Raw genomic sequence first — 133,957 nt, forward strand, 5'->3', positions numbered from 1 at the left:
TCAAGCGATTGAGAAGTGATGGTGGAGGCGAATTCACTTCCAATGCTTTCAACCAGCTGTGTGAGCAAGGAGGGATTGTGCGAGAACTTACAACGCGAGAGACTCCACAACAGAATGGCGTAGCTGAGCGCAAGAATCGCACACTAGTGGAGAGTGCTCGGGCAATGCTACTTTCCAGTGGTCTGCCTCGCAGCTTCTGGTTTCACGCTGTCTTGACGGCGAACTATCTCCAGAACCGGCTCCCCACCTCTGCCCTTGCTGGCATCACTCCTGAAGAAGCATGGAGTGGCAAGAAACCCACAGTTACGCATCTGAGAATATTCGGGTGTGAAGCGTGGGCACACATCCCTGATGGAATGCGCAAGAAATTGGACCCCAAGAGCCAGAAGGCTGTGTTTGTGGGCTACAGCCTCGATCACAAAGCCTATCGTCTCTGGAATCCAATCACGAAGCAGGAGATCCTGAGCAGAGATGTGGTTTTCAACGAGAATTCTTTTCTTCCTTCTAGTCAAGGTTCTACTTCCAGACCTACCTTGACCGAAGAAAATGACGTTGAAGCGGAACAAGATCAGTTGACTGTCGGCACGATCACTGTGCCGCTTCAAACAGTCCCTACGCAACAACCCATGCCCGCTTCTACTCCAACACCACCAACCCCGCCGCCTCCTCCAGATCCTCTACGCAGATCGATCCGCACAAGGCGCACTGGACGACTAAGAACCTGGATCTAGACTTCAACGAGTGGTGGGATTGGGTATCGGCACCCATGGCAGCCACTGTTCCTACAAATCCGCCTCCAAATCCACCACCTATTTCCCCTCCCATCACAAATCCGACTGTGCCTACAGCGGATATCGTTTCAGTGGACGCAAATCCACCAAAATTTGATGGGAGGAACTGGCGCTTCTGGAAGACAAAATTCGAATCCTATATGGATGAACGAGGCCTCTGGGACATCACCACAGGAACTGAGACACTTCCAGATACAGCTACAGTGGATGAAACTGCGAAGTATCGCAAGAAGGACCGGAGAGCTTTGGGCAAATTCCATGCAGCGCTGGAAGGGCGAGAATTCCATTGCATTGGACGGTGCAAGAGTGCAAAGGAAGCGTGGGAGGCCATGAAGCAGACTTACCAGATCCCTTCAACATCCCATCGCATTTTTTTACGGAAGCAGCTTCATGCACTGGTGATGGCTGAAGGGGACGACCTCAAGGATCATCTTGCTGCAGCGAGAACAATCTTAGATGATCTTAAGGATGTGGGAGCAAACATAGAGGATGAAGAAGAAGCAGAGCTGGTGCTCGTCACACTTCCTCCATCCTTTGATCCTCTCATATGTAGCAGCCGCCAGGACGATGATCTGAGACGAAGAGCAACAACAGGATCAGAGGCCGTTGCATTCTACTCTTCTCTCAGGAAAGAAACAGTGAACAAAGGGAAACAAGGAGCCTCTTCATCCAAGAAGCCCAAGTGTTCTCATTGCAACAAGAAAGGCCATGACGAAGCTCAATGCTGGGTGAAAAATCCATCTCTCAAGCCTGTAAGGAACAATGCAAAGAAAAAGGTGGTACACGCCTTCATCTTGTCACGAGCTATGGCAGTGGCAGCACTGTCTACAGAGTGCATCTACCTGGATTCTGCTGCTACAGACCATATGTTCAACAGTGATAAGTACTTTGAAGCCTATGATCCTACAGCCACAGAGGAGTATGTCATCGTTGGCAATGCCCAGCAGCTTGCTGTGAAAGGAATTGGAACCATCAAGTTCACTTTACCACAAGGAATAGTCGTAAAGATCCACGAGGTTCTTTATATTCCTGGTTTATGTGCTAATTTGTTCTCTGTGGGACAATTTGCTGAGGATGGGTATCAGTTCGCCATTACACCTCGCCAATTCCAGCTGATCTCGACCACAGGAGCCATCCTCACAGCGTCCCGGCCTGGACGGCGTGACCTCTACCGCCTTACCATGCTGCCAGATCTTGCTGGACGGAGTCTGGGCCTACACGCACAAAAGACAACGACCAGTCACTCACTGGAGCTTTGGCACGCACGCCTGGGGCATCCTAGTGCTGATAGAATCAAGCATCTCGCACGCGAGCAGATGGTTGAAGGTCTAGACCTGGACCCAAGAGCCGTTCTTCCATTTTGCCAGGGCTGTCAGCTAGGAAAATCTACTCGCCAACCTTTCCCCAAGACTGGAGCATCTCGAGCTACAGCTCTGTACACACTGATGTGTGTGGCCCGATGGCCACCACAGCAGTGGGAGGTTTATCAGTTTCATTGATGACTACAGTCGTCGCACTATGATCTACCCTATGGCTCGCAAATCCCAATCGTTACACCCTCTTGCAAGGCCTGGAGCGCTTGGATTAGGGCACGCCTCTGTCTACGTAGACGGAGGCTCCGATTCACCCTAGCAAGTGTCGCCCTGATCCTACGGTTTCGAATTCTTCTCGCTCTCCCAGGCATTGCTCTGATACTATCTAACGAAAGGTGAAACCGTGTGATGGTGCTCAAGATCCGTCATAACATATATGGAATGGAAAATGTACATACGTGTGACATGGTGAACCGGTGAAGACTCGTGTCTCTCCACGTGGACTAGCCACGCGGCACAGGGCCACAGTTGCTGATCGCAAAAATGGCGAAGAGGTTTGCAATTTTCTTTTTCCTTCTCTATATCAAGCTTGCAGGGGTGCCAGAATGCTGAAACGGATTCTACCAGCCGGTGAGCTTGTTTACTTTTCGCGTGGCTATTGGTGAAATTCATGGTGTTCTTGCTTTTTAAGGTTGCTTCGACTCGACTATGCTGCCGCGATGCGTCCCCATCCTGAGAAGGTGCAAAGCTTACTTGCTAATTTTTGTAGATCTTCTAAGCTTTGCTGTTTACAGGCTCAAAGAGGGGGTGAAGATGCTTTGCAAAGGCGAGAATGAATTGGAGCGGTGGAAAGCTAGATGATACCACGGCAGTTGTGGCGTTTGTGACCTGATATTTGAGTCGCGAAGGGTAAACATTTCAAGCAGTTTTTGCGGAGGCCAGTGTAAATTGCTCAGGCCGTTAATTTTTGCGGTATTTCCGGTTCTTACGCTAATTGAGGTATGACATCCTTTTGATTTGATTCAAACCGTTCTTTGTGTCTTTTGTGTCCAGCCTTCATTTTAAATCGCAGGTAGCTGCTGCTGAATCTTCCTTTTAGAAATCAAGGTTTTGTTCCATCAGAAGGTTCACAACCTGAAGTTCTAACCTCACTGGAGATTGAACACCGGACAGGACAGGTATCTCTTCTGTTTAGAGGGAACTGCTCAGGGTCACTTGAGGTGTTAGACATGTAGTTTAGCTGGACGATCACGAGCAAGCTCAAGATACTCAAGCTCTCCGGCAACATGATCTCTGGCTCGTCCTTCTCGGGGGTACATCGAGCTGCTAGGCCTTTGGCACGATGGGATCTTTTGCGACTGCGTGGCTCTCCAGGAGCTCTTCAACAGTCGCACTCCCCCGTCCAGCAGCAAATTCCGGAATTTCATTCTCGGCTCTACATCTCTCAGCCATCCAAATGGGTGTGCGGGCTTGGAAGTGCTCGAACAACGTTTCGGAGGAGCTCGTGTGGGCCCTATCATGTCTCTCAGCTTGGGCAGACTCTTTGAGTTTGCTCAGATCTCTCGGAGAACCGGTTGAAGGGGATGGTTCTGAAGGACTAAGTGGTGGAAACCCTGTTACAGTCGAATAGCAACAAAGAGCTCACGGAGAACAGCTTGAAGGACAGCTCCAGGCGAGCTCGTGTGGAGGATCCTTGGATACCGCTTTCATCCCAGTACCGTGAGACTCCACCAGAAAGACGGTGAGGAAGGTGGCGACAAGCCAATTGGCTGGAGCTGTGACTTCCTTCTTTGTCTCGAGTATTTGGTCGCGTGTCCCGTCCACATGGTGAGCCATGGAATTGTTTCTTAGTTGCTCAAATCTTAATTCTTTCTGATCTCCAGGTTGGTAATCACCATTACCAACTAAGAGGAATTTTTTGCATTGAGGCTTTGCAGTTCGGTAGGCGACGAAGAAAAACTTTCCAGGATCGGAGGATGAAAAGTTACAGCCCGAGCTTGCTGTTCTTCGTGCTTGTCTTCTCCGCTGCGGCACTGATACTCGTATGGATTCTCGACATAAAAATTCCGACTCCGCGATGATGTCCTGGAGCCGAACTCTGGGATCAAACTCCGCATCAGCAACAACACCACAAGCTACAAGGGCAGTGACACTTGCAGGAGTAGGAACGAGTACGACTTCTACAGCCGCCGAAGATCGGCGAGCTTCGAGCCATCCGAGTCGCTCCAACAGAAAATCCTAGAGTACGAGGCTTTGCACGGGAGGTGCGCTCCGGGGCCCGAGCAGTGCGCGAACTGTAGTACATGCGGCTACCTCGTCTACGTTCCCGCCAACCAGGGGATCGGCAACAAGATGGTGGCTATAGTAGCAGCGTTTCTCTACGCGCTGCTCACCGACAGGACGATGCTGATCGCGAGGTTGGAGAACCTGGACACGCTCTTCTGCGAGCCGTTTCCATCCAGCTCCTGGCTGCTGCCGTCGAAGCACCTCGAGTTGGCGCCGTGGGACGCCTCCAAGTGGATTGGGAGCCTGGCGGGTTCGCCCAACTGCAGCCGCGGCGTCGACGTGAGCTTCCCCGAGGTGGTGGTGGCCTATCTCGATTACAACTACAGGGACCACTTCTGCCAAGATCAACAGCAAGCTCTCAACTCCAGCGCGCGGTGGATCGTCCTCTCCTCCGGCCAGTACTTCACTCCGGCGCTCTACAACGTCCCGACTTTCAGGAGCAAACTCGAGGAATTGTTCCCACAGCAGGAGGCCATCTTCCATCTCCTGGTGAGGTACCTGTTGCTTCCCAGTGACTTCGTGTGGGACAAGGCGGCCAGGTACTACGACGCATACCTGGCCCAGGCCGAGCTTCTAGTCGGGGTCCACTTGCGAAACCACATCTGGTTCTCGCCACCCAACCTCGCCGAGGATACGTTCGACTGCCTGGTGCAACAAGGCGCGCTCGCAAACACCACCCAGGAGCGAGCTCCCAGATCGTCGGTGAGGAAGAACAGCAAGAAGGTGGCGGTGCTGGTGGTGTCGCTCAACTCGCAGTACTCGGAGACGCTCAAGAGCAAGGTGCTGGGATACGATCTAGCGGACGGCTCCTCGGTGTCCATCCACCAGCCGAGCGTGGAGGGGGTGCAAAACACAGGGAACTTGGATCACGACGCACAAGCGGTGATGGAGATCTACTTGCTGTCGATGAGCGATGTCCTGGTGACGAGCCCGCCATCCACGTTTGGCTACTCGGCAGCGGGGCTGGCGGGGTGAGGCCCGTGCAGTTCGTGTGCGACCAGAACAAGAGCGTGGTTTGCTCGGTGAGGGAGACGATGGAGCCGTGCTACCACGTTTATCCGGCTCAGTCCGCGCTGGACAACATTGAAAAGTGCGAATGCGGCGTGGGTTTCAGACTAGTCTAAAGGACGTTCTTAGAAAGGATGTTGTCTTAGAAAGTTCTTAAAGCTTTTAAGATTTTATTTTCTTTCTCGTGATAGATTTCTAAGTTGCTCCTTGGGTGCATCACGCAAATCTAGCGTCATTTGTAGACTTGCGTGGTCAGGTCATGCTCTTGGCCCACGCAAAGTTGCGCCAAGGCTGCCTTGAAATCCAGGTAATTTGGTACCAAGAGCTTATAGACTTCAAATGGCGAGCTGTCTTTTGTGCAGGACTTTGAAAAACTGCTCGTATAGTGTTCTGGCGTGGAAGCTAACGAGTCTTTTTGACAAATGGCACGCGCAAAGGACTTGACTGTTTACCAAGCCCGGTGGAGAACTTTTTGTGTGAATATAAAACACTGGAGGCCCATTGGATCCAATCGTATCGGAGCAAGCACAGCTCTTGGTTCTTATACAACGATATCATCACTACGTTTAGTGCTTTGTGGCTGGAATGGATCGTGGAAGGATGCTTCTTGCCATCGCATTGGTGATCATGATCAGCGGCAACATCGAATGTTCCAGGCCGGGCTCGTTTTCGGTGATGAGCCAGCAGGCCGAGCTTTTCAATTTCGAATTGCGCCTTCCTGTTGTTAACAAGATCCACACTCTTCTCGAAAGGACCTCCCGGAGAATGCTCCCCCAGCGTCAGCCCACGCCACCCTCCGGCCCTTCCGAGGACAACAACGATCGTGATTGAAGAGGCGGACAGCCACGTGGCTGACACGTCACGCTAGGAGACACGTCTGGCTTTTTTCATCAATTCTCCTCCAAATCCTCCACCTCCACTCCTTCCCTCCCATTACAGTCACACATCAATTTACCCAGCTTGCGTCCATGAGGCGCTTGTCTCACCAAGGTGAAGGGGAATGATAAAGGCAACTTTCCATTTTTCCCTGTCAAGAGACTTGAGAGCTGCGTGGAATTCCCAGAAGTTCCACTCCAGCAAGTAAAGTCTCCACAAGACTTTCAGGGATGTCTTGTACAGCTGCGAGCAATCAGCCGTGGTGCTGGCTTGCCCTTGTTCTGGCAAGAAGATCTGCAAAGAGGAGCGGCTGCAGTGAGTCTTGAAGATTCGCAGGTCGTTCGGATTGGGCATTGGCAGCACTGGCAAAGGCAGATTTTCTCCCACTTGACGTGATGGAAATGCACGTCTGGTGAGATGATCAGCGCCTTGGAGACAGGATTGTAGACCTTGTAAGCCTTGTGTTCAATGCCATAGCCTAGGAAAATGCCTCGTTCGCTTGTTGGAGTGAGTTTTTTTTCTAGTTTTAGAGGGGATATGGACGCCATGGAAGGTGCGCTAATCCATTCGAATTCCACTTTGTGTAAGAACCCTTGACAATCCTGGACCTCAACATTGGCAAGCACTTAAACGCGTCTTTTGGTACTTCCGAGATACGTTTTCTTACGGTCTTAAGGCCAAGAGTCAAGCTTACTGGGCTGGCTTTGGCTAAATTGTTTAGCCTTCACAATGCAGTTAGCAGCAAGAAGAAGAGCGTCGTTGCCTGCTCCAGCTGTGAGGCGGAGGCTAGTTCCGCATGCAAAGAGGCCATCTGGCTTCGCCGCCTCCTCAACGACACCCGGCCCAACACCAATCTACTGTGACAATCAAGGCTACATCGCCTCGAGCAAACATCACAAGATTAATTCCCCGACGAAACACGCACCACGCTGGGAGACACGTCCAGTTCTTTCCATGTTCTTGTGATTCCAATCTCGATAATGCAATCTTAATTGAACATCACAACAGCCTGGAAATCGAGTCCACTGCTTCATCCCACCAAACAATCTGATCTCGTGCACAGCATGAAACGAACATTCTCTGTGCCTCTCCTGATAGAGCCATACAGAACCTTCTCATGTCCAGCCACTTGATTATTCTATGCAGCACACTCAAATACGTCCAGGTAAATCTCGAAATCCTCTCAAAGTAGGCTAAAGGAGATACTTTGTCATCTTGCCAAAAGCCCCTTCTAACACATGCTTGAGGGTTAGAGAGGGCTTGGGTGAGTTGGCAAGGTGTAGTTTTGGTCTTTCACTTGAAAGATCATGGACCTCACTTCACTACAGTGTCACCTTTAGCCCATTACAATGCTGCATAAAGGGATCACTGCGTTTGCTCATTGTGGCGAGGGCGAGAAAGTCCTCGATGGGAGCGTGGAAGGTGACACTCCGGCCTGCGCCTACATCAGCTCCGTGAATCGCAACCAGGATTTCTTTCTTCTCGTGACAGGGGATTTTAGGATCGCGCCAGGCAGGGTCTGCATGATCGATATCTTCGGCCGTGGCAGGCAACTGGAGAATGCCGAGGAATTGCTGCGTGCCATGCCGTTTGTGCCGGATGCTCTGGTTTTTAGGGTTTTGGTGGCATCTTGCCGATCGCATTACGATATATTTCGGGCATTGGATCGACGCATGTCCTGGCAAATCGCTCCAGGAGCGTGTTTAAAATGGAAATTGGCGGGAAAGCGATGTGTTTGTTTTTTATTCTATCTAGCTGTGCTTACGAAAGTCTCCACTATCGAAAGGTAAGAGCTTTGGAAAAATAATTCATTTATATATGTAACTTAGTCAAGTCGCAATTTGGAGAAACTTTCAAGTCATGCCGATGAGCTCTCTCAACTTCTGGATGAGACCACGGTCGTCAATCTGGAACGCTTTCGCGATCACGTCGTCATTGATTGGAGGATTGGAATCAAACACCGCCTTGGCCACCTGAGTTGCCCCGGGGTTTTGGCTGTTGAAGCCAGCCATCGCAACCGCAGGCTCCTTTCCAACGTTGAGCTGGAAGTGGACGAGTCCCCGAGGGAAGACGAACAGATCTCCGGGATAGAGCATTTGGGCGAAGAGCTTGTTGTCCGGCAAGGTGGTGACGAATCCGACTAAGAGGTTCCCGTGCACGAGGAAGAGCAGCTCGGATCCTCGGGGATGGACGTGGGGGGGATTGGTGCCGCCGGGAGCATAGTCGACGCGGGCAAAAGCTACACCAAAGGTGTTGAGACCGGGGAAATTGTTGACACTCGCCAGCGTGACGTTGGAGCCGAGCTTGTTGTCGGTGTTCCCGGGAGTTGCCAGCAGGCTCGACTTGAAGTCCTCGGCTTTCACATCGGCGGCCGCCTTGCAGACGACGCCGTTCACTTTGATCTTGGAGCCATTGTCTGCAACACAAAAGTCCTGCAGCATATCTTCATCCGCGGCATGCACAAACAAGATGGAGCTGATTGCTAGGAGGAAGGATAGAACAAAACGAAGATGAGCCATCTTGCGAGCTTGGAAAAGACTGATGGAGCTATATGAGGGAGGGGCAGGCATTTTATAGCCGGAGGAGGGGAGGCGAGGTCCTTTGGATGACTTCGTCGTGAATCGTGCACGATTTTAGGTACACGGTCTTCTCTTCCCTTCTATTTCATTTTTTACTCTTGCTGTCCGCGTAACACAATCTGATTTGTTTGCTGCCAAGTCGTCTCGGAAGTTTTCTTTTACCGGGCTTGTCTAGAGCCGTCAAAATCATCTTTTATGTGTGTAGATGATGACGACCTTGGTTTTGATGGTAAGAACCGGTCTCAGTGAAACTCGAGTTTTACACGGTCTTAAAAACTTGACACTAAATTGCTTTATTCTTCTACCAGAGACTTTTTATGTGTGGAGTTTTAACGGAATTATTATGGATTGTGTAGGTCCATTGCTGATACAAATAAACTATGGGTATATCGACCAAAGGTACGTCTATGTAGGTTATCAATTTTGCAGACAACTGTGTAGAAGGATAGTTGCTCACATAGTCATGAGACATACATAGTCTTAGTCATTGTGATTATTGCTTGCATCATTGTCATGGGCAAAATAGAATGTTTATTGCTGCCACTTTATTAATCAGTTTAATACAATAAACTTATGATATTAAAGAGTTTTATAATTTGTCCCACCATTGCAGCATCCAGTTGGGGTGGTGGGAGTGAACTGAGAAAATACTCCTGTGCTGCTGTGTGAGCATGTCAATCAGTCAGCTGACCTCAGTATCAGTGGTCGTGGGCAGTGCATTCTAAAGCTCTTGGACTTGTTGGGCAAAGTCGGGCACCCATGCTGGCATGACTTGGTCGTGACCACATTGAGTTCTGGTTGTTGATAGGAGTGTTGTAAGTAGCATATGCATCCTAGTCAGACATGAGGCGGTCAAGAACTCTTGGAATTCCCTGCCATTGCAAAGAAACAAAGAAAAAATATCAATGGCTAACTTTCATTCACCATTTTGTCAAGGAAAAATCTAAACAATACACCACATTATTAAAGAATAGTTTGGCTGACCAAGATGTAATTGTTTGTACTACTCCTGTTCCATTTGGTGCCCAATTGTGTAGTGCTGTTAACAATGTAGAGTTGGGAGGCGCCATTAGTCATGTGGATGTCCTCCGGTGCTGCCTGGTTCGAGGAGCCCTTCCGCTGTTGTTAGTTGAGCCTGCGAAGTCCGTTGCAATGTTAAAAACGTTTAATTGCCCAGCCAGCCTCACTGGTTTGATCGGTCAGTGTATAGTTTTATCTTAAGAGTAACATTCCACGAACTAGAGAGTAGAATTTAGCTGCTCAACCAAAGTCCCACCCATATCCATAACCCATGCCTTGTCCACCAGTGGAATCAACTCTCTGCGAGGAAAGAAAATAAGATCCAAGCACTAATCACGCAAGTTTACCGCAGATCATGGCTCACAACGAGCAACGTCCTCTCCTTCTTTAAGTACGCAAGGTAAGAATGTAGCTTGGAATTTTTGGTGAGGTGTTGCTGATCTCTCTATCTCTTGAAGCGCCCGAAGAGACAACGCATGTTACTTTCGATGAATCGGCTGTTTCCCTCCCACAACCGGCCAAGACACACAACTCGGCTTGCAAAAATGGCGAAGAGGTTTGCAAATTTTTCTTTCCTTCTCTATATACTGAAGTCTCAAGCTTGCAGGGGTGCCAGAATGCTGAAACGGATTCTACCAGCCAGTGAGCTTGTTTACGTTTCACGTGGCTATTGGTGAAATTCATCGTGTTCTTGCTTTTAAGGTTGCTTCGACTCGACTATGCTGCCGCGACGCGTCCCCATCCTGAGAAGGTGCAAAGCTTACTTGCTAATTTTTGTAGATCTTCTAAACTTTGCTGTTTACAGGCTCAAAGAGGGGGTGAAGATGCCTTCGTCACTGAAGGCTCCTGGATGGGTGTTGCTGATGGTGTTGGGGGCTAGGGCGGAGAAGGTAAGACAAATCTTTCTTTGAGTCTGTTTTTTCAAAAGAGTTTTTACTGGTTTTCAGGCATTGATTCGGGGATGTATTCTCGGGAGCTTATGGGACACTGTAAGGCATTGGTTGTAAACAGCAAAGGGAAACCGGACCCCAAGGACGTGCTTGTCAAAGCCGCCAGCAGTACAAAGGCCCAGGGATCAGCAACGGTCCTTGTGGCTGCATTGTTTGAGCAAGTAAGCTAGTCTGATTTGATGTTTGAGGCTGAGTCGGGTCATATGTTTCAGACACTGTATGCAGCAAACTTGGGAGACTCGGGGTTTATCATAGTTCGCAATTGGCAAGTAGTTGCAAGCTCGGAGCCCATGCAGCATAGTTTTAACTTTCCGTTTCAAGTTGGAACATTTGGTGACCACATCCGACGGTTGCAGAGGTACTCTTGCTTTTCCCTTAAGTTCGCTAATTTTCCGTCTACAGGAATTCAAGATCCCTGTCTGCAAGGGGGACATCATTGTTATGGGAACTGATGGCCTTTTTGACAATCTCTTCAACAACGACATAGTCGAAGTTCTTAAAAAATCTGACCAAGTCAACTTGAAGGTGAACTCTCGCTGTTGAAGAATCTCAAGATTGCTAATATTCCCTTCACTTTACAGGCATGTAGCTGGGGCGTAGGCCGAGCGTTTGGACAGCCCGTTTTCTAGGGGGGCTGCAAAGGCGAGACTGAATTGGAGCGGTGGAAAGCTGTTGTGGCGTTTGTGACGTGATATTTGAGTCGCGAAGGGTAAACTTTTCAAGCAGTTTTTATGACACCCTTTTGATTTTATTCAAACGGCTCATCTTTGTGTCTTTGGTGTCTAGCCTTCATTAGAAACTGGTTTAAATCGCAGGTAGCTGCTGCTGAATCTTCCTTTAAGAAATCAAGGTTTTGTTCCATCAGAAGGTTCACAGCCTGGAAGTTCTAGCCTCACTGGAGATTGAACTCCGGACAGGGCAGGTATCTCTTCTGTTTAGAGGGAACTGCTCAGGGTGTTAGACATGTCAGGGAATCAGTTCAGCTGGACGATCACGAGCCGGCAACATGATCTCTGGCTCGTCCTTCTCGGGGGTACATGGAGCTGCTAGGCCTTTGGCGCGATGGGATCTTTCGCGACTGCGTGGCTCTCCAGGAGCTCTTCAACAATCTCACTCCCCCGTCCAGCAGCAAACTCCGGAATGTCATTCTCGGCTCTACATCTCTCAGCCATCCAAATGGGTGTGCGGGCTTGGAAGTGCTCGAACAACGTTTCGGAGGAGCTCGTGTGGGCCCTATCATGTCTCTCAGCTTGGGCAGACTCTTTGAGTTTGCTCGGATCTCTTGGAGAACCAGTTGAAGGCGATGGTTCTGAAGGACTAAGTGGTGGAAACCCTGCTACGGTCGGATAGCAACAAAGAGCTCACGGAGAACAGCTTGAAGGACAGCTCCAGGCGAGCTCGTGTGGAGGATCCTTGGATACCGCTCTTGTCCCAGTACCGTGAGACTCCACCAGAAAGATGGTGAGCGACGAAGCCAATTGGCTGGAGCCGTGACTCCTTTCTTCGTCTCGAGTATTTGGTCGCGTGTCCCGTCCACATGGTAAGCCACGGAATTGTTTCTTAGTTGCTCAAATCTTAATTCTTTCTGATCTCCAGGTTGGTAATCACCATCACCAACTAAGAGGAATTTTTTGCATTGAGGCTTTCCAGTTTGGTAGGCGACGAAGAAAAACTTTCCAGGATCGGAGCATGAAAACTTACAGCCCGAGCTTGCTGTTCTTCGTGCTCCTCTTCTCCGCTGCGGCACTGATACTCGTATGGATTCTCGACATAAATTCCGACTCCGCGATGATGTCCTGGAGCCGAACTCTGGGATCAAACTTCCGCATCAGCAACAACACCACAAGCTACAACGGCAGGGACACTTGCAGGAGTAGGAAGGAGTACGACTTCTACAGCCGCCGAAGATCGACGAGCTTCGAGCCATCCGAGTCGCTCCAACGGAAAATCCTAGAGTACGAGGCTTTGCACGGGAGGTGCGCTCCGGGGCCCGAGCAGTGCGCGAACTATAGTACATGCGGCTACCTCGTCTACGTTCCCGCCAACCAGGGGATCGGCAACAAGATGGTGGCTATAGTAGCAACGTTTCTCTACGCGCTGCTCACCGACAGGACGATGCTGATCGCGAGGTTGGAGAACCTGGACACGCTCTTCTGCGAGCCGTTTCCACCCAGCTCCTGGCTGCTGCCATCGAGCTGGAAGCACCTCGAGTTGGCGCCGTGGGACGCCTCCAAGTGGATTGGAAGCCTGGCGGGATCGCCCAACTGCAGCCGCGGCGTCGACGTGAGCTTCCCCGAGGTGGTGGTGACCTATCTCGATTACAACTACAGGGACCAGGACAAGGCCTTCTTCTGCCAAGGTTAACAGCAAGCTCTCAACTCCAGAGCCTGGTGGATCGTCCTCTCCTCCGGCCAGTACTTCACTCCGGCGCTCTACAACGTCCCGGCTTTCAGGGAGCAAGCTCGAGGAATGGTTCCCACAGCAGGAGGCCATCTTCCATCTCCTGGTGAGGTACCTGTTGCTTCCCAGTGACTTCGTGTGGGACAAGGCGGCCAGGTACTACGACGCGTACGTGGCCCAGGCAGGCCGAGCTTCTAGTCGGGGTCCAGCTGCGAAACCACATCTGGTTCTCGCCACCCAACCTCGCCGAGGATACATTCGACTGCCTGGTGCAAGGCGCGCTCACAAACACCACCCAAGGAGCGAGCTCCCAGATCGTCGGTGAGGAAGAACAGCAAGAAGGTGGCGGTGCTGGTGGTGTCGCTCAACTCGCAGTACTCGGAGACGCTCAAGAGCAAGGTGCTGGGATACGATCTAGCGGACGGCTCCTCGGTGTCCATCCACCAGCCGAGCGTGGAGGGCGTGCAAAACACGGGGAACTTGGATCACGACGCACAGGCGGTGATGGAGATCTACTTGCTGTCGATGAGCGATGTCCTGGTGACGAGCCCGCCATCCACGTTTGGCTACTCGGCGGCGGGGCTGGCGGGGGTGAGGCCCGTGCAGTTCGTGTGCGACCAGAACAAGAGCGTGGTTTGCTCGGTGAGGGAGACGATGGAGCCGTGCTACCACGTTTATCCGGCTCAGTTCGCGCTGGACAACATTGAAACGTGCGAATGCGGCGTGGGTTTCAGACTAGTCTAAAGGACGTTCTTAGAAAGGATGTTGTCTTAAAAAGTTCTTAAAGCTTTAAGATTTTATTTTCTTTCTCGTGATAGATTTCTAAGTTGCTCCTTGGCTGCAAAATCTAGCGTCATTTGTAGACTTGCGTGGTCAGGTCATGCTCTTGGCCCACGCAAAGTTGCGCCAAGGCTGCCTTGAAATCCAGGTAATTTGGTACCAAGAGCTTATAGACTTCAAATGGCGAGCTGTCTTTTCTGCAGGACTTTGAAAAGCTGCTCGTAGAGTGTTCTGGCTTGGAAGCTAACGAGTCTTGTTTTCACAAATGGCACGCGCAAAGGACTTGACTGTTTACCAAGCCCGGTGGAGAACTTTTTGTGTGAATATAAGACACTGGAGGCCCATTGGATCCAATCGTATCGGAGCAAGCACAGCTCTTGGTTCTTATACAACGATATCATCACTACGTTTAGTGCTTTTGTGGCTGGAATGGATCGTGGAAGGATACTTCTTGCCATCACATTGGTGATCATGATCAGCGGCAACATCGATTGTTCCAGGCCGGGCTCGTTTTCGGTGATGAGCCAGCAGGCCGAGCTTTTCAATTTCGAATTGCGCCTTCCTGTTGTACACACTCTTCTCGAAAGGACCTCCCGGAGAATGCTCATCAAGGATCAGCCCACGCCACCCTCCGGCCCTTCCGAGGACAACCACGATCATCATTGAAGAGGCGGACAGCCACGTGGCTGACACGTCACGCAAGGAGACACGTCAGGCTCTTTCCATCTGGCGGCGAATTCTCCTCCAAATCCTCCACCTCCACTTCTTTTCCCATTCTTCCCCACCTCCGCTCCCTCCCATTACAGTCACACACCCAGCATGCGTCCAGGAGGCGCTTGTCTCACCAAGGTGAGGGGAATGATAAAGGCAACTTTCCATTTTTCCCTGTCAACTTCAAGAGACTTGAGAGCCGCTTGGAATTCCCAGAAGTTCAAAGTCTCCACAAGACTTTCAGGGATGTCGTGTACAGCTGCGAGCAATCAGCCGTGGTGGTGGCTTGCCCTTGTTCTGGCGAGAAGATCTGCAAAGAGGAGCGGCTGCAGTGAGTCTTGAAGATTCGCAGGTCGTTCGGATTGGGCATTGGGCAGCACTGGCAAAGGTAGATTTTCTCCCACTTGACGTGATGGAGTCTCATTGGAATGCACGTCTGGTGAGATGATCAGCGCCTTGGAGACAGGATTGTAGACCTTGTAAGCCTTGTGTTCAATGCCATAGCCTAGGAAAATGCCTCGTTCGCTTGTTGGAGTGAGTTTTTTTTCTAGTTATAGAGGGGATATGAACGCCATGGAAGGTGCGCTAATCCATTCGAATTCCACTTTGTGCAAGAACCCTTGACAATCCTGGACCTCAACATTGGCAAGCACTTAAACGCGTCTTTTGGTACTTCCGAGATACGTTTTCTTACGGTCTTAAGGCCACGAGTCAAGCTTACTGGGCTGGCTTTGGCTAAATTGTTTAGCCTTCACAATGCAGTTAGCAGCAAGAAGAAGAGCGTCGTTGCCTGCTCCAGCTGTGAGGCGGAGGCTAGTTCCGCATGCAAAGAGGCCATCTGGCTTCGCCGCCTCCTCAACGACACCCGGCCCAACACCAATCTACAGTGACAATCAAGGCTACATCGCCTCGAGCAAACATCACAAGATTAATTCCCGGACCAAACACGCACCACGCTGGGAGACACGTCCAGTTCTTTCCATGTTCTTGTGATTCCAATCTCGATAATGCAATCTTAATTGAACATCACAACAGCCTGGAAATCGAGTCCGCTGCTTCATCCCACCAAACAATCTGATCTCATGCACAGCATGAAACGAACATTCTCTGTGCCTCTCCTGATAGAACCATACAGAACCTTCTCATGTCCAGCCACTTGATTATTCTATGCAGCACACTCAAATACGTCCAGGTAAATCTCGAAATCCTCTCAAAGTAGGCTAAAGGAGATACTTTGTCATCTTGCCAAAAGCCCCTTCTAACACATGCTTGAGGGTTAGAGAGGGCTTGGGAAGGTGTAGTTTTGGTCTTTCCCTTGAAAGATCATGGACCTCACTTCACTACAGTGTCACCTTTAGCCCATTACAATGCTGCATAAAGGGATCACTGCGTTTGCTCATTGTGGCGAGGGCGAGAAAGTCCTCGATGGGAGCGTGGAAGGTGACACTCCGGCCTGCGCCTACATCAGCTCCGTGAATCGCAACCAGGATTTCTTTCTTCTCGTGACAGGGGATTTTAGGATCGCGCCAGGCAGGGTCTGCATGATCGATATCTTCGGCCGTGGCAGGCAACTGGAGAATGCCGAGGAATTGCTGCGTGCCATGCCGTTTGTGCCGGATGCTCTGGTTTGTAGGGTTTTGGTGGCATCTTGCCGATCGCATTACGATATATTTCGGGCATTGGATCGACGTATGTCCTGGCAAATCGCTCCAGGAGCGTGTTTAAAATGGAAATTGGCGGAAAGCGATGTGTTTGTTTTTTATTCTATCTAGCTGTGCTTACGAAAGTTTCCGAAAGGTAAGAGCTGTAACTTAGTCAAGTCAGCCTCGCAACCTTTGGAGAAACTTTCAAGTCATGCCGATGAGCTCTCTCAACTTCTGGATGAGACCACGGTCGTCAATCTGGAACGCTTTCGCGATCACGTCGTCATTGATTGGAGGATTGGAATCAAACACCGCCTTGGCCACCTGAGTTGCCCCGGGGTTTTGGCTGTTGAAGCCAGCCATCGCAACCGCAGGCTCCTTTCCAACGTTGAGCTGGAAGTGGACGAGTCCCCGAGGGAAGACGAACAGATCTCCAGGATAGAGCATTTGGGCGAAGAGCTTGTTGTCCGGCAAGGTGGTGACGAATCCGACTAAGAGGTGCCCGTGCACGAGGAAGAGCAGCTCGGATCCTCGGGGATGGACGTGGGGGGGATTGGTGCCGCCGGGAGCATAGTCGACGCGGGCAAAAGCTACACCAAAGGTGTTGAGACCGGGGAAATTGTTGACACTCGCCAGCGTGACGTTGGAGCCGAGCTTGTTGTCGGTGTTCCCGGGAGTCGCCAGCAGGCTCGACTTGAAGTCCTCGGCTTTCACATCGGCGGCCGCCTTGCAGACGACGCCGTTCACTTTGATCTTGGAGCCATTGTCTGCAACGCAAAAGTCCTGCAGCATATCTTCATCCGCGGCATGCACAAACAAGATGGAGCTGATTGCTAGGAGGAAGGATAGAACAAAACGAAGATGAGCCATCTTGCGAGCTTGGAAAAGACTGATGGAGCTATATGAGGGAGGGGCAGGCATTTTATAGCCGGAGGAGGGGAGGCGAGGTCCTTTGGATGACTTCGTCGTGAATCGTGCACGATTTTAGCTACATGGTCTTCTGTTCCCTTCTGTTTCATTTTTTTACTCTTGCTGTCCGCGTAACAACAATCTGATTTGTTTGCTGCCAAGTCGTCTCGGAAGTTTTCTTTTACCGGGCTTGTCTAGAGCCGTCAAAATCATCTTTTCTGTGTGTAGATGATGACGACCTTGGTTTTGATGGTAAGAACTGGTCTCAGTGAAACTCGAGTTTTACACGGTCTTGGTAAAAACTTGACACTAAATTGCTTGGCACCAGAGTTTTAACGGAATTATTATGGATTGTGTAGGTCCATTGCTGATACAAATAAACCATGGGTATATCGACCAAAGGTACGTCTATGTAGGTTATCAATTTTGCAGACAACTGTGTTGTTAGAAGGATGGTTGCTCACATAGTCATGAGACATACATAGTCTTAGTCATTGTGATTATTGCTTGCATCATTGTCATGGGCAAAATAGAATGTTTATTGCTGCCACTTTATTAATCAGTTTAATGAAATAAACTTATGATATTAAAAAGTTTTATAATTTGTCCCACCAGTGCAATCTAGGAAAGCATCCAGTTGGGGTGGTGGGAGTGAACTGAGAGATACTCCTGTGCTGCTGTGTGAGCATGTCAATCAGTCAGCTGACCTCAGTATCAGTGGTCGTGGGCAGTGCATTCTAAAGCTCTTGGACTTGTTGGGCAAAGTCGGGCACCCATGCTGGCATGACTTGGTCGTGACCACAGTGAGTTCTGGTTGTTGATAGGAGTGTTGTAAGTAGCATATGCATCCTAGTCAGACATGAGGCGGTCAAGAACTCTTGGAATTCCCTGCCATTGCAAAGAAACAAAGAAAAAATATCAATGGCTAACTTTCATTCACCATTTTGTCAAGGAAAAATCTAAACAATACACCACATTATTAAAGAATAGTTTGGCTGACCAAGATGTAATCGTTTGTACTACTCCTGTTCCATCTATGGTGCCCAATTGTGTAGTGCTGTTAATAATGTAGAGTTGAGAGGCATTATTAGTCATGTGGATGTCCTCTGCTGCTGCCTGGTTCCAGGAGCCCTTCCGCTGTTGTGAGTTGAGCCTGCAAAGTCCGTTGCAATATTAAAAACGTTTAATTGCCCAGCCAGCCTCACTGGTTTGATCGGTCAGTGTATAGTTTTATCTTAAGAGTAACATTCCACGAACTAGAGAGTAGAATTTAGCTGCTCAACCAAAGTCCCACCCATATCCATAACCCATGCCTTGTCCACCAGTGGAATCAACTCTCTGCAAGGAAAGAAAATAAGATCCAAGCACTAATCACGCAAGTTTACCGCAGATCATGGCTCACAACGAGCAACGTCCTCTCCTTCTTTAAGTACACGAGGTAAGAATGTAGCTTGGAATTTTTGGTGAGGTGCTGCTGATCTCTCTATCTCTTGAAGCGCCCGAAGAGTCAACACATGTTACTTTCGATGAATCGGCTGTTTCCCTCCCACAACCGGCCAAGACACACAGCTCGGCTTGCAAAAATGACGAAGAGGTTTGCAAATTTTTTTTTCCTTCTCTATATACTGAAGTCTCAAGCTTGCAGGGGTGCCAGAATGCTGAAGCGGATTCTAACAGCCGGTGAGCTTGTTTACGTTTCGCGTGGTTATTGGTGAAATTCATGGTGTTCTTGCTTTTAAGGTTGCTTTGACTCGACTATGCTGCCGCGATGCGTCCCCATCCTGAGAAGGTGCAAAGCTTACTTGCTAATTTTTGTAGATCTTCTAAGCTTTGCTGTTTACAGGCTCAAAGAGGGGGTGAAGATGCTTTCATCACTGAAGGCTCCTGGATGGGTGTTGCTGATGGTGTTGGGGGCTGGGCCGGAGAAGGTAAGACAAATCTTTCTTTGAGTCTGTTTCTTCAAAAGAGTTTTTACTGGTTTTCAGGCATTGATTCAGGGATGTATTCTTGGGAGCTTATGGGACATTGTAAGGCATTGGTTGTAAACAGCAAAGGGAAACCGGACCCCAAGGACGTGCTTGTCAGTGTGATTTTGTGTATGTGGAATGCCCTGTCAACTTCATTGCTTTGGTATGGTTATGTACATAATGGTATGGGTGTGATGCTTGGCGGTTGGTGTCTTGGATGAATGACATGTCTTCTTTGCTGACGTGGAGACTTGTCATCACTTGTCTCCACACTCCTTCTCAAGGTTCGCACTGTCAGTCAAAGGAGTGATTTGAGGAAGAGTTTATGCTTCACTCGAGGCAAGGACTTCGTCAGGATATCAATGACCATTGAGCTGGTCGGACAGAATTCCAGGTTGATTGTTCCATTGTTGACTTGATCCCGGATGAAATGGAACCTCAACTCAATGTGCTTGGTGTGTGAGTGAAATCTCACATCCCGAGTCAATGCTATTGCTGACATATTGTCGCAGTAGAGTTTGACTGCTGGAATTTGAATCCCGAGGTGCAGCAATGTCTTAAGCCAGATGGCCTCTTTCGCTGCTGCTGCAGCTGCGATGTATTCAGATTTGCATGAGAACATCGTAGTGATCTGTTGCCTCCTGGAACACCAACTAACCATGTGATGGTTATACATGAAGACATACCCTGAGGTGGATCTTTTGTCATCTGGATCTCCTGCCCAGTCTACATCTGTGAATCCCACCAGGCCATTGTCTCCATCTCCTCTTGCATATTTCAGTGTGAATTTCCTTGTGCCACTCATATACCTCATGATCTACTTCACAACGGCCCAATGTGAGGGTGATGGATTGTCCAGGAACTTTGAGACTGCTCCCACACTAAATGTAAGGTCAAGCTTAGTTGAGACCATCAAGTAGATGAGGCTCCTGACCACTGAATGGTACAGTGTTGTGGTCTCCTCTTCAGGAGTGTCATCAGAGGTTGATGTCAAACTTCTCCAGAGGTACTCTATGCTTAATGCTAATCCGGTGGCTACTCCTATGGAAGTAGGCTCAAAGTTGTCCAAGGCTTTTATGTCATGGATGTATTTCTCCTAGGGGAGCTCAAGTACTCCACATTGCTTATCAGTGCAAGTTTCCCAGATCGGTCATCTCAAATCTAGCAGTGAGAGAGGCCTTGATGTGGTGGATGAGTTATATCTGGTTATTGTATCGTCCACATATAAGGCTAAGAATAGAAATCCTTGGCCATCTCGGTATATGTAGAGATTATTATCAGCCGTGCTACGAGTAAAGCCCAACAAGGTCAAAAAGCTGTTAATTTTAGTGTACCATGACCTGGGGCTTTGTTTCAGCCCGTAGAGAGCCTTGTGCAAGCGGCAGACTAGATGCTCCTGTCTGGGACGTATAAATCCAAGAGGCTGGGCAACATACACCTCCTCCTCAAGATCACCGTTCAGGAATGCAATTCTCACATCAAGTTGATGGAGCTCCAGGTCAAGCTCAGCTGCAAGACTCATCAAAACACAAATTGTTGTCAGCTTTACAACAAGGCTATAAGTTTCAGAGTAATCAACTCCTTGGATTTGAGAGAAACCACGAGCTACAAAGCGTGTCTTGTAGCACTCAATGCTGCCATCAGCTCGATATTTCTTCTTGAACAGCCATTTGGCTATGACTGCCTTCTTGTCGGGAGGGAGGGGAACCAATGTCCAGGTTCCATTCTTGATCAATGAGTCATACTCATCCTGCATGGCTGCTTGCCACTGTGAGGCATCAGGATTGGAGAGAGCAGCTTGGTAGCCACGAGGTTCAACAATGGAGCTCATGGCCCAATAGAATCCCTTCTTGCGTGGAGCTTGAGCAAGAGATTCTAAAGCTTTGACCGTTGGCTTGCTCACTTGTCCTGAACGGGTAACAGCTCCAATCTCTTGACGAGGTGGTGGTGTCATGAGAGAATCTGGAGGAGGTGAGCGGGAAGATCCTCCAACTGTTTCTTCACCAACGAACAGCTCGTCCACAATAGCAGCAAGATTCTGCTCATTGGATGAAGTAGTGTTGCTGCTAGTAGCCACCGAAGTGACTAGAGGAACTGGTAGCAGTAGAGTTGCTGGAGAAGGCTCATCACCAAGTGGAAGAGATGTTCCTCCTTCTGGAACGAGTAGCCTCTGGATTGCTGGTGTTGGTGGGTGGGTGAGCTCGTCTTCCAGCACTGGGGTCAAGTCCACCAAGTTAGAACTTGAAGGAATAGTACCTTGAATGTGGCAATAAAGATCTTGCTCATTGAAAGAGACATCTCGGCTGACCACGAGCTTCTTGAGAGCAAGATTATAGAGGTGATAGGCCTTGGAATGAGCATGATAGCCCACGAAGATGGTCTTCTGGCTCCTAGGATCCAGCTTCTGCCGAGTTGCATCTGGAATGCGAGCATACATTTTGCAGCCAAAGACCCTCAAGTGCCCTAACTAAGGACACTTCCCAGTCCAAGCTTGATAAGGAACCACACCAGTGCTCCTCGATTACGGATGTAAACAACCATGTTAATGGCTTTACCCCAAAAAGAGTTAGGTATGCTTGCGTGTTGGAGAAGGCAACAAACAGTCTCTAGCAGCATGCAATTGAGGTGCTCTGCCACGCCGTTCTGTTGGGGAGTATGGGCTGTTGTGTACTGGTGAACAATGCTAGCCTCAACTAAAAAGTTGAGAAACTCTTTGTTTAGGTACTCTCCACCACCATCCGTGCATAACACACGAATCTTTTGGCCAGTACCCAGCTCTTAAAAAGCTTAAAGTGGTTGAACACTTCACTCTTGGCATGGAGAAGGCTCACCATAGCATATCTGGAATAGTTATCGATAAAAGACACAAAGTACCTCTTGCGGCTGAGTGTTTCCATGGCAAGTAGCACATGTCATTGTGAACCAGATCCAATAAGCCTGTAGCTTGGTCCTCCATGGTTCTTGATGGAAAAGGAAGGCGAACTTGCTTCCCAAGATAGCAAGTTTCACACACGCCTAGATGGCCAGTTGGGAGCATGATGCCTTTAGCATGTTGGTTACGAGCCAAGGCATGTAGATCTCGTTCATTGACATGCCCCAGACAAGCATGCCAGAGCTCAATGGTGTCTTGTGCTCAGAAAGCAAGCACTTGAGTTGGAAAAACCAGTTCTACATTTAAACAGTAGAGTGTTTCATACCTCACACCACTGGCTACAGAAGTACCATCATGACCATAGATGGTGCACCCTTTTGGGAAGAAGGTGGTAGTAAAGCCTTGATCTGAGGCTACACCTATAGAAAGAATTATATGCCCTACTTCAAGTACAAAGTGCATGTGATGAACCTCCTTAAAAGGTCCAGTGGATAGCCTGATCACCACCACGCCACGACCTTCCACCTGGAGTGGTCACTTGTCACCGACATAAACCTGTTGTAGAGCTTGAAGAGCCTTGTAAGTGTGAAAGGCAGACCTTAAGGGAGTCATGTGAAAAGAGGCACCACTATCCAGCCATAGAACCTCAAGAGCAGACACCAGTGATGGGTAAAGAGCCATCATCAACAACGAGTTGCTCTGGGTAAGCATGTGCTGGGTGGCAGCCTTCTTTGCATGACACTCATGCCCCATCTTTCCACAATAGTTGCAAAGACCTTTTTTCTTCTTGGAGAAGTTAGATCAAGAGCTGGGAGTTGTAGCAGAAGAGATACGAGGCCCACGGCTAGTGCCTCCTTTCCTCTACTCCCCACTCGATTGTTTCTTACCAAGAAACAAGGCCTGCTCGCGAGCAGCCTGAGGGGATCCTTGATGGCCAACTTGACGCTCAGCAATCTTGTGCTCTTGAGTAGATCAGAGTAGAGCTCCTCCATGGTTTTGCCTGGGACAAAAGAAAGCATGGAGGACAATTGTTGCAACTCTGGGGATACAGAGTAGAGCAAGAAGGCTTTTGCATAGTCATCGGAAACTACAGCACCTACTTCCTTCAGCTGCTACATTAAACCCTTGAGCTTCCCAATGTATGTTGCCATTGTCTCACCAGGCTGCATGCATAGGGAGAAAAGTTTCTAGGTCAAAACCAATTTAGCATTAGCAGCTTTGACTACAAAGACTTGGGAAAGGGAGTCCCAATTGGCCTTGGCGGATTTTTCTAGATCAAGGAGATGAATAAATTCATCTCCAAGACTTAGTCCAATCACGGAAAGGGCTTTGCGGTTCTTAGAGTCCCAAGTAGCTTGCAAAGCTGCTTCTATATGTTGAGGTCTCACTTCGGTTCCCTCCACCAAATCCCAACAATTTTTTGCCATTAAAATTAATTGGACTTTGGTCTTCCAAGTTGTGAAGTTCTCGCCCATGAACTTCTGGAGTAGCTTCTCCCATCCTACATCCCAGTTGCCAGCTAGGATGGCCATGGTGCTCGCTAGGAGATGTAGTGCGAGGTGGAGTACTGGCAGCCATTAGTTTCTAGAAGAAAGGACAAAACAGCAAAGTAAGCTAGAAGCGAGGGGGGGGGGGGGGGGTGGGTGGGGGCCGGGAAAAAGCGGTGGGAAACCCTAAAATGCCATACGCCATGCACATAGAGTGACAATTAGGGCAGAGGCACGGATGGACATCATGTTGTGCTTGCTTGCGTTCTTGAATCTGTCGTTCCACCCTAGCAAGGACTACAAAATCCCTAGCGCGCTCCTACTCGTTGCGTTGCTGTGTTTGCCAGTGTTTCGCCATCAGGATCGAAACAAACCCAATACCATGTAGATGTGTGATTTTGTGTATGCAGAATGCTCTGTCGACTTCATTGCTTTGGTATGGTTATGTACATAACAGTATGGGTGTGACTCTTGGTGGTTGGTGTCTTGGATGAATGACATGTCTTTTTTGCTGATGTGGAGACTTGTCATCACTTGTCTCCACAGTACAAAGGCCAAAGGATCAGCAACGGTTCTTGTGGCTGCATTGTTTGAGCAACTAAGCTAGTCGGATTTGATGTTTGAGGCTGAGTCGGGTCATATGTTTCAGATACTGTATGCAGCAAACTTGGGAGACTCGGGGTTCATCATAGTTCGCAATTGGCAAGTAGTTGCAAGCTCGGAGCCCATGCAGCATAGTTTTAACTTTCCATTTCAAGTTGGAACTTTTGGTGACCATCCGATGGTTGCAGAGGTACTCTTGCTTTTCCCTTAAGTTCGCTAATTTTCTGTCTACAGGAATTCAAGATCCCTGTCTGCAAGGGGGACATCATTGTTTTGGGAAGTGATGGCCTTTTTGACAATCTCTTCAACGACGACATAATCAAAGTTCTTAAAAAATCTCTTGGGTCCGACAAAGTCAACTTGAAGGTGAACTCTCGCTGTTGAAGAATCTCAAGATTGCTAATATTCTCTTCACTTTACAGGCATGTAGCTGGGGCGCAGGCCGAGCGTTTGGACAGCCCGTTTGCTAGGGCAGCAGCTGTCTTTTGTGCAGGACTTTGAAAAACTGCTCGTAGAGTGTTCTGGCTTGGAAGCTAACGAGTCTTGTTTCGACATTGGCACACGCAAAGGACTTGACTGTTTACCAAGCCCGGTGAAGAACTTTTTCTGTGAATATAAAACACTGGAGGCCCATTGGATCCAATCGTATCGGAGCAAGCACAGCTCTTGGTTCTTATACAACGATATCATCACTACGTTTAGTGCTTTTGTGGCTGGAATGGATCGTGGAAGGATGCTTCTTGCCATCGCATTGGTGATCATGATCAGCGGCAACATCTAATGTTCCAGGCCGGGCTCGTTTTCGGTGATGAGTCAGCAGGCCGAGCTTTTCAATTCCGAATTGCGCCTTCCTGTTGTTAACAAGATCCACACTCTTCTCGAAAGGACCTCCCGGAGAATGCTCATCCAGGGTCAGCCCACGCCACCCTCCGGCCCTTCCGAGGACAACCACCATCATGATTGAAGAGGCGGATAGCCACGTGGCTGACACGTCACGCAAGAAGACACGTCAGGCTCTTTCCATCTGGCGGCGAATTCTCCTCCAAATCCTCCACCTCCACTTCTTTTCCCATTCTTCCGCACCTCCGCTCCCTCCCATTACAGTCACACACCCAGCATGCGTCCAGGAGGCGCTTGTCTCACCAAGGTGAGGGGAATGATAAAGGCAACTTTCCATTTTTCCCTGTCAACTTCAAGAGACTTGAGAGCCGCTTGGAATTCCCAGAAGTTCAAAGTCTCCACAAGACTTTCAGGGATGTCGTGTACAGCTGCGAGCAATCAGCCGTGGTGGTGGCTTGCCCTTGTTCTGGCGAGAAGATCTGCAAAGAGGAGCGGCTGCAGTGAGTCTTGAAGATTCGCAGGTCGTTCGGATTGGGCATTGGGCAGCACTGTCAAAGGCAGATTTTCTCCCACTTGACGTGATGGAGTCTCATTGGAATGCACGTTTGGTGAGATGATCAGCGCCTTGGAGACAGGATTGTAGACCTTGTAAGCCTTGTGTTCAATGCCATAGCCTAGGAAAGTGCCTCGTTCGCTTGTTGGAGTGTGTTTTTTTTCTAGTTATAGAGGGGATATGGACGCCATGGAAGGTGCGCTAATCCATTCGAATTCCACTTTGTGCAGGAACCCTTGACAATCCTGGACCTCAACATTGACTTAAACGCGTCTTTTGGTACTTCCGAGATACGTTTTCTTGCGGTCTTAAGGCCACGAGTCAAGCTTACTGGGCTGGCTTTGGCTAAATTGTTTAGCCTTCACAATGCAGTTAGCAGCAAGAAGAAGAGCGTCGTTGCCTGCTCCAGCTGTGAGGCGGAGGCTAGTTCCGCATGCAAAGAGGCCATCTGGCTTCGCCGCCTCCTCAACGACACCCGGCCCAACACCAATCTACTGTGACAATCAAGGCTACATCGCCTCGAGCAAACATCACAAGATTAATTCCCGGACGAAACACGCACCACGCTGGGAGACACGTCCGGTTCTTTCCATGTTCTTGTGATTCCAATCTCGATAATGCAATCTTAATTGAACATCACAACAGCCTGGAAATTGAGTCCGCTGCTTCATCCCACCAAACAATCTGATCTCGTGCACAGCATGAAACGAACATTCTCTGTGCCTCTCCTGATAGAGCCATACAGAACCTTCTCATGTCCAGCCAGCCACTCGATTATTATTTGCAGCACACTCAAATACATTCTTGAAATCCTCGCAAAGTAGGCTAAATGAGTCTGCTTGAGGGTTAGAGAGGGCTTAAGTGAGTTGGCAAGGTTTTTCCCTTGAACATTGTAAGATCATGGACCTCACTTCATTACAGTGTCACCTTTAACTCATTGTAACGCCGCATAAAGGGCTTACTGCGTTTGCTCATTGTGGCGAGGGCGAGAAAGTCCTCGATGGAGCGTGGAAGGTGATAGCGCCTACATCAGCTCCGTGAATCGCAACAAGGATTTCTTTCTTCTTGTGACAGGGGATTTTAGGATCGCGCCAGGCAGGGATCACTTCGTCTGCATGATCGATATCTTCGGCCGTGGCAGGGAGAATGCCGAGGAATTGCTGTGTGCCATGCCATTTGTGCCAGATGCTCTGGTTTGTAGGGTTTTGGTGGCATCTTGCCGATCGCATTACGATACGTTTCGGGCATTGGATCGACGTATAAGCTGGCAAATCGCTCCAAGAGCATGTTTAAAATGGAAATTGGCGGGAAAGCGATGTGTTTGTTTTTTTATTCTATCTAGCTGCCACTATCGAAAGGTGGAAAAAGAATTTATATATATATGTAACTTCTTTCCATGCAGTCAAGTCAGCCTCCCAACCTTTGGAGAAACTTTCAAGTCATGCCGATGAGCTCTCTCAACTTCTGGATGAGACCACTGTCGTCAATCTGGAACGCTTTCGCGATCACGTTGTCGTTGATTGGAGGATTGGAATCAAACACCGCCTTGGCCACCTGAGTCGCCCCGGGGTTTTGGCTGTTAAAGCCAGCCATCGCAACTGCAGGCTCCTTTCCAACGTTGAGCTGGAAGTGGATGAGTCCCCGAGGGAAGACGAACAGATCTCCAGGATAGAGCATTTGGGCGAAGAGCTTGTTGTCCGGCAAGGTGGTGACGAATCCGACTAAGAGGTTCCCGTGCACGAGGAAGAGCAGCTCGGATCCTCGGGGATGGACGTGGGGGGGATTGGTGCCGCCGGGAGCATAGTCGACGCGCGCAAAAGCTACACCAAAGGTGTTGAGACCGGGGAAATTGTTGACACTCGCCAGCGTGACGTTGGAGCCGAGCTTGTTGTCGGTGTTCCCGGGAGTCGCCAGCAGGCTCGACTTGAAGTCCTCGGCTTTCACATCGGCGGCCGCCTTGCAGACGACGCCGTTCACTTTGATCTTGGAGCCATTGTCTGCAACGCAAAAGTCCTGCAGCATATCTTCATCCGCGGCATGCACAAACAAGATGGAGCTGATTGCTAGGAGGAAGGATAGAACAAAACGAAGATGAGCCATCTTGCGAGCTTGGAAAAGACTGATGGAGCTATATGAGGGAGGGGCAGGCATTTTATAGCCGGAGGAGGGGAGGCGAGGTCCTTTGGATGACTTCGTCGTGAATCGTGCACGATTTTAGGTACACGGTCTTCTCTTCCCTTCTATTTCATTTTTTACTCTTGCTGTCCGCGTAACACAATCTGATTTGTTTGCTGCCAAGTCGTCTCGGAAGTTTTCTTTTACCGGGCTTGTCTAGAGCCGTCAAAATCATCTTTTCTGTGTGTAGATGATGACGACCTTGGTTTTGATGGTAGGAACCGGTCTCAGTGAAACTCGAGTTTTACACAGTCTTGGTAAAAGCTTGACACTAAATTGCTTTATTCTTCTTGGCACCAGAGACTTGTTTTAACGGAATTATTATGGATTGTAGGTCTATCGACCAAAGGTACGTTTATGTAGGTTATCAATTTGCAGTGTCGTAGAAGGATAGTTGCTCACATAGTCATGAGACATACATAGTCTTAGTCATTGTGATTATTGCTTGCATCATTGTCATGGGCAAAATAGAATGTTTATTGCTGCCACTTTATTAATCAATTTAATGTAATAAACTTATAATATTAAAAGTTTTATAATTTATCCCACCATTGCAATCTAGGAAAGCATCCAGTTGGGGTGGTGTGAGTGAACTGGTGAGTGAACTGAGAAATACTCCTGTGCTGCTGTGTGAGCATGTCAATCAGTCAGCTGACCTCAGTATTAGTGGTTGTGGCAGTGCATTCTAAAGCTCCTGGACTTGTTGGGCAAAGTTGGGCACCCATGCTAGCATGACTCAATTGTGACCACAGTGAGTTCTGGTTGTTGATAGGAATGTTGTAAGTAGCATATGCATCTTAGTTATATATGAAGCAGTCAAGAACTCTTAGAATTCTCTGCTATTGCAAAAAAACAAGGAAAAAATATTAATGGCTACTCTACTTTAACTTTCACTTACCATTTTATCAAGGAAAAACCTAAACAATACACCACATTATTAAAGAATAGTTTGGCTGACCAAGATGTAATCGTTTGTACTACTCCTGTTCCATCTATGGTGCCCAATTGTGTAGTGCTGTTAATAATGTAGAGTTGAGAGGCATTATTAGTCATGTGGATGTCCTCTGCTGCTGCCTGGTTCCAGGAGCCCTTCCGCTGTTGTGAGTTGAGCCTGCAAAGTCCATTGCAATATTAAAAACGTTTAATTGCCCAGCCAGCCTCACTGGTTTGATCGGTCAGTGTATAGTTTTATCTTAAGAGTAACATTCCACAAACTAGAGAGTAGAATTTAGCTGCTCAACCAAAGTCCCACCCATATCCATAACCCATGCCTTGTCCACCAGTGGAATCAACTCTCTGCGAGGAAAGAAAATAAGATCCAAGCACTAATCATGCATGCCTCACAACGAGCAACGTCCTCTCCTTTAAGTACGCGAGGTAAGAATGTAGCTTGGAATTTTTGGTGAGGTGTTGCTGATCTCTCTATCTCTTGAAGCGCCCGAAGAGACAACGCATGCTACTTTCGATGAATCGGCTGTTTCCCTCCCACAACCGGCCAAGACACACAACTCGGCTTGCAAAAATGGCGAAGAGGTTTGCAAATTTTTTTTTTTCCTTCTCTATATACTGAAGTCTCAATCTTGCAGGCTGAAACGGATTCTACCAGCCGGTGAGCTTGTTTACTTTTCGCGTGGCTATTGGTGAAATTCATCGTGTTCTTGCTTTTAAGGTTGCTTCGACTCGACTATACTGCCGCGATGCGTCCCCATCCTGAGAAGGTGCAAAGCTTACTTGCTAATTTTTGTAGATCTTCTAAGCTTTGCTGTTGACAGGCTCAAAGAGGGGGTGAAGATGCTTTCTTCACTGAAGGCTCCTGGATGGGTGTTGCTGATGGTGTTGGGGGCTGGGCCGGAGAAGGTAAGACAAATCTTTCTTTGAGTCTGTTTTTTCAAAAGAGTTTTTACTGGTTTTCAGGCATTGATTCGGGGATGTATTCTCGGGAGCTTATGGGACATTGTAAGGCATTGGTTGTAAACAGCAAAGGGAAACCGGACCCCAAGGACGTGCTTGTCAAAGCCGCCGGCAGTACAAAGGCCCAGGGATCAGCAACGGTCCTTGTGGCTGCATTGTTTGAGCAAGTAAGCTAGTCGGATTTGATGTTTGAGGCTGAGTCGGGTCATATATTTCAGACACTGTACGCAGCAAACTTGGGAGACTCGGGGTTCATCATAGTTCGCAATTGGCAAGTAGTTGCAAGCTCGGAGCCCATGCAGCATAGTTTTAACTTTCCGTTTCAAGTTGGAAATTTTGGTGACCATCCGACGGTTGCAGAGGTACTCTTTCTTTTCCCTTAACTTCGCTAATTTTCCGTCTACAGGAATTCAAGATCCAAGGGGGACATCATTGTTTTGGGAACTGATGGCCTTTTTGACAATCTCTTCAACAACGACATAATCGACGTTCTTAAAAACTCTCTTGGGTCCGACCAAGTCAACTTGAAGGTGAACTCTCGTTGTTGAATCTCAAGATTGCTAATATTCTCTTCACTTTACAGGCATGTAGCTGGGGCGCAGGCCGAGCGTTGGGACAATTGGAGCGGTGGAAAGCTAGAACGGCAGTTGTTGCGTTTGTGACGTGATATTTGAGTCGCGAAGGGTAAACTTTTTCAAGCAGTTTTTGCGGAGGCCAGTATATAGGCCGCGGTATTTCCGGTTTGTACGCTAATTGAGCACCCTTTTGATTGGCTCATCTTCGTGTCTTTGGTGTCCAGCCTTCATTAGAAACTGGTTTAAATCGCAGGTAGCTGCTGCTGAATCTTCCTTTAAGAAATCAAGGTTTTGTTCCATCAGAAGGTTCACAGCCTGGAAGTTCTAGCCTCACTGGAGATGGAACTCCGGACAGGACAGATATCTCTTCTGTTTAGAGGGAACTGCTCAGGGTGTTAGACATGTCAGGGAATCAGTTCAGCTGGACGATCACGAGCCGGCAACATGATCTCTGGCTCGTCCTTCTCGGGGGTACATGGAGCTGCTAGGCCTTTGGCGCGATGGGATCTTTCGCGACTGCGTGGCTCTCCACCCCCGTCCAAAAGCAAACTCCGGAATGTCATGCTCGGCTCTACATCTCTCAGCCATCCAAGTGGGTGTGCGGGCTTGGAAGTGCTCGAACAACGTTTCGGAAGAGCTGTGTGGGCCGTATCTTGTCTCTCAGCTTGGGCAGACTCTTTGAGTTTGCTCGGATCTCTCGGTGAACCGGTTGGAGGGGCTGGTTCTGAAGGACTAAGTGGTGGAAACCCTGCTACGGTCGGATAGCAACAAAGAGCTCACGGAGAACAGCTTGAAGGACAGCTCCAGGCGAGCTCGTGTGGAGGATCCTTGGTACCGCTCTCGTCCCAGTACCGTGAGACTCCACCAGAAAGATGGTGAGCGACGAAGCCAATTGGCTGGAGCCGTGACTTCCTTCTTCGTCTCGAGTATTTGGTCGCGTGTCCCGTCCACATGGTAAGCCACGGAATTGTTTCTTAGTTGCTCAAATCTTAATTCTTTCTGATCTCCAGGTTGGTAATCACCAACTAAGAGGAATTTCTTGCATTGAGGTGGAGTTCGGTAGGCGACGAAGAAAAACTTTCCAGGATCGGAGGATGAAAACTTACAGCCCGAGCTTGCTGTTCTTCGTGCTCCTCTTCTCCGCCGCGGCACTGCTACTCATATGGGTTCTCGACATAAATTCCGACTCCGCGATGATGTCCCGGAGCCGAACTATGGGATCAAACTTCCGCATCAGCAACAACACCACAAGCTACAACGGCAGGGACACTTGCAGGAGTAGGAAGGAGTACGACTTCTACAGCCGCCGAAGATCGACGAGCTTCGAGCCATCCGAGTCGCTCCAACGGAAAATCCTAGAGTACGAGGCTTTGTACGGGAGGTGCGCTCCGGGGTCCGAGCAGTGCGCGAACTGTAGTACATGCGGCTACCTCGTCTACGTTCCCGCCAGCCAGGGGATCGGCAACAAGGTGGTGGCTATAGTAGCAGCGTTTCTCTACCCGCTGCTCACCGACAGGACGATGCTGATCTCGAGGTTGGAGAACCTGGACACGCTCTTCTGCGAGCCGTTTCCATCCAGCTCCTGGCTGCTGCCGTCGAGCTGGAAGCACCTCGAGTTGGCGCCGTGGGACGCCTCCAAGTGGATTGGGAGCCTGGCGGGTTCGCCAACTGCAGCCGCGGCGTCGACGTGAGCTTCCCCGAGGTGGTGGTGGCCTAGGACAAGGCCTTCTTCTGCCAAGACCACAGCAGGAGGCCATGTTCCATCTCCTGGTGTGTTGCTTCCCAGTGACTTCGTGTGGGACAAGGCGGCCAGGTACTACGACGCGTACCTGGCCCAGGCCGAGCTTCTAGTCGGGGTCCAGCTGCGAAACCACATCTGCCCAACCTCGCCGAGGATACGTTCGACTGCCTGGTGCAACAAGGCGCGCTCGCAAACACCGCCCAGGAGCGAGCTCCCAGATCGTCGGTGAGGAAGAACAGCAAGAAGGTGGCGGTACTGGTGGTGTCGCTCAACTCGCAGTACTCGGAGACGCTCAACAGCAAGGTACTGGGATACGATCTAGCGGACGGCTCCTCGGTGTCCATCCACCAGCCGAGTGTGGAGGGCGTGCAAAACACAGGGAACTTGGATCAGCACAGGCGGTGATGGAGATCTACTTGCTGTTGATGAGCGATGTCCTGGTGACGAGCCCGCCATCCACGTTTGGCTACTCGGCGGCGGGGCTGGCGGGCGTGCGGCCCGTGCAGTTCGTGTGCGACCAGAACAAGAGCGTGGTTTGCTCGGTGAGGGAGACGATGGAGCCGTGCTACCACGTTTATCCGGCTCAGTTCGCGCTGGGCAACATTGAAAAGTGCGAATGCGGCGTGGGTTTCAGACTAGTCTAAAGGACGTTCTTAGAAAGGATGTTGTCTTAGAAAGTTCTTAAAGCTTTTAAGATTTTATTTTCTTTCTCGTGATAAGTTGCTCCTTGGGTGCATCGCGTCTTTTGTAGATTTGCGTGGTCAGCTAGCTCATGCTCTTAGCCCACGCAAAGTTGCGCATAAGCTGCCTTGAAATCCCACATACACGGAAAAAGTAATTTGGTGCCAGACTTCAAATGGCGAACTGTCTTTTTGTCCAGGACTTTGAAAAGCTGCTCGTATAGGTGTTCTGGCTTGGAAGCTAACGAGTCTTGTTTTGACAGATGGCACGCGCAAAGGACTTGACTGTTTAGCAAGCCCGGTGGAGAACTTTTGTGTGAATATAAAACACTGGAGGCCCATTGGATCCAATCGTATCGGAGCAAGCACAGCTCTTGGTTCTTATACAACGATATCATCACTATGTTTAGTGCTTTTGTGGCTGGAATGGATCGTGGAAAGATACTTCTTGCCATCGCATTGGTGATCATGATCAGCGGCAACATCGAATGTTGCAGGCCGCGCTCGTTTTCGGTGATGAGCCGGCAGGCCGAGCTTTTCAATTCCGAATTGCGCCTTCCTGTTGTTAACAAGATCCACACTCTTCTCGAAAGAACCTCCCGGAGAATGGTCATCCAGGGTCAGCCCACGCCAGCTCCCGGGCCTTCCGGGTGCTGCCACGATAATTGAAGAGGCGGACAGCCATGTGGCTGACACCTCACGCTTCGAGACACGTCAGGCTCTTTTCATCTAAATCCTCCACCTTCCCCACCTCCGCTCCCTCCCATTACAGTCACACATCAATTTACCCAGCTTGCGTCCATGAGGCGGTTGTCTCACCAAGGTGAAGGGAAATGATAAAGGCAACTTTCCATTTTTCCTTGGCTTGAGAGCTGCGTGGAATTCCCAGAAGTTCCAGTCCAGCAAGTAAAGTCTCCACAAGACTTTCAGGGATGTCTTGTACAGCTGCGAGCAATCAGCCGTGGTGGTGGCTTGCCCTTGTTCTGGCGAGAAGATCTGCAAAGAGGAGCGGCTGCAGTGAGTCTTGAAGATTCGCAGGTCGTTCGGATTGGGCATTGGGCAGCACTGGCAAAGGCAGATTTTCTCCCACTTGACTGATGGAGTCTCATTGAAATGCACGTCTGTTGCGATGATCAGCGCCTTTGAGACAGGATTGTAGACCTTGTAAGCCTTGTGTTCAATGCTATAACCTAGAAACATGCCTCGTTCGCTTGTTGGAGTGAGTTTTTTTCTAGTTTTAGAGGGGATATCAACGCCTTGGAAGGTGCGGTAATCCATTCGAATTCCACTTTTTGCAAGAACCCTTGACAATCCTGGACCTCAACATTGGCATGTCTATGTTTCCTTACAGTCTTAAGGCCAAGAGTCAAGCTTACTGGGCTGGCTTTGGCTATATTGTTTAGCCTTCACAATGCAGTTGGCAGCAAGAAGCAGAGCGTCGTTGCCTGCTCCAGCTGTGAGGCGGAGGCTAGTTCCGCATGCAAAGAGGCCATCTGGCTTCGCCGCCTCCTCAACGACACCCGGCCCAACACCAATCTACAGTGACAATCAAGGCTACATCGCCTCGAGCAAACATCACAAGATTAATTCCCGGACCAAACACGCACCACGCTGGGAGACACGTCCGGTTCTTTCCATGTTCTTGTGATTCTAATCTCGATAATGCAATCTTAATTGAACATCACCACAGCCTGGAAATCACTGCTCATCAGGATTAAGTTGAGCGTGTCCTGGAGTGTTGAGATTGAGAGGGCTGTCGTTTGGCCATACGAGTAGAATCTGTGTGATCCATATACCTGAGATTGATCGATGAGAATCGAGGATAGAACAGAAGGAGAGCTTACCACTCCCAGTACGACGCCGTTGAAAGCAGTGTGAAACTCAAAGCTTGGTGTCTTGTATTCTGGCCTTGGATACGCGAAGAGAACGAGAAATGACATGCTTGTCCAGAACGGAAGAACTGCAAAAAGAGTGTCTTTTGTTCGTCGTATCATCTAACTGGATTTTGGCAGCATACCGTTTTCACCCTCCGTGACAAATTGGTCGATATGATCGTCAACGCAGCACCAAAACATCAATAGGCACAAGCCAATGGGAATCCCCGCATAGACATCGATGGGCGTGTGCATGCCCAAGTAAAGTCTCCCTGGAAAAAGCAAGGAACACGTTACACCACGCTGAGCAAAGACAACTTGGCCGTTCTTACCGTAAGCAACAAGAACAATCACGAGGCAGATGATTCCCAACACAAGCCACCACACGCGAGAATCGCTTGGAAACTGCTGGTGGTTCATGAAGTAATTAAAGAGATACCTGGAGAAAGACAAACAAAGAACAAAGTAAGACAATGGAATGGATCACCTCGGCACGCGAATACCGCCAAACAATCTGATCTCGTGCACAGCATGAAATGAACATGTTGAAAACTAAGGAAGAAGAGAAAAACTCTTATCGCTTAGATATCATCATCACTATACATATACAAGGTGAGAGTCGTGACTCTCCAGATCCACCACGTGTCACCACGTGTCTCAGCCGTACGGTGATTTCGAATGTACTACATCCTCACAGAACATTCTTTGTGCCTCTCCCGATAGAGCCATACAGAACCTTCTCATGTCCAGCCACTCGATTATTATATGCAGCACACTCAAATACATCCAGGTAAATCTCGAAATCCTCTCAAAGTAGGCTAAAGGAGATACTTTCTGAACTTGCCAAAAGCCTCTTCTAACACATGCTTGAGGATTAGAGAGGGCTTGGGTGAGTTGGCAAAGTGTAGTTTTGGTCTTTCTCTTGAAGATCATGGACCTCACTTCACTACCGCATAAAGGGATCACTGCGTTTGCTCATTGTGGCGAGGGCGAGAAAGTCCTCGATGGGAGTGTGGAAGGTGACATTCCGGCCTGCGCCTACATCAGCTCCGTGAATCGCAACAAGGATTTCTTTCTTCTTGTGACAGAGGATTTTAGGATCGCGCCAGGCAGGGATCACTTCGTCTGCATGATCGATATCTTCGGCCGTGGCAGGCAACTGGAGAATGCTGAGGAATTGCTGCGTGCCATGCCGTTTGTGCCGGATGCTCTGGTTTGTAATGTTTCGGGCATTGGATCGACGTATGTGCTGGCAAATCGCTTCAAGAGAGTGTTTAAAATGGAAATTGGCGGGAAAGCGATGTGTTTGTTTTTTATTCTATCTATCTGTGCTTACGAAAGTCTCCACTATCGAAAGGTGAGAGCTTTGAAAAAATAATTTATTTATATATGTAACTTAGTCAAGTCAGCCTCGCAACCTTTGGAGAAACTTTCAAGTCATGCCGATGAGCTCTCTCAGCTTCTGGATGAGACCACGGTCGTCAATCTGGAATGCTTTCGCGATCACGTCGTCATTGATTGGAGGATTGGAATCAAACACCGCCTTGGCCACCTGAGTCGCCCCGGGGTTTTGGCTGTTGAAGCCAGCCATCGCAACCGCAGGCTCCTTTCCAACGTTGAGCTGGAAGTGAACGAGTCCCCGAGGGAAGACGAACAGATCTCCGGGATAGAGCATTTGGGCGAAGAGCTTGTTGTCCGGCAAGGTGGTGACGAATCCGACTAAGAGGTTCCCATGCACGAGGAAGAGCAGCTCGGATCCTCGGGGATGGACGTGGGGGGGATTGGTGCCGCCGGGAGCATAGTCAACGCGGGCAAAAGCTACACCAAAGGTGTTGAGACCGGGGAAATTGTTGACACTCGCCAGCGTGACGTTGGAGCCGAGCTTGTTGTCGGTGTTCCCGGGAGTCGCCAGCAGGCTCGACTTGAAGTCCTCGGCTTTCACATCAGCGGCCGCCTTGCAGACCACGCCGTTTACTTTGATCTTGGAGCCATTGTCTGCAACGCAAAAGTCCTGCAGCATATCTTCATCCGCGGCATGCACAAACAAGATGGAGCTGATTGCTAGGAGGAAGGATAGAACAAAACGAAGATGAGCCATCTTGCGAGCTTGGAAAAGACTGATGGAGCTATATGAGGGAGGGGCAGGCATTTTATAGCCGGAGGAGGGGAGGCGAGGTCCTTTGGACGACTTCGTCGTGAATCGTGCACGATTTTAGGTACACGGTCTTCTCTTCCCTTCTATTTCATTTTTTACTCTTGCTGTCCGCGTAACACAATCTGATTTGTTTGCTGCCAAGTCGTCTCAGAAGTTTTCTTCTACCGGCTTGTCTAGAGCCGTCAAAATCATCTTTTCTGTGTGTAGATAATGACGACCTTGGTTTTGATGGTAGGAACCGGTCTCAGTGAAACTCGAGTTTTACAAGGTCTTACACTAAATTGCTTTATTCTTCTTAGCACCAGAGACTTTTTATGTGTGGAGTTTTAACGGAATTATGGGTATAGTATGGTTATCAATTTTGTAGACAACTGTGTTGTCAGAAGGATACCTACTCACATAGTCAATAGCCATTGTGATTATTGTTTGCATCATTGCCAAGGACAAAATAGAATGTTTATTGAAATTGTTTTAGAAAAGAAAAGGTTTATTAAATGAAAAGTGACCTAAAGCTAATCAATAAAACTGTAATATGATATAATAATTAATAAAATCATATTTTTATCATAGATTTATTTCTATTTTACTACATTCTACAACCATTCCTTATTGATAAGGGCTGCCACTTTATTAATCAATTTAATGCAATAAACTTATGATATTGGAAAGTTTTATAATTTGTTAGTTAGAACGACAAAACTGTTATTTAATTAAAAATTAATGTATATAACTTAGTTATATTCAAGAGTAAAGATATTACAATTCAGATTTAAATAACAAAAAATTGATAAATACATTCTTATAAAAGTTACAACAAAAATAGTCATTATAATCCAGTAAAAAAATTATTATTTATTTTTTAATTTTTTTCCTTATTATAGATATAAAAAACAAACAAATAATACTAGTTGTAAAAAATTATTAAAATTAAAAATTAAAAATTATTCTTATTGTGTGAGTGCTTGGAATATAGAAAGGGAATATAAAAAATGTGCATATTAATTAGCCCAAAAACCCTAATTTATATACAAGAGTGAGTGGTTCAAATTGAAACCAATCTGATGGTTACCAAAATCCTACTACTCTAATATTAGTATATAGCATTGTAGCCATACATTTGGCCCTCACATCATCCCCTCCTTTCGGAATAATGGAAAACCATCAGGGTTTTTTTGTAGACAGGCTAAGATCTAAAGAAATGTCAGGAGGAGGCTGTAAGCGACTAAATTTTCCATTCTACTTTAGTCACTTAACCACACCTCCGACCACTTGGAGGAGTCTCATTCACAACCTCCATCAGTCCAATTCAGGACTTGGGACTTGCTAGCCCCAAGAATGGCATCCATGCCACTCCACACTTGCACCTGGTCCAAGTGCTCCACGTGTCCGGTCCTGAGACCGACACCCAAAGGTACCACTAACATCTCGGCCCGTTACGCTAAGGCCATGGCCATTCACCTTTACTGCACTAGTGGTTCAACACCACTTGCATCACCACCCCGTCTCTCCAAGACTGGGCCATGTGTCCACGAGTGGTCATCCTAGATCCACTCCTTAGCATCCTTAGGATGCCCACAGACCTGGGGAGCTGCCTTCCCCAAAGTCCCTTTGTCAGTTCCTACCAAGTCCCTTTCTGCCCCTGGCCGTGTTTGCCAACACTGCCACTGGATCGAGGCCCACAGGCACGACCACTAAGTCCCACGGTCCTCTGGGACTTCCTCACCACATGACTGTGTCCTTGGTCACTACCCCAGAGGACTGCTCCTCTTCCTTTCCACAGTCTGGGCCTTTGGGACAACATTTCGGAACACCGTGGCCTTACGCGAGCCACCTGGGTACTCTCCCCATCTATCGCCTTTAGGTGCTCTAGCCATGGGCTTAGAGCGGGTTCCGTTGAGCCACACCAGGTATCCAAGTAGGTAGTGCCACCCACACTTGGACTGGGAGCATCGGCCAGTCGATCTCCCGGGGGAACTAGAGCCGGCTCTTGAACACTTCACCAAGCTACCCCGCTTGTCGGTCCGTGTTCACTCTAGTCTTGGACTTCCCAGTGGGCAGCTCATCACCCAACACTGGGTCCGGCCTTCCTGGGCCAAACTGGCCTTTCCTGGCCAAACTGGCTCCACTGCAGTCCTCCCCCTACTATACTTTTGGGGCTCACCAAACCCCCCAGGGTCTGGGAGACGAACGCTTTGGGCTTTCACCCTCTCAGGCTCCGGACTCGGACTCGGACTCGGACTCGGACTCGGACTCGGATTCGGACTCGGACTCGGGCTCGGGTTCGGGCTCGGTCTTGGCCTCGGCCTCGGTCTCGGTCCCGATCTCGGTCTCGGTCTCGGTCTCAGTCTCGGTCCCGGTCTCCGTCTCGACTTCGGACTCCATCTCGGACTCCATCTCGGACTCCATCTCGGGTCCATCTCGGACTCCATCTCGGACTCCATCTCGGGTCCATCTCGGACTCCATCTCGGACTCCATCTTGGACTCCATCTCGGACTCCACTTCGGACTCCAACTCGGGTCCATCTCGGGTCCACCTCGGACTCCAACTCGAGTCCATCTCGGACTCCACTTCGGACTCCAACTCGAGTCCATCTCGGACTCCAACTCGAGTCCATTTCGGACACTCCCACGTGTCATGTGTTGGTCCTTTTGGGTCCCTTTTTGGAGCCTCGCCTTTTGCTCGCTTCGTGCTCGTTCCTCGAGCACTTCGTTGGGAGTTCCACTCCCGCTCTTGACTTTTCAAGTCGGAGCTTTTGGTCCAAACGTGTTACGCTCGTTTGGCTCTCGCTTCGGCCACTACCATGTGGCGCCCTTCCGGCTCCACTTTGGGGCCTAGGGATTTTGTGTCTCACAACTCCACCACCCATAGACGAAGTTCGATGTCCTCATCGAATGGTAAACCCTTTCATAAAGTAACACCCACACGTGTTACCATTTCCATCCTTGGCACCTAGCCAATCTTTGTCTATGGTTTGACATCAAAGGCTCACCATGCCTTGTCCATCCTTTAAGGGGCGTAGTCTCTCCAACTTAGAGACTGATTGGACCACATGTAATGGTTCTCCCCTTTTATTGGTTTAGTTCTCGCTAAACCTCTTAGAGACCCTTCTCTAAGTCAATCCCACTACTCCTTCTCGAGTAGTCTCAATTTCCATCTATTGAATGTTTGCACCTTGGAACTTTTACTCTTTTGACTTTTTGGAAGTCAATTTTCTAGGTGTCTCCAAAACCTTGCATTGCACAGATTGTGCAACTCCACTTCCCTATCCTAGGAAGTTCATTACTTGAGGGCACCATCATCCTCTCTTCTATTTCGTGCCACCTTGGGCAAAGTTCCATTTATCATACTTTGTGCTAGGGCTGTCCATGGCCCTATCATTTGGCTACCTTACCGCTCCCTCACTTGGAGCCTTTACTTCGCCAAATTGGAGCACTTAGGGATCCGTCCTTGAAAGTCCGCTTCCTTTCCCACAAGCTGTTAGCATCGAACACATTAGTGTTCCTTGGCTAACTTTGCCATTTGGATCCCTTCCATTAAATTTCATGGCCCAAACTTTGGCCACTAGTCCTTTGCTCCTATCCTTGATTGTTGCACCCAGCAACATCGGATCGCTACCTCCATTTTTGAGGTATCCTTTCGGTTCCATAGCAAAGACTCTTCTTTGCCAAGTCCGGAGGATGTTCACCCCTAGTATGTCTCTTTAGCATATTCTGCTATGGGCTCTATCCATGGCCCAACTTTGTGACCCTCCCATGGGTCTTTTATAGAGACTACTTTCCTCGGACTTACTATGCCATCGGACGGACATAGTTTATTTCCCTTAGGTGCTCTTCCCACTTGGTCATCACGACCAAGCCACACCATCTTAAACAGTTCAATTTCAACATTTTGAACCAGGAACTTCATTCCTTAGCCAACCAAGGACCTTGTCCTTATCTGGCCATAAGATCACCTAGTGATCTCACCTTGGCACCTCAACAGAGTTGCCAAGAGGTACTTGGTCTTCTAGACCTCCAAGTTGTTGACTATAACCCCGGGGGCATCCCCCACACTTGGCGGTGCACCCAAGCTAGCCCTTACGGCCAAGGGTTCATAGCAACTGAGATTAGGTGTCCCCATCTCACTCACCACGACCTTGGTGCCACTTGCACCAAAGCGTTCAAGTTAGATATGCCGAGCTTTCACACTAAGCAATCTAACCGTGCATCACGACTCCGAGGCATCCCTCGCTTGGCGGTGTGCCCAAACCAGTCTCCCCACTGAGAGTCCATGACCACCGAAATATGAGTGTCCTCATATTCCAAACCATCACCACGCCCTAGTGATTTGGGACTCGAACCCAAGCACTAGAGGGTCGGGACTCGAACCCAACCTCCGTATATGCATCTACGGACGGCATCACACTAGATGCCTGGCGTGACTCCCCACGCCGGTGCACCAACCTATTTTTAAAGCGCGCTACAGATCACAGCTTAGGAACCTAGTTCCTCCACACTACCAAGTCCTCTCACTTGACATGTCTGTGATCATGCATGGACTCCTCCATGCTCGGCCCCATGGCCCACCCTTTTTGAAGTTATCACCTTCAACTAGGGTCTTTGTTCCCCCGATGTGCCAATCTCACTTGGCAAGTTCTCCGACCATTGTAACATGGTTCCTGCATAAGCGTGAAAGTCCTTGACCATCGACTTTCGTTCAAAGCCCTTTCTTTGAACACTCGGGAACTACTTCCCTAACCTTGATAACCTTGCCTCATGGCAAGCTTCAAGACCACGCTTCTGCTGCGCCACTCTGATTTCGCGCGTTCCATGAACCATTTACACTTGGCCTTTCTAGGTACTACGCTACCTAGAATTGTCTTTGGGAACCTTGAAGGAACTCTGTCCCTCAGCTTGCTAAGGCCTCCCCTTTCGCAAGCTTTATAGTTGCCATATAGTCTAACATGGACAATTCCATATTTTAGACTCTCTATGGCATCACGGTTGCTAGCAACAACATCCTCGAGCACCCTCTTGATTCTCCACTCCCAACTTTCATAACCACTATTGGATATGCCCTTTGATTTCTATGGTTCAGTTCCATCCCAACACTACTTGCCTTTGGCTTCACACCTTTCCTTCGGTCATTCTCCTCCAGACCAGGAGGATAGCTTTGCACTTTCTATCATGCCTTAGCAAGTATTCTTAGGGATGAACCTACCCAATAGCCCAGGGAGTGGTTCCTCAATCCGGGTATGCTCAGCTTATAATCCCACACACTGGGGTTACGTTGTTGCTTATGGGCCTTTACATGCCCATCACTAGCCTTGCCAAAATTCCATTTTTGGCTTTGTCCAACTTGGGTAGACAGTCCTCTCCTATCTCCGCAACCTTGGACATTTGGATAGCACCTTCTATCCATCATTCGCTAGGGACTTAGTCCCTTGGGCTTTATCCATTGCCTTCGCGACATCAAACACCACCTTCTGGTGTTCTAGAGTGTTCGGGTGTCCCAATGATGGCTTTCTTGACAATGAGTATTTCCTTTTATGACATTGACTTACTATATCGCAACATAAGCAACTTATCCCCCGTAAGGGTATATCCGACTTCCCTATACTAGAAGTCTTGGGTAGCTACTTTCTACCCGTTTAACCAGTTATTTTGCACCTTTTGCTTAGTTGCCTCATAGTTGTCAAGTCCTACAACTCATTGCTTGGTGCTTTCACACCTCCATCACTATCTGGGTCACCACACTCCAACTGCATGCTCTACAGCTTAGGCTATGCCATTCCCATTTCCATTGGGATTCCTTTGGCAAGGGGTTCTCATGAACCCACCAACATAGCCTCAAGGTATCACACCTTAGCACATTTGGTGCCTCCACACCATCGGCTCCACGAGCCTACCTCTATGACATTTCCCTTCGTGTCTAAGTCTTTGCCAAGACCAACACCGCTCTTTCTCATGCCAACCATCTGTTAGCACTGCCCCATAGAGGTCACACACAACTTTATGTCAAAGTTGTTTTCTTCTGGGAACACCTTTCCCATAACTTTAGCATGGCACATTTTGCCATTGATGAGATACTCTCTGTTCTCATCCTTGGATCCTATGATCCCCCCCCCATCCTTTGTGGGGTACAACGCACCTCAGTCCAAATGCTTCATTCAGTCCTTTTTAGGACCATCCCTTGACTCTACTTGAGTCGTCTAGCAGTTTTGGACTTGGTTAATCCACCGACCTGTAAGGTCCTACTTGTGAGGCACTAGCTCACTGAAATACACATCTTGCATTCCGGTCCTACTCAAAAGGACTATTTTCACAAGTGTTACTCCGACACTTGATTTTGTTCTCTGGGGGCAACCTTTGCCCCTTAGGACTACTTGTCCATGTGATGAGAATACCAACTCATCCACTTAATACACCCCCAACTCCTTGGGTTGTTCCAGCATTTATTAGAGGTAGCCCCGGCCACCATTTCAAGGACTTGAGTCCTCTTCCGTATTTGACCTTCCACGGTCATTACCTTTGGTCTCACATTCATGAGCACCAACCTCAACTATATGAGGATAATCTTGTGACTCCTTTATTGTTTTGGAGTCTCTATCTTTCCCGTGATCCCAACTTTAGTTGTTTACCACAACAACCTAAGCCAATTTGCTGAGACAAATGCTCATCCAGATCACATCCTCAACTCAATGAGGAAAACCTTGCACTGTTCCCAAGATCCCAAAGTCGTTCCATTATTGGCCCTTTTCTATCCACCACCTCGTCTACAAGTTCACACATGAACTGTAATGGAGAGCCATGTCTTCCAGACTTGCTACTCCTCAAGGATAGGCCCACTCCTCGGACCTTCCGATGCCAACACTAGTGGTGATATACTTGAACACCAATAAAAGTCGGACTAAGGAACAGCTCCGATACCAAATTGTAAGCGACTAAATTTTCCATTCTACTTTAGTCACTTAACCACACCTCCGACCACTTGGAGGAGTCTCATTCACAACCTCCATCAGTCCAATTCAGGACTTGGGACTTGCTAGCCCCAAGAATGGCATCCATGCCACTCCACACTTGCACCTGGTCCAAGTGCTCCACGTGTCCGGTCCTGAGACCGACACCCAAAGGTACCACTAACATCTCGGCCCGTTACGCTAAGGCCATGGCCATTCACCTTTACTGCACTAGTGGTTCAACACCACTTGCATCACCACCCCGTCTCTCCAAGACTGGGCCATGTGTCCACGAGTGGTCATCCTAGATCCACTCCTTAGCATCCTTAGGATGCCCACAGACCTGGGGAGCTGCCTTCCCCAAAGTCCCTTTGTCAGTTCCTACCAAGTCCCTTTCTGCCCCTGGCCGTGTTTGCCAACACTGCCACTGGATCGAGGCCCACAGGCACGACCACTAAGTCCCACGGTCCTCTGGGACTTCCTCACCACATGACTGTGTCCTTGGTCACTACCCCAGAGGACTGCTCCTCTTCCTTTCCACAGTCTGGGCCTTTGGGACAACATTTCGGAACACCGTGGCCTTACGCGAGCCACCTGGGTACTCTCCCCATCTATCGCCTTTAGGTGCTCTAGCCATGGGCTTAGAGCGGGTTCCGTTGAGCCACACCAGGTATCCAAGTAGGTAGTGCCACCCACACTTGGACTGGGAGCATCGGCCAGTCGATCTCCCGGGGGAACTAGAGCCGGCTCTTGAACACTTCACCAAGCTACCCCGCTTGTCGGTCCGTGTTCACTCTAGTCTTGGACTTCCCAGTGGGCAGCTCATCACCCAACACTGGGTCCGGCCTTCCTGGGCCAAACTGGCCTTTCCTGGCCAAACTGGCTCCACTGCAGTCCTCCCCCTACTATACTTTTGGGGCTCACCAAACCCCCCAGGGTCTGGGAGACGAACGCTTTGGGCTTTCACCCTCTCAGGCTCCGGACTCGGACTCGGACTCGGACTCGGACTCGGACTCGGATTCGGACTCGGACTCGGGCTCGGGCTCGGTCTCGGCCTCGGCCTCGGTCTCGGTCTCGGTCCCGATCTCGGTCTCGGTCTCGGTCCCGGTCTCGGTCCCGGTCTCCGTCTCGACTTCGGACTCCATCTCGGACTCCATCTCGGACTCCATCTCGGGTCCATCTCGGACTCCATCTCGGACTCCATCTCGGGTCCATCTCGGGTCCACCTCGGACTCCATCTCGGACTCCATCTCGGGTCCATCTCGGACTCCACTTCGGACTCCAACTCGGGTCCATCTCGGGTCCACCTCGGACTCCATCTCGGACTCCATCTTGGACTCCATCTCGGACTCCACTTCGGACTCCAACTCGGGTCCATCTCGGGTCCACCTCGGACTCCAACTCGAGTCCATCTCGGACTCCACTTCGGACTCCAACTCGAGTCCATCTCGGACTCCAACTCGAGTCCATTTCGGACACTCCCACGTGTCATGTGTTGGTCCTTTTGGGTCCCTTTTTGGAGCCTCGCCTTTTGCTCGCTTCGTGCTCGTTCCTCGAGCACTTCGTTGGGAGTTCCACTCCCGCTCTTGACTTTTCAAGTCGGAGCTTTTGGTCCAAACGTGTTACGCTCGTTTGGCTCTCGCTTCGGCCACTACCATGTGGCGCCCTTCCGGCTCCACTTTGGGGCCTAGGGATTTTGTGTCTCACAGAGGCATTGGCAGGCCTGTAGGTGGTATTAATTGCTCTTCCTTTTGTATAAAGCATTTCAACCGTTGCACATGCACAATCTTTGGAGGATCGGCCACAATACCCGATACAGTCCTTTTTATTGTGCAAGGAGCCTCTTAGATAAACCACGTACTGTAAGATGGGGAAAACAGATTAACACTAAATCATCCACTTTGTACTCCACAGGTGGATGATGATGGGAGTTGTAGTGTCGTTGTTGTCCCATTTGTACGTGACTTAAGTGTTTGGTAGACTTTGCTCGGACAAGTGGAAGAATGCTCATTAAATACTAATCCCACGACTTAGCATCAGTAGTTCGTGGCAATTGCGAGGGTAAATTTAGCTCCGTTAGTAATATTGAATTATGACTATATATGAGTTTATATGGTGAACCACCAATACAACTCTGCACCCTTGTGATATATGCATACCAAAGAGATGGCAAATAACCATCCAAATCCAAATATTGAAGTGATCGAACCAATGGTACACATCATCCCTAAGATTCCCGTGAAAGAATTCTAGTTGAACGCAAGGATTGGCACCAAGAGTAGGAGGAGTTGTGCCATGAATGCTACCATCAACTAAGTTTGGTTGTTTAATTGCAAGCACATAGCATCAAGCAATTGTACCAACTGTTGCTCCAGAGTCAAAGGAGGAGATTGCTAATCTGCCATGAAGATGAACGAAAAAGAAAGAGTAAAGAAGAGAAATGACAAAAAACTAAAAGGAAATGGTAGATCTAGACAATGCAAAATGCTAAATTTAAACCAAAATCTTGAAAGAAAAGAACAAAAGAAAAGAAATGGAAAAACGTAGATCAAGATGATGCAAAAGCTAAATTTAAACTAAAATCCCAAATCCAAGCACTTCTTAGGGACAATCAAAAGTGCTCCTCACCTCCACCAATGTGAGTACTTAGAATATAGAAAGGGAATACAAAAAATGTGCATATAAATTAGCTAAAAACCCTAGTTTATATATAGAAGCGAATGGTTCAAATTAAAACCAATCCGATGGCTACTAAAATCCCACTATACTAATATTAACATACGGCATCGTAGCCGTACACTTGGCTCTCACAATTGCTTTTATAAATAAATACTTTATAATTTATTTTTAAGTGTGTTTAGACTATTTGTTATAAGGTTTTATAAACATTGTGAGGGCCAAGTGTACGGCTAAGATGCTGTATACTAATATTAGCATAGTGCGATTTTGGTAACCATCACATTGGTTTTCAATCTAGACCACTCGCTTCTGTATATAAATCAAGGTTTTTGGGCTAATTGATATGTACATTTTCTGTATTCCCTTTCCATATTACAAGCATTCATATTGGCATTTTTGATTGTCCCTAAAGAGTGCTTGGATTTGGGATTTTGGTTTAGATTTAGCTTTTGTTTCATCTAGATTTAGCTTTTTCTATTTCCTTTTTTTTATTCTTTTCTTTCAAGATTTTGGTTTAGATCTAGTTTTTTGCATTGTCTAGATCTACCATTTCCTTCTAGTTTTTTGTCATTTCTCTTCTTTTGCTCTTTCTTTTTCGTTCATCTTCATGGCAGATCAGCAATTTCTTCCTTTGACTTTAGAGCAGCAGTTGGTACAATTGCTTGATGCTATATGCTTACAATTGAACAACCAAACTTAGTTGATGGCGGCGTTCATGGCACGTGGTACAACTCCTCCTGCTCTTGGTGCCAATCCTCACGTTTATTCGGAGTTCTTTCGCGGGAATCCTGGGGATGATGTGTACCATTGGTTCGATCACTTCACGGTGATTGCCATATATCATTCTTGGGATGATGCTCGATGTTTGCGTGAGTTTCCCACATGTCTTCAAGGGATGGCATTGCAGTGGTATAATGATTTGAGCGCAACCACTCGTATGGATTGAAGTGTTCTCCCGGACGTCTTCAAATGCGCCTTTGGACATGCCGACAACTGTGATGATGCCTTCCAACAATTGCATCGTCTTCGCCAAGGGCTATCTGAGTCGGTGATGCAATTTGGTGTTCGTTTTCGAAGTCTTTTGCTTCGTGTGGAGCCAAATATGTCAGAGCGGATCAAGCTAGGAATGTTGTAGCCAGCACTTCGTCAAGATTTTGTTAGACTTATGCATGCATTTGCTCCCGCCACTATTGACAATGCTCTTTGCTTGGCACAACGTTATGAGACGTCGCCTTTTCCACTTCTTGTTGCACATCTTTTAACTCCACTTCCTATGGGTGATGGTCCTGTTCCAATGGAGGTTGATGCTACTGCTGCTCGAGTCCAAGGACATGGTCGTGGCCGTGGTCGTGGCCGTGATGTTCGCTGTTAAGCATGTGATAAAGTTAGTCATACTTATCAGTGTTGTTGGCACTTTTCGAATTGGTGACCTTTATTCCCTGAGTGGAGACCTTGGTGTTAGTAACGTCTTGTTGGTGCTGTTGCATTGGAAGGTTTAGACACCAAGATGCATCCGGGAAACGAAGAGTCATATGAGTAACGGAGGGACCTTGCACAAATAAGTCAGTGACCCCTTCATCTTTCTTTCGGGAGTATCATCAAGGGGTTCACTCAGCACCGGTTCATCTAGTGTTTACTTTTTGTAGCGCATGTGATCATGGGTTGAGATTTGGATATACTGTCACCGTGGATCCTTGGAACCTTGGGGGATAAACGGGTGGATGATTAGTTGCCTCACATGGAATAGATGGTCTACACAATAGAAGGATTGATAGATTGAGTGCGGAAATGGAGGTGTTGATTCCCCTTGGCTCAATAGGGGTTGTCAGTCAATAGTCAATGAGGATATTAACATTTCTGAAGGGGGGGTGAGTGTAGTGCATATGATCATGGGTTGAGATTTGGATATACTATCACCGTGGATCTTTGGAACCTTGGGGAATAAATGGGGATAAAATAGCCACTAAGGGCTCTCTCATCAAACAATTGCCCCTTTTTCAGTTGGCTTAAGGGGAGAGAGATAAGGTGCGCTACACTTTTGAAGCTCGTTTTTATAACAAGAGCTCTCCTATTATTCTTTTTGTGTTGGTTGATACAGGTTCAAGTTTATCTTCTATTGCTTGATCTGTTGCCACATGTTGCCATCTACACTTGTGTCGTGCGGTAGAACCAGTTTTCATTTTTTATGGCAATAGCCATACACATGCATGTGAATGGGATGAGGTGGACCTGATTATGTGTGTGAGCGATTTCGAGCTTGAGTTGCAGTCATTGCGGGTGGTGCCGAGTTAAGCTTTTGACCTCATTTTTGGTATAGATTGGTTGTAGTGCAATCATGCCAAGTGTGACTTTGAGGCTTCTCCCCCTTGTCTCATACTTCCTTATATTTCATCCATTTCTTTCACTTCCATACCTTTTCGTCCCTTTACTTTTACCTCTATTTCCATTACTTTTGTTCCCCCACTATTTCCTCCTATCTTTCCATCTTGTTTTGTTCTTCCATTTTCTGATCCCTCCGACAATCTTTGTGTTGCAGCGGTTGACCGGCTCATGACGGAGTATTCTGATCTCTTTGAATTTGACATATCATCTGGGGCCAAGATTGCCACACGTCATCCGATTCCAACCAGGGATGCTCGTCCAATCAAGGTTCCTGTTCATGTCGGTCACCTAAGGAGATCAAGATTTTATGTTCAAACATCAAAAAGATGTTGGAGAAGGGTGTTATTTAGAAGTTGCAAAGTCCTTAGGCATGTGAACTTCATCTTGTGATGAAGCCTGATGGGAGTATTCATTTTTGCATCGGCTATCGTCCGTTAAACGAAGTGACGATCCCAGATATGTACCCTCTTCCTCACACTACTAATCTCTTGGATCATCTGGGGCGAAGTCGTTAGTTCACCAAGCTAAATCTTGCTTATGATACTGGCAAGTACCAATGGCTGAAGAAGATATTCCTAAGACTAATTTTTGTACATTATTTGGTTTGTACGAGTTCTTGGTGATGCTGTTTGGTTTGAACAATGCTCTAGCAACTTTCCAGTGGATGATGGACAAGGTTCTTTGCAATATGCCAGAGGTGACTGATCCACTCGGAGGGGACATGGGAGCAGCACGTTCGTGATATTTGTAAAGTGTTGGGTTGGCTACATGATGTTGGTTTAAAACTGAAGCAGTTGAAGTGCGTGTTTGGGTCCAAGGACACAATTTATCTTGGGTACCGTATTTCTCGTGAGGGTTTGCAAGTTGATCCTGACAAACTTGTGGCTGTTCTAAACTTCCCTACTCCGAAATGTGTGAATGATATGTAGTGCTTCTTGGGCAAGGTGCAATATCTCAGTCGTTTTGTGGATCATCTTTTTGATCGTACTGCACTGTTACAAGTGTTGCTAAAGTCATCAATGCCATCTTTCATCTGTTCTCTAGATTGTGAGTGGGCATTCGTGGATCTCAAATGGCTATTGACAACTCCTTTGGTTTTGGCATATCCTAATTACACTCGACCTTTTATTTTGCACATGGATGTTTATGACATTGGTCTTAGAGGTGTGTTGATGCAAAAGAGATCAAGTGTGCTTAGTCAGTGCCATCCCATTGCGTATATAAACCGTACATTACAACCAACGGAGATGAATTACTCCATGACAGAGAAGGAGTGTTGAACAGTAGTCTGAGGTTTCGAGAAACTTCATACATATTTACATGGTTCTCAGATGTTATTTGAAGGTGACCATGCTACTATTACGTTATTATTGAAGTGGAAAAACTTAGTTGGTTGTATTGCTCGATGGGTTTTGAAGTTTTAGATATATGATTTTGATGTTGTTCATCGCCCAGGGAGTTCTATGGCTGATACTGATGCCCTTTATCAAGCTTCTTTTCTTTTTCCACTCTCTTCTCATATTTCTGATGAGCCTATTGTTTCAGCATCTGTGGATTTTTTTTACGAGGATTTTATGCTATCAGCAGTTGCTATACTTGATATTCAATGTCTATAAGGCGCACAACAAGATCTACCTTCTCTTGATGAGGTTCGCGAGGCTCAAAAGATTAAGCCGTGGATTCGAAGGCTTCAAGATGGGTTTGAGAATCTTGCATCACTTGTTGATGACCTGCCTTTCTAGCATTTACATTTTTAATATCACCTTGAAGACGGCCTTCTTTATTTTGTGGGGACGGATCCTGATGATCATTTATGGCTGGTGGTGCTTTCTGTCTTTGTTCTGTGGTTTCTCCATGCCTACCATGATTCTCTTGTTCTAGGTGGGCATATGGGATATCGTCATGTAACTGAGAAGCTATACAAGTCTTTCTATTAGTTGAAGAAGCAATGTGATTTTATTTGGTATGTGCATAATTATGTTTGGTGCCAAGCTTGTAATACTCCCTCTCGTGTTGCGGAAGGACGGTTGGAGTGAATTGTAGTTTCCCGTTTGTTTGAGTTGGTGGTGTTTGATCTTATGGGACCTTTTCCACAGTCGACTGCTGGTAATAAGTATGTTATTATTGCTTTTGACTACTTGATTTATTGGGTGGAAGTTGGTGCTTTTGCTAATATCTTTGCAACTGCTGTTGGATACTTCCTCCTCAATCGAGTGGTATTCCAACATTCTTATCTAGAACGGATTCTTTCAGATAATAGTCCCATATTTATGGGTTAGGCATTTCATGTTTTGACGTCTCGATTGGGGATACACCACACTTTCACGAGTGCTTATCATCCATAATCAGATGGTCTAGTGGAACAGCTCGTTCGGACATTCAAAAGGATGATTGCAAAGTATGTGAACTTTTAACATTTAGATTATGATGCCTTCTTTTTGGTATGCATATGTCACAAGGGTGTAGAGTTTTGTTGGTGCTTCACCATATAAACTCTTTTATGGTCATGATCCAATATTATCAATGGAGTTGGGCTTACCTTCGCAATTGCCACAAGCTGCCGATGCTAGGTCATGGGATCAGTATTTGACAGACATTCTTCCACTTGTCTGAGCAGAATTTGTTGTACACTTAGGCTGCATACAAGTGGGACAACAATGGCACTATAACTCCTATCATTATCCACATACGGAGTACAAAGTGGATGATTTAGTGTTGGTTTGTTTTCCCCATCTTACGGTATGTGGTTTATCTAAGAGGCTCCTTGCACAATGGAAAGGACTGTATTGGGTGTTGCGGCAAGTTGGACCACAAGTTTATAAGGTTTGACATGATGTCTAGCAGGCCGACCCTCCAAAGATTGTGCATATGCAACAGTTGAAACACTTTATACAAAAGGATTAGAAGCAATTAATACCATCTATAGATCTGCCGATGCCTCCTCTTGACGTTCCTCTAGATCTCGGGCCATCTACAAGAGAACCTTGATGCTTTTCCATTATTCCGAGAGGAGGGGATGATGTGAGGGCCAAGTGTATGGCTATGATGCTGTATACTAATATTAGCATAGTGGGATTTTAGTAGCCGTTGGATTGATTTTCAGTCTGGACCATTCGCTCCTGTATATAAGTTAGAGTTTTTGGGTTAATTGATATGCAAATTTTTTATATTCCCTTTCCGTATTTCAAACACTCACAACATTAAATTTAATAAATTTACATTTTTAATCAGACTCATTAACTTAATACTTTATAATATTTTAAATAGTTAAACATTTTTACACTTAACTCTTAATATGAATTAGTGTGTGGGAGAGGGGAGATAAAATCAGTAATTGGCTCTTTAAAAAGTGCTTTTTGAGGTGTATACATGAACATTTTATATTTTTTCTCCCCATATTAAGTATTTAAAATGACATTTTTATTTATAAATGATGTAATAAAATTAAAAATACCTAATTTATAGTAAATATAAATATAAATTTATTATTTAAAACAATTAATTTTATTTATTTTAATGTTTAAACTAGAAAATGATTGTAAAAGCTTTATAAACACCATGATTAATTAATGTGTTATAAGAGCATAAAGGAAAGTGTTACATAAAGTTACACTTCACTAGCCTTTACAGCAATTGCATTTATAGCTTTTTCTTAATTTAGAATTTATTGGGAATTATTGTGCAAAATTTAAATTAGTTATTTTAAAATATTAAATCATAAGCATTATTTTTGTATTTACTAAATAGGGCTACTATTTTGAAAGAAAGGTTGCAACTTTACTCTATCAGCAGCAGAAGAGCTAGAGTTTTGTTGATGGCGTGGAGGAAAATGACTCATGAAACACCATACCATGTGCATTAGTGATTTTGATCTCCAAGCTGGGCTCGTTTTTGAGCCAGCAGGCCAGGCTTGGGAGCTCGTTGGAAGGCAGCATGTCACTGGGAGGTCCTCCACAATGGCCCGGGGACAAACGGAAACAAAGCTAAAAGTGGTGAGTTCTATTTTTCTCTAACATGGCCACGCAGATCAGTGGCAAATTGCCACCAGCAAAGCCCCACAGATTCACACTTCGTCATGCTGGAGAAGAAGAAGAAGTTGGCTTGTTTCAACTCGTTTTCCACCTAGATTGTTTTGTTCGTGATTCTTTGCGGACCAGGCAGATTTGCAAACGGATTGAAGAATGACGAGCAAAATACTCAAAGCAACATTCAATCAATCAAATTTAAATGAACGATACACATTTTGTTTGTGCCATGCTAAGATTCTTTAAATAACTTACTTTGTTAACGATCAAAACAATTCATTATCATTATTCAGCTTAAAGTTGCAAGGGAGAAAAGAAGAGCAGAATGCTGAAAAAGGAGTTTACTTGGCCTGATGCCTTGCCTGGAAATCCTTCATGAGCGCCACCAGCTTCTCCACGCCCGCCCTGGGCATGGCGTTGTAGATGGACGCTCTCACGCCCCCAACCGAGCGATGCCCCTTGAGCTGCACCATCCCTTTGCCAGCAGCCTCCTTGACAAACGCGGCCTCCATCTCCGGCGACGCCATGGTGAAAGGAACGTTCATCACCGACCTCACCGACGCCTCCACCGGGCACTTGTAGAAACCGTCGCTGCCATCGATGGCCCGGTACAAGATCTCGGCCTTGTCATTGTTCTTCCTGGCTATGGCTTCCAGCCCGCCCTGGTGGAGGAGGTCCTCGAAAACGAGCCCGCACATATAGATGGCGAAGCACGGCGGCGTGTTGTAGAGCGACTTGTTGTCGGCGTGCGTCTTGAAGTCGAGCATGACGGGAGTGGTCGGCTGCGCACCGCCCACCAAGTCCTTCCTCACAATCGCGATCGTCACCCCGGACGGCCCGACGTTCTTCTGCGCGCCGGCGTAGATCACCCCGAACTTGGACACGTCCACCGGCTTGGAGCAGAAGTTGGAGGACATGTCCGCCACCAGGATCGTCCCCTCCCCGACCGCCGGATACCAGTCCTTGAATTCCACTCCGTGGATCGTCTCGTTGGCGCAGACATGGACGAACTTGGCACCTGGAGTGAGCTTGAGCTCCGACCCTGACGATGGAATGGAGGTGTACTTGGTGGCCTTGCCGCTCCACGCGAGATTCGCCTTGCAGTACTTCTGCGCTTCCTTGTAAGCTTTGTCGCCCCAGGAGCCCGTGACGATGAAGTCGGCAGTGTCCTCCGGCGAGCAAAGGTTGAGCGGGATAGCCGAGAAGAGCGTGGAAGCCCCGCCTTGCAAGAAGAGGACCTCGTAGTTGTCTGGAATTGCCAGCAGCGCTCGAAGATCTGCCTCGGCCTTTTGGATCACGGAAAGAAATTCTTTCCCCCGGTGGCTCATCTCCATGATGCTCATCCCACAGCCCTGCCAGTTGTAGAGATCCTGCTGCGCCTTCTTCACCACATTGGCGGGCAGCGTCGCCGGCCCGGCCGCGAAGTTGTAAACCCTGCCATCGTTCTCGATGCTCTCGATCCGCGACGACGGCGCAATCCCGGTGCCTACCGTCGCCGTGCACGAAATCTCGCGCTGCCGCCGATCGGGGCGCCCGATCCTGACGTGGGAGAATGGCGATACCTGTGAAGCCGGTGACGAGCAGCGCCCATCGCCGCCGAGGAATGTGGATCGGGCCACCAGCGCGCGCGCCATGCCCGCATTTGCCGCCATCGATCGGTCGCCCTCTCAAGAACCCTAGCTCCCAGTGCTCGATTAAATAATAACAATGGGAATGTCAAGTACGTCTTCCTTCCTTCCTTTCTCCTTCCTGGGTTGCTGAGATCACACCAACCAACCATGTTTGACAAGCATATTCGATAAAATATTTCACTATGATCAAAGTATTTCTCACTGTGAGCGAAGCTTTCGTCATTCCTCCAATGCTCTTGATTTTATGATCAGGCTTTCGCTCGGCATCGCTCCATCAGTAGTAGTTTCCAATCTTTCGGTGGTGCACGGCAGTTCTAGCGTCTGGCTTTGACACACTGCCCTCGGTGGCGTGAGCGTAGATGATCCAGTGATCGCTCACTTCCATTCGAGTCACCACCGTGCACTCGAGATAAGCTAGAGCATCCACCAGGATGGGACACGAATTTTTTCCAACAGTCCATTCCACTCCCTCGAAGCGATCGGCTGTAGCGGCAAAAATCACAGAGAGATTCTTAGTAGCATTAGACGGTAGTGCTCTGGTGATGCTTACCCCCAGGAGGAAAACGTTTTAGAAAGTGTTTCATTAGTTTTGTGGAGTTTCCTTCTTCCAAACAGTTGAGGACGAAGTTGTCACCAACCTGTGAGTAAAATCTAAGGGGACATCAAATAAAAGAGATGGACGAACCTGCATGAGAGACTCGATAGCTCTGTCTTTGGCGACTGCTATGGTAATGCCTAGAGGTTTGAAGCTAGCCTGCTCGGATAATCACCCACTCAGTTGTAGAATCTCAAGGCAAAGTTTTGTTTTATTACCTGGGACACCCAAGATGCGATCATAGCTCCTTTTGTTGAGCCTTTAAAGGCAGTCACGACGTAGATCCCGCCTGACACTCGAGCTATTGCCTTGGCAACATTCACAGGCATCTGTGTCTTTTTGGCTTCAATGACTTTCTTTTGAGAAAGCAGTTGTCCCAAGTCCGTGCCTGCTTCTTCAAATTGTTGATACCTGCATATACGACGACGTTAGTCGAAACCAGCAGGATTAAAAAAAAAGTATCTTCTATACGTTGATTCTGTCGGTGTTTCCTTGACTCTTAAAGCAGGAAGAGGAGTTGGAATTCCTAGCTCCACAAAACGTTGCAAAATCGTATCAACGGGCTCATCGTCGCCTCCATAGCTTTCTGCTATCAAAACTGGCTGCAACACATGTTGGTCGATTTCAGTAAGACAAAACACAAGACGCAAGTTCCAAATCAAGTTCCAAACCTTCTTTGTTTTCAACGCTGCGTAGAGCGTGCTGATGGCTGCGTTTGCAGGTCCTGTGCTTGGAGGCGTCATTAAGAATACCGCACTATTTCGAGCAACGCTCTCTACAATCTCTTGCGAATCTGTCGAGTTCAAGTCAATCATCTGAGCTCCCGTATCCGTCTTCGTCAGGCCTCTAGCGAATGTCTGGCCAAATGAAGTTAAGCGTCGCACAACATCCGATGAAAACGCTTACCTGAGAGAGTCGATCGCTGTAGCCATAATCCGAGACGTAAAGCACAGCGACACTAGCTAGCTGTTTTTCCAGTGCCTGCTTGCTCCAGTTTTCATATTTGCTCATCAGCTCTGGAACATTATACCTCAGTAAAGGCCCGTGTCCCGTTGCAATTACTGCGAAATCCAGGTCCTTCACCCGCTTGAGCCCGACTAACACAGACCGAGCATTCGGCTTCATGAGACAGTCGTAGTAAAACCGATAGTGTGGTTCGATTGTCACGAGATCCTCATCATAAGTCTGTAAATGCCATTTTAGAAAATTACGAGTGTCAAAGAGACCACAACGACTTACCGCTGTTGAACAGTAGTGCATTCCAAATGCATCGCACGTAAAAAGAACTTTGGAACCATGATCGAAGGTAAACATGGTGTCCGGCCAATGTAAATTAGGAGCCATCACAAACTCCAAGACATGACCTTTTCCCAGATCGAGCTTCTCCCCTCCCTGCGATCATACAGTTCCTGCAGTCAATAGAAAAAGCACAAAGAAATCACGGACAAAAACACACTCTTGTACAAAAAGAGATAGAAAAACAAAAGCAAAGCGAAGACGAAGTTTGATACAAACCTTTACGACCATGCTCTTGAACGGGGTGAGAACAAGGTTCTGCAAGAACTGTATGCAAACTTTGGACCCAACGACGACAGCATCCGGCGCAAGCTTGAGAATTTCTGGAATAAGGCCACTGTGGTCGGGCTCCGTGTGATTCGCGATAACGTAATTGATGGTGGCCGGATCGATCTGTTCCTTGAGTGCTGCAAGGTACTGGAACCGAAACTTCTCGTGTGACGCGTCGATGATCGCAAGCTGGTCTCCCTCGATGATGTAGGAATTATACGTTGTTCCATTTTGCAATCCAAACTCGCTGTTATTGCCAGCATTGGATCAAGAAATCACGATTGGATGGGAAAAATTCTCAACACTTACATATCGAAGCGATCTCGGTCCCAATCCAGCGATCGGAGCGTTGTCACAGCAGGCGCCACGGGAGATACCTGCGTTTGGAGCCGCTTCCCGCCCTGAATCTTTTCAATCCCCGAAATCTTGCTCCTCTCGGCGGCGATCGTGAAGCTAGAGCCAGATTTCGCGGAAATAATCGATCTTCTTCGACCAGTGCGATGCGTCGAGGCGGAGAACAATGCGCCCTCGCCCAAGCTCAAGCCCGCCATTGCCACAAAAACTCAACCCCCGGATCGACCGTTGATTGTTTAAGCCCATATCAGCCGTGGATCCACCAAAGCAATATCTGGGCCGTCTGTTGGCAAGAGATAAAGCTTAAGGATTAGGGTAGCCGCCAAGGGTTTTTGGCGACTGAAGCGTAGCAATGGGAGAGACTGCTTGCACATATGCCGCTCTAATCCTTCACGACGATGGGATCGCCATTACGGTAAGCGCTAGAGCTCTAGATTTTGGACGCGAAATTGATCGATCGTGGCGCTGGAACAGGCCGAGAAGATTGCGACGTTGGTGAAGGCCGCGAATGTGAAGGTGGACTCCTACTGGCCGAGCCTTTTCGCCAAGCTGCTTGAAAAGAGGAGCGTCGATGATCTCATCCTCAGCTGTGGATCCGGTATGCTAGAAAGTTCGTGAGATTTCTTGCTTTGACAATCCAATGGATTCGCAGGAGGTGGAGGGGCCGCAGTGGCCGTGAGCGCTGTTGCTGGGGATTCCGCGGCCGCGCCTGCCGCTGCCGAGGAGAAGGAAGAGAAGAAGGTATGAATTTGGGGGTTTTCCTCTGGTCTCTGGGCTGAAATTAGGTTTTTTGGCTTGAAACAGGAGGAAGCGAAAGAAGAGAGCGACGATGACATGGGCTTTAGCTTGTTCGATTAGTGTGATTCGGCGAAAAAAGAAAATTTTCGAAAGTTTTGAGCCAATGTAATTCAACCTTTTAATCTAGACTCTCTAATGAGCATATTCTTCGCTTTTTAATGTGAGAAAAAGGAATGCAAGAACGTAGCCTAGAATGGAAGAGGGCGTATTTCGCATCCTAGACGGAAGCTCTATTCGCGAGGCGCTGCTAGGGTCGCAGCTCCCGGATCGCGTGCGCCGCCGATTCCAGCGGCTTGTCAAGGCGGCGGATGGATCGCCGTCGTCTTCGTCTGTGGATGCGCGGATTGCTGCCGAGGAGGAAGCGGCGGCACTGCTTCTTGGATCGGAGCTGTGCGGGCGGCAGCTTGTGGTGACTGCTGCGGCGTCGCGGCTGCCCGATCCAAATACGCCGCTAGATGCCGCGGCTTTTGAGGCGAGTCTTCGCAGCTATCTCGAGGCCGTGGCGGATGCTCTCCAAGGTGAGGGGTTGATAGATTGCTTCGCCTTTTTTCCTCGATCGAGATTATTTCGTGTTCTTGATCCAGTTTCTTTGTCTAATCGATCTGTCCATTGCGCAGAAAAGCCGATCGTTGTGTCGGTTCTGGACGGATCGGCATTCAAGGGACTCTTGGAAGACGAGGACGAATTCGCGATGGTTGCAGAGAACGTTTTCGACGAACTGGATGCTGATAACAGTGGCAAGCTCAACCGTAGCGAGCTTCGATCTGCCGTGCTCCAGCTGGTTGCGGCAGTGGGATGTCCCAATCCATCTGGTAAGTTTCATCTTTCCACTTACATTGTAATAGCTTGATGGTTCTTCCTTTTTGTCATTCTCATTTTCAGCCAAGCCGGATGTTGAAGATCTCCTCACCAAGCTGCTAAGCAAATACGCTAGCCAAGATAGCAAAGAGCTCGGGCAAACCCAGTTCGCCAAGCTGCTCCAAGACGTTCTCCAGGATCTCTCCGAGACTCTGGCCTCGCAGCCCATTGTGGTTGTCCGGGACGTGAAAGTTTTGGATGGATCCAATCTCCGCAAGGTACTTCCTTCCAGCAAAATTCTCAAGGAAAAAAACGCTGACTCCAATCGATCAGGTGTTGCACGACGAGGAGCTCTTCTCGGACATGGCCAAGGACACGTTCAAGGAGCTTGACTCGGACAAAGATGGCAAGCTGAGCAAGTCGGAGATCCGCCCGGTTTTCGAGAGCCGCGCCGCCCAGTGGGGCCTCCCGCCGCTGGACGAAGACTCGGCGGATGAGCTCTACGCGCAAATTTTCAAGGAGATCGATGCCGATAGCAGCGGGGATGTGGACGAGCGCGAATTCCAGTCGCTGATGAGAGCGCTGATCGAGAGCTTCGCGGCGCAGCTCAAGATGAATCCCATTCTTGTAGATGTCGAGACCGCGGTTCAGTGAAAAAAAACTCCATTCCAGATTTTAGGGTTCTTGGGTTCTTTTGAAATTTAGGGCAGCGGGAGATCTGGCGATGGCGACACACGCGTTGCTTGTGGATCTTGCGCCAATCTTTGCGTTGCCTCATGCAAAGAATCGCCATTCCGACACTCCGGGCTCGCCTCGTATAAATCTCCACTGTAAGTCTCTTGAATTGGGGGAGTTTTTCCATTCTTCTAGCTGGACGATCTTGTGACATGGCTGTCGCGCCGGTGTCCGACCTCCAGATCGAAGTTGGCTCCTCCAAAATCGTCGCTCCAGCGCAGGCAGTGGAGCACAGCACACTGTTCCTCTCAAACATCGACCAGGAGGCAATGTACAAGGTGGAATCGGTCTATGTTTTCGCTGCCAACCCTGAGCGAGCGAGCGACGATCCTGCCGAGGTGATCGAGGCGGCGCTGGCGAAAACGCTGGTAACGTACTACTTCCTGGCCGGGAGATTTGCGCCGAATGCCAAGGAAGGACGGCTCGAGGTGAATTGCAATGGAGCCGGGGTCTTGTTCGCTGCTGCTACGAGCAAGCTCCGGCTTTGCGACCTGGGAGATCTCTCGGTTCCAAATCCAGCATTTCGGAGCCTCCTCGTCCAGCCGAGTGATTCTCTGGGATTGTTTGAGACTCCACCCGCAACGTTCCAAGTAAGTTCTCGCAAACTTCTTCTTGCTCTTCGTTCACGATGGTTCTTTCTTCTAGATCACTAGATTCAAGTGCGGTGGCTTCGTCTTTGGAATGACCATCTTTCACTCGCTGATGGACGGAGTTGCGATCACCGGCTTCTTCGACAATCTCGGCTCCATCGCGAGAGGTGGCGGCGTCGTCATGGTGCCGAATCCAAACCGGGAGTTCCTCAAGGCCAGGAATCCTCCGCAGCCGCAGCACTACGAGCAGCTCATGTGCCGCCAGTTCCGAGTGTCGAGCTTCTCCGAGATCCCGCTGCTGCCATTCAATCCCACGACGTCGAGCGTGAACAACTTCGCCCCGGAGAAGCACGTCTTCAGGAGCTTCCCGGTGTCGAGCCAGATGATCTCGGAGCTCAAGCAGGCCTGCCTCAAGGACGAGACACTCTCCCGCTGCTCCAGCTTCGAGGCCATCACCGCTCACGTCCTCCGCCAAGTCGCGCGCTCCCGCCCCAGCGATCCCTCCGCGCTCGTCTCGACGTTCCTGGCGGTGGACTTCTCCCGGAGGCTCCAGCCGCCGCCGCCGCCCAACTTCTGCGGCAACGCGGTGGTGGCGGCGTGCGTCGCCGCCACCCGCCAGGAGCTTTGCACCTACAGCCTGGGCCACTTCGCGCGCCGAGTCCAGGAGGTTCTCAGCGACGTCGACGACGAATATGTGCGATCCTGGACGGACTTCTGGGAGCTCCATCGCATCGGCCCCGCGAGGATTCCAATCGGCGCCTGCCTCTCCGCCTGGTGGAAGCTGCCATTCTACGCGCTCGACTTCGGGTGGGGGACGCCAATCTTCGCGGGGCCGGTCCCAAACCAGCTGGTTGGATTCATCGTGATCGTGGCGAACGGGAAGAACGATGGCGGAGCAAACGTTTATCTCGGCTTGGAGCCGCAAGAGATGGCGGCGTTCGAGAAGAACATCTACGAGCTAGCCGAGTCTCCGCCGCTAATACACGCAGCGTTTTAGATTAAACAAAAGTGAGATTTGCGCGCTAAGTAAGCAAGATTGAAAAGAGATTGTGGACTTTTCTGAGAGAATCCAAGCTAACCGGGGGATGACGTCATGCGCGGGCCATGCCCATGCCCATGCATGGAGAATATGCCACCCCCATTTGGTCCGCGTTTTCACACGGAACTTCTTTCCCTTTTTTCATTCCTCTAGCCTAGTGTGTGTGTGTGTTCTTCGCGCAACGCAGTAATCGCTCCACAGTTGGCACGCGCGGTGGCGGAGGGCGTGCGATCGACCATTGCAGCTTTGATTTGCGGAGGGGCAGGGATTTCAGCTTGGATCCGGGGCGGTGATGCGTCGCCGGAGCTAGGGTTTGGTGGTGGGGTGGGAATTGGCGTGGATCTCATGGCGGCGGCGCTGTAGCTGGCCATGGTGTGCTCGAATTTCGGGTTTTGGGGCGATTGCGTGCTGCGATTCGGCTCCGGGCGGGGACCTGGAAGAGGAGCGGGGAGGTAAGGGCAGCGGCGCTGCATGGGACAAGGGGGACGCGGGGAATTTTTGGCCCGGCGCTACAGGTTTTCGGAAGATCTCATGGATCTGGATGGGGACGCATCGACCTCAGGAGGAGAAGGCTACATCGTGCACTATGTTTCGAAGCGGGACACTCTTGCGGGAATTGCCATCAAGTATGGTGTGGAGGTTTGTGCTCGATGAAAACTTTGGTGTAGGAATGGAAAACTAACTAGAAAAATTCATCCAGGTTGCCGATGTCAAGCGACTGAATGGCTTGTCAACAGATCTTCAAATGTTTGCACGAAAGAGCCTTCGCATCCCATCGTCGGCAAAGCATCCTCCATCAGAGCAGTTCGCATCACACAGGTACATTTTTTCATTCTAGTTCTCGAAACCTTGAAGATAAAAACAATCTTTCTTCCTTTTCGATGCATGTTAGCAGCAGTGCGAACTCAGAGCAGCCTCGTCTCGGGAGACATTCGTTCTGCGACATCGTGCTTCCCAACAAGAGCGAGGAGCCAACGAAAGTGAGCTCCGCGATGAGCTTGATGAGAGGTTACTACGGGTTATCGACATCAAAACTCGAGGGTGAAGGAACCGAGATGGAAGTCTACAGAACAGACAATGGCTATCAATCCGAGGACGAGCCATTCACTCCGCGGGACCAGGTCTCCAACAGACCAAGAGCTCACGCTCCCACCAACTTGGCCACGGAACCAAAGCTCGCCAGCTTCAACAGCATGGTGAGCATGGCTAGAGATTTCGTGGCCCACGAAGTAGAAAAGGCGAGGGAGCGTGTCGCGGTGCGGCGGCGTCCCAAAGGTGAAGCTCTAGCGGCCGAGGATCATAGTGCTAAGCAGCAACTTCTTGGTGACAGGACAAACTACGCAGTGAGAAGCAGCGTTCCAAGGCCGAAAGCTTCGAGACTAGGACTAGAGGTAGAGGTGGATTGCCCGGCTGGTCGAGCCGTGGTCTTCAACTCCGGGGGCGAAGCTGGGAATGGGAAAGGCCTACGCAGTGGCAAAGTAGTGGAAGAGCTCATCTTCAAGCTCAAGAAGTCGCCCAGCGCTCCAAACTTCCAGGACGAGAAGCCTCCGCCGTCTTCCATGCTCAAGAATGGAAGCAAAGGAGATCTAGCGAGCTGGAGCCAGGCACATAGCCAGAGCAGCGTGACGATACCATTGCTGGACAGCTTCACGAGGCGCAGCAAGGCTGCATTAGACTGAATAGAAAGGATCCGGTTTTGGATCGAGCAGAGCAGCGACACCATTCTTTGATCGAGGACGCAGCAAGAAGGATCCGATGGAAGTGAGAACGAGAAGAAAGAGGAGTTTTTGGGCTGCAAGACTCGCACGAATAAGTTTCTTCGCTAGAAGTGACCAGATAGAAGAAATTCATAGTGTTTGTAATATACGAGGTAGAAACTAGGAAATTCTTTCATTCACGCACGACCGTCGATTGGCGGGGGCGTTACGATCCGGAATGGCATTGGCGAGGCAAAATATCGTGGGCCAATGTCTGGCATTATTTTAATCTTAGCCTGGCTTTACTGGTAAAAGGAAATGCCCGGCGCTTGTATCTTCCTTTAAAACCATGACCTTGTGTGGCGAGCAAGCTTTTTAGGGTTGGCAGTGTGGAGATAGGAATTAGGGATTTTAGCGGCAGGCGATGCATGGCGCGGAGGTAGGCGCTGTGGATCCTCGCGTTGGAGAGCTTGGTCGCGCCGGGAGTGGAGATTTTTGAGCTGCGGCGCTGCGATTAGTGCTTGGCTGCGGGGGTTTAGGTCCGGAATTTCTTGTGCTGCTGCCAATCTCATGGTCTGCGAGGGATGACAATGTGCCAGAGGCCTGTTGGTGACCCCTGCCAAAAGCTTCTCGAGGAGAGCCGGATTTGCGCCGGAGGTATCGATCAGAGCTACACGAACCAGGAGTGGAATGCTTTTGTGGACGATGCTTGCGTCCAGCATGGCGTGCAAGGGGCCGAGTCCGTGGCTGCCCAGGCCGAGCCGGAGGCGGACATGGAGCTTGACCAGCTGTTTTTCTTGCTCAAAGAACCGGAAAAAAATCTGGTGAGTTGTTTTTAGAATTTTTTTTTCGTTCTCCAACTTAGCTTTGTTCTTTTCTTTGTGGCAGCAAGATATAGTCGGGCAGGACGAGATTCTAGCAGCGCCAGAAACTAGCCCTTTAGTACAAGCGCCACAAGAGTGTAAGTTGGCTTCTGTTTTTTTTTTTTTTTTGTTTTTTCTGTTTCTGAAAAACTTGTTTTCCAGATACCCATGGAGTGTCACCTTCTTTACATGATCCCTCGTCTTCGGCAACATTCCCGTACTATCAATCCAGTGACTACGACAGGTCTAGCGGTTCAGTTATCGGGGCAGAGGGCGAGGTTTATGATCCAACGTTGAATTCCACTACTTTCACTCCAGTGTGTGAGAGCTCCTGGTCTTTTGGTAATGGTGCTGCGGCGAAGTCTGAGGTTATCGAGATTAGTGACGGTGAAGAAGATGAGGTTGGGATTGTAGGAGAGAAGCGCAAGCTGCCCCTGAGCTTCGCTTCTCAGGAGACCACTTCGAAGGCCTGGTGGTATGCTCAGGAGCAGACCAACGCCAGCGTAAAGAAAGAAGAGAACGGGAACGCTGAAGTTCTTAACTCAGATGACGAGTCTGATCAACGGGACGAAAGAGGTGGAACCACCCGGAGGCATTACTCTTCAGAACCACGGGTACAGGAAGATAGAAACCTCCGAACAATCTTGCAGGTACGTTTTTAGATTGTTCATTGCGGCAGCGATTTTATTTCTTTTTCGGTAGAGGATGATCACTGTCGATGAAAAGGAAGAGGCCAGTCCAGAGGAGGGCTTGATGACAATTCCTCTTCTCAAACATCAGGTGCGACTTTTTCTTATCTTCAACCTCTTCTAAGAAGCTTTTCTATGCAGAGAATAGCTTTGGCGTGGATGGAAAAGAGTGAAAATCGTGTGGAATGTTCTGGGGGAATCCTTGCAGACGATCAGGTAGGCCTATGTGATGGTGGTCATGTTTTTCCTGATTGCTGAGCTTTTTGTTGTGTGTTCGTAGGGACTTGGTAAAACCGTGTCTACGATAGCACTTATCCTTAAAGCTCGGGCGCCAGTTTCAAAGCTAAACTTGGCCATATCGGAGACAGCACTTATTGAATCTGAGCCTGTGGATCTTGACGACGATGAGGATGGGGACAAAGACGATGACGAAAGTTCTCAAAAGCTGGATGATAGAAAGTCATCTCTAGGCAGAGGAAGAAAAACAGGTGGCACCCTTGTTATCTGCCCAACGAGTGTTTTGAGACAGTGGGCACATGAGATCAAGGCAAAGGTGACACCCGCCGCGAATCTCTCGATTTTGGTATATCATGGAAGTAGCAGGACAAGGAGTGCCGACGACCTTGCGAAGTACGACGTTGTTCTAACAACGTATCCAATCGTGAGTATGGAGGTGCCGAAGCAGCTATTGCCAGAAGAGAAAGAAGAAGATAAGAGGAATTACGATGACTACGGGCTTGGCAACTTTCGAGGATATCCGAAAAAGAAGAGCAAGCCAAAGAAGAGACTCTCGGACGAGAAGATTCCCGAGTCGGGTCCTCTAGCAAAAGTGAGCTGGTATCGAGTTGTTTTGGACGAGGCGCAAAGCATAAAAAATTCAAGGACACAAGTAGCTCGGGCTTGCTGGGGGTTGAGGGCCAAGAAGCGATGGTGTCTATCAGGTACACCAATCCAGAATGCAATTGACGATCTGTACAGCTACTTTCGCTTCCTACGCTTCGACCCGCTGGACACGTATAAGTCCTTCAGATCGGAGGTGAAGGACCCGATCACTCGAAATCCAGTTTTGGGATATAAGAAACTGCAGCTGATTCTTCAGGTGGTTATGCTTCGTCGAACAAAAGGCAAGTTTTTTGTATTTTCTATCAAATCTCTGACGACTTTTTTCTTTTTCAGCAACATTGATCGATGGACAACCAATCGTAAACTTGCCTCCGAGATTTGTTTGCCTCCAACAGGCTGAATTCAGCGAAGAGGAGCGTATATTCTATAATAGTTTGGAACTCGAGTCACGCAGACAGTTCCAGGTATGATAGTCTGGTTGTTTTGTCTGCCAACTGACTTCATGTCTATGTATGCCACCAGGTTTATGCTGAGGAGGGCACGCTTCAGAGTAACTACGTGAACATCTTGTATATGTTACTGCGGCTTCGGCAAGCGTGCGACCACCCTCTCCTTGTCAAGGAAACAAACAACGAGTCGACGGAGTTCGACGCGGTTGAAAACGTAAAGAAGTTGGCGCTGGAGAGAAGGGTGGAGCTCCAGAATACTTTGGATCGGAACAAGTCCATATGCACTATATGTGCGGTAAGTTTTTTTGTTTGCTTTCGGGGCTATGTCTAATATTTTGTGAACATTTCAGGATGTTCCCGAGTGGGCCGTTATAAGCTGGTGTGGTCACGTCTTCTGTAGGCAGTGCATCTCAGAGAAGCTAGCCACCAGCGATGACACTGAATGCCCTTTCCCAAAGTGCACCATTCAGCTCAACAGTTGCCTATTGTACAGCCTGACTGCGTTGAGGAATTGCAACCTGGGTATTGAGCCCACCACCAACAACAATAACAAGGGAAAGAAGAAAAGGCAGCCAACCGACACCAACGGATGGATCTCGTCTTCCAAGATTGAAGCGGTCATGAAGCTGCTGAAAAATCTTCCCGTAAAAAATCCTGCCGGACCAGCGCCAGACGGGACACGAAGGAGAGCTGAGACAGAAAAGGCGATTGTTTTCTCCCAGTGGACAAGTATGCTGGACTTGCTGGAGCCCCAGCTAAGGAAGGCCGATCTTCGTTTCAGCAGATTGGATGGTACAATGACTGTTGTGGAAAGGGACTCTGCGGTCACGGAATTCAACACCAATCCAGAGGTACGCAATCCTTTTTTCTCAAAACAAACTTTGTCTGACGTCGTTTTCTTCACAGGTGTCTGTGATGATCATGTCACTCAAGGCCGCAAGCTTGGGACTCAACATGGTTGCTGCGTGTCATGTTCTTCTTCTCGATGTGTGGTGGAATCCCACAACGGAGGACCAAGCCATCGATCGAGCTCATCGTATCGGACAGACTCGTCCCGTCCACGTTTCAAGGTTTACCGTGAAGAACACCATTGAGGATCGAATTCTAGCGTTACAGGTACGAGCTTTGAATGTGAAGCTTTGGTTTAATGGTCTAACGCTCTTGTTTGCGCAGGAACGAAAGAAGCAAATGGTTTCGTCGGCGTTTGGAGAGAACGAAGGGAACAATCAAAAGAGTAGGCTCACAATGGACGACATACGCTTCCTCTTCTCGGGCTGACAGACGAGAGAATAAACACAAGAACAAAGGTACGTGAGTGAGTGAAGGCGTCCGAAATTTTGGATTTGACAATTTACCGGCCCAGAGATTTTAGCTTGTATGATACCATTTGATGAAATAGTAGTCTTATACTACGCTCGCTAGAGACTCGTAAGCATGTCTTTCAATTTCTGTTTGAGAAAAGTTCTCGTTTCTTTTGCAGAAGATGGTTTCTAGAACTCGGATGAATCGACCTCTTCCGGAAACTTGGACAGCATCTTGGTGACCACGGCGATCACTGCCTCGACGTCGGGCCTGTTTGCGACTCGAGGCTCTACCATCCACGAAACGAGCTTGTGAAACGAGCGAGGATATGGCGGAGTGCTCGGCCATTTTATCTGCCCGCTCATGGACGCCAACTGTAAGCTTCCGCCGGCCTCGCTGAGTGAGTGCTCGAATGGCGAGACGCAGTACCTGAGAAGAGTAGAGACGAAGCCTCTCAATCTCAAAACTTTCGGAGAAAAAACTTACAAAGTTGGAGGAAGAACTTACATGATCGCGAAGAGTGTACAGCCGAGTGACCAAACGTCGACTCGCTCGTCAATGTCCGCGATGCTGGGACAGTCCCACAGCTCCGGTGCTCGATACGGAGCCGAGCAGTGCTCGGCGGCCCATTCCTGTGGACAAGGCAAGCTGTTCGCATTCGGTGACAAAGCTAACTTCTTCTCCTCCTCCTCTTTTTCTTTGGCTTTGTTACCTGGATGGCGAGAGCTTCCGAGCGAGACCGAACGCGTTTCCTTGCTAGAGTCGCGCTGCCAAAGTCCATCACCACTGCTTTGGGTGGATCTTGGTTGCTGGACTTGGAAAGGAGAACGTTTCCTGGCTTGACGTCGTTGTGGGAGTAAGATGGATCGTGCTTGTGCATTTGCTTCAAAGCTTGGCAGATCTGTGCAAAGAAGAAACGAGTGTGATGAAGATCGAAGAAGCCACGACTGGTTTTCTACCTGTTGGAAGATGTGAAGAACCGTGACTGCTGGGAAGAACTCGCCTCTAGATCGCATCTCCTCCAGCTGACTTTGGAGCGTTCCATCGGGATACACTGGAAACAAGAGATAGGCCTCGGTGTTCCAAGTGCCTTCTCGCGATCCCTGCTTGGATTGTTTCACGCTGAGAGCGATCTTGGATCGGAGAAAGAGAGGCAAACCTTGACGGCGATCATGGAATGCTCCAGGAGAGGCAGGAGATTGGGATGCTTGAAGAGCGACGAGACTTGGATCTCGCGCTTGACGAGCGCGAGCTGCTCCTCGGACTGGATCAGCACTTTCTTCACGGCATACAGACCGTCGTCTGGAAAGAGATCGAGCAAAATATCGGTCAATCGAGCGATCTAGCAGGGCGCGCGCGCGTGGGGACGAACCTGAGACTTGGGAGGATTGCTTGAGAGGCCGATCGCCTTGGATCTCCCGGGCGAGGTAGACGAACGCGAATCCGCCCTCGCCGAGCTGCCGCACGATCCGGAAGCGGCGCTCGTTGATCCAGATGTCGGCGGCGCCGCTGACGGCCTCATAGAGCGCATTCAGCCCCGAGAACGAGCATCCCATAGCTCATTCCTCTCACGCGAGCGCGTGGAAAATTAGGTCTAGATCGAAGATCATCATCGTTGGTTCGTATAAACCCTAGAATCTAGGGCTCCAGTTGTGGTGAGAGCGCTCAGTGCCTCCAGCCGCCCAAGCCGCGGTGAGGGGGGGCGCGATGGATCGCCTCACTAGGATCGCGATTGTCAGCTCCGATCGTTGCAAACCCAAGAAGTGCCGGCAGGAGTGCAAGAAGAGCTGCCCCGTGGTGAAAACAGGCAAGGTTTACTTCTCTCGCGCTAGATCTGCGATGGCCTAATTCGAATTCCAGGGAAGCTGTGCATCGAGGTCTCGTCCGCATCGAAGATCGCATTTATTTCGGAGGAGCTGTGCATCGGTTGTGGTATTTGCGTGAAGGTCGGTGCAAGCTTCTATTTTTTCGTGGGCTTTTATGGTTCTTAGTTGTTGTGGTGTGTGGCAGAAATGTCCCTTTGAAGCGATACAGATCATCAATCTTCCCAAGGACCTTGACAAAGATACCACGCATCGATACGGAGCAAACACTTTCAAGCTCCACAGGTTTGCTTGTTTCCCAGATGCGTTGTGGTGGTGACTTGTAGTTCACGTAAACAGGCTGCCTGTTCCAAGGCCAGGCCAGGTCTTGGGTCTTGTTGGCACGAACGGTATCGGGAAATCTACTGCGCTGAAAGTTCTTGCTGGAAAACTCAAGCCCAACCTTGGGAAGTTTGCGGTACTTTCGATTTTTTATTTATTTATTTTCTTGTTCATGACATTGTTTTGTTGTAGAATCCGCCGGACTGGCAAGAGATCTTGACATACTTCCGAGGATCCGAGCTACAGAACTACTTCACACGTATTCTGGAAGATCACCTGAAGGTAAGGAAACTTACAGTTCACTCCATCACTTAAACCTTCTGCCTCAGGCCATCATCAAACCACAATACGTCGATCATATTCCCAAAGCAGTTAAAGGCAACGTCGGGGAAGTTCTCTCGCAGAAGGACGAAAAGGATCTGAAAACGGATCTGTGCCATGATCTGGATCTAAATAACGTCTTGGACCGAGATGTCGGGGATCTGTCCGGTGGGGAGCTCCAACGTTTCGCTATTGCCGTGGTGGCCGTGCAGAATGCTGAGATTTACATGTTTGACGAGCCATCCAGCTATCTCGATGTCAAGCAGAGGTTGAAAGCTGCTCAGGTCGTTCGTTCCCTTCTGAGGCCAAATAGGTAAGAGTTCTTTTCTTTCTTGGTTTTTCCACTCAACCTTTCTGATTTTTCGACAGCTATGTGATCGTTGTGGAGCATGACTTGAGCGTGCTAGACTACCTGTCCGACTTCATCTGCTGCCTCTACGGGAAACCAGGTGCTTATGGTGTTGTGACGCTTCCCTTCTCCGTGAGAGAAGGTATCAACATTTTCCTCGCTGGATTCGTTCCCACGGAAAATCTGAGGTTCCGTGATGAGTCACTTACTTTCAAGGTATGAATCAGTCTTGCAAACTCTATCTGCTTAAGACGTTTTCATTCATATGTAAGGTTGCTGAGAGTGCTCAAGAAAGCGTTGAGGAAGTCCAGACGTACGCTCGGTACAAGTATCCGTCTATGTCGAAGACTCAAGGAGGCTTCAAGCTTCAAATCAAGGAGGGCGAGTTCACGGACTCGCAAATCATCGTGATGCTTGGGGAGAATGGAACTGGGAAGACTACGTTCATAAGGATGCTGGTACGTGTTTAGAAACTTTGTCACTCTTTCCCGCAAGTTCATGATGTTGTCTTCTACCAGGCTGGTTTGCTGAAACCTGACGATGTGGATGACTCCGTGGACATTCCGGAGTTCAACGTCTCGTACAAGCCACAAAAGATCAGTCCCAAGTTCCAGTCGACAGTGCGGCACCTGCTTCACTCGAAAATCCGCGACTCGTACATGCATCCTCAATTCAACACGGACGTGATGAAGCCGCTCCAGATCGAAGCGCTCATGGATCAGGATGTTGTCAACTTATCCGGTGGAGAGCTCCAGCGCGTTGCGCTCTGCCTTTGCCTTGGAAAGGTACTACTCCTTCCTTCACATTTCTTTCTTTCCAATGGATCTTAACACATGCTTGCATTTGCAGCCTGCTGATATCTACCTTATCGACGAGCCCAGCGCTTACTTAGACTCCGAGCAGCGTATTGTGGCATCCAAGGTGATCAAGCGATTCATCCTCCACGCCAAGAAGACCGCCTTCGTGGTGGAGCACGACTTTATCATGGCGACATACTTGGCGGACAGGGTCATCGTCTACGAGGGGAGGCCATCGGTGGATTGCATTGCCAATCCGCCCCAGAGTCTCCTCACAGGAATGAATCTCTTCCTCTCTGTGAGTAGCTTCTTTCTTTTTTTCTTTTCGTTTCTCCATGGATCTTACGTTTGTTTCGCTTTGCAGCACCTGGACATCACCTTCCGGCGAGACCCCACGAACTTCAGGCCTCGCATCAACAAGCTCGACTCCACCAAAGATCGAGAGCAAAAGGCCGCGGGATCCTACTACTATCTCGACGATTGAGCAAGAGATATCGTCAGCGATCTCTCCTTTTGCGCAAGTTTTGTATCAGTAGCAATGTAGAGTACTCATATCTAAGTTCTAAGCTGTGATCGCGCTCGTGATGCTATCCTCAAGTAACTTCTTCGTAATAAAATGATATATTACAAATATTAGGGCATGGTTGGATCGCGAGAGGATGGTGCTCGAGCTATGGCGCATGGCCGTTGTGTGGACGCTCGTTCTGCTATGCGCGTATTTCAGGCTCTTGTTTCGGCTGGTGTTTGGTCGCGCCGCCATTTATCCTCGCTGCGCGCCCGCCTCGCATTGCGCTCGAGCTTGCATCGTCACTGGGGTATGTTTCTCTCTTTCGTTTTGATCCTCTCTAGCTTTAAGTGATGTTCTTCCCAGGCTTCGTCGGGGATTGGGAAGGCAACCGCAGAGATCCTGGCTCTCGAAGGCTATCACGTAGTTCTAGGTAGCAGCAAGCTTTCTCTTCCTTTTGCTTCGCTTCTTATTCTTTGATCAGCTGGAAGATCACTAGCCAACCTTGAGAAGGTATGCCTACATTCTCTTATCCATCGCTGACTTGGGAGTTCTCTTAGGCTGCGAAGGAGCTACACAAGACGCATGAAGATCTTTTGCTCTATCCCATGGTGCTCGACCTGTGCTCAGTGCCATCAATACTGAGTTTCGTGAAATCGGTGGAGGAGTGGCTGGGAACTACACAAGTCTCGCTCCAGCTGCTCGTCAACAATGCGGGGATTTTTGCCGCGACTCCGCAATGCACGAGCGATGGATACGATCGGTAACAAACTTTCTCCCTCTTTCTTTTCTTTCTTTCTTTCTCTCACTTCTCGTTTTATCCTTTTGCATTTCAGGGTGGTCATGACGAACTATCTGGGGCCTTACATACTCACGCAATTGCTTCTTCCGAAGCTTCAAAAGTCCTCGCATACGGCACGTATTGTGAATGTCGTTTCTTTCACGCACAGATCCTGTGAGTACATTCTTGCGCAAACGCTCTCTTGTGCGCTGAACTTCGCTTTCCAGCGCGAAAGCTTCCTTCAGAATTTTGGAAGATGCTGGGAAAGAAAAAGCTGGACGACGAGGACAACTATAGAATGGCAATGACTTACGAGGTTTCGAAACGTAAGCTCCTTGCTAACATGATACTTGGTTCTTCCGCTTCTGATTCACCATATTTGTAGTTTATGAACTTTTGTGGACATATCAGCTCCATCGGAAGTACTTGCGAGTTTCAGTCATGTAAGATCCAGTTCATCTTTGTCTAGCGTTGAGTTTCTTGTTCATTTCTACAGGGCAGCTGATCCGGGGGTAGTCGAGACGAAAATCCTGAGAGAGCTGCCGTGGTGGCTTGTGCAGTTCGCGTTCATGATGCTAAAAGGAGTGTTTTTGCTACAATCGCCACGGTGTGGAGCGAGAGCCGTGGTTGATGCCGCTCTAGCTCCCATGGTAAATCCAAATCCTCATCGCCACCCTTCTAAATCCCCTTCACAACTCGCAGGAAGTCTCTGGGAAGTATTTCTTCGGTGGAAACGGCTTCACGCTCCCTTCATCGGCGCTGTCCCGCGACGAGAAACTGGCCAAGCGGCTATGGAACCTCACAGAGGAGGCCTACGCGGCAATCATGGAACGCTACACAGCGTAAGTCGGTTCATTCACATCTCAAACTCTAAAAACTTGTGATCTTTGTTTCGTTCCCAGACCATCCTCAAATTTGTTTCGTAGGAGGTAAGAGTCTCGAAGAAAATCAAAGAGCATCGTCAAGAAATCAAAGAGCATTGTCAAGAAATCAGGCTCAAAGAAAGTAAAGAGCATTGTCAAGACAATTGGCTCTTTTTTTTCTTCTTCTTTTTCTTTGCCACTAGATTGCGTACTGGAGGTTTTCTGGCTCGCCAACTTTACTGAGAGTGGACAAATATGTGGCTCTTGGCCAAGCCGTGCGCACTGGTCACTGTCCCCGCCACCTTGGCACCGACGTGGCACAAAGTGTGGACACTGGATCACGAGCTGCCCGGCGAAACGCGCCAGCGTGGAGGCGCCAGTGGGAAAGATAAAGATTGACAGGCGCCCATCGCTAGCCACGTGTGCGAGCCTTCCACGTGGCGATAAAGGCTTGGTTGTTGGTGACGCATCCTATCTACACTGGGGGGCGTATATTCGCGAGGCGAGAAATGGCTATGGAGGTTCCATCTAGTTCTTCCAGTCAATCCATAGCGCGCTCTGCCCTTTGGCGCTGACACTCGCGATTGGATCGTCAGGTACTGGTTGGATCGGTGATGGATTAGCGGCTTAGCTGAACGGCACAAGGCAGATTTCTTGGTTCTTTGGATCACGATCGAGGATTCCAGCGAAATATCGGAGAATCGATCGCCAAATCTTGGCATCGACGGCCATTTCCATCGAATCGACCGATATTTCGGCCAAATCTTGCGGCATCGACGGCCATTTCCACGAATCGATCGATCCAGCAATGACGAAGCCATGCGATGCGTGCCAGTCGGGGAATGCAGTGATCTACTGCCGGGCGGACGCGGCCTTCCTGTGCTGTTCTTGCGACAACAAGGTCCACTGCGCCAACAAGCTCGCGTCGCGACACGAGCGCGTCCTCGTCTGCGAGGTCTGCGAGCACGCCCCGGCGGCGGTCACCTGCAAGGCGGACGCGGCGGCGCTGTGCGTCACCTGCGACAGCGATATCCACTCCGCCAATCCCCTCGCCCGCCGCCACGAGCGCGTGCCAATCACGCCCTTCGTCGACTCTAGCGACGGCGGCGCCGCTCCTCCTCCAGCTCCGCCAATCCTCCACGACACCGGCAACGCGAACCACGTCAAAGCCCAGGACCACCACGACCAGCAGCAGCAATGCAGCTATCTTCTCAAGGACGAGGACGAGGACGACGAGGAGGAGAGCTCCGCTGCGGAGGCCGCGTCGTGGCTCCTCCCACAGCCCAACAATCTCGCCAAGAGCGATGGAGAGAAGCTCGGCGGCGGCGGTGGCAGTGGCGGCTCCAGCGATGGCGGCGCTGGAGACGGCGACTCCAACGATCCCGACGACTTTGCTGGCGGAGGCGATGGTGGCGGCGATGTTGGAGTGGAGAGCACCGACTTCTACTCCACTCTCAAGCCATCGGCACCTCCGCCCCTCCGGATCGAGAAGCTCCTCCTCAAGTCCCAGGCCGCGGCCAACTTCGATCTCTTCTCGGACGAGGACTCCTACTTGGACATGGACTTCCTGGGCGCGCTCCACTCGGTCACCGACAGCTTGGTTCCAATCCACACCACCGGAGGAGCTCTCCACTCCTCCTCGCCAGTGGGATCCAACGCCGACTCATACGATCTCGACGTCCACGACAAATCACCTCCACACGCCTACTGCCCCGGCCTGAGCCTCAGCGTAAGTTCTTCACAAGCTCTCTCTTTTCACGTTTATAATCTTCGCTCTTTCCTCCGCCAGGCATCCTCGATCGATGTTGGAGTCGTCCCGGACGCAAGCTTGAGCGACATCTCAACTCCCCAGAGCCGGCCGACTTCTTCGTCAGTGTTTGGCAGCGGCGAGGCGCAGGCGGCGGCGGCGCCACTCCACCACGCCACTCCCCTCGAGCCGATCGCGCGGGAGGCCAGGGTGCTGCGCTACAGGGAAAAGCGCAAGAACAGGAAGTTTGAGAAGACGATAAGGTACGCTTCTCGCAAAGCTTACGCTGAGACCCGGCCCAGGATCAAAGGAAGGTTTGCCAAGCGAGGCGAGATGGACTCTTACGATGCCTCCTTTGGCGTTGTTCCTTCCTTTTGAGCTCTCGCCCGGAGTTTCTTCGCGTTTTAGCTCTTGACAGTTGGCTCCAGTGAGAGAGCTGCTCCAAGTTACTTGGAGAGCGGGCTCTCGTTCCACCATAGCCGAGCTCCCGGTCTACGTAAAATCTCACAGCTTGTACAGTGATCACCGGCGTGCTGCTGGAGTCCCTTTTTTCTTTGATGCGCGATTTCTTCCTGGACGTACTATAATGTATTTCACTATCGCAAACAAATCAAAGTTACACGTTAGAAGCTCTCTCCGAGTCAAGGAGAATCAAAAGTATACCTTCACAGATAGACTTTATTTCTTGCGAGCATTGGATCAAACTCTCAGCTCAGCCACCTCGCCACGCCATCGTCCTCTCCCACGGCTGCCAGTACCTCCATTGACACGTCCATGGACACCTTTATGAGTTGTGACAGTGAGGAGTCAGTGAAAGAGAGAAAAATGAAAGAGACGCCGCGCTGGATAGCGCTACTTACCCCTCTGAATTTGCTATTCACGAGCGTACAGTCGCTCAGCTGGGACCCTTCGAGCACCCAGCTCTCCCACATATCGAAATTGTGGTTGAGGAACACGAGCTCCGATTTCTTGTTGGACTGCACACACACATAAAAGCATTGACAGGAGATAAAACATAAGATCGAGGAGAACCTGTAGAAGCTTTCCACCAGCAGCCAGTGATCTCAAACCAAGACGATCCTGAAACCAAAGAGAAGAACATAGAAATGTTTAGTCCTGTGTAAGAGAGCTATGGAAAAATGAAAAAAAACGTACTCTATTTCGTAGCACCACGAGGAACTGAGCAGCAGGATCTCTGGGAGTGACATCCGACATGACGTCCAGGCACCACCTTCGTCCGGGACCTTTCTGCCGAGCAACGTAGTAACCATTCCCAGTCACTGGACGGACAGCAACGACGTAGCCTTCCTTCAGCACATCGATCGCTTGAAGGTCCTGCACGGACTCGCTAGCCGGTTTCTCCGAGCTCACGTCCGCGTCTTCGCGTCGGGCCTTGGAATCGTCGGGCGAGGTGAAACGGGAAGTTGAATTCACCGCTTGGTCTCTCCCGCTTGTGCCCCCGGGATCATCTCTTTGCAATGCCACCCAGTTAGCATCTCTCTCCGGAACTGGGAACGATTCTGGCACCTGGTGAGATTTCCGTCTCGAGCCCCTCTTCTTCGACTTCTTTCCCGATTTGTTGTACATACTGCGAGCCTCGCGGATCTCCTGTGGCGGATAAACAAGCTGCTTCCGGTGAAACTGCTGGCCGGTCTGCGAGTCTGCAATCCACTGATCGTCTTCTTTGGCACTTTCTCTCTCGAACCGCTCATGCTTCTCTTCCTGCCAGTCCTCTTCGTCCTCTGAAACAGAACTCGCAGGAATAACTCCATTGACAAGATAGGACCTCAGCAGAGAAAATGCCTTTAACCGGATTTCGTTCCACGCATCGTCACTGTAATCGGCACTCCGAGGAAGAATTAACACGTTTGACATCTCCCTGACCTGTAGAAACACGAGTCAAGTTCCAAACATGTCGCATAAAAAAACCAGGTGCTTACCCACGCTTCCAGCCATTGCGGACCTTCGACGCCATCCAAAGCGCAGCCAGCAATGATGCCGTCAATGAGAGCTTGCTTCACAGCGCAGTCGTCGAGTAGATGGCAGCTGCTTGAATTCACAATAATAGCCCCTGAGCGAAAGCACGCTGAGCTCGTCAACAAAAATTCGTGTAACACTAGAATGCGGTCATTCACGCATGGCATGCAAACGAAACCAAAAAAGAAAAAGAGAAAAAGGGTACCTGGTTTGATGTACTGCAAAGCTTCGGCGTTTATAATCTGGACGGTGTCGTTGGTGAGCGGGCAGTGAAGCGAAACCACATCACTTTGAGAAAGAAGCTCATTCAGACTTTCCACTTTGGTAGCAAACGCAGGAAAAGACTTGCGAGTCTGCTCTTTCACCTGATAGAAAATCCACAAACAAAGTTAGCAGCTCCCTCGAAAGCACCATCAAAAAAAAATCCACAACAAAGTTAGCAGCTCCCTCACAAGCACTAAGGAAAAAAAAAATTCTTACCTCTTCGGTCTCATAGTATATCACTCTCATCTTAAACGCCAGGCAGCGAACCGCAAGAGCACAGGCGGATGGCGTCCGACCAACGATCCCCATGACGAGCCCCCGGCATCTCCTCATCCCCTTGCACAGCGGCTGGATCGATCCCAGCCAGCCAGCGCTTGCAAATCCCTGAGCCGAGAGAGAATGCGTGTGCCTCAGCAATCCCAGGAGCAACGCCATGACCGTGTCGGCAATCTCCTCGCCCCTCCCACAATCCACATGAACGAGCTTGAGTCCCATCTCGGCCGCCGCGGCGGAATCCGCCGGCTTGTTAATAGATCCCAGGCAGAGAATCAGCTGCCAGGGCTGGAGCCGCCGCTGCGCCGCGCGGGGGAGATCCAGGGAATGGATGATCACGGCCGCCGCAGTCTCCAGCTTGCCCTCGGCAATCTGCGCGAGGTTGAGGTGCTCCAGCGTCGCAATGCCGGCCAGAGCATCGGCATTGAGGATCTGCCAATCCTCGAGGCAATTCAGCGCGACGACGAGAGGAAGCCCAGGGATCCCCGCCGCCGCTGCCCCGGCCACTTCCTTGACGATCTTGCTGCTGTTGCCCACTGCGTAGCTCGGATTTTGCGAGGTGGCGCCATTGCCGGGGGAGCTCACATCGACCTTGGTCATCCTGGCTTGCAAATCTGGCCAATGCTCCCTCTAGGCTCTGGATTTCCCCCGCATTCTCTCCTGGATGCCAAAGCCCTAGCTAGCCCTAGCCCTAAAACTTGGCATTTATGAATAATCTTTATTTTATTCTACTATAGAGAATCGAGCCCGAAACGTTTGTTTAGAGAGGCCGATGTCCTAACTGACTGGTCTAAGCTGTTTTTGTGAGCTTGCGAGCCAGAATAGCGGCTACTTATTGAGCAAAATATTTGCATAAAAGTCCTTGTTGAGTGGACCCTTCGGCATCGAACCCGGGTCTTGTACAACGGTTTACCTCTACACTTACCTGATAGCCATCATCTCGGCAACCGGGTTCCCGTAATAAAAAAATCATACCATGTACTTGAACCATGTGTCTTTGCGAAATCCATTTAGATCGCCCATTATCCCGCGCATTCGTCCTGCTGGGCGTTTCGTCCCCGTCTGGTTTTAGTAGGACAGGATTTAGATGAATCGATCATCGTGGCAGCGCTCTATCGCCTCGCCGCCCACCCTCTCCCATCGCGGTTCTAAATGCTTCTCGCGAAGGAAGGAAAATTTCACAGGAGTGATTCAAACTAAAATCGAGCAGACCCTCTTGGCTCACTGAGAGTAAAACAATGCTCTCCTCGGCTGCGCCTTACCGTGTATCAGGCTTCCTCCAGGAGTTTCACAGAGTCAGCGGGAAAAGGCAGCACTGGCAGAGAGTGGCACAAGCAACAAAAGGTTTGAATAAGCTCTACATTTTTCCTCCCATTTCATTGCCACCATGGCCGCTGACTGCTGTAAAACTTCTAATGCTAGCTTTAGTATTGAACACAAGAAAGTGTAACATTAGCTTGCCATCCAGCAACTTTGCGCTGCTTCGTTTTCACCAAGATTGATAAAAGATAAAAACAACCAGTTCCAAGCCTGAAGCCTCATGATAAATCCAGCTCAAGAAGAAAGTTTTTAACTTCCCAGGCTGTACATATTGAAAACTCTCCTCCATGGATCTAGCAAAGCGCAGCTAGATCGATTTTTAACAGCCGGAAGCTATAAGAGAAGCTCTCCCAAAGCTCCTGGGTTACCTTGTTGGCTCGCGTTTCTCTTTGTGTGGTGGATGGGAAACGCAAGCGTCTACATTGTTCTCTCGAAATACCTCTGGAGTAGTCTGGACAGAATGATTTCTCCGAGAGCCCATTTACAGCCACACCAATTATCACCACCAGTATCATCACTTCGTTTCTCAGCCACTTGATGAGCTTTTGGCGCTTCTGCTTCCCAAGAGCGTATGGACAGATGAAATCCACGGTTTTGCATCCGGAGGATGCTCGTCGATGTGAAGAAATCCCTGCATGAATGGAACAGCAACATCAAGATCTCTTCCAAAACAATCAGCAATATCACAAACCTTGTCATACTGGATCGTCAATGTTGCAATAGAAACTCGCAGAGCAATCTCCACGGCAGCAGGAGCTTTGCGATCTTCCGCTGGTGTGACTCTCATCAGTCTGAACTCCACGTTTCGGGCATCCTGTAGGTGTGGCCATACAAACAAACATACCACGGAACCATCTGGAGGATCATAATGTCATACCTGGAAACAGTCCCGGGAGCATCTTTTGCCCGAAACGAAATGACGATGGATCCCCTTGCATTCTCGCTGTCAGCCAAGGGCGAGCCCAAGACCAATCCACCGGAGCTCTCCAAGTTCAAACTCGCTGTGTGTGCCATAAAAGAGAGCCTGAAGACGACGCGAGCACCCGACTTGGAGCAGAACTGAGGCTAAAAACACGATTATCCACGAAGTTGGTGCCTGTTTCGACCAAATGCTTCGCCAAGCTCTCCTCCAGCTCCAAATGGACACTACTTGTAGTTGCAAGCGGGCACTTGCCTTCCAGCTTTGTTTGAGACAAACATCCGGCTTGCCCTCGGCAGCAATCTGCACGAGGTTGAGGTGAATCCTTCAGCGCGACAACGTAGCTCGGCTTGTGCACCTCGGTCAAATATTTATAATATCGAGAAAAGAATCGAACCAGAAACATATGGTTTGGGAGACTGAGGTCCTAACTGACTGGTCTAAGCTCTTTTAGTGAGCTGGCGAACCAGAATAATGGCTCCTTATTTAGTAAATTTTTTGCATAAAAGTCCTTGTTGAGTGGACCCTTCGGCATCGAACCCGGGTCTCGTACAACGGTTTACCTCTACACTTACCTGGTAGCCATCATCTCAGCAACCGGGTTCCAATAAAAAATATCATACCATGTAGTTAAACGGGTACCCGAGGAGATTATTCCCCGTCCCTGAGAGGCGCGAATCGGTGGTGATTCCATCCGAGCTGGCAGCGAGCGCCTCGAATGCGCCTCTTTTCTCCTGGTTCCAGTAATAAAATATCGTACCATCTACTTGAACCAATATGACAATATGGGTGCATTCGAGGCTGGCGTTTCGTCTTTGGGAGAATCCCTTCCAGATTTTGGAGCTAGGAGGACAGGATCTACCGAGGGAACGATCTCGTGCTTGATTGCCATGGCCACGCTCAATCACCTTGCCTCTTCCAGGATGCTTGATGCCAGGAACAAGAAGCGAGCGGCCGGATGAAAACTCTCGTGGAAGCCTGCCAAGGAGCTCCATCGCGATTCTAAATGAAGCGCGCGATGGCACTCGCGGGCTCCCAACAGGCTTGTGCCTACGGTCCTGTGGCTATACGTTTTCAGCGCTAATTCTCGACAGGGAGCTCCACGAGCTTGACTACTCACATTTTAGGGCTCTTGAGATTGAGATTATTCCAGTAATATTCTTACTGTACGGTAGAACTTGGAAGAACCCTAAAGTATGGATCTTCCTTTTGCCCTTGCTTTTGTTCTTCTTCTGACCTCTTGCTATGCGATCGATGAGGACTTTTCCGAGGAGCTGTTGCTGCGTCCGCTCCCCGACGGCAATGTGCTCGCTCATTTCCACTTCGCCAGCACATTGCCGCCCGTCGATCACTACGGCGTGCATCACCGGCTCTTCCCCAAGGCCATCTTCCAGCTCGTAAGTCCTCAAATCCCTTCTCCAGGAAACGATGATAAGAGAATCGCTTGGAACAGGTCCGGAAGTTTCGAATCAAGGAAATGGAGCTCTCCTTCACGCAAGGGCGATGGAACTACCAGCGCTGGGGCGTGGGCGATCCGATCGCACAGCTCGCCGCCAAGCCAGTGGGAGTGGAGCTTACGGCATCTCTCGACGTTCCAGAGGCAGAGGTGGATTCGACGTGGGGAAACCTCACGCACGCTCTCTCGGGCCTCTTTTGCGCCTCGATCAACTTCCTCGAGTCGCCAACTACGTTCTTGGAGCCGTGGTTCTCGTGGAGGCCCGAGGCAAACTGGACAGGAGGAGGAGGAGCTTTCGACGCTCCCGGCGTGAAGAGGGTGGTGAAAGGAAAGAAATGGAGCAAGAGCTCGAGAACCAGGTATGGAGCACTCCCGAGAGAAGCAGTCTGTACGGAGAACCTCACGCCATGGCTCAAGCTTCTCCCGTGTAGAGACAAGGCTGGGCTCACGACGCTCCTGGACAGGCCGACGATTTACAGTGGTATGTACCATTCCCAGAGGCTGATTATCACTTCCGGTGACTTCGATCGAGACGAAGAAGGCACGACGTTGGAGCAAACCTTGACGGTTGTTTTGCGAAAGCCAGCAGTTTCAGAAGGTCTGTCTTCCAAGCTGCAAGACTGGACACTCTCCGGGTTGTTTGGCTCAAAGCTGGAAGGCAAGTGCCCGCTTGCAACTACAAGTAGTGTCTATCTGGAGCTGGAGGAGAGCTTGGCGAAGCACTTGGCTGGAGATCTCAGCAAAGAAACACGCATCAACTTCGTGGACAATCGTGTTTTCAGCCTCAGCTCTGCTCCAAGTCGGGTGCTCGCCTCCCTTTCAGGCTCTCTTTTACTCGAGTATGAAGCTGGCACGCACAGCGAGCTTGATCTTGGAGTCACTTGGAGAGCCCCGGTGGATTGGTCTCCTGCTCGGGGTCGGTTCTACACAAGCCGGTACTTGGCTGGCAGCGGGAATGCAAGGGGATCCATCGTCATTTCTTTTCGGGCAAATGATGGTCCTTCTGGGGACTGTTACTCTCCAGGTATCGAGGCAGTCGAGTACGTCGACATTATGATCCTCCAGATGATACCGTGGTATGTTCGTTTGTATGGCCACACGCTACAGGTTTCGTTGGATGGCCGAAACGTGGAGTTTTGGTCCGTGGTTAGACTGATGAGATTCACACCAGCAGAAGATCGCAAAGCTCCTGCTGCTGTGGAGATTGCTCTGCGAGTTTCTATTGCAACCCAGGCCGTAACTCTGACGATCCAATATGACAAGGTTTGTGATATTGCTGGTTGTTTTGGAAGAGATCTTGATGTTTGCTGTTTCATTCATGCAGGGATTTCTTCACATCGACGAGCATCCTCCAGATGCAAACCGTGGATTTGATCTGCCTTCCGCAGTTATCACTTTCCCAAGGTGCCGTGTGTTCAAACAATTCCAAAGTGATGATGTCGGTCACTCGCACATTTTGGCTGTTGTTCAGGTAGTCGATTGTTTTGTTTTTCCAAGTCCGAGTTTTGTCTTTGCTCTCCTCTTACAGAGCCAGCGTCCAATGCAAATATATAGCGAAGTTTCATTGATGCAACTGGCCACACCGGATTTCAGCATGCCGTACAACGTGATCACCCTGACGTGCACAGTTCTTGCGCTGTACTTTGGCTCGCTGTTAAACGCTCTGAGGCGAAGGATAGGCGAGGAAGAACGAGAAAGCAAAGGTACCTAGAGTTATCTCCCCATCCATTCCAAGCTCTCGTTCTTATGCCATTTGTTCTTGACAAGCAGAAGGGAAGAAGGCGGGGCTTCTGAGCCAAAAGCTCAAGTGGCTGAGAAACGAGAAGCACATGAGAGTGATCAAGGTGATACTGGTGGTGATAATTGGTGTGGCTGTAAATCACTACTTGAGCTCGTCATGATGGCACTCTGGGCTCTCGGAGAAATCATTCTGTCCAGACTCCTCTGGAGGTATTTCGAGAGAACAAAAAAATGTGAAAACTGGCGCTTGCATTTTCCATACACCTGACAGAAAGAGAAAAGCGAGGAGCTTTGGGACAGCTTCTCTTGTAGCTTCCGGGCGATAAAAACTGCTCTTTGCTAGATCCATGGAGGAAGATGTACAAGTTAAAAACTCTTTTCTTGGGTTGGATACTTATATCTGTATAGGGGTTTTCCTTAAGGAGTTTAGGATCAGGTGTCCGTTCTTGCCTTTGAAGGATCTGTGCTTGGCTGGTTTTATATCTTTTATGCATCTTGGCGAAAACGAAGCAGCAAAGTTGCTGGATTGCAAGCTAATGTTACACTTTCTTGTGTTTGATACTAAAGCTAACAATAAGGAGAAACTTTAAGCAAAAGAAGTATAAGTGGAGAACTTTTGTTCCACAGTAGTAGGGGCAACCATGGTGCTAATGAAAATCTTATGTTGCTCTTTTGCCTCTTGCAAGTGCTGAGAGGTGAGTATTGTTTTATTCTTAGTAGCTTCTGTTGTTCAAGTGCTGGTGTTTAAAGACTTATTAGAGTTCACTTTAGTTGTTTTAGTTCCTTCCATCTCTATACCACTTTAAAGTATTAAAATACAGTTTTTATTATTTGTTAGAAAAATGTTGTATTTTTTGTTCGTCTAAAAACCTTTTCAAAATTAACGAATATTCACTTACAATTCTGCTTTGCCGCTCCATATGTAATATTAATCAATAGCGTTTTGAGGGTCTTGAAGCACCTTAATGAAAGCATGAGACAACAATGCAATGGATGCAAATTAAAAAGGTTACCACTCAATGGAGGAACTCAACGAAATTCGATTTGGAACATTACAGGCGGGCTAGGACGTGAACACACTGTAATCCTGCAGCGGAGGTGCAGCGGCCACCAAATTCTTTTCAGTAGTCATATGATTTGTCCAAAACATTCTTGCAGTACCATTAGAAAGACACTCATACAGCCAGCTTTGAAATCTTGAGAGCTGCAACAAGCATCAAAATCCACGCACAACCAAGCGTGCCATTCGCTTCCCTCCCAGCAATCAAGCACTTTTTAACTCGAAAGAAGGGAGCACACGGCTGAGACTCACTGCTGAAGGAGACAACGCGCCACTATACAATGAGGGCAGTTTTGGTGGTCGCTTTAATTTGGAGTCAAAGAGCTAGCAAAGATGGTGTAAACAGAAAGATAGACTTTAAGAACAAGGCCTTCTGGTTTTGATGACGAGGTTTCCGTCCTGTAATCCAAGAATGCCTTCTGCTTCGCAGCCGAAACCAACAAGTTCATTCAAACCAAGTTCATTCAAAGTTCAAGTTCAGCGTTTACATGTAAACCTAGCTATGTTAACAAAGTCATTCTTGCGCATTATATGTGTAGCTTTTTATTTGTTATCTAATTATTAATTATTTTCTCAAAATTGTATAAAAAGACCTCATAATTCGTGGGAAAATAATAACCTAAATATTTTAATAATAATAGAGTTTCTAAATAATATTTTATATTTAATTTTAATTTGATAAAAAATATAATACAAGGATGACATGTATAAGTCCAGTATCTAATGTTTATCTATACATTTCTTCAATAAACTCTTTTTCAATTAGAGTTATGCATAAAACATAAAAATAAAAAAAATCATAACCCATATTATGAAACATTTGTATTTCCCATGATAACATTTATGATATTTTTAGCATGTCTAGGTGGTTTTTCAACAGCATAGTGAAGAGTTACTATTAATCTTGATAATAGTATAGCATAATATAAGTTTCCAAAGTTTAGTGAAATACAAATTCATAAAGTTTCACCAAAGAGTAAATTGTACAAACATCATTTTAATATTGATGTTTCTACTTTTTTTCCAAATGTCATGCCATTGGAATATCATTGGAGCACCAAAATAAACTTTTATAAACTTTGAATTCAATATATTAAACTAATCAATTTAGGATATAATTATTATACTTACAATTATCTAAAGAAAAAAGAAACTATACCTTTTATTTATTCTATAGTATACACAATAGAAAAAAATATTTTAACTTTTAATTTTTGAAATTCAAAATATATATAAATTTCTCTTTTAAAGTGAATATGGTAGCTACTCCTTGTTCTAAAATTTTAATTTCATTATAATCTATAATAAAATATTTTAAGTTTTAGTAAATATAAAAACTCTAGTTTAACAAATAAAAATTATATTTTTTATATAAAACATTAATCTCTTTGTAAAAAGGACATTTGTCAATTAAGCTACCCTTCTCAATATCATTTTTGTATAAGACAATTGCAATAACATCATTACAAGCAAGTAAATCAAACTAACTACCAAATTTCTAAATTGAAAAATATACAATAAACATGCCTTATTCATAATAGGTATTGATTTAGGCAAGTAGTAGATGCAACTTCTTGATTTAAATGAAAGTGCTTCCTCTAATTAAATTAAGTTTACTCAATTTCTTAGTGCTTAAATTGTTATGTCACATTGAATGGTGAGCCATTAAATATATACTTACAAATTCCTAATTAAGTATATATATATATTGAGTTCTAGTATTCGTGAATTTGAAATTTTATGATGCTGATTTCTACATTGTACCATCAAAAGGTTTATTTATCCTATTTATATATCTAATATTTAAGGTATATATAAAAAAAATTTAATAAACTATTTCTTAATAGGAGATATGCATAATATAAAAATTAAAAACTAATTTTGAATGCTCATATTAATAAATGTTTGTATTGTTGTGATAACATTTATGACATTGTTAGTATATTTGAGTGGTTTTTCAACAGTAGAATGAAAAGTTATTACCAATATTTCTAATGTTATGACACATTATATGTTTTCAGTGTTTTGCAAAACAAAATTTTATGGAATTTCACTAAAGAGTAAAGATTGATATTTTTACTGCTTTTTCTAAATGCCACACCATTGAAACTTCATTAGAGCACATAAATAAAATTTATAAACTCTAAATTTATTATATAAAACAAATAAATTTATGATATAATTGTTATGTTTACAATTTTCTAAAGCAAAAATAATTTATAAAATTTTAAAAAGATATATAAGTTTCTTTTGAAGTGAATATAATATTTAATCCTTGTTCTAACTTTTTAAATTAATTGTAATCTAACATAAAAAATGAGTAAATATATAGAGTTTCTAGTTTAACAACTACAGCAAAGTCATTTGTCTTAGAAGATAATTGCAATAACATTGTTGTAGGCAACAAAGTCAAACTACTTGCCAAATAGAAGAAATTTTTGCATAGGATAAATAAACCTCCTTAAATGGAATGATCTAAAAAGCAACAATTGAATTAAGCTATAAAATCTCAAATTCACAAATACTAGGACTAACAACATATACTTGACTAAGACGTACACCATCTATAAGTATATATTTATTGACTCACCCTTCAATAGGACAATGTATTCAATAATTTTGAATGTCAAGAAATTGAGTAAATTTTGTTCAATTGGTAGACTTGCCTACACCAGTACCCATTGTGGAGTCACCAATGCAAAATTCTATGAGGCTAAAGGTGTTGGTTCTATTCTCATTGAGCTTAACAAATGGCACTATACACATGTCCCAGAAATGCAAGAAAATTTGTTATCTATGAAAAGCCTTTTTTATACTACTCTTCAATTTCTGGAGATCAACACAGTATTACTTTTTATTTTGATGTGGTCAAGGTGATGCACAGTACCTATTTACAAGTTTGATGCTAGTTTAGTGCCTCTCCTTGTCAAAGAATCTAAGATGGCACTGGTTCTAGCATAAAAAATATGGAAGTAGAAATGTCGCATACACTTTGGGATTGCTTGCTGATCCTCTATCCCACCTCTTATTGGTTATGGACAAGATCAGGCTTTTTTCACATTAAAGCCTTCCTTTCTTAATAATGTTATGAAAGATCAGTAGTCCAGTGGTGCCATGCAAAAGAATATTTGTGATAGTTACTCATTTTATGCCCTAGATAACAATTGAAAGTTCGTGGCATTTGGTGCGGTGACAACTGGGACGCTTCCAGATAGAACAGAAAGTGGTAGTTCTGCACCATCAAGCTCCTGCTGCTCTCACTAGCAATAATCAAGAGGTACGAGAGATTTAGTTCTCCTGTGGCAGATCAATGCACCATGGAAGTCTGGCTAGTAAATATCCTTGATGCGTCTCAAGAATCGGGGTGATTTTTGGGTGCTAAAATCGGGAGGAGTATCAAGCTCGGGCAGGACGGCAGTCTCTCCGAGAAAAAGCGGGCTTGTTTGATTCCCCCAAACCCACCAGGCACATGGAGAACTTCGTCCACTTGAGCTGCCTGAGGATGGAATTGCCTGTTCGTGACAGGAATGGATGGTGAATGTGTGGCGTCGATGCTCCAAGCACAGCCCTGAACCTGGAAAGATCACACCGAAAGCTTACAAAGTCTACTTCTCTGGAAGTTCATACCTCTCAACCTTGGTCCCTGAAAACGTATCCCGCCGCCAGGGCGCCAAACACAAGGTCAGCGTCGAGAAAGCTACACTGCGAGGAGGAGGAGGAGCGACAGGAGGAGCGCCTGCGATCGATCATGTCTTGTCAATGGAATCAGACGAGACAAGAGAATCAGCTGCCAGGGCTGGAGCCGCCGCTGCGCCGATAGGCCAGGAAATGGATTATCACAGCCGCCGCAGTCTCCAGCTTGCCCACGTCAATCTGCGCAACTCCAGCGTCGCGATGCCAGAGCATCCGCATTGATGATCGACGATGATTCAGTATTTGGTATTTACAAATATCGGGAAGAGAATCGAACCCGAAACGTTTGTTTTGGGAGACCGATGTCCTAAATGACTGGTCTAAGCTGTTTTTGTGAGCCGGCGAACCAGAATAATGGCTCCTTATTTAGCAAAATTTTTGCATAAAAGTCCTTGTTGAGTGGACCCTTCGGCATCGAACCCGGGTCTTCTACAACGGTTTACCTCTACACTTACCTGATAGCCATCATCTCGGCAACCGGGTTCCCGTAATAAAAAAATCATACCATGTACTTGAACCATATGACAGGGGTCTTTGCGAAATCCATGGCGTTTTTGTTAGATCGCCCACCAGACGAGATTATCCCCCGCATTCGTGCTGCTCGGCGTTTCGTCCTTGGCAAAGCCCCCTCTTGGGTTGTGAATCGATCATCGTGGTAATAGATCGTCAAGAGTTATGGCCTGGGTTGCAATAGAAACTCGCTGAGAAATCTCCACAGCCGCAGGAGCTTTGCGATCTTCTGCTGGTGTGAATCTCATCAGTCCCAAAACTCCACGTTTTGGCAATCCAACGAAACCTGTAGCGTGTGGCCATTCAAACGAACATACCTCGGTATCATCCTCGGCTGCCTCGATGCCTGGAGAGTAACAGTCCCGGGAAGAACCATCATTTGCCCGAAACGAAATCACGATGGATCCCCTTGCATTCCCGCTGCCAGCCAAGTACCAGCTTGTGTAGAACTGAGCCCGAGCCGGAGACCAATCCACCGGGGCTGTCCAAGTGATGCCGAGATCAAGCTCGCTGTGTGTGCCAGCAAAAGAGAGCCTGAGGAGGACGCGAGCACCCGACTTGGAGCAGGGCTGAGACTGAAAACACGACTGTCCATGAAGTTGATGCCTGTTTCTTCGCTGAGATCTCCAGCCAAGTGCTTCGCCAAGCTCTCCTCCAGCTCCAGATAGACACTACTTGTAGTTGCAAGCGGGCACTTGCCTACCAGCTTTGAGCCAAACATGCTGGAGAGTGTCCAGTCTTGCAGCTTTCGGAAAACAACCTGCTCCAATGTCATGCCTTCTTCGTCCCGATCGAAGTCACCGGAAGTGATAAGCAGCCTCTGGGAATGGTACATACCACTGTAAATCGTCTGCCTGTCCAGGAGCGTCGTGAGCCCAGCCTTGTCTCTACATGGGAGAAGCGTGAGCCATGGCGTGAGCCGTGGCGTTCTACAGAGTGCTTCTCTCGGGAGTGCTCGCTCTTGCTCCATTTCTTTCCTTTCACCGCCCTCTTCATGCCAGGAGCGTCGAAAGCTCCTCCTCCTCCTGTCCGGTTTGCCTCGGGCCTCGACGAGAACCACGGCCCCAAGAACGTAGTTGGCAATTCGAGGAAGTTGATCGATGCGCAAAAGAGGCCCGAGAGAGCAGCTCGCCGCCAAGCCAGTGGGAGTGGAGCTCACGGCATTTCCAGAGGTGGACGTCGACGTCCAGCCAACGACGTGGGCTGCGCGATCGGATCGCCCACGCCCCAGCGCTCGTTGTTCCATCGCCCTTGCCATTTCTTTGATTCGAAACTTCCGGACCTGTTCCAAGCGATTCTTTCATCATCGTTTCGGGATTTGAGGACTTACGAGCTGGAAGATCGACAAAAGAAAGGGCAAAAGGAGGATAGGGTTCGATTTTACCTCTCAAAAGCCTCGACCACTGAGAAACGTACTTGGAGTAAGAGTTCGCACCCTTGGAGGCATGGAGGGCAATGAGATCACTCTTCTGAAGGCCATGGGTGTTTGCACTGTGCTGGGAGATTCTCTCCAAGGGCAAGTAAATCTGTGCTTGAATTCTTTCTAGTAGTTGAGTTTATATGTATGGAAAGTGTGGGCTCATTGAGATGCATTTGATTGAGCAGGATGAAACACGATGATCAGTGTGTACGTGTTGCATGAGTGTGGTAAGCAAGCAATCCACCTCTATGCATACTTATGTCTAGAAGGGACAAAATGGGTTGATGTTTTGCCAGGTAGCAATTTTGTCTCTACCCAGGTTGTTCTTATTAGCATGTATATTGAGTGCAATAGTCTTGAAGTTCAAGTATCTTTTAGTGGAGTTTTGAGCCTTGGACAATTGTCATTTAGCACATATAGTTGGCATGGAAAGTTGCAATATACATTTGTGATAGAGCAAAATGCACTAGGAAGGCTTGAGATAAAAAAAATGTGATGAATGATGGGATAAAGTGAAAGTGATAGATCCAGAAAACAATTGAGAACTCACCAAGAAATCGTAAAAGCTCATATATGAAAAAAGTTGATGCAACCTTGTGGCTGAAATCCAAGCTGGAACCCATGCACCAAGGTAGTAAAACCTGAAGACAAAAGAGAAGAGGTGAAAGAAAATGGAGAAAAAAGAAAAAGAAAAAAGAAGTCATTACATTAATGCTTTGAGGTGGCAATGATTGTGAGCATGTGGAAGCTCATGGCCAATTTTATTGGCGAGCACATATGAACCACCCTCCACTTAGCACTAGATGAAGTAGAGGCTAAGCCACTGTGAAGAAAATTTGGAGGATGAAGTGAACTTTTTGAGAAGAACAAGTTGTTCAGGAGAAAAGATGATTAAACTAGGAACTTTGGAGTCAATGTCTGCCTTGGTTTGCTCAATTGAAGCCCTACATTGCTCATCAAGGGCAAGGATCTTCATGTCACGAGCATGAAGCTTGTCCATGTTGGAAAGTTGGAAGTTTGTAGTATGGCGCAAAGATAGTGCAAGCAATAATACTTGGAAATCTATGAAAGTACAAGTAGTCTAATCAAATAAAGAGGCTAGGCTACTCTCACTCATAATCATTGTTCCCACTTCAAAGGTCACGGACACCATAGAATGCACGTGCTTTATTGGAGTACCATGATGAAGGCTCTAAGATTAAGCTGCAATTGAGAGGAGATCCTCCACATAAGGTCCACACTTGAAAAGAAATGATGTCATCAGAAGAGCCTCCACTAGGAAGATTGGCAACTCTTGAAGTTGGCCATCACTCTGATCAAACTAAGTGTTTGCTATGATAAGTGGGAAAGCCTGTGTAAATAGTATTGCACTGGAACATGTTGAACTCAGGCTGTGATGGATCTTCGATCAACTCAAGAAAGATAACAATCAGCGAGTGGGGAAAGGGTGTCGAGGAAGATAATATTGGCTTGAAGGATATTGATTGGCTTTGAGATAGTCCTAGAGGCTATTCTTGAAGCTTTCCCAACAAAGAGTGTCCACAAGCATTATAGAAACAAGAAGTTCAGTGATTGTCGCTAATCTCTATTATGCCGAGTGACCAATTTGTAATGCCTCAAACCTAATCATGCCAAACTTGTCCAATGATGAGGGAGTCCTTCAAAGGTGTGGAGCTGAACTTTTGGTAGTTTACCACCACAAAGTTCAAAAAAGATTCCACCCCATTAATGTAAACTCGAACACTACATCAAATGCCCGTGGGGATAACAATGTAGTTTGCAAACATCTTTAGGATCAGAGTTGTGCTTCTAGAGACTCGAAAACCTGCTCTTGTGGCTGAAGAGATCACATTTCTCCCAAATCCAAAATTGACAAAAGCATTGATGATGGGAGAACTATCGCCAAAGCCTATAGGTGCAAAAATTGCATCTAGATTAGAAGAGGAGGCTGTGTCAATGATGTGCACATCCAATAGGAAAGAGGCTATGGCTTTAGTAGACCTTGTAAAGTCCTTTAGATGCTATCTAAAGCTAGGAATCATACATGAAAGCTCACACCACAAAAAGGTGACAAATGTTTCCATCAATTGTTGAAGTGCACACTCCAAGTCCCTACCAAAGGAAGGTGCAAGATATTTGGGAAGGAGAGGCGTGAATGGGAGTTTGCATGCCACCTTTAGTGTTGGATTAGTGATTGCTGAAGGAGCTGGATCGCCATCAATTTTCTCTTGATCAGTTGTTTTCTTCTTTTGTGCTCATGTGGCTATTGTCTTTGCAAACTCTTCCTTGGGATCTTGATTGCATTGACTTGTCCCATTAGAGATTTTCCTTTGTTGGAAGATGACGAAGGTACATCCTCGATTGCATGCTGCTCAAGCTGTTGTTAGTAGCAATCCTTTGCTTGTGTTATAGTGCTATTATCAGTGAATGGTTGCTCTTGGAGACATTGAAAACATGGTGGTCACAGCTCTAGATAAAGCTTCCAACACCTCTCTATGCTGTGAGTTGTGATGTTGCAATGGGAGCAATACTATAAGTGACTAAGTTTTCCATTTTACTTTAGTCATTTAACCGCATCTCCGACCACTTGGAGGAGTCTCATTCACAACTTCCATAAGTCCCAGTTAGGACTTGGGGCTTGCTAGCTCCGAGAATGGCATCCATGCCACTCAACCTTTGCACTTGGTCCAAGTGCTCCACGTGTCTGATCCCATGACTGACACCCCAAAGCACCACTGACATATCGGCCCGTTACGCTAAGGCCATGCCCATTCACCTTGGTCACACTGGTGGTCTAACGCCACTTACATCATAGTCCTATCTCTCAAAGACTGGGCCATCCGTCTGTGAGTGATCATCCCAGATCTACTCCTTAACATCCTTAGGATGCCCGTAGACATGGGGAATAGCCTTCCCCGACAACTCTTTTCCAGTCCCCACCAAGTCCCTTTCTGTCCATGGCCGTGTTCGCTAACACTGCCACTAGATCAAGGCTCACAGGCTCGACCTCTAAGTCCCACTATCCTTTGGGACTTCTTCATCATGTGACCATATCCTTGGTCACTGCACTAGAGGACTGCTCCTCTTCCCTTTCACCGTTTGGGACTTTGTGATAACATTCCAGAACACCGTGGCCTTATGCAAGCCTCATGGGTACTCTCCCTGCCTTTCGCCTTTAAGTGCTCTAGCCATGGGCTTAGAGTTAGGTTCCGTTGAGCCACGCCAGGTATCCAAGTAGGTAGTGCCACCCACACTTGGACTGGGAGCATTGGCCAGTCGATCTCCCGGGGGAACTAGAGCTGGCTCTTGAACACTTCACCAAGTTACCCACTTGTCGGTCTGTGTTCACTTTAGTCTTGGACTTCCCAGTGGGCAGCTCATCACCCAACACTGGGTATAGCCTTCCTGGGCCAAATTGGCCTTTCCTGGCCCAACTGGCTCCACTGCAGTCCTCCCCCTTACTATACTTTTGGAGCTCACCAAACCCCCTAGGGTCTGGGAGACAAACACTTTGGGCTTTCACCCTCTTAGACTCGAACTCGGACTCGGACTCGGACTCAGACTCGGACTCAGACTCGGACTCAGACTCAGACTCAGACTCGGACTCAGACTCGGACTCGGGCTTGGGCTCGATCTCGGCCTCAGTCTCGGCCTCGGTCTCGGTCTTGGTCCCGATCTCGGTCTCGGTCTCGGTCCCAGTCTCGGTCCTGGTCTCAGACTCCATCTCGAACTCCATCTCGGGTCCATCTTGGACTCCATCTCGGACTCCATCTCGGACTCTATCTCGGGTCCATCTCAGACTCCATCTCGGGTCCATCTCAGATCCCATCTCGGGTCCATCTCGGACTCTTCCACGTGTCATGTTTTGGTCCTCTTGTGTCTTCTTTTCTAGAGACTCACTCATGGCTCGCCTCGTGCTTGTTCCTCGAGAACTTCGTTGGGAGTTCCACTCCCACTCTTGACCTTTTCAAGTCGAAGCTTTTAGTCTAAATGTGTTACGATCGTTTGGCTTTCACTTTGGCCACTACCACGTGGCACCCTTTCGGCTCCACTTTGGGGCCTATGGATTTCGTGTCTCACAAATACCAAGAGTGTGGAGCACATTGTGGCTTCTCAGCCTACTGTAAGTGGTAAGTATGGAGCTCTTGAAGGATTTTCTCTTGCATTTGCTATTGTTATTAGATGATCTCCTTGTACCCTACAAGCTCTATCAAAGCCTTCTTAATCACTGTAGGAAATTTGTCATCAGCAAGAGCAGGAGCAGTAGTTATATGAGAGATAGCTGCATATGAAGCTCCCTCAACCTTGGAGATACTAAGCTCCTAGAGAAGATCACACTCTAAAGTCTCAGCAGTTGCAAAAGTCTCATGACATATCCAAAATTACCTCTTGAGCATCTTGTGTTAGAAATTCCTCTTGAGTCTAGAGATGAATGCCGTGATACTATGAGGCTCATTGGTGATCACCTGCTGCTCCACACACTCTTTCTATAGGCACTAAAATGCATCATATACTTTAGCACTGACTCACTAGCTCTTTGTTGAAAGGCAAACAAGTCCATAAATAAACAATTTGCCGGCCACTGCTAATCAAAATGTGATTTGAATAAGGTCTTGAATGTGGTGTAGTCCACCATATCTGCCTCCAAAAAGAGTCTCTGCCCATGCTGTTGCTCAGTTAGTAAGCGATTGAGAGAGGTCTCGAAGCTTATGATCATCATCACCAATGTCATTTGATGCATAATATTGCTCAAACTGAAGAATGTGTATCTTGGCCAAGATGTCCCCATTGCCTAATAAGTAAGGCAAGTCCATCCCATGTTGCACAATATGAATTACAGGAGGAACTACTATAATAATGGATGCTCAAACTTGCTATTTGCCAAAGACTCTGAATCCTCCTCAGTTGAGAGAGCCATTTGATAATATAGCTCATAATAGATATGTGAATAATGATTGTTAAACCTAAGGAATATTGCTAATAATATGCAAGCATCAAATATGTATGGATCTACTATAAACGGGCATAAAATAATGCAGTCACTACATGTAACAAATGCTCCTAAAGAGTGAAAACTTCTTGGCTTTTGGAATGCTCTAAATCTAATGCAAAGATCTCATAGCAAAAAAAAAATGGCTAGAGAATTTAAGGAGAACCCTAAAAATTAGCACTCACCAACATTCAGAAGTTTGCAAAGACAAAAACTGTGAATATCTCAATCTCTAGAGTGCCAAAAAGCATGAGCAATAATGCATCAGAAAACCCTTGATGCCATCTACATAGCCATAAAAAGAAAAATTGGCCAAAATTGCCCAAAATTGAGCGAAAACAACTGAAACCACCCCTTGTACTCAAAATAAATGAACAAGTGGGAAATTGTTTCAAACTTTTTATATTGCCATTAAATGTTTTATGCAAGTACACAATAAAAAGATCTGGTGAGGATTTATCCAAAACACTCAAGAAAGATGAAAGTGATGTTGAAACTAGAAAGAATAATCCCTTTAAAATCACAACTGTGTAATATGTAATAAAAATAGCACCAAAACTCATGATTCTTTGCAAATTCCCTTGCAAGAAAGGACTTTAATGAAAGCTAAAAAGCAAAGGGAAAAACTCAAGAAAGAAATTTCACAAAACACTCAGGAAATCTTATTGTTAGAGTTTTAGAACTCAATTGTAAAAAGAGAAGAAAAAAAGGAGCAAGAGAAAATGAAAAATCTCCCCACTTTTTAAACTCCACTCATCAAGAAAGCACTTTTTGGAATCCTCATGACCAGATCTAAATGCCCACTCATGCAATTCTCCAAATCCATGCTAAAATTTCAAGTTTAAACCTCTAAAACTAAACTGTGAAGACAAGGGTAAATTGTGAAAGAAAAATGCTTGCATGCAATTTAATTCTCCACCAAATCAAGTGTTCTTTAACTCTCTAGAAAGAGGAGGAGAAGTTTCTTTGACTCAAATAAGGCACAACCAAAGTGAATGCTTCTATCATTAGAAATCTCTTCAAAATCGAGTGAAATAAAGTGAAGTGGAAAAACAACACCAAGAACTCTAGATCTATGAGTCTGTGTTTTAAATTCGTGTAAGGGGAGCTTTTATTAGTGCTAGAGATCCCCCAAACATGAATCTAGCCACTAAAACTCCAAAATCTCTCTATCCATCTAGAAAATTCTCTTATTCTCCAACGAAAGCTAAACTAACTTGTTGTCGCGAATGTGACTTTAGGTATCGAAAGTTACCTGTCGGCTAGTCCTTACGGACACTTTTACCTTACTGCCACGATGGCAGGAGGTCGATATTGCTGGGCCCGTTATTAGTTTCCGCCTAAGCTAGTTGAGAAACTGGTCATCACATGTGCACTTAGACCGGAAGGGCACTAAGGAAGGAAATCCTACATTGCCATTTGTCAAGCAGACTTGACACGGTGATGAGAAACTCATGATGTTGGCTTGCACTTGCTAGTGTTGGGAACCCCCGCAATATTGAGATTGGTCCCTCAATATTGCTAAATGATAGCTTACCGTGTCTGCCAAACACCCTCGCTATCATGCCTTTTGTGTTAGTCTCATTTCGGTCTCAAATACTATTTATGGAAAGTGTCCAGATTTGCTCATTTGGCATATCTACGGAATGTAGAGATCGGCCTGAACACAATAGTGTTCGTCCCGTGTCCAAATTCGCAATCTAGTGCCATTCCATATTTAGTAAGTTTCGAGCTTGTCCCAGAGACTAACTCCTGATACTAAGGGAGGCTTGGGGTGAAAGCCCAAAGCGTGTGTTCCTCAAGGGGGGGGGGGGGGGGGGGGTTCCAAATGTATAGTAGGGATAGTGGGTAGGTCGGGCATGGCCGACCAACCTGAGGCATAGTCTAGCTCCCGCTTGCGTGCCTGTCCTTGTTCTGCGTCCGGCTTGGGTCTAAGCCCAAGTTCCATTCCATGCTAGTTGGTGGAATACCCATGTCCTCGCGTTAGGCCACCGGTATGCCGAAATAGCGCCAGACTCCGTTTGGCTCTGTTTTGCGTGCTGGTCTTGGCATTGGGATGCTGGTTGCTCCAGGACTGTTCCAAGTCACTCCGGGCCCCTGTCCCTTCACTCCTTGGGCTGTATGCTCGGGAGTTGCTCCGTGGACCGGTTCCGTCACTCCTTGGCTCCATGCTTGGGAGTTTGGCACCGTTCCTTCGTTCAGTGGCTCAAGGCCCTGAACCTCGGGTTCCTATGGACACGTGGCATGTGACACGTGGCATCTGTCACGTGGCACAAAGAGGGTTAGGTTCCGCTTTGTGGTGTTATCTTATGGTAAATCACCATAGGATAAAGGGTCAAAACCACGTGCGCTACACTTGTCACACTAAGTTCACCATTTGTTAGGAGCTGAGGGCTTTTTCCTAACATCTCTAATTCTAGCTCTGAAAGCCTCCATAAGCTCTTTCTAATTACTCTAAATACCCTCTTTGCCTTTGCTCTCTTGCACACAAAGATAGGGGAACATTTTAGGAATCAAAATATTCCTAATGCTCTAAACTATGCTATCCATCTTAACAAAGTCACACTTGCTCTCTTTAATGTACTTCAAATTTGGTCTCAAACTCGATCTCATACTCAATTCTCAGACTCGACCTCGGATTTAACCTTGGATTCAGTCTCAAACTTGATCTTGGACTTGAATCTCAAACTTGGTTTTGAACTCGGTCTCGAACCCAATCTCAAATCTCAGACTCAGTTTCAAACTTAGTCTCAATCTTATCTAATGAGCTTTTTATTGTTCTAGTTTTGATTTTGGAATCTTTTCGCCTACAACAACCTAGGGGAGTTGATTCCAAACAATAATATGTATATTGTGGGAGTATAATTATTTAACACTTGGTACATTTGTAGAAATAAAAATTGAAAAGCTAGGGTAGTGCGAGCTACTCCTTTAAAGGAAACAGGTGGTTTTATCACTGATCATTGTTGCTTTGTCATTTTGGAACATCATTTCATTAGTTTTTGTTCCTTCAAATACTAATTAAATTAGTGCCTTAATAGTTTTAGAACCAATTGAGAAAAAAAAAACTAGTAGATAGATTGTCCATGAAAATGCATGATTTGATATTTGAAGTAGATGTAAGCGACTAAATTTTCAATTCTACTTTAGTCACTTAACTACACCTTCGACCACTTGGAGGAGTCTCACTCACAACCTCTATAAGTCCTATTTTGAAATTACGGACTTGCTAGCCCCAAGAATGGCATCCAAGCCACTCAACCATTGCACTTGGTCCAAGTGCTCCACGTGTTTGATCCCATGACCGACACCCCAAAGTACCACCGACATATCAGCCTGTTACGCTAAGGCCATGCCCATTTACATTGGTTACACCAGTGGTCTAACACCACCTACATCACAGTCCCGTCTCTCAAAGACTGAGCCATCCATCCATGAGTGATCATCCCAGATCCACTCCTTAGCATCCTTAGGATGCCCGCAGACAAGAGGAATAGCCTTCCTTGACAACTCTTTTCCAGTCCCCACCAAATCTCTTTTTGTCTATGGCCATGTTTGCCAATACTGCCACTGGATTAAGGCCCGCAAGCCCAACCACCAAGTCCCATTGTCCACTAGGACTTCCTCACGGTGTGACCATATCCTTGGTCGCCACTCTAGAGGACTACTCCTCTTCCTTTCCACAGTCTACAATTTTGGGACAATATTTCAGAACACCATGGCCCTATGTGACCTGGGTACTCTCCTCGCCTTCCACCTTTGGGTGCTCTAGCCATGGGCTTAGAGCGAGGTTCCGTTGAGCCATGCCAGGTATCCAAGTAGGTAGTGCCACCCACATTTGGACTGGGAGCATTGACCATTCGATCTCCCGGGGGAACTAGAGCCGGCTCTTGAACACTTCACCAAGCTACCCCACTTGTCAGTCCATATTGACTTTAGCCTTGGACTTCCCAGTGGTCATCCCATCAACCAACAGATGGGTATGGCATTCCTGGGCCAAACTGCCCTTTCTTGGCCAAACTGGCTCCACTAGGATCCAACCCCCACACTCTCCCTACCCCTGCAGCCCCCCCCCCACCCTCTGGGGGATGATTGCTTTGGGCTTTCACCCAATAGCCTATATTAGTATTCAGACTCAAACTCGGACTCGAAATCGGACTCGGACTCGGAATCGGACTCAGACTCGGACTTGGACTCGGTCTCGGTCTCAGTCTCGGTCTCGGACTCGGACTTGGTCTTGGTCTCGGTCCCAATTCCATCTCAGACTCCATCTCAAGTCCATCTCAAGTCCATCTCAAACTCCATCTTGGACTCCATCTTGGGTCCATCTCGGACTCCATCTCAGGTCCATCTCGGATCCATCTCGGACTCCATCTCGGACTCCATCTCAGACTCTATCTCGGGTCTCCATCTCGGACTCCATCTCGGGTCCATCTCAGATCCATCTCGGACTCCATCTCGGACTCCATCTCAGGTCCATCTCGGACTCCATCTCGGGTCCATCTCAAGTCCATCTTAGACTCCATCTTGGACTCCATCTCAGACTCCATCTCGGGTCCATCTTGGACTCCATCTCAGGTCCATCTCTGATCCATCTCAGACTCCATCTTGGACTCCATCTCGGGTCCATCTCAGGTCCATCTCGGACTCCATCTCGGGTCCATCTCGGATCCATCTCGGACTCCATCTCAGGTCTATCTCTGATCCATCTCAGACTCCATCTCGGACTCCATCTCGGGTCCATCTCAGGTCCATCTCGGACTCCATCTGGGACTCCATCTCGGGTCCATCTCGGATCCATCTCGGACTCCATCTCGGGTCCATCTCGGACTCCATCTTGGACTCCATCTCGGGTCCATCTCAAACTCCATCTCAAGTCCATCTCAAACTCCATCTCGGACTCCATCTTGGGTCCATCTCAAGTCCATCTTGGACTCCATCTCAGGTCCATCTCTGGTCCATCTCAAACTCCATCTCGGACTCCATCTCGAGTCCATCTCAAACTCCATCTCGGACTCCATCTTGGGTCCATCTCAAGTCCATCTCGGACTCCATCTCAGGTCCATCTCTGGTCCATCTCAAACTCCATCTCGGACTCCATCTCGAGTCTATCTCAGGTCCATCTCAGACTCTATCTCGGACTCCATCTCAGGTCCATCTCGGGTCCATCTCGGACTCCATCTTGAACTCTATCTCGGGTCTATCTCGGGTCCTCTTGTGTCCCCTTTTTTAGAGACTCACTCATGGCTCGCTTCGTGCTTGTTCCTTGAGCCCTTCATTGGAGTTCCACTCCCCTTCTCGACTTTTCAAGTTAAAGCTTTTAGTCCAAACGAGTTATGCTCATTTAGCTTTCACTTTGGCCACTACCACGTGGCACCCTTTCGGCTCCACTTTGGGGCCTAGGGATTTTATGTCTCACAGTAGAGTGTAACAAACTAAAGAAAACAACTTGAAAGCCAATTCATAGAGTTTAAATATAAAGGGAAAAAGCCTATATATCAGAGTGCACGGGAAAGTATGGCTCTGATAGCGTAGTCGGATGCATCAACTTGAACTATAAATTCATGTTTCCAATTCGGTCGAGCGAGTATGGGTGCTCGAACTAAATGATTTTTCAGCGTCTGAAATGCTGTGTCACACTCAGAAGTCCACTTGAATGGATTTTGCTTCTTCAACAAGTCAGTTATCGGCCTGCTGATCCGAGCATAATCTCGGATGAATCGTCGGTGATATCCCATCTTTCCTAGAAATTTTTGGACACCTGAGACTTCTGTTGGCAGTTTCATATTGAGAATGATTTCTGTCTTTGCCTTGTCTATCAGTATTCCTTGTTTGCAGACTACATGTCCGAGTAGAACTCTTGATTTGACGAAAAAGGTGCATTTCTCTGGATTCAGAGCGATGTTGTTTTCCTTGCATTTGTTGAAGAAGTTTTGAAGGCATTCCAAGTGCCTTGCTTGATTTTTAAAGACGCTAAAGTCATCCATGAAGACTTGCATGAAGTTGGTCAGGTATTCCTAAAAAGTCTCAGTTATGATTCTATGGAAGGTGAACGGGGCGTTTGTTAGGCCGAATGGCATGCATAAATAAGCTCATTGGTATGCAGGATCAAACAGGTTAGTCAATGGAAGATATACAAATAATCTTCCACTGTGATGTAGCCGAGGTGCGAGGATGAAGGTTTCCATTGCTTCATCGTCGTGGAAGCGGAGAAAATAAAAACGGGAACCACAAGATGCCGCTATCGCTACTAGCCCAGTGCGAATGATCAAATCTTCCACATCGTCATTGTTTCCGAAGCTTGTTGGACCACGGACGATGAGCGATGTTGCGAAGGTACGAACCTGAACTAGAAGTCATTCCACCCGAGACGGACCTGCTTGATCAGGCTGGGGTGGGGCAGGGTCGTTAGGCTCCTCATTACCCGCATCATGCTCCCTGGGGGTACAACTGCCCCAGAGCTAATAACCTCAAGAAGAATGCAGAACAAATATAGACGCAGCCCCATGCCGAATGTAGTGCAAGTATTCCATATGCAAGATTCAACCACGATATATACAAGGCCGAGCAGTAATTGATGTCAGGAAATTATGCATTAATTACTAAAGTGTTAAAAAATGCAAGATTAAAACGTACCGTTTTCAGCGTCAAAGAAAAAATGCTCAAAAATTCAGACAAATGTCAATAAGCTTCATGCAGCAAATCCGATGCAGCCAAGCAACTTACCTGGGGCTATGGCGGAGAGTTGTGATGACAGGGGAGATGTTCAGGACGAGGAACCTAAGACCGCTCCATCCCAGGACCTAATCGGAAACAGACCCATCTGATGAAACCACTTCCACTGAGAGGATCATACTTACAACGTCAAGCTTTGGCCTTGGTCCAGCCGTGGACGTTTGGATGGTTCGGAAGTGTGTCGGTCCTCTTTGAGATGTAGGTCCTCTTTGAGATGTACTCTGGTTGGCGGGCTAACTTTGGGGCTGAAACAAAGAAAACCAATGTGGTCTCCCTGTTTAATCTTGAGGTCTTTGTGAAGATTATTCATGACTTCTATCTTGATAGGTGCTGTGGTTGAAAAGTGCGTGATCAATGGAGGCGTTGGAGCTCCTTTACGTCCGAAGATGAAGCACAAAAAATTCATCAAATGCGAACTCGGACAGTACGGCCAGTGCTGATTTAAATTTCGTTGCTTGAGAAAAGTTCCCAGCAGTTGCGGATCATTGCTATTCAAGTCTGTGCCTGGAACCAGAGATACCTTTGCTCCCGGGCTATGTACTCTTCATCTGCGTACGGAATGTAATGGTTGAGCAACTGCGACATGGATCAAGGAATAACAGAGGCCTATTGCAGATCTATGAAGCTGGTGCCTTGCGCCTTGCGCCTTAGGGTTCATCCCTCCCCTCCGTGTAAAAATTCTTACCTCTAAAACTAAAGCTAAATTAAATACTAATCCAAAAAAAGCCCCTCCGTCAAATATACAAAACTTAATTATTATATTTGGCCCTAATGTTGCTTGAGTTGGTTTGTATACCTTGTGCTCACAGCTATATTATGAAGAAAATAGTGTATTCAAACTTATGAAGAAAATAGTGTATTCAAACTTATGTTCATAAATGCTATATGCTGGACTCTTTTTGCAAGGCATATGCTGGAGTGATTTATCCCGTAGACGTTCAACAACTCAAAAAAAATGACATGCTACCTTCAAAGACTCCACGACCTCCAGGACTACCCAAGAAAAAGCGGATTCGTTCGGAAGATGAAGGAGTGAGTTTTATTGTGGTCGTTGTGGGCAATGTGGTCATAGTCGTCGTACGTGCACTGTTTGATTATTATTATAATTATGTACGTCGGACAAATACAATTATATATGAACAGATTAATAATGTAGGGAGCACGACCAAGAAAAATAATTTTAAATTTCCTAACATAATATAAATTACATCGATCGCAGATAAAGCTTCCGACTATTGACAAACAATAGATTGATTGTCGAACGCGTTTCAGAAACTACCCGAACGGTGTACGGACTGCTGACCAAGGACCTCGCGGGGACACAACGTGAGACTTAGTCTAAAGCTGAGAGCACTGTCAATGAAATGGATGCTCATCTGGGCCTGGTGACCAATGCGATTTCTGCGGTGCAAGCGATTCTCAAGGCGAGGGAGGAAATACAGGCTGCGCCAATCAAAATTGTGGACTTAGTAGAGCAGGTGCAGAATGCGGGTAGGCTACTTTCGAGGGTTCAAGGGCTTCTAGAGCAGGTGTCTGATCCTCAGACACTAGAATCACTGCTTCCTCCTCTGCAGCAACTTGGGCAGGAGCTGAACATTGCCAAGATTAAAGTGGAAGAGTACAAGTTCAAGGCTACTGGATCGACATCTGTAGTATCTGGAATCAAGACGGTGCTCGGCTATGGTGTTGCAACGCGCAACCGCAAAGTCGAAGACATCTCCAAGCGCATCCAAAATGCCTTGGTGCAGCTAGACCAAGCGTTGGGTGCGGAGGTCTTTGGGAAGTTCTTTGTCACACCTGCTTCTGCTGCTGCTGCTGCTGGTGACTCTACTCCCGAGTTAATTTCACAGCTGGACAAACTCAGCATAGAGTCGCTAGACTCTGAAGAGTTCAGTGTATCAGTGGAGATTGGGGGGATTGAGGGGAGTGAGTTCCATCCGCCCGAACCTGGATTGGAGGTGAAGGTTCAAGGAGACGAGGAAAATCGAGTTGCACGAGATGGCGGATATGAGCTGCAGAGTTCTAGCAAGCTAAGGTTTGAAATCGCTGTAGAAGATGATGGGTTCTTTTACATCATCACGTATGATCCCGAAGAAGGTGCACCTCTGCTTTACTATCCGAAGGTCTCATCAGCCAACAACAGCCTTCGATGGTATGCTTTGAGACTGTGTGTCTTGTCTATGTAATTTGGGTGTTGTGCTGTGCAGCAAGTTCAATCGCGTCTTCCCAGACAGTAGCAGGCATAAGCATGATCCAAAAAGCTTTCGAGTTGAAAAGAGTGGCCTGAAACGTGTAGGACAGCAAGCCGTTTACTTCGTCCTCTCTCAAACCAAGTTGCACCAAGGTAAGATTGTTTATCTCGAAGCAAATTCAAACTATTGTTTAGTATGATGACATTTGGTTCCAGATACACCTTCTAGAAAGCTCGAAATTGAAGAGGTCCAACAAGAGCTACAAGACGACTCCCACCAGATTTATGTTCGGAAGTTTGACTTCGACATCCTTGGTTCGTGAAGCCATCTTCTCAAATTAGGCGACACAAAGTAGATTACATCCATATGGCTATGGAACAAAAGCAAGTAGAGCGTGAGATACAAAGCCGCATTAGTACAGGTATGACGCTGTTCTCAACCGATGTCCAAGCCTCAGCACGCGAGCTTCAGTTGGGCATTAGTTTGGCAGATGAGAAGCTTGACCAAGGCAGCCACATGTGGAGCACACTAGTGGCTGGGGGAAAATGCATGCTAGGCCAGATCCTGTACATCACCAAGGATTACCCAAGTGCAGTCAAGTACTTGAAGCAGGGAATAAGTCTAGGGGACTGCCGAGCTTCGTCGTACTATTATCTTGGCAGATCATATGCTCGCGTGGGAGCACTGGACGAGGCATTGGAACAGCTACATAGATGCATCGGTTTGGACGGGATAGAGTGGCTGGCCTGCATTGCCAGTTCCGAAGTTCAGCAGGAGTTGAAAAACTATGTGGAGGCAAGTCGAATGGCTGCAGAAGCAGCACAACGCGCACACAATGCTGGTAGCTTCGCGGATTCTAGCAACTACTGGGCAGTTGCCGGTTCGATAGAGGTTTTGCACACAGGTGATTACAAGACTGCGGCAGCCCATCTGGTTTCTTCCATGGAGGCGGCTCTCCTGGTGGAGGACCCTGAACTACAGCTCAGTCGGCTGAGTGATGCAAGTCCGTTTTTAGTTGATTGCATAGACACTTACAAAGGCTCCTCGCTTGAAAATCTAGAGACTGAAACAGCTGAGCCCAGGGATCATCTAGAGACTGAAACAGCTGAGCCCAGGATCCCGCATGCGCAGAAGGTAGAAAGATCCTTGAAGCTAAAAAGAGCAGAAGCATATGCACATATGGGAATGGCGCAACTTGTACTGCTCAATTTAGTCGACAAGGCTTGCAAATGTCTCCATGCTGGTGCTGAATTGCTGCTAAGCGAACATGGATCTTCCGAAGATGCACAAGTAAGAGGAGTGCTGTTCATGTTACAGTACACACTTGCCGGGGTTCGCCTTGAGTATGGTACACCCGAGGAAGCTTTGGGGCTGTACGCGCAATGCAAGCTTTTGGCTCCAACACCAAGACTCGAGCTCAAGTGCGATGTTCACCTGGCTCACTGTGTCAAGCGCCAAGGTCATTTCCGGGAGGCCACCCAGATGCTGACCAGGCTTTTGACAAACAAGCAAGGTTTGTTGGCCGAGGAGCGTGATGTCAACGCTCAACTTCTGTTTGAGCTTGGGCAGAGTCTGCTTGGGACTGAGAACACAATCCAAGCCGTTATCAACCTTGAGGCCGCAAGAAGACTCTGGGAGGAAGTGGCAGACACTTCAGGCTGCCTGCAGTGGTGCTGGTGCGTTCTTTTCCAAGCTTATATGTTGCTCCAGCGGTTCTCAGATGCATTGGATCTTGCTAAGCTGATATCAAGTAACTTGGAGAAACTGGCACCAGGCGCAGAGCAGCTCTGGTACTTGATCAATGGGGGTAACTTTGCTTTTTTCGAAGATCACGAGTTTGTACGGGACAAGCTTACAGCATGCCTCGACACTGGCAGCCAGGAACACGATTGGCTGGAAAAAACCAGCATACTCCTCAATCTGGGGAACGCTTACCGGCAACTTGGGGACTCGGATGCAGCTTTGGAGAAATATGAGGAAGTGTTTGCCTGCATTTCTAGGCTTTCGATACAGGAGGAGGCTCTAGTCCAGGACACTCTGGCATGCGTGCACCTCAACCGCTCCGTGGTTTACAGGAACCAGGCGCTAGAGGAAAACCAGAGCAGGTGGATCGAATTAAGCAACAAGCAACTGACTGAGGCACAAGCAGCAGTGACAATATATCAGCAAGCTGGTCAAGCCCCTTCAGAGCTGGGATTCGCGTACCTTTCACAAGCAGCTGCTCTCATCAACCTAAAGAGCTATAGAGATGCTGAAGCATGTCTAGACAGGGCTGAAGCTCTAACTAGCGGCAGCGAGCTTAAAACTGCCAAGGTCATGCTCGTGCGAGCTGGACTCCTAGAGGGCAAAGATGAACTCGAGAGAGCACAAGTCTCTGCACACAAGGCACTCTTACTGCTAATGGAGATGCAGAGTAGGTTAAGAGGCCTGGAACATGCATGGGTGACTTTACTTGCTGGAGACATGAGGAAGGCCTTCTATTTTATGCAGAAGCTGCTTATTGCAAGCAATAGGTACATGGACGCTCTCTTATGGGCCGAGAGGAGCAGGATGCGGCTATATTTCTACAACATCAACCAACGAACTGTGTAATGAGATTACCACGTTTGTTCACAATCTTGATTTCTTTTAACTCTGAAACAGGCAAGATGGAGAAGAGGGGGGCCTCTTGCGCTTCGACAGGGATGACCAGTACGCCATTGATTGCATCCGCGAGGCCGTGACAAGCTGTCCTCCAGGATCGGCGGTGGTGGAGTACACGTGTCCAACAAGTACGGAGGACGTCTTATACATATACGTCGTTCAGCAGGAGCAGTGTGCAGTTCATGTGCGGCAGGTACGCGTCTGTCGAGTTGTATGCTCTACTCAACCTATCATCTCAGGTGGACTTGAAGAATTTTTTCAGCAGCAAGCCGAACAAGAGGCTAGGCAAACGCTTGGACGCTCTTGTGAAGCGAACTCGGACAGCCATTGCCAAGGACACAGCTGAAGTTAAGGTCGGCCTGGGGATCCTTCACGAGTTACTCATCGTCCCAGTTCAGGAACTCCTGGCGAGCTGCAGCAGCGTAATCTTTGCTCCCCATGACGTCCTGTCACTGGTGCCATTTGCTGCACTGTACGATGGAAACGAGTTCCTTGTGAAAAACAAGGCAGTGGGGACGGTACCATCACTTCGAGCTCTGGGCCGCTGCCTCATCCGGCAGGAGGAGTTTGCCAAGAGAGACAGAGCAACAGCTTTCGTGGCCGGAAATCCAGAGCCGATGGGCCTGGGTCTACCCCAGCTCAAAGGAGCAGCTCAAGAGGCGGGTGAAGTTGGACAACAGCTTGGTGTGGACGCTGTTATAGGCTCCGGAATGACGAAGGCACAGGTGATGAGCAATATGAGCAAGGCCAGCGTCGTCGTGCTCGTCACTCACGGGCTTTTGGACCGCTACTTTCAGCATGGGGCTCTAGTCATGCAAGCGGGCTCCACAGCGAGTGTTGCTGGGATGCGAGAAGCTGCGAGCAGTGCTCTAGTCATGCAATCGGCGGCTGCGAGTGCTGAAGCTGCAAAGTGCAGAACTGATGAGGTGATCACAGCCAAGGAGATCGAGACACTCGAAGTTCAAGCAGGCTTGGTGGTTCTCAGTGCTTGCCACGCTGGTGAAGGTCAAGTCTCAAGCGAAGGCTTGCTTGGACTGGGGCGTGCTGTGCTTCAAGCAGGTGCTGTTTGTGTTCTGGTCACGCTGTGGAAAGTGAACGACGCTGCAACTCCAGAGCTGGTAACAGGTACGCCAAAGCCAGGCCCAGCTTCTGTCTCATTTTTGTGCTTCTGTTTTATCAGGATTTTTTGACGAACTCCTTAGAGGACGACGTAATGTTCACGACGCTCTCAGAGCAGCAATGCTCAGAATGCTACACTTAGACATGCCAGTTCGTATATGGGCACCTATGGTGGCCTTTGGTTCGCCAGGACTGATGTTAAATTGGTGAGGTTGTGGCTGAAGTGTTGTGTGATTGATTGTGGTGTTCGTATCAATGTATGTTAATTTATAAATATTCAGTCATTCATAACACCTTTCAATATGTTTCTTCATTGTCACAATCCTGTTCAACCTCTGTATAGTCTTTTTCTAGGGCTGCCAAGTCTTCTCTGGCAATGGAGAGCTCTCCCTCTTCCATACCTTCACCAACATACCAATGCACAAAAGCCCATTTAGCAAACATAAGATCGAATTTGTGACTTATGTGAGAAAAAACTTCTGCAACAGCAGTGTTGTTGCTAATCATGCACACTGCCCTCTTGACACTAGTGCGTACACTCCCCATGGGCTGATGAATGCTGTTTTTTGTTGATCTTCTTTTGCAATGTGTACTTGATTGAATTCGCTGAATTCATCTAGGAATGAATACATCTTGTGTCCGGCTACCGAATCCAGTATTTCATCCATAAATAAAATTGGAAATGTGTCTGTGGTTGTGCTCTCGTTCAACTTTTTGTAGTTCACACATATTCGCAGTTTGCCATTTTTCTTGGGCACTATAACTAGTGGCGACAGCCATCTAGCATTCTGTATCAGCCTGATGAATTGAGCTTCAATTATCTTATCGAGTTCGGCTTTAACTCTCTCCTGGAAGTTCGGGTTCATTCGGTATGCTCTTTGTTTCTTCAGTGTTCCTCCTGAAATGAGTTGAATTCGGTGTGTATAGAGATCAGGAGGTATGCCCCATAACTCTTTGTATGACCATGCGAAAACATCCTGATTAAGTCGCAAAAGGTCGATAACTTGTTGTCTGAAGTCGGAATCGAGTTCCTGAGCTATGAGAACATTTCGGGGCTTTTCGCTGGTCCCAATGTTTACTGTATCAAGGTCTTCACTGACTTTGATCTTTTTTTGGAGAGTGTCTTCTCCTTCAACTAGTGCAGGAGTCTCGTTGAGGTCCATCTTTCTTTGGCTGTAATTCCTTGGGTTTGATATCCGGAGCTTCACGTTGATTGATCTTTGGCCATGTTTTGGCTTCTTGAGCAGTAGTCAGCTTTGCAAGTGGGCTGCTGATGAAGGGGAATTGATATCCTCTCAATGATGATGCTCCAAATTGATTAACTCCAGGAACTTGAGAACTCGGTGTCCGTCTGTCAGGACTAAATTCCCGGGTCTTGGGTATCGGATTTGGAGTCTGAGTCTGACTGTCTTGTTGCCCGAACTTAGTGAATATTCGTTTGAGAATGTTATTGCGTTGTTGTTGGAGTTGTGATTTTCTGGCAGATCTATCTTTACCTTCTGTTTCTTTCTGCTGCTTTAATCGGGTCACCTTTAGCGAATGTTATTGAACTCATTCGACTGCATGCTTTGGACTGGGGTTCCTGAATCAAAGACAGTGTATTTGTATTGTTGATTGGTGTAGATCAGTACAAGTTTCTGAGGATCTACCACCATAATCACATCGTAAAGAGCTTTCTCAAGCTGTTCGAATGACAAATTTGGAGCTGCTAACCAGCTGAGATCAATATCTGGTGTACAGATCAGTCCTATCCTCCTGATGACGTTTATACGTTTCAGTCGAGAATAGAGATATTGTGGTCTCAGTATAGGGGGACGTTGTGATGGAATGGGACAAACAATGATTGTCAGAGTGTCCCAATCAATGTTGATATTTGCTAAGGGAGAGTTGATGATCTCCTGTGTGATCAAAAGTCGGAGAGGGCTGACGATCACTTGATACTCAATTGCGCACAAGGTGATATTTGTGATTTGAATATTTGTGATTAAGCATCTATGGGTTTAAATAGTATTAGGTTAAATAACCTCTTAGGAAGTTCGAATTTAGGAGTTCATGGTATTCAAAAGTTCTTGGATTTGACATTATTGATTAGTTAAAAAGTCATGCCATATATTGTGATTGACATTGGAAGGTTTAGTTTGCCTCTGGTTGGGCTCAACTCGAAAGGCAAGGTGTCAAAAGAGCTAGGCTCTCAAGAGAGCTATGGCTCTCAACTTCCATTTACAAGGGCGTGATTTGCAAAGAAGTGTAATGAATTATAACTAACCAAAGAAAACAACTTCAAAGATGATCCATCGGGTATAAATATAAAAGGAAAGGGCTTATAAATAAAAATGCACCCCCTTTCCCAATATCTTAGGATATTTAAAGTGAAATATCCATGGGTTTAAATAATACTGAGATGGGTGACCTCTTAGAAACTCCAAACTCAGGAGTTTATATAAAGTTATATTTCACTAATAGTTTTTAGTGGATTTATTATAGAAATTCAAATTACAATATCTCTCATATATTAGAAATTATAAATAAAAAGGTTGTTAGACAATCATATTTCATAAAAATTTACTAAATGGATTTATAGATATTTAATATAAAGACCTGCTAACTTTTTGTCCTCCCTCAAAGGATGGCTTTCTCCTTATCCTCAGAATCACATCTAAAATCTAGAGTATTGATAAATTGAAAAAAAATCACAAAGCTTTATAAAAAGAAAAATAATTTTGTGCTAATGTAGTAGGAGGAAATAACCATAGTCTCATTTCTCAATTGTGTCATGGTCAATGTATTTAAGAGAATCAGATCTAAAATTGTTATGCTCAATATATTTAAGAGAACTAAATTTAAAATCATGCTATATAGATGAGTGAGAAATATACCATTTTTTGAATTTAGATTTTTTGAGAGGCCACCCAGCCTAGTATTACTCAAACGTAAGGAGACTTAACCCCCAAATATCCCAATACTTAAACCTAACACGTTTTAACCCAAACTAATTGGAAAAAAGGGTGTACTTTTGTTATTTCCCTCTATATTTGAATTATAGATTGTCTCTCAATTCGTTCTTTTTAATTACTTAGAATTTACTATACTTCTGTAAGGTCCTGAGTTTGGACTTCTCGGGAGGTCATCCAGCCCAGTACTATTCAAACCCAAGGACGCTTAACTCCAACTATCCCAAGACCCTTGACCGATTGGAAAAGGGGGTGCACTCTTGTTCATGAGCCCTTTCCCTCTATATTTGAACCCCTATGGATCGTCTTTCGAGTCGTTCTCTTTGGTTGCTTACAATCCACCACGCTTCCCTGCAAGTTCACACCCTCGTGAACGAAAGTTGAGAGCCGCAGCTCTCCCGAGAGCCTCGCTCTCTTGACACCCTACCCCTTGGGTCGAGCCCAGCAGGAGCAAACTGGACCAGCCAGATGTCAATCAACATATGGTGTGATTCCCTTAGCCAACCAACAGAGTCGGACCCGAGACCTCTCTGATACCAAATGTAAGGTCCTGAGTTTGGACTTCCCGGGAGGTCACCCAACCCAGTACTATTCAAACCCAAGGACGCTTAACTTCAACTATCCCAAGACCCTTGACCGATTGGAAAACAGGGTGCACTCTTGTTCATGGGCCCTTTCCCTCTATATTTGAACCCCTATGGACCGTCTCTCGAGTCGTTCTCTTTGGTTGCTTACAACTTCCTTACAAGTTCATGCTCGTAAATGGAAATTGAAAGCCACAACTTTCCCAAGAGCTTTGCTCTTTTGACACCCTACTATTTATGTTGAACTTAATTGAAAGCAAATTAAATTTACTAAATGTCAATTTTAACATGTAGTGTAATTCTTTGTCATGTAATTCTCAACATATGATGTAATTCTCTGTCATGTAATTCTCAATATATAATATAATTCTGTTATCTTTGATTACTTACAACTACCTAGTCTCTAGAGGGTGGTACAATGAGAATTGTTATTTGTTCTATTTGATGCTAAATTTAATAAATCTTTATAATACATCCTAACATATTAAAATGTCAAAGCCACAAAAGTGTGCAATATTCCTGCCCAATAGTTAAAAGATAAATTACCCCATATAGAAAAAGAAATAGAATCACTTTGCAAAAACAGAAAAAATGTGTGTGTTAAGAGGGCTAAAATCACATTGCATTTAGTGTTAGAGCATTGTAAGAAAATTCAAAACTTATTTGCTAATGGGCTCTTTGGTTTTAAATATATGAGAATGGTAAGCAAAATTCCCAACTTCACTAAGGGCATTCCTAGTTATAATAAATTTTCTTATTATTTAGTAATATCTTTTCAGGCTACTATCAATTTTACTAAGAGGTTCTGATCTCTTTTGTGGTTAAAAGACTTGAATCAATTCATTATGAAATTTTTGCATAGACTATGCAATTCATTCTTTTATTTTCCTTCACCTTGCTGTAAATAATGTTCACATTGAGCATGTCCAGTAACTATGACAATTCAAATGATCACCTTTATTTTATAGCACATGCTGTCAAACACATTGTATGCATCCCTGCATTTTCCATAAATTTTCCACTTAAAGAGAAAAATCCAACCCATAACCGACTACAACTTATAAATGTGATTATCAGTTCAAAGAACTTCAAGAGAAAAACAAGCATCTAAAGCCATGAGAAGGTGATCTTTTTTTATCTTAGGCCTGCATTTTGCTCTATCAGAAATGCATATTGCAACTTTCCATGCCAAGTATATGTGCTAAATGACAATCGTCCAAGGCTCACACTAAAACATAATTGCACTTCAAGACTATTGCTCAACTAATAAGAACCCTTCCAGACACAAGTATGCATAGAGGTGGATTGCTTGCTTACCACACTCATGCGACACATAGACAGTGATCATCGTGTTTCATCCCGCTCAATCAAATGCATCTCAATAAGCCCACACTTTCCATACATATAAACTCAACTACTAGAAAGAATTCAAGCACAGATTTACTTGCCCTTGGAGAGAATCTCCCAGCACAGTGCAAACACCCATGGCCTTCAGAAGAGTGATCTCATTGCCCTCCATGCCTCCAAGGGTGCGAACTCTTACTCCAAGTACGTTTCTCAGTGGTCAAGGCTTTTGAGAGGTAAAATCGAACCCTATCCTACTTTTGCCCTTTCTTTTGTCGATCTTCCAGCTCGTAAGTCCTCAAATCCCGAAACGATGATGAAAGAATCGCTTGGAACAGGTCCGGAAGTTTTGAATCAAAGAAATGGCAAGGGCGATGGAACAACGAGCGCTGGGGCGTGGGCGATCCGATCGCGCAGCTCGCCGCCAAGCCCGCTTGCAACTACAAGTAGTGTCTATCTGGAGCTGGAGGAGAGCTTGGCGAAGCACTTGGCTGGAGATCTCAGCGAAGAAACAGGCATCAACTTCGCGGACAGTCGTGTTTTCAGTCTCAGCCCTGCTCCAAGTCGGGTGTTCGCGTCCTCCTCAGGCTCTCTTTTGCTGGCACACACAGCGAGCTTGATCTCGGCATCACTTGGACAGCCCCGGTGGATTGGTCTCCGGCTCGGGCTCAGTTCTACACAAGCTGGTACTTGGCTGGCAGCGGGAATGCAAGGGGATCCATCGTGATTTCGTTTCGGGCAAATGATGGTTCTTCCCGGGACTGTTGCTCTCCAGGCATCGAGGCAGCCGAGGATGATACCGAGGTATGTTCGTTTGAATGGCCACACGCTACAGGTTTCGTTGGATTGCCAAAACGTGGAGTTTTGGGACTGATGAGATTCACACCAGCAGAAGATCGCAAAGCTCCTGCGGCTGTGGAGATTTCTCAGCGAGTTTCTATTGCAACCCAGGCCATAACTCTTGACGATCTATTACCACGATGATCGATTCACAACCCAAGAGGGGGCTTTGCCAAGGACGAAACGCCGAGCAGCACGAATGCGGGGGATAATCTCGTCTGGTGGGCGATCTAACAAAAACGCCATGGATTTCGCAAAGACCCCTGTCATATGGTTCAAGTACATGGTATGATTTTTTTATTACGGGAACCCGGTTGCCGAGATGATGGCTATCAGGTAAGTGTAGAGGTAAACCGTTGTAGAAGACCCGGGTTCGATGCCGAAGGGTCCACTCAACAAGGACTTTTATGCAAAAATTTTCCTAAATAAGGAGCCATTATTCTGGTTCGCCGGCTCACAAAAACAGCTTAGACCAGTCATTTAGGACATCGGTCTCCCAAAACAAACGTTTCGGGTTCGATTCTCTTCCCGATATTTGTAAATACCAAATACTGAATCATCGTCGATCATCAATGCGGATGCTCTGGCATCGCGACGCTGGAGTTGCGCAGATTGACGTGGGCAAGCTGGAGACTGCGGCGGCTGTGATAATCCATTTCCTGGCCTATCGGCGCAGCGGCGGCTCCAGCCCTGGCAGCTGATTCTCTTGTCTCGTCTGATTCCATTGACAAGACATGATCGATCGCAGGCGCTCCTCCTCCTCCTCGCAGTGTAGCTTTCTCGACGCTGACCTTGTGTTTGGCGCCCTGGCGGCGGGATACGTTTTCAGGGACCAAGGTTGAGAGGTATGAACTTCCAGAGAAGTAGACTTTGTAAGCTTTCGGTGTGATCTTTCCAGGTTCAGGGCTGTGCTTGGAGCATCGACGCCACACATTCACCATCCATTCCTGTCACGAACAGGCAATTCCATCCTCAGGCAGCTCAAGTGGACGAAGTTCTCCATGTGCCTGGTGGGTTTGGGGGAATCAAACAAGCCCGCTTTTTCTCGGAGAGACTGCCGTCCTGCCCGAGCTTGATACTCCTCCCGATTTTAGCACCCAAAAATCACCCCGATTCTTGAGACGCATCAAGGATATTTACTAGCCAGACTTCCATGGTGTCTACATGAAAGGTTTATGCGAAGGAGGACGCCACCCTCACTGTCAGAGCGTGGTCGAGGCTTTTGACAAGCGCCAAAGGGGTGATTACAGTTCCCCCGCATTGATCTGCCACAGGAAAACTAAATCTCTCGTGCCTCTTGATTATTGCTAGATGGTGCAGAACTACCACTTTCTGTTCTGTCTGGAAGCGTCCCAGTTGTCACCGCACCAAATGCCACGAACTTTCAATTGCTATCTAGGGTATAAAATGAGTAACTATCACAAATATTCTTTTGCATAGCTCGAACCAAGGCACCACTGGACTACTGATCTTTCATAACATTATTAAGAAAGGAAGGCTTTAATGTGAAAAAAGCCTGATCTTGTCCATAACCAATAAGAGGGGATAGAGGATCAGCAAGCAATCCCAAAGTGTATGCGACATTTCTACTTCCATATTTTTTATGCTAGAACCAGTGCATCTTAGATTCTTTGACAAGGAGAGGCACTAAAATAGCATCAAACTTGTAAATAGGTACTGTGCATCACCTTGACCACATCAAAATAAAAAGTAATACTGTGTTCATTTCCGGAAATTGAAGAGTAGTATAAATAAATTGCTACGTGTTGCATGTAGCAACGCTTGGTTTGCTTAATACTAGTTTTATTATTACTTATTAATCCAATTGATCAAATAAAGTTTATAATTATAAGCATGTTTGTAATTTATATATACAAGATTAATTTTATTGCATATCAACCATTAGATGGTAGAATAAAAAAGAATATACTAGAAAAGGTTTAAGAAAGTTTATAAATTATAAACATGTTTATAAATTATAAATACAAGATTAATCTAAATGAATAACAACCGTTGGATGGTAGAATATCCTAGAATATCCAAGCATATCCTAAGTATATTCACTACCATCCCAGTCCCCCTATAGGTTTGCTTAAGCAAACCAAAAGGGCTTTTCATAGATAACAAATTTTCTTGCATTTCTGGGACATGCGTATAGTGCCATTTGTTAAGCTCAATGAGAATAGAACCAACACCTTTAGCCTCATAGAATTTTGCATTGGTGACTCCACAATGGGTACTGGTGTAGGCAAGTCTACCAATTGAACAAAATTTACTTAATTTCTTGACATTCAAAATTATTGAATACATTGTCCTTTTGAAGGGTGAGCCAATAAATATATACTTCTAGATGGTGTAAGCCTTAATCAAGTATATGTTATTAATTTTAATATTTGTGAATTTGAGATTTTATGGCTTAACTCTTTCTAGATTATACCATTTAAGGAGGTTTATTTATCCTATGCAAAGATTCATCCTATTTAGCAAGTAGTTTGACTTTGTTGTTTACAACAATGTCATTGCAATTGTCTTCTAAGACAATTGACTTTGTTGTAGTTGTTAAACTAGAAACTCTATATATTTACTCATTTTCTATTTTAGATTACAATTAATTTAAAAAGTTAGAATAAGGATTAACTATTATATTCATTTCAAAAGGAACTTTTATATATATTTATTTGAATTTTATAATTTATTTTTGCTTTAGATAATTGTAAACATAACAATTATATCATAAATTTATTTATTTTATATAATAAATTTAAAGTTTATAAAATTTTATTTAGGTACTCCAATGAAGTTTTAATGGTGTGGCATTTAGAAAAAGCAGTAAAAATATATCAATTTTTACTCTTTAGTGAAATTTCATAAACACTGAAAACATATATTGTGTTATAACATTACAAAGATAGAATAACTTCTTATTCTACTGTTGAAAAACCACTCAAATATGCTAACAATATCATAAATTTTATCACAACAATATAAACATTTAATAATATAAGCATTCAAGATTATTTTTTAATTTATGCATATCTTCAATTGAGAAAGAGTTTATTAAAAATTTATATATATACATTCAATATTAGATATATAAATATAATTCTTGTATATATTGTTATTAAGTTAAAATTTAATATTAAATATTTTTTGTGAGGGCCAAGTATATGGCTATGATGCTATATAAAAATATTAGCATAGTAGGATTTTGGTAGCTGTTAGATTGATTTCAATCCAGATCACTCGCTCTTGTATATAAACTAGGGTTTATGGGTTAATTGATATGTACATTTTTTATATTCTTTTTCATATTCCATGCACTCACATTGGTGGAGGTGATATGCACTTTAGATTATCCCTGAGGATTGTTTGGATTTGGGATTTTGGTTTACATCTAGGTTTTTCCATTTGTTTTTTCCCTTTAGGATTTTGGTTTAGATTTAGCTTTTTGCATTATCTAGATCTTCATTTCCTTCTAGCTTTTGTCATTCCTCTTCTTTCACTCTTTCTTTTTTGTTCATCTTCATAGCAAATCAGCAATCTCCTCCTTTGACTCTAGAGCAGCAGTTGGTACAATTGCTTGATGCTATGTGCTTACAATTGAACAACCAAACTCAGTTGATAGCGGCATTCATGGCATGTGGTACAACTTCTCCTGCTCTTGGTGCCAATCCTCGCATTCAGCTGGAGTTTTTTCGTGGGAATCCTGGGGATGATGTGTACTATTGGTTCAATCACTTCACAGTGATTGCCACATATCATTCTTGGGATGATAATCGACATTTGCATGAGTTTCCCACATGTCTCCAAGGGACGGTGTTGTAGTGGTACAATGGTTTGAGTGCAGCCACTTGTAGGGATTGGAGTGTTCTCCCAGACGTCTTCAAACGCATATTTGGACATGCCGACGATTGTGATGATGCCTTCCAACAATTACATCATCTTCGCCAAGGGCCATCTGAGTCGGTGATGCAATTTAGCTTTCGTTTCCGAAGTCTTTTGCTTTGTGTGGAGCCAAATATGTCGGAGCGGATTAAGCTAGGAATGTTGTGGCCAGCACTTCATCAAGATCTTGTCGGACTTATGCATGCACTTGCTCCAGCAACTCTTGACAATGTTTTTTGCTTGGCACAACATTATGAGATGTCACCTCGTCCACTTCTTGCTGCCCATCCTTTTGCTCCTCTTCCTGTAGGCGATGGTTCTGTTCCAATGGAGGTTGGTGCTGCTGCTGCTCGAGTCCAAGGACAAGGGCAAGGACGTGGTTGTGGCCATGACGTTTGTTGTTGGGCATGTGATGAAGTTGGGCATACCTATTGGCATTGTTGGCGTTTTTCGGATTGGCAACCTCCATTTCCTGGGTGGGGACTTTGGCATCAACAACATCCCGTTGGTGTTGCTGTAATGGAAGGTTTAGACACTACAATGCATCCGGGAAACGAAAAGTTGCGCGAGTAATGGAGGGACCTTGTGTGAATAATTCAATGACCCCTCCATCTTTCTTTCGGGAGTATCATCAAGGGGTTCACTCGGCATCGGTTCATTCAGTGTTTATTTTCCAAACTCGTTTTTATAACAAGAGGTTTCCTATTATTCTCTCTATATTGGTTGATACAGATTTGAGTTTATTTTCTATTGCTCAACCTATTGGCACAAGTTGCCGTTTACACTTGCGTCATGCGGTATAACCAGTTTTCATTCTTTATGGCAATAGCCGTACACATGCATGTGCACGGGATGAGGCGGACCTGGTTGTGCGTGTGGGTGATCTTGAGCTTGAGTTGCAATCCTTGCGGGTGGTGCCGAGTTAAGCTTCTGACCTCATCCTTGGTATGAATTGGTTGCAACACAATCATGCTAAATGTGACTTTGAGGCTTCTTCCCCTTGTCTCATACTTCTTTATGGTTCATCCATTCCTCTCACTTTTGTACCTCTTCGTCCCTCTATTTCTACTTCTGCTTCCATTACTTTTGTTCCCCTATTATTTCCTCCTATGTTTCCGTCTTGTTCTTCTCTTCCCTTTTCCAGTCCCTTCAACAATCTTTGTGTTGCAGTGGTTGACCAGCTTATGAAGGAGTATTCTGATCTCTTTGACTTTGACAAATCGTCTGGGGCCAAGATTGCCACATGTCATCCGATTCCAAATGGGGATGCTCGTTTAATCAAGGTTCCTGTTCGTTGTCGGTCACCCAAAGAGATCAAGATTTTACGCGCAAATGTTAAAGAAATGTTAGAGAAGGGTGTTATTCGGAAGTCGCAATGTCCTTGGGTATGTGAACCTTATCTTGTGACGAAGCCTGATGGGAGTATTTGTTTATGCATCAACTATCATCCGTTAAACGAAGTGACGATCCCAGATGTGTACCCTCTTCTTCACACTGTTAATCTTTTGGATTGTCTAAGGCGAAGTCATTGGTTCACCAAGCTAGATCTTGCTTCTGGGTACTGGCAAGTACCAATAGCCGAAGAAGATATTCCTTAGACTGCTTTTCGTATACCATTTAGATTGTATGAGTTCTTGGTGATGCCGTTTGGTTTGAACAATGCTCCAGCAACTTTCCAACGGATGATGGACGAAGTCCTTTGCGATATGCTAGAGGTGACTGCTGACTTCATTGATGATGTCTTGATCCATTCGGAGGGGATGTGGGAGGAGCATGTTCATGATGTTCGTAAAGTGTTGGATTGGCTACGGGACGTTGGTTTAAAGCTGAAGTGGTCAAAGTGCGTGTTTCGTTCCAAGGACACAACTTATCTTGGGTACTATATTTCTCCTGAGGGTTTGCAAATTGATCTTGACAAACTTGTGGCTATTCTAAAGTTCCCTACTCTGAAGTGTGTAAATGATGTGTAGTGCTTTTTGGGCAAGGTGCAGTATCTCGGTCGCTTTGTGGATCATCTTTTTGATCGCACTGCACCATTGCAAGCGTTGCTGAAGTCATCAACATCATCTTTCATCTGGTCTCCGGATTGTCAGCAGGCATTCATGGATCTCAAAGAGCTATTGACGACTCCTCCAGTTTTGGCATATCCTGACTATACTCGACCTTTTATTTTGCGCGTGGATGCTTTTGACATTGGTGTTGGAGGAGTGTTGATGCAAGAAAGCTTGAGTGTGCCTTGTCAGTGCCATCCCATTGTGTATATAAGCCATACATTACAACCAGCGGAGATGAACTACTCCACGATAGAGGAGTGTTTAGCAACACTCTGGGGTTTTGAGAAACTTCAGACATATCTACATGGTTCTTGGACATTACTTAAAGGTGACCATGCTGCCGTCACTTTATTAGTGAAATGGAAGAACTTCGTTAGTCGTACTACTAGGTGGGCATATGGGACATCATTGTGTAACTGAGAAGCTGCACAGGTTTTCTATTGGCCGAAGATGCGACGTGATGTTATCCGGTATGTGCATAGCTGCGTTTGGTGCCAAACTCGTAATATTCCCCCTCGTGTCGTGGAAGGACGGTTGGCATCAATTACAATTTCCCGTCCATTTGAGTTGGTGGAATTTGATCTTATAGGACCTTTTCCATGGTCGATTGCTGGCAATGAGTATGTTATTATTGTTTTTGACTACTCGACTCGTTGGGTGGAAGTTGATGCTCTTGCTAGCATCTTTGCAACTGTTGTTGGATACTTCCTCCTCAATCAAGTAGTGTTCCAGCATTCTTGTCTAGAGTAGATTCTGTCAGGAATCCCCCAATTCTTGCCACATTCCTAACTCTCGCCAGATTCCTGACCTACAGACCACATTCCTGACTCTCGAGACACTTCCCTATTCCTGACTCTCGAGACACTTCCCTATTTCTGACTCTCGAGACACTTCCCGATTCCTGAGTCTCGAGCCATATTCCTGATGATGATGTGGTGCCTCCTCGACCTCAGCTATATTTTGGCTGTCCTCGATCCAAGAGTGGTGGAGCTTCATCAACCTATAGTATATATAGGTTAGCCTTGTTCCATTTCTCCACAATCTGAATCAATGCCAGTGTAAGGCCTCTTCTTTGTTTCCACTAGCTTTTTCTCTTTGTCTTTTTGCATTTTCCAGTCTTGATCTTGTCGGGGGTCTTGACAGTTTGATTCAGATTGTGTTTTTTTGTTTTTTGATTTAGCTTGTTTTGATTGTTTGATTACCTTTGCCTTTTTTCCCCCTTTTTTCTTTCTTCTTGCCGATGGAGTCTCCAAGTCATCCTGATTTCTTTGCTGAAGTCCTTGCAAAAATCCAGTCTGAGAATACCCAGGTGAAGGCGACCCTTCTTCGCATGCAGCAGGAGCTTGCTTCACTTTCGGCTCAAGGATCCAGCAAAGTTCCTGAACCGAAGGTGAGTTTCCCAGTGAAATTTTCAGGCAAGCGTTCGGAGCTTCGCGGATTCCTGAACCAGATGGAGTTGATCTTCGCACTTCAACATCGGCGGTACCCCACTCCCGAGTCTCAAATCGGCGCGATTGGGACGTTGCTTGAAGGTGCAGCCTTGTCATGGTTTTCTCCTCTTCTGGAGAAGAGCATGAAAGGGGTCATGGTTCCGGAGCTGATGGATCTTCAATTGTTCAAAGAGAAGCTCGAAGCATGTTTTGGCGAGACGGATCGGGTTCGGGCTGCTACCACAAAGATGAGACGTCTCTCTCAGGGGTCTCGTCCTGCCGTGATCTACGCTGCAGAGTTCCAACTCCTTGCTTTGGACACTCAATGGGATGAGCGGGCCCTGATTGACCAATTTTGTTTCGGCCTCAACAACGGTGTCAAGGATTTGTTGCTCACCATGGAGGATCCCAAGGACCTATCGGATGCCATCAACAAAGCTGTTCGATATGACAATCATCTCTTTGAACGTCGTCAGGAAAGTCGCCGCGCCGCTGTTTTTCCGTCCCAGACTTAGGAATCCCAGCTTGAGTCTTCGGGGCATACTCCTGAACCTACTGCTCCGGTTCCAATGGATATTTCTGGTACTCCCCGACTCATTAGAGGGAAGTTGAGTCTTGCTGAGAAGCAACATCGAATATCTCATAATCTTTGCCTCTATTGTGCTGATCCTAATCACAAAGCAGCTGTATGTCCCAAGAAGCCTCCCCGACTGCTCGAGTTCACTCTGCCTCAAAGTCCACCTCTATTGCAGTCGGGAAACGACCCTGTCCAAACAGAGTAGGAGCTGTCTGTTTGGACTCCCTGAATAAAAATCACTTTTCTTCTTTATCAAGCTCCTCACCACCTTTCATCAAAGCCACCACCAATTCCTGCAACTTCTGCGTCCCATGTCTCCTTTCTTTCACCGGACAATCAGGACTCAAGGCTCTGGCGCTACTGGACTCGGGTGCAACTTCCTGCTTCATGGACACGGACTTTGCTGCCCGACATCACGTTCCTCTTTCTCCTACCATACGGGATTTGAGGGTTGAAGGCATCGGCGGGCATTTTGTGTCTCCATCTTCTGGACTTAGGGAAATGTTGCCCGTTCGAGTACACATCGGGTCCACCGTCACCGATATCGCCTTCAACATCATCAACAGCAAGTCCTCCTTTGTGGTGCTCGGTCTTCCTTGGTTCCAACTACATCAGCCTCAGATCTGTTGGAAGGAATTACAGCTCATCTCTCCCACGGCTTCCCCTGCTGTTCATCGAGTCCGAATCAGGAATCAGGGTTCTGTTCCTGACTCTACAAAGTTTTCACCATCTTCTTTTTCCTCTCTTCCATCTTACACTGGACCGTATCCTCGTCTCATCATTCCATTTAGTCATACGCCTCCTCCTATCTCCACAATCACTATGAAAGAACTCCTCCATGAAGAACCTCTTTTCCTTTTTGCTTTGCATGTTTCTCCTGTCAGTCTTCCTGAGAAGTATCATGATTTTGGGGATGTGTTTGACAAGAAAAAAGCTAGTGTATTGCCTGTTCATCGGCCTTATGATTGTCCCATTGATTTACAGGAAGGAGCATCACCTCCGTGGGGGCCTATCTACGGGTTATCCCTGTCCGAGCTTAAGGCCCTCAAAGAGTATGTGGATGAGAACCTTGCCTCAGGCTACATTCAGCATTTGCAGTCCCCAGCTAGAGCGCCTGTCTTCTTTGTCAAGAAGAAGGATGGGAGCTTGCGGCTAGTCATCAATTACCGAGGTTTGAACAAGGTGACTATTCGGAACTGTTATCCGCTGCCCCTGATCTCGGACCTATTGGAACGCCTCGGCGGTGCCCGCTTATTCACCAAGATCGACCTCCGTGGAGCATACAACCTGATCCGGATCCGGCCTGGTGATGAATGGAAGACTACGTTCCAAACCCGCTATGGCCACTTCGAGTACCATTTGGTTTGACAAATGCTCCAGCAGTTTTCCAACACATGGTGAACGGTCTTTCGGGAGTTTCTTGATCAGATGGTGATCATTTACCTTGATGACATCTTCATCTACTCAAAAACTCAGGAGGAGCACGACGAACATGTACGCAAGGTGCTAGCGAAGCTGCGAGAACACGGCCTATATGCGAAGCTTGAGAAATGCTCGTTTGATAAGCAGTCTGTGGAGTTCCTTGGGTACATTGTCACTCCTGAGGGTATCACGATGGATCTTGCCAAAGTCAAGACTATTCTCGAATGGGAGCCTCCACAATCACTGTCGGACGTTCAGGTTTTCCTTGGCTTCGCCAACTTCTACTGCAAATTCATTGATCACTACTCTGACATTGTCCTTCCTCTCACGCATCTCACTCGCAAGGATGTTCCCTTCTCTTGGTCTGCTACTGCCCAGCAGGCCTTCGACACACTCAAGACGGCCTTCAGTTCTGCTCCCGTCTTGATCCATGCTGATTCCTCACAACCTTTCTTCATCGAGGCTAACGCCTCCGACTTTGCCATTGGTGTTGTGCTGTCTCAACTCGGAGCGGATCACGAACTTCATCCGGTCGCTTTCCATTCTCGGAAATTCCAGCCTGCAGAGATCAATTATGAAATCCACAACAAGGAGCTTCTTGCCATCGTGGATTCCTTTGGAGAGTGGCGCCGTTTCTTGGAGGGGGCGGACCATTAAACAATAGTCTGGACGGATCACAAAAATCTCGAGTACTTTGCCACTTCCCGAGTTTTGAGCCGTCGTCAAGCAAGGTGGGCACAATTCCTGAGTTGGTTTGACTTTGTTATCAAGTACAGACCTGGAAAGCTTCAAGGCCTTCCTGATGCTCTTTCAAGGCGCTCCTATCTCAGTCTTAGGCCTGGTAATCCTGCCTTCGATCAACAGGATCAAGTTATCCTCGGTCCTGATCGGCTTCAATTTATGGCAATTTCCCTGGCCCCTCAGGACTCCTCCTTGATGGATGCGATCAGAAATGATCTCCAATCCGATGACCTCGCCAGTGATATTTTCACCCATCTTCAGGCTGGACACCCAGTGACCCCCGACTGCCGGCGATTTGACGAGTTCGAGTTCTTAGATGGCTTATTGTACCGTGGGGAGCAGCTTTACGTTCCTGAAGGTGATGCTCGAAGGTTGGTCCTGATGGCGTGCCACGATAGCCCGACTGCTGGTCACTTCAGCATTGCGAAAACCTATGAGCTAGTTGCACGGGACTTTTGGTGGCCTCACATGGATGACTACATCAAAGCTTTTGTTACCCCCTGTGACACTTGTGCCCGGAATAAGGTACCTCGCCACCTTCCTTCATGTTTGCTTCATTCCCTCCCGGTCCCTTCAGGTCCTTGGGAATCCATCTCCATGGATTTCTTGAGTGATCTTCCGAGTTCTTGAGGCTTCAACAGTATTTTAGTCGTGGTGGATCACTTCACAAAGATGGCACACTTCTTGCCATGTACCAAGGACTTTTCGGGAGAGGACATGGCAAAACTGGTATTCAGGGAAATTTTCCGACTTCATGGGATTCCTACAGATGTGGTTTCGGATTGGGGGCCTCAATTCATCTCTCATTTCTGGCAACGGTTTTTGCAGCTGCTTGGAGTGAAGGCCAACCTCTCTTTGGCATATCATCCTCAAACTGATGGACAGTCCGAGGGAACGATTCAGACGCTAGAACAATTCTTGAGGTGCTTCATCAACTATCATCAGGATAACTGGTTCGATATCCTTCCCCTTGTTGAGTTCTCCTATAACAACTCTGTTCACTCCTCTCTTCGAGTTTCCCCCTTCTTTGTGAACTCTGGCCGAAATCCCCGATTCAATCTCTCACTTCTCCATCTGAATCCTCTCGTTCAAATCCCCGCTCTGAGGCATTTATCTCCAACCTCCAGGAAATCCACAACTCTATCTCCTTCCACCTCCATCGTGCTCAGGAATCTCACAAAACATTTGCCAATGTCCATCGTCAGGATTGTCCCCTTACAATATCGGGCTTAAAGTCTGGCTCCTCAGGCGAAATATCTCCACCACCAGGCCCTGTCCAAAACTCGATTTCAAACGCCTCGGTCCTTTTCCTATCAGTGCCATCATTAATCCCGTCACTTATCGCCTTGCACTTCCCTCCTCATATCAAATTCACCCCGTTTTTCACTCCTCTCTCCTTGAGCCTTATATTCCCAGTTCTATTCCAAATCGGGTCATTCCTCCGCCTCCACCAGTGCAGCTCGAGGATGGGTCTGAGTACGAGGTTCAAGACATCCTTGATTCCAAGATTTCATGGTCTAAACTCTACTATCTGGTCGACTGGAAGGGTTACGGACCTGAGGAACGCACTTGAGAACCTGCGGACAACCTGATTCATTCTCCTGACCTTGTTAAGGACTTCCACCGGCGCTATCCTTCTCGTCCCAGTCCTCATTCTTTTTCTCCATCTCCCATCCCTCGCCACTCATCTCACCCTCCTCTTCGTTCTCGTTCACATCCTCGTTCCACTCGTTCTTGAGGAGGGGGTGCTATCAGGAATCCCCCAATTCTTGCCACATTCCTGACTCTCACCGGATTCCTGACCTGCAGACCACATTCCTGACTCTCGAGACACTTCCCTATTCCTGACTCTCGAGACACTTCCCTATTCCTGACTCTCGAGACACTTCCCGATTCCTGAGTCTCGAGCCATATTCCTAATGATGATGTGGCGCCTCCTCGACCTCAGCTATATTTAGGCCGTCCTCGATCCAAGAGTGGTGGAGCTTCATCAACCTATAGTATATATAGGTTAGCCTTGTTCCATTTCTCCACAATCTGAATCAACGCCAGTCTAAGGCCTCTTCTTTGTTTCCACTAGCTTTTTCTCTTTGTCTTTTTGCATTTTCCAGTCTTGATCTTGTCGGGGGTCTTGACAGATTCTTTCGGATAATGGTTGCACATTTATAGTTGAGGCATTTCATGTTCTGACGTCTCGATTGGGGATATGTCACACTTTCACGAGTGCTTATCATCCATAATCAGACGGTTTAGAGGAACGGCTTGTTTGGACATTCAAAAGGATGATTGCAAAGTATATGAACTTTTAGCATTCGGATTAGGATGGTTATTTGCCGTGTCTTCGGTATACATATGTCACAGGGGTGCAGAGTTCTATTGGTGCTTCACCATATAAACTCTTATATGGTCATGATCTAATATTACCAATGGAGCTGGGTTTACTGTCGCAATTGCCACGAGCTACCGATGCTAGGTCGTGGGATTAGTATTTGATAAGCATTCTTCCACTTGTCTGAGTAGAGTTTGCTGAACACTTAGGCCGCATACAAGTGGGACAATAACAGCGCTACAACTCCCATCATTGTCCACTTGTGGAGTACAAAGTGGATGATTTGGTGTTAATTTGTTTTCCCCATCTTACGGTACGTGGTTTATCTAAGGGGCTCCTTGCACAGTGGAAAGGACCGTATCGGGTGTTGTGGCAAGTTGAAGCACAAGTTTATGAGGTTCGGCATGACATCTAGCAAGTTGATCCTCTAGAGATTATACATGTGCAGCGGTTGAAACACTTTATACAAAGAGATCAGGAGCAGTTAATACCATCTATAGATCTGCCAATGCCTCCTCCTAATGTTCCTCTAGATCCCAGCCCGTCTACAAGAGAACCCTAATGGTCTTCCATTATTCTAAGAGGAGGGGATGATGTGAGGGCCAAGTGTATGGCTATGATGCCATATACTAATATTAGCGTAGTGGGATTTTGGTAGCCGTCAGATTGGTTTCAATTCGGACCACTCGCTCTTGTATATAAGTTAGGGTTTTTGGGTTAATTGATATGCATATTTTCTGTATTCTCTTTCCATATTTCATGCACTCACAATTTAGCAACTTTATTATTATTAAAATGTTTATAAATGATAAGTGATAACTGCGGAAGGCAGATCAAATCCACGGTTTGCATCTAGAGGATGATCGTCGATGTGAAGAAATCCCTGCATGAATGGAACAGCATCATCAATATCCCTTCCAAAGCAACCAGCAATATCACAAACCTTGTCAAAGTTACAGCCTGGGTTGCAATAGAAACTTGCAAAGGAATCTCCACAGCAGTAGGAGCTTTGTGATCTTCTGCGGGTGTGAATCTCATCAGTCTAGCCATGGACCAAAACTCCACATTTCGGCCATCCAACAAAGCCTTTAGCGCGTGGCCATACAAATGAACAAACCATGGTATTATCTGGAGGATCATAATGTCAACGTAGTCGACTGCCTTGATACCTAAAGAGTAACAGTTTCGAGAAGAACCATCATTTGCTCGAAACGAAATGATGATGGATCCCCTTGCATTCCCGCTGCCAGCCAAATACCGGCTTGTGTAGAACCGAGACCAATCCACCCGGGCTCTCCAAGTGACTACAAGATCAAGCTCGCTGTTCATGCCAGCTTCATACTCAAGTAAAAGAGAGCCTGAAGAGGAGGCAAGCACCTGACTTGGAGCAGAGCTGACTATTGTCCATGAAGTTGATGCCTATTTCTTCACTGAGATCTCTAGCCAAGTGCTTCGCCAAGCTCTCCTCCAGCTCTAGATAGACACTACTTGTAGTTGCAAGCGGGCACTTGCCTTCCAGCTTTGAGCCAAACATCCTGGAGAGTGTCCAGCCTTGCAGCTTGGATGACAGATCTTCTGAAACTGCTAGCTTTTGCAAAACAACTGTCAAGGTTAACATCCAATTTTGAATATTAAGGCTATTGGGATGAAAAAAAATTTAATCAACTTATACAAAAATAACAAGATCGTTAGTATTACTACATTTTTATAGTATCCATTGCAATGACAAAAATCCATAGTTCATACCTATCACTATATATCATTAGTATTAGCTATGATTTGTATTTGATTCATTTATTTTTTAAAATTACACCTTATAAATCTTTATCATTTATATGTATTTTCTTAACAATGTAGGTATCATGCATAGTGAAATCATTGTAGAGAAATAGTTTATGTTTTTCTTAGAAAAACTTGCAAGGTGGTGAGTGACTTTACCTAATGTAATCTATAAATCATGTAATTTTATTTTGAAATCACAACTTTGGGAATATTGTCTCATATGCAAGTTTGTCTTCAAATCAAAGTAACTAATGCAGTAGCAAAACATTAGCACATTAGATGAGTTGCAATGATTGGCTACTATAGTTTTCACTTCTAGTTCTATCATTACCTAATCACTAAAGGATTAGAATTTCTTTACCACAAATTAGGCCATCATGAAAAGCACTCTAAAGAAAGTGTTATACATTGTCATATTCCTTTAGCTGGTTTTTGTAATACAAACATAGAAATGTACAACAAATTTAATAAAGATTTTATATGTGCTACAATGACACAAGATATGAATCTTCCCTTTTCCTTTGAGACCATTGATAAGTTTCATATGCTACTAAGTTATTTCTCATAAAAGCAAGAACAACAATATGGTTAAAGTTTTCAAAGTTTCTTCTTCTGTTAGTTATTTTGAATTTAGTGCTGAGAATTCCATAGAATATATATATGGATGTACTAGTTATTAATTTACAAGGATTAAGTTCAAAGCAAAGGGAGTCTTTGGCTACAAAATACACTAGCAATGCAAAGGTGTGCAATCTTAAAGTAGTGGCACAAATTCCACATTTGCAATTATAAGGATGAACACAATCCTAATGAAACACTTGCAAGGTGTGGAGATTCTAGAACTCTATTGTCTCCATTAAAAATTTAAATTTTTTGTACCAACTAACAAAGAATAATATATACTAAGCAAATGTATCTACCACCTTGTTAATAAAGATAAAATAGAACTAGGCTATGTGAGTTTTCTAGGAAAAGTGATTCCATATCAAGGATTGTGCCAAATTCCTAAAATTTGCTGCCTTTGTTTTTAAAGTGCTAATCCTTTGTTCTAACTTTTTAAATTAATTATAATGAACAAAACATTTATTACATGGATTGCCCATGGAAATGCATAATTTTATATTGGGACTAGAGTTATATTTCACCAATGAGCATGATGAGATCCAAATTGCAATATCCCTTGTGTATTGAAAATTACAAATGAAAGGTTTAACTTACCTCGATTGCAATTTAGTGGGTGCTAGTTGAAACTAGCAAGGATCTGAGCTCTACTAAGAAAAGTAGAATTGCAAAGTTTTAGATGATATTTATTTAGGTTATATGATATTAATACTATTGAAAGTTAAATAGTAAATGGAAACTGTAAGTCAGTTTTTATGAAAATGGAGCAATGCATAATTGAATTGTATCATAGAAAGTATCTGTAAGAGAAATAAATTCACCAATTATGAATATGGAATCTGTTGGTAAAGAAAGAAATTTTAATCAACTTATGGAACAATAAAAAGATCCTGTTATTATTACTACATGTTTTATACTATTCATTGCAATGACAAAAATCCATAGTTTATAATTATTAGCTATGATTAGTATTTGATTAAAAAATTTGAAAAATCACATCTTATAAATCTTTATCATTTCTACATATTTTTTTTAACAATGTAGATATCTAATATAGTGAAATTATCCTAGAGAAATAATTTATGTTTTTCTTAGAAAAATTTGCAAGCTGGTGAGTGATTTTACCTATGTAATTTATATATCATGTCATCTTATTTTGAAAGCCAATTTGTCTGAAATATTGTCTCATATGTGATAAACTTGTCTTTAAATCAAAGTAAACTAATGCACTAGCAAAACATTTGGATGAGTTTCAATCATTGGATAATGTAGTCTTCACTTCCAGTTCTACTGTTATCTAATCACCAAATTAGAATTTATTGATCACAAATCAGGCCATCACTACTAAAAACACTTTAAAGAAAGCATTATAAATTATCATCTTCTTTTTGCAATACAAACATAGGAATATAAAATAAATGCAATAAAGATTTTATATGTGCTACAAGGATATAAGATATAGTTGTTCTCTTTTCTTTTGACAGTATTTATAAATGTGCTACTAAATTGTTTCTAAAATAGGTAAGAACAACTACATGCTTAAAGTTTTCAAAGTTTCTCTTGCTATTAGCTATCTTATTTTAGTGTTGAGAAGTCCATAAAATATATCCATATATACTAGTTATGGGGATGGTCCAAAGTTGAGTTGAGCTCAATTCAACACAAGTCAACTCAAGTCAACATAATCAATTAGAAGTCTTACAAAGGAAATATAAATTGAACAAATGAAAGTTCTAACAAACTTTAAAATATTTAAATACGTAAATATTTGAGTTAAAAGTTTCTATAAGATTGAATTGTTTAAAAAAAAAAAAGTTCACAAGAATCTATCTTTTATAAAGCTATATTATTTTATTATGACTATTGTTACAGTTGTTATATTTTGATTTGACTACTTAATATTTTGAATATTTTTATAGTTGTAGATACTATTCCTTCATTCAAAAGATTTTTGAGGGTTCTTGAGAAGATGGGAAGCAAGGAAAATACAAGATGTGTGAGTAACAATTGTAGTGCAAAAGAATGTGAGAATGCTAATTTTGTTTCATTACCACAATCTCCATATTACACTCCTATTCGTTTTTACGTTTTTATTACCCATTTGAAAATGTGGAGACCACTATCATGGTTGATAAAAATGCTTCTGTTACTTTTGAAACAACAGTTCAGAGTAAATGAAATGAAGAAATGAACAGCACGGTGGAAAGCACCAAGAAATCTACTCCATAACACTTTCCATGACATTTGTAATTTAAAAATTAATTCATATTAAAAACTGTGTTTCCTGCTTATATCACAATCCTCTCATATGATAAGACCAAGATATATTTTTGTAGTGAATCCTCATTAAAAGTTTTCGCAAGTTTTTTGTGAATAATAATAAAAGAAATTGAAATCTTTCGAAAGACTCAAAAGTAATATCACATCAAAGAATCAACTTTATCTACATTTCCAAGACTGAAAAGCAATCTCACATAAGGGAATGGTAGCGTGCCAATGTGCTCTGCCACTATAATGTGTTCTATATTTCCCTACAGTCTATTTCTCTAAACATTTGGCATGCATAGAAAAGAATATATGTGTAGTAAAGTAGGATTTCATTATAATGATAAAGCATGTGTATATATGATAATCTAAAATTCTAGAAGCTCTTATATTTATAAGCAAGCTATGATTATGAAGCCCCATTTCCAAAACTGACATTTAAAGAATCTGAGTATCGTCAGTGTTATAATAAATAAACCTTATTCCCGAGACTAAAACTTAGTATATAAACTATCTAGAAAAGTTATAGTCATTATAGTTTTTTTTGTTCTCCTTGAGCTCCTTGGAAGTTTGTATTGAAATGGCTCAAAGGAAAGTCACTGCTACTTGTACTTAGCCCCCCAACATTTTATATTAATCTCCACCTCCATCCCCAAGTTCTACCAACATTCTACCTTCACCTCCATATAATAATCCTTTTTCTACTGAGGGCTTTAGTGAAGTTGAACTAGAGCTCCTTATATATGAAATTCTGAATCTTATTATTAGATAGGGATTGCCTCCAATGCTTCAAAAGCAATGCTACATGTTCTTGCTCCTGACATAGCGGGACTACTTGAAAGCACAAAACATTATTACATTCGGTGTCTAATATGCTACTTTTTCTTAGACAAGTGGCTTTATGGGTTTACAAACTTTTCTTGAGCACTGTAAGAATTGCCCAATGGCGGGTTTGGAAAATGTGCATGTGTGGATGTACAATAGATTCAAGAATGAGTTACAGACATATATATTTTCTCACCTTCACTTATAGTTTCCATGATGTAGATAGCCCTTCTCATCATGTTCTCAAATAATTCTGGTAGTCCTTTCTCTTTGTTCATCAAGCAGACATTAAGGAAATCCAGAGTTTCTATCTGTCGCTTATACGAAAGCTTCAATTTTGCGATATTATAAATTATATCATCTGGAGTTTTGTTCACTACAAAAGTAAATATGCATAATTGAGAAAAATGAAGTGTGATAAAAAAACTTACATTCATGAGAAGAAATTTCAGCTATAGTCTCTAGCCACTCCTTCGGCCTACGATTGTCTGCAATGTATCTTAGTTTCTTCAACTTTGAAAAATTTGCATGCTGAATTTTATGCTCAATTTGTACGAACTCAGTTGAGAGCTCTTCCCGACTCTTCTCCCGATATACAAGTTCATAAGCATCTTATTTGACCTTCACCAAAGGTTAAAAACCAAAACAATTAAAAGAAGCCCTTATAAAATGAAAGGGAAAGACATACTTTGCACTATATAGTGAGCATAAAACTAATTGAGTTGTTGAACAAAGTTGTACCGTCATTTCAAGTGCGTGAGTGATGAACAAGTGTTGCAAGATCATCATCATAATGTTCGCAGATGTCATCCTCACTCAAGTCTGCTAAAAATTGAAGTTGCTCGATGTCATGGATAAAGTTTTATTTTTGAACAGCAAACTGCCCAAGCCTGGATTTAAACACAACAAAACAAGTTAAAGTGGAGTTATGTTAAACATAAAATCCTTAGGCCCCAAAGTGGGTGCCATGTGGTAGTGGCCGAAATGAAAGCCAAATGAGCGTAACATGTTTGGACTAAAAGCTCCGACTTGAAAAGTTGAGAGCGAGAGTGGAACTCCTAAACAAAGGGCTCGAGGAACGAGCACGAAGCAAGCAGTAAGTGAGTCTCTAGAGAAGGGACACAAAAGGACCAACACATGATATATGGAAGACTCGAGACAGAGTCTAAGATGGAGTTCGAAATGGACTTGAGATGGAGTCCAAGATGGAGTCTGAGATGGACCTGAGATGGAGTCTGAGATGGAACCGAGACCGAGACCGAGACCGAGTCCAAGTCTAAGTCCGAGATTGAGACCGAGTCCGAGTTCAAGTCCGAGTTCAAGTCCCAGTCCGAGTCCAAATACTAATATAGGTTGTTGGGTGAAAGCCCAAAGCGATTGTCCCCTAGGGGGGGGGGGCTACAAGGAGAGTGTGGGGGTTAAACCCTAGTGGAGCCAGTTTGGCTAGGAAAGGTTAATTTGGCCCAGGAAGGCTGTACCCAAGTATTGGGTGATGAGATAACCATTGGGAAGTCCAAGGCTAAAGTGAATATGAACTAACAAGCGAGGTAGCTTGGTGAAGTATTCAAAAGTCGACTCTAGTTTCCCCGAGAGATCGAATGGTCAATGCTCCCAATCCAAGTATGGGTGGCATTACCTACTTGGATACCTAGCGTGGCTCAATGAAACCTCGCTCTAAACCCATGGCTAAAACACCCAAAGGCTGTAAAAGGGATATTGGGAAGGCTATTCCCCATGTTTGTGGGCATTCTAAGGATGCTGAATCTAAGATGATCACTCATGGATGGATGCCCCAGTCTTTGAGAGACAGGACTGTGATGTAGGTGGTGTTGGACCACTGGTGTCACCAAGGTGAATGGGTATGGCCTTAGAGTAATGGGTTGATATGTCAATGATACTTTGGGGCGTCGGTCATGGGATCAGACACATGGAGCACTTGGACCCAGTGCAATGGTTGAGTGGCATAGATGCCATTCTCGGGGCTAGCAAGCCCCACATCCTAAATTGGACTTATAGAGGTTGTGAATGAGACTCCTCCAAGTGGTCAGAGGTGTGGTTAAGTGACTAAAGTAGAATAAAAAAATTAGTCATTTACAAGTTGGAGGTAAAATTATAAAACTTACGCATTGATCTTTTGGTAGGACAAGATAAATCTGTTGACATCCAAAGGTCCCCTTGCATAGACATGCCGACTGGAACGTTGATATGGTAGATGGGATCATTGAGAAAATGATCTTTGATACACTTCATCCAAGCCTTATATTAGTGGTTACTATCAATAGTTTGGAATATTGTCCTCACAAGTTGTTGAGCCTTAGGATGTCTGATAAGCATGTTATCAAATTTCAGGGATTTCCTCCTCTAAATAGGATCCTAGCTATTCACAATCTAACTGTGTGATAGTAATGATCTCCATTGTTCCTAACTTGCAAATCGAGACTAGAAACATACTGATATTTATCGCATGGCCATTCTGTTTGAACAAACTGTATATATTCGAATTGACATACTTTGATGTAGTGCGAACAAAGTTCGTCTGCTGCAAACGACAAAGGGGGATCTCTTTGATCAAGTCACAAGGGCCTAGCCACTTGAGCGCCTCAAGTATTTGGTGAACTGCTTTTTCCCTTGTTTGCATAACAATCTCTTGGAAGTGCTTGTCCACCACGTTGTTAGGAAGGTCTACAACTCTTTCAGCTCCAAGTTGTACTTTAGGTTCCCTATTGTGAACACCACTAGATTGCCCAACTTCAGGGATTTGTGCTGGTGGTGGGCTAGTGAGGAGTAAAGTGGAGGTAGTAATGGTGATGGTGGGGGTTGGTGGTGGTGGTGGTGGAGGTGGAGGCAATAGTGGCAGTGGTGGTAACAATGGCGATGATGGAGGTGGTGATGGTGGTGGTGGAAGTGGCAATGGCGATGGTGGAGGTGGTGATGGTGGAGGTGATGGTGGTGGAGGCGGTGGATCTCTAAGTAAATGTGTTTTCATTAATGTGCCAATAGATATGTCGATCGTGATGTTGTCAGCAGTGTTGAATTGAACTTTTCGTGTCTTCTTGGCTCCAACAACCTTTTTGTGTGGTACAATTTTTCTTTTTTGCAAGAGGAAAAATTTTGTTAGTCAAACTAAATTAAGATAATAAGAAATTCAAATAGTCAAAGAGAAAAAAAAACTCAAGTGGGCCCAAACCTCACCTCAAGCACTTTGGCCACCCGAGGTGGCCGGCCTGGGCTCATCCTCAAGCACTTTGGCTGCCCAAGGGGCTGAGGTTGTTTGAATAACCTTAGCCCCTTGGGCAACCAAAGTGCCCAAAGTGGCTAGCTTGGGGTTGACCTCAGGCACTTTGGCTGCTCGACAGGCCGAGGTTATTTGAATAACCTTAGCCCCTTGGGCAGCCAAAGTGCCCGAAGTGGCCAACCTGGGCTTGACCTCAGGCACTTTGGCTGCTTGACAGGCCGAGGTTATTTGAATAACCTCAGCCCCTCGGGCAGCCAAAGTGCCCGAGGTGGCTGGCCCAGGCTCAACCTCAAGCACTTTGGTTGTCCGAGGGGCTAAGGTAATTCAAATAACCTCGGCCCCTCGGGTGACCAAAGTGCTCGAGGTGGCTGGCCCTGAAGAAACAATCAAGAAAGAAGCAAAAATAAAGAAATAGAAGTGAAAGCAATCAAATCAAAACTCACCCTTGGTGGCATCTTTCCCTCCCGATATCTCGATCATGCTAGATTTCTCACACTCTCTCACTCTCAATCTCAACTCGTGTTCATACTGGTGCGCTCCATCTCTTGCACTCTCCCGCACTCAATCTCTCGCACTCGTGCG

General features: G+C 46.6%; 23 protein-coding genes and 1 long non-coding RNA gene across 31 annotated transcripts in view; 13 read left to right on the forward strand and 11 right to left on the reverse strand.

Annotated features, from left to right (window-relative positions):
• LOC112342704 (probable protein phosphatase 2C BIPP2C1) overlaps positions 1 to 3,131 on the forward strand; it is a 24,844-nt gene extending 21,713 nt beyond the window's left edge. The window contains exon 10 of the mRNA XM_024664930.1: positions 2,931 to 3,131. Within this exon, the coding sequence (XP_024520698.1) occupies positions 2,931 to 2,996 (66 nt within the window). The 3' untranslated portion in view covers positions 2,997 to 3,131. The remainder of the gene's footprint in view (positions 1 to 2,930) is intronic.
• Positions 1 to 7,178, reverse strand: part of LOC112342709 — a 24,331-nt gene extending 17,153 nt beyond the window's left edge. The window contains exon 1 of the mRNA XM_024664936.1: positions 6,703 to 7,178. Within this exon, the coding sequence (XP_024520704.1) occupies positions 6,703 to 6,822 (120 nt within the window). The 5' untranslated portion in view covers positions 6,823 to 7,178. The remainder of the gene's footprint in view (positions 1 to 6,702) is intronic.
• LOC112342710 lies at positions 2,642 to 2,924 on the forward strand. The gene is made up of 4 exons (XR_002991059.1): positions 2,642 to 2,658; positions 2,700 to 2,734; positions 2,796 to 2,844; positions 2,899 to 2,924. It is a non-coding gene; the product is annotated as an uncharacterized LOC112342710 (long non-coding RNA).
• Positions 7,179 to 8,068: 890 nt separating the features above from the next.
• LOC112342705 (putative germin-like protein 2-1) lies at positions 8,069 to 8,809 on the reverse strand. The gene has a single exon (XM_024664932.1). The coding sequence runs from the start codon at positions 8,791 to 8,793 to the stop codon at positions 8,128 to 8,130; it is 666 nt and encodes a 221-aa protein (XP_024520700.1). The 5' UTR covers positions 8,794 to 8,809; the 3' UTR covers positions 8,069 to 8,127.
• Positions 8,069 to 27,704, reverse strand: LOC112342707 (putative germin-like protein 2-1). Its single transcript, XM_024664934.1, has 2 exons — positions 27,027 to 27,704; positions 8,069 to 8,131 (listed from the first exon to the last, which is right to left on the reverse strand). Exons 1-2 carry the CDS (start codon positions 27,686 to 27,688, stop codon positions 8,128 to 8,130), a joined length of 666 nt encoding a protein of 221 aa, XP_024520702.1. The 5' UTR covers positions 27,689 to 27,704; the 3' UTR covers positions 8,069 to 8,127.
• LOC112342706 (putative germin-like protein 2-1) lies at positions 16,530 to 17,243 on the reverse strand. The gene has a single exon (XM_024664933.1). The coding sequence runs from the start codon at positions 17,225 to 17,227 to the stop codon at positions 16,562 to 16,564; it is 666 nt and encodes a 221-aa protein (XP_024520701.1). The 5' UTR covers positions 17,228 to 17,243; the 3' UTR covers positions 16,530 to 16,561.
• Positions 27,705 to 34,023: 6,319 nt separating the features above from the next.
• On the reverse strand, positions 34,024 to 34,995 carry LOC112342719. The gene is made up of 5 exons (XM_024664947.1): positions 34,877 to 34,995; positions 34,688 to 34,816; positions 34,515 to 34,630; positions 34,356 to 34,466; positions 34,024 to 34,206 (listed from the first exon to the last, which is right to left on the reverse strand). Exons 1-5 carry the CDS (start codon positions 34,962 to 34,964, stop codon positions 34,024 to 34,026), a joined length of 627 nt encoding a protein of 208 aa, XP_024520715.1. The 5' UTR covers positions 34,965 to 34,995.
• A 925-nt stretch (positions 34,996 to 35,920) lies between these two features.
• LOC112342713 (putative germin-like protein 2-1) lies at positions 35,921 to 36,656 on the reverse strand. The gene has a single exon (XM_024664938.1). It carries the CDS (start codon positions 36,640 to 36,642, stop codon positions 35,977 to 35,979), a length of 666 nt encoding a protein of 221 aa, XP_024520706.1. The 5' UTR covers positions 36,643 to 36,656; the 3' UTR covers positions 35,921 to 35,976.
• Positions 36,657 to 52,978: 16,322 nt separating this feature from the next.
• Positions 52,979 to 54,468, reverse strand: LOC9635423 (phosphoserine aminotransferase 1, chloroplastic). The gene has a single exon (XM_002991170.2). The coding sequence runs from the start codon at positions 54,373 to 54,375 to the stop codon at positions 53,065 to 53,067; it is 1,311 nt and encodes a 436-aa protein (XP_002991216.2). The 5' UTR covers positions 54,376 to 54,468; the 3' UTR covers positions 52,979 to 53,064.
• A 36-nt stretch (positions 54,469 to 54,504) lies between these two features.
• LOC9635453 (diflavin flavoprotein A 1) lies at positions 54,505 to 57,087 on the reverse strand. The gene is made up of 10 exons (XM_002991171.2): positions 56,825 to 57,087; positions 56,465 to 56,762; positions 56,189 to 56,341; positions 55,856 to 56,134; positions 55,621 to 55,806; positions 55,421 to 55,551; positions 55,168 to 55,360; positions 55,040 to 55,108; positions 54,905 to 54,992; positions 54,505 to 54,837 (listed from the first exon to the last, which is right to left on the reverse strand). Exons 1-10 carry the CDS (start codon positions 57,064 to 57,066, stop codon positions 54,629 to 54,631), a joined length of 1,848 nt encoding a protein of 615 aa, XP_002991217.1. The 5' UTR covers positions 57,067 to 57,087; the 3' UTR covers positions 54,505 to 54,628.
• Positions 57,088 to 57,162: 75 nt separating this feature from the next.
• LOC9635454 (60S acidic ribosomal protein P1) lies at positions 57,163 to 57,809 on the forward strand. The gene is made up of 4 exons (XM_002991140.2): positions 57,163 to 57,284; positions 57,344 to 57,467; positions 57,522 to 57,610; positions 57,674 to 57,809. The coding sequence occupies exons 1-4, from the start codon at positions 57,222 to 57,224 to the stop codon at positions 57,725 to 57,727; spliced, it is 330 nt and encodes a 109-aa protein (XP_002991186.2). The 5' UTR covers positions 57,163 to 57,221; the 3' UTR covers positions 57,728 to 57,809.
• A 51-nt stretch (positions 57,810 to 57,860) lies between these two features.
• Positions 57,861 to 59,141, forward strand: LOC9635424. Its single transcript, XM_024664909.1, has 4 exons — positions 57,861 to 58,185; positions 58,285 to 58,479; positions 58,550 to 58,743; positions 58,799 to 59,141. Exons 1-4 carry the CDS (start codon positions 57,861 to 57,863, stop codon positions 59,117 to 59,119), a joined length of 1,035 nt encoding a protein of 344 aa, XP_024520677.1. The 3' UTR covers positions 59,120 to 59,141.
• Positions 59,142 to 59,289: 148 nt separating this feature from the next.
• On the forward strand, positions 59,290 to 60,846 carry LOC9635425 (omega-hydroxypalmitate O-feruloyl transferase). The gene is made up of 2 exons (XM_002991142.2): positions 59,290 to 59,790; positions 59,846 to 60,846. Exons 1-2 carry the CDS (start codon positions 59,353 to 59,355, stop codon positions 60,785 to 60,787), a joined length of 1,380 nt encoding a protein of 459 aa, XP_002991188.1. The 5' UTR covers positions 59,290 to 59,352; the 3' UTR covers positions 60,788 to 60,846.
• Positions 60,847 to 60,924: 78 nt separating this feature from the next.
• On the forward strand, positions 60,925 to 62,755 carry LOC9635426. 2 transcript variants are annotated; one of them, XM_024664916.1, is made up of 3 exons: positions 60,925 to 61,468; positions 61,530 to 61,648; positions 61,722 to 62,755. In XM_024664916.1, the coding sequence occupies exons 1-3, from the start codon at positions 61,301 to 61,303 to the stop codon at positions 62,506 to 62,508; spliced, it is 1,074 nt and encodes a 357-aa protein (XP_024520684.1). In that variant the 5' UTR covers positions 60,925 to 61,300; the 3' UTR covers positions 62,509 to 62,755. The 2 variants fall into 2 exon arrangements, with proteins under 2 accessions (XP_024520684.1, XP_024520685.1); XM_024664917.1 differs by having other exon boundaries at positions 61,725 to 62,755.
• Positions 62,756 to 62,833: 78 nt separating this feature from the next.
• LOC9635427 (helicase-like transcription factor CHR28) lies at positions 62,834 to 66,967 on the forward strand. Of its 2 annotated transcripts, XM_024664912.1 has the most exons (12): positions 62,834 to 63,350; positions 63,415 to 63,487; positions 63,552 to 64,039; positions 64,092 to 64,169; positions 64,220 to 64,294; positions 64,359 to 65,202; positions 65,255 to 65,385; positions 65,444 to 65,665; positions 65,721 to 66,221; positions 66,277 to 66,486; positions 66,544 to 66,677; positions 66,851 to 66,967. In XM_024664912.1, the coding sequence occupies exons 1-11, from the start codon at positions 63,111 to 63,113 to the stop codon at positions 66,646 to 66,648; spliced, it is 2,967 nt and encodes a 988-aa protein (XP_024520680.1). In that variant the 5' UTR covers positions 62,834 to 63,110; the 3' UTR covers positions 66,649 to 66,677; positions 66,851 to 66,967. The 2 variants fall into 2 exon arrangements, with proteins under 2 accessions (XP_024520680.1, XP_024520679.1); XM_024664911.1 differs by lacking the exon at positions 66,851 to 66,967 and having other exon boundaries at positions 66,544 to 66,791.
• On the reverse strand, positions 66,794 to 68,292 carry LOC9635428 (serine/threonine-protein kinase 16). The gene is made up of 6 exons (XM_024664919.1): positions 68,045 to 68,292; positions 67,832 to 67,974; positions 67,632 to 67,775; positions 67,385 to 67,573; positions 67,180 to 67,304; positions 66,794 to 67,101 (listed from the first exon to the last, which is right to left on the reverse strand). The coding sequence occupies exons 1-6, from the start codon at positions 68,226 to 68,228 to the stop codon at positions 66,861 to 66,863; spliced, it is 1,026 nt and encodes a 341-aa protein (XP_024520687.1). The 5' UTR covers positions 68,229 to 68,292; the 3' UTR covers positions 66,794 to 66,860.
• Positions 68,293 to 68,314: 22 nt separating this feature from the next.
• On the forward strand, positions 68,315 to 70,914 carry LOC112342702 (ABC transporter E family member 2). The gene is made up of 11 exons (XM_024664914.1): positions 68,315 to 68,479; positions 68,533 to 68,618; positions 68,683 to 68,780; positions 68,835 to 68,952; positions 69,009 to 69,098; positions 69,146 to 69,450; positions 69,507 to 69,702; positions 69,759 to 69,944; positions 70,005 to 70,271; positions 70,336 to 70,581; positions 70,648 to 70,914. Exons 1-11 carry the CDS (start codon positions 68,380 to 68,382, stop codon positions 70,765 to 70,767), a joined length of 1,812 nt encoding a protein of 603 aa, XP_024520682.1. The 5' UTR covers positions 68,315 to 68,379; the 3' UTR covers positions 70,768 to 70,914.
• An 18-nt stretch (positions 70,915 to 70,932) lies between these two features.
• Positions 70,933 to 72,591, forward strand: LOC9635455 (retinol dehydrogenase 11). The gene is made up of 10 exons (XM_024664918.1): positions 70,933 to 71,098; positions 71,155 to 71,221; positions 71,273 to 71,301; positions 71,349 to 71,551; positions 71,625 to 71,743; positions 71,797 to 71,895; positions 71,955 to 72,012; positions 72,066 to 72,219; positions 72,272 to 72,411; positions 72,472 to 72,591. Exons 1-10 carry the CDS (start codon positions 70,943 to 70,945, stop codon positions 72,500 to 72,502), a joined length of 1,056 nt encoding a protein of 351 aa, XP_024520686.1. The 5' UTR covers positions 70,933 to 70,942; the 3' UTR covers positions 72,503 to 72,591.
• Positions 72,592 to 72,862: 271 nt separating this feature from the next.
• Positions 72,863 to 74,811, forward strand: LOC9635429 (zinc finger protein CONSTANS). The gene is made up of 2 exons (XM_024664915.1): positions 72,863 to 74,161; positions 74,222 to 74,811. The coding sequence occupies exons 1-2, from the start codon at positions 73,241 to 73,243 to the stop codon at positions 74,555 to 74,557; spliced, it is 1,257 nt and encodes a 418-aa protein (XP_024520683.1). The 5' UTR covers positions 72,863 to 73,240; the 3' UTR covers positions 74,558 to 74,811.
• On the reverse strand, positions 74,434 to 77,371 carry LOC9635430 (C-terminal binding protein AN). Of its 2 annotated transcripts, XM_024664913.1 has the most exons (8): positions 76,637 to 77,371; positions 76,362 to 76,521; positions 76,120 to 76,250; positions 75,335 to 76,063; positions 75,212 to 75,259; positions 75,040 to 75,156; positions 74,843 to 74,961; positions 74,434 to 74,775 (listed from the first exon to the last, which is right to left on the reverse strand). In XM_024664913.1, the coding sequence occupies exons 1-7, from the start codon at positions 77,291 to 77,293 to the stop codon at positions 74,887 to 74,889; spliced, it is 1,917 nt and encodes a 638-aa protein (XP_024520681.1). In that variant the 5' UTR covers positions 77,294 to 77,371; the 3' UTR covers positions 74,434 to 74,775; positions 74,843 to 74,886. The 2 variants fall into 2 exon arrangements, with proteins under 2 accessions (XP_024520681.1, XP_002991219.2); XM_002991173.3 differs by having other exon boundaries at positions 74,759 to 74,961.
• Positions 77,372 to 80,111: 2,740 nt separating this feature from the next.
• Positions 80,112 to 82,525, forward strand: LOC9635456 (GPI transamidase component PIG-T). Of its 2 annotated transcripts, XM_024664921.1 has the most exons (5): positions 80,112 to 80,329; positions 80,386 to 81,651; positions 81,713 to 81,859; positions 81,917 to 82,091; positions 82,159 to 82,525. In XM_024664921.1, exons 1-5 carry the CDS (start codon positions 80,129 to 80,131, stop codon positions 82,287 to 82,289), a joined length of 1,920 nt encoding a protein of 639 aa, XP_024520689.1. In that variant the 5' UTR covers positions 80,112 to 80,128; the 3' UTR covers positions 82,290 to 82,525. The 2 variants fall into 2 exon arrangements, with proteins under 2 accessions (XP_024520689.1, XP_024520688.1); XM_024664920.1 differs by having other exon boundaries at positions 81,713 to 82,091.
• A 4,574-nt stretch (positions 82,526 to 87,099) lies between these two features.
• Positions 87,100 to 89,019, reverse strand: LOC9635431. 3 transcript variants are annotated; one of them, XR_002991057.1, is made up of 2 exons: positions 87,709 to 89,019; positions 87,100 to 87,620 (listed from the first exon to the last, which is right to left on the reverse strand). XR_002991057.1 is itself a non-coding variant. In XM_024664922.1 (2 exons), the coding sequence occupies exon 2, from the start codon at positions 88,647 to 88,649 to the stop codon at positions 87,786 to 87,788; it is 864 nt and encodes a 287-aa protein (XP_024520690.1). In that variant the 5' UTR covers positions 88,650 to 88,673; positions 88,776 to 89,019; the 3' UTR covers positions 87,100 to 87,785. The 3 variants fall into 3 exon arrangements, 2 of the variants coding, with proteins under 2 accessions (XP_024520690.1, XP_024520691.1); XM_024664922.1 differs by having other exon boundaries at positions 87,100 to 88,673; positions 88,776 to 89,019; XM_024664923.1 differs by having other exon boundaries at positions 87,100 to 88,673; positions 88,722 to 89,019.
• Positions 89,020 to 101,812: 12,793 nt separating this feature from the next.
• LOC9635457 lies at positions 101,813 to 103,167 on the forward strand. 2 transcript variants are annotated; one of them, XM_024664926.1, is made up of 3 exons: positions 101,813 to 102,688; positions 102,744 to 102,880; positions 102,923 to 102,999. In XM_024664926.1, exons 1-3 carry the CDS (start codon positions 101,901 to 101,903, stop codon positions 102,925 to 102,927), a joined length of 930 nt encoding a protein of 309 aa, XP_024520694.1. In that variant the 5' UTR covers positions 101,813 to 101,900; the 3' UTR covers positions 102,928 to 102,999. The 2 variants fall into 2 exon arrangements, with proteins under 2 accessions (XP_024520694.1, XP_024520693.1); XM_024664925.1 differs by having other exon boundaries at positions 101,815 to 102,688; positions 102,944 to 103,167.
• On the forward strand, positions 103,066 to 106,791 carry LOC112340437. The gene is made up of 4 exons (XM_024664924.1): positions 103,066 to 105,316; positions 105,372 to 105,564; positions 105,611 to 106,496; positions 106,552 to 106,791. Exons 1-4 carry the CDS (start codon positions 103,095 to 103,097, stop codon positions 106,698 to 106,700), a joined length of 3,450 nt encoding a protein of 1,149 aa, XP_024520692.1. The 5' UTR covers positions 103,066 to 103,094; the 3' UTR covers positions 106,701 to 106,791.
• Positions 106,792 to 133,957: the final 27,166 nt, after the last annotated feature.

This window comes from Selaginella moellendorffii, unplaced genomic scaffold, assembly GCF_000143415.4.
Source record: "Selaginella moellendorffii unplaced genomic scaffold, v1.0 SELMOscaffold_116, whole genome shotgun sequence".
NCBI lineage: Eukaryota > Viridiplantae > Streptophyta > Lycopodiopsida > Selaginellales > Selaginellaceae > Selaginella > Selaginella moellendorffii.

Coding starts and splice junctions, on each gene's coding strand:
- LOC112342713 (XM_024664938.1), bottom strand. CDS start 36,642: ATGGCTCATCTTCGTTTTGTTCTATCCTTCCTCCTAGCAATCAGCTCC.
- LOC112342706 (XM_024664933.1), bottom strand. CDS start 17,227: ATGGCTCATCTTCGTTTTGTTCTATCCTTCCTCCTAGCAATCAGCTCC.
- LOC9635456 (XM_024664920.1), top strand. CDS start 80,129: ATGGATCTTCCTTTTGCCCTTGCTTTTGTTCTTCTTCTGACCTCTTGC. Junction 80,330..80,385: donor CCAAGGCCATCTTCCAGCTC/GTAAGTCCTCAA, acceptor CGCTTGGAACAG/GTCCGGAAGTTTCGAATCAA. Junction 82,092..82,158: donor GGAAGAACGAGAAAGCAAAG/GTACCTAGAGTT, acceptor CTTGACAAGCAG/AAGGGAAGAAGGCGGGGCTT.
- LOC9635457 (XM_024664925.1), top strand. CDS start 101,901: ATGGATGCTCATCTGGGCCTGGTGACCAATGCGATTTCTGCGGTGCAA. Junction 102,689..102,743: donor GCCAACAACAGCCTTCGATG/GTATGCTTTGAG, acceptor TGTGCTGTGCAG/CAAGTTCAATCGCGTCTTCC. Junction 102,881..102,943: donor TCAAACCAAGTTGCACCAAG/GTAAGATTGTTT, acceptor ATTTGGTTCCAG/ATACACCTTCTAGAAAGCTC.
- LOC9635430 (XM_024664913.1), bottom strand. CDS start 77,293: ATGACCAAGGTCGATGTGAGCTCCCCCGGCAATGGCGCCACCTCGCAA. Junction 76,522..76,636: donor TATACTATGAGACCGAAGAG/GTAAGAATTTTT, acceptor ATTTTCTATCAG/GTGAAAGAGCAGACTCGCAA. Junction 76,064..76,119: donor CGCAATGGCTGGAAGCGTGG/GTAAGCACCTGG, acceptor GTGTTTCTACAG/GTCAGGGAGATGTCAAACGT.
- LOC112342705 (XM_024664932.1), bottom strand. CDS start 8,793: ATGGCTCATCTTCGTTTTGTTCTATCCTTCCTCCTAGCAATCAGCTCC.
- LOC9635428 (XM_024664919.1), bottom strand. CDS start 68,228: ATGGGATGCTCGTTCTCGGGGCTGAATGCGCTCTATGAGGCCGTCAGC. Junction 67,776..67,831: donor ATTCCATGATCGCCGTCAAG/GTTTGCCTCTCT, acceptor CAATCCAAGCAG/GGATCGCGAGAAGGCACTTG. Junction 67,102..67,179: donor TGTACACTCTTCGCGATCAT/GTAAGTTCTTCC, acceptor TACTCTTCTCAG/GTACTGCGTCTCGCCATTCG.
- LOC9635429 (XM_024664915.1), top strand. CDS start 73,241: ATGACGAAGCCATGCGATGCGTGCCAGTCGGGGAATGCAGTGATCTAC. Junction 74,162..74,221: donor GCCCCGGCCTGAGCCTCAGC/GTAAGTTCTTCA, acceptor TTCCTCCGCCAG/GCATCCTCGATCGATGTTGG.
- LOC9635453 (XM_002991171.2), bottom strand. CDS start 57,066: ATGGCGGGCTTGAGCTTGGGCGAGGGCGCATTGTTCTCCGCCTCGACG. Junction 56,135..56,188: donor TGCACTACTGTTCAACAGCG/GTAAGTCGTTGT, acceptor TGGCATTTACAG/ACTTATGATGAGGATCTCGT. Junction 55,552..55,620: donor CAGCGTTGAAAACAAAGAAG/GTTTGGAACTTG, acceptor CATGTGTTGCAG/CCAGTTTTGATAGCAGAAAG.
- LOC112342707 (XM_024664934.1), bottom strand. CDS start 27,688: ATGGCTCATCTTCGTTTTGTTCTATCCTTCCTCCTAGCAATCAGCTCC.
- LOC112340437 (XM_024664924.1), top strand. CDS start 103,095: ATGGCTATGGAACAAAAGCAAGTAGAGCGTGAGATACAAAGCCGCATT. Junction 105,317..105,371: donor AACATCAACCAACGAACTGT/GTAATGAGATTA, acceptor ACTCTGAAACAG/GCAAGATGGAGAAGAGGGGG. Junction 105,565..105,610: donor GTGCAGTTCATGTGCGGCAG/GTACGCGTCTGT, acceptor CTATCATCTCAG/GTGGACTTGAAGAATTTTTT.
- LOC9635455 (XM_024664918.1), top strand. CDS start 70,943: ATGGTGCTCGAGCTATGGCGCATGGCCGTTGTGTGGACGCTCGTTCTG. Junction 71,099..71,154: donor GAGCTTGCATCGTCACTGGG/GTATGTTTCTCT, acceptor TGTTCTTCCCAG/GCTTCGTCGGGGATTGGGAA. Junction 71,552..71,624: donor ACGAGCGATGGATACGATCG/GTAACAAACTTT, acceptor TTTGCATTTCAG/GGTGGTCATGACGAACTATC.
- LOC9635425 (XM_002991142.2), top strand. CDS start 59,353: ATGGCTGTCGCGCCGGTGTCCGACCTCCAGATCGAAGTTGGCTCCTCC. Junction 59,791..59,845: donor CTCCACCCGCAACGTTCCAA/GTAAGTTCTCGC, acceptor TCTTTCTTCTAG/ATCACTAGATTCAAGTGCGG.
- LOC9635431 (XM_024664922.1), bottom strand. CDS start 88,649: ATGGCAAGGGCGATGGAACAACGAGCGCTGGGGCGTGGGCGATCCGAT.
- LOC112342719 (XM_024664947.1), bottom strand. CDS start 34,964: ATGAACCACCAGCAGTTTCCAAGCGATTCTCGCGTGTGGTGGCTTGTG. Junction 34,631..34,687: donor TGTCACGGAGGGTGAAAACG/GTATGCTGCCAA, acceptor CTCTTTTTGCAG/TTCTTCCGTTCTGGACAAGC. Junction 34,467..34,514: donor ACGGCGTCGTACTGGGAGTG/GTAAGCTCTCCT, acceptor GATCAATCTCAG/GTATATGGATCACACAGATT.
- LOC9635423 (XM_002991170.2), bottom strand. CDS start 54,375: ATGGCGGCAAATGCGGGCATGGCGCGCGCGCTGGTGGCCCGATCCACA.
- LOC9635424 (XM_024664909.1), top strand. CDS start 57,861: ATGGAAGAGGGCGTATTTCGCATCCTAGACGGAAGCTCTATTCGCGAG. Junction 58,480..58,549: donor GGGATGTCCCAATCCATCTG/GTAAGTTTCATC, acceptor TCTCATTTTCAG/CCAAGCCGGATGTTGAAGAT. Junction 58,744..58,798: donor ATGGATCCAATCTCCGCAAG/GTACTTCCTTCC, acceptor CCAATCGATCAG/GTGTTGCACGACGAGGAGCT.
- LOC9635426 (XM_024664916.1), top strand. CDS start 61,301: ATGGGACAAGGGGGACGCGGGGAATTTTTGGCCCGGCGCTACAGGTTT. Junction 61,469..61,529: donor CCATCAAGTATGGTGTGGAG/GTTTGTGCTCGA, acceptor AAATTCATCCAG/GTTGCCGATGTCAAGCGACT. Junction 61,649..61,721: donor GAGCAGTTCGCATCACACAG/GTACATTTTTTC, acceptor GATGCATGTTAG/CAGCAGTGCGAACTCAGAGC.
- LOC112342702 (XM_024664914.1), top strand. CDS start 68,380: ATGGATCGCCTCACTAGGATCGCGATTGTCAGCTCCGATCGTTGCAAA. Junction 68,953..69,008: donor CCAACCTTGGGAAGTTTGCG/GTACTTTCGATT, acceptor GTTTTGTTGTAG/AATCCGCCGGACTGGCAAGA. Junction 69,703..69,758: donor ATGAGTCACTTACTTTCAAG/GTATGAATCAGT, acceptor TTCATATGTAAG/GTTGCTGAGAGTGCTCAAGA.
- LOC9635454 (XM_002991140.2), top strand. CDS start 57,222: ATGGGAGAGACTGCTTGCACATATGCCGCTCTAATCCTTCACGACGAT. Junction 57,285..57,343: donor ACGATGGGATCGCCATTACG/GTAAGCGCTAGA, acceptor GCGCTGGAACAG/GCCGAGAAGATTGCGACGTT. Junction 57,468..57,521: donor CATCCTCAGCTGTGGATCCG/GTATGCTAGAAA, acceptor ATGGATTCGCAG/GAGGTGGAGGGGCCGCAGTG.
- LOC9635427 (XM_024664912.1), top strand. CDS start 63,111: ATGACAATGTGCCAGAGGCCTGTTGGTGACCCCTGCCAAAAGCTTCTC. Junction 63,488..63,551: donor AGTACAAGCGCCACAAGAGT/GTAAGTTGGCTT, acceptor CTTGTTTTCCAG/ATACCCATGGAGTGTCACCT. Junction 64,295..64,358: donor GAATCCTTGCAGACGATCAG/GTAGGCCTATGT, acceptor GTGTGTTCGTAG/GGACTTGGTAAAACCGTGTC.